The 136911-nt window shown below is 40.4% G+C and overlaps 2 protein-coding genes across 6 annotated transcripts; one reads left to right on the forward strand and one right to left on the reverse strand.

Annotated features, from left to right (window-relative positions):
* Window positions 1-6425: 6425 nt before the first annotated feature.
* Window positions 6426-65263, reverse strand: ano10a (anoctamin 10a). Of its 5 annotated transcripts, none has more exons than XM_060922054.1 (14): window positions 65223-65263; window positions 62525-62675; window positions 61375-61572; window positions 59296-59430; window positions 58990-59109; window positions 57734-58067; window positions 55305-55540; window positions 46416-46471; window positions 46224-46298; window positions 45660-45842; window positions 45109-45300; window positions 41709-41837; window positions 27373-27489; window positions 6426-7351 (listed from the first exon to the last, which is right to left on the reverse strand). In XM_060922054.1, the coding sequence occupies exons 2-14, from the start codon at window positions 62661-62663 to the stop codon at window positions 7310-7312; spliced, it is 1956 nt and encodes a 651-aa protein (XP_060778037.1). In that variant the 5' UTR covers window positions 62664-62675; window positions 65223-65263; the 3' UTR covers window positions 6426-7309. The 5 variants fall into 5 exon arrangements, with proteins under 5 accessions (XP_060778037.1, XP_060778036.1, XP_060778034.1 ...); XM_060922053.1 differs by having other exon boundaries at window positions 65162-65247; XM_060922051.1 differs by having other exon boundaries at window positions 65158-65246.
* A 13186-nt stretch (window positions 65264-78449) lies between these two features.
* Window positions 78450-91534, forward strand: abhd5a (abhydrolase domain containing 5a). The gene is made up of 8 exons (XM_060922056.1): window positions 78450-78510; window positions 78919-78999; window positions 79779-79864; window positions 80661-81033; window positions 84781-84935; window positions 89364-89475; window positions 89721-89907; window positions 90231-91534. The coding sequence occupies exons 1-8, from the start codon at window positions 78476-78478 to the stop codon at window positions 90318-90320; spliced, it is 1119 nt and encodes a 372-aa protein (XP_060778039.1). The 5' UTR covers window positions 78450-78475; the 3' UTR covers window positions 90321-91534.
* Window positions 91535-136911: the final 45377 nt, after the last annotated feature.

Below are 136911 nucleotides of genomic sequence, written 5' to 3' on the forward strand. Positions count from 1 at the left end.
CCCATGAGGACAGTTGAGGGTTATACCTGTTAAAACTGTTAATATTATAGTCAGGCTGTCTGTTGTTGCCCAAATGAGGATGGGTTCCCTTTTGAGTCTGGTTCCTCTCGAGGTTTCTTCCTCATGTCGTCTGAGGGAGTTTTTCCTTGCCACCATCGCCACAGGCGTGCTCATTGGGGATAGATTAGGGACAAAATTAGCTCGTTTTAAGTCGTTCAAATTCTGTAAAGCTGCTTTGCGACAATGTTTGTTAAAAGCGCTGTACAAATAAACTTGATTTGATTTGTAGTTGCTGAGAGAAATGTTATGAAAACTTTGTAAATCCACGCTATACATGTTTCGTAAATACATAATCAGTAAACAGGAAGTTGATGTGTGACAGACCTGAAAACGGTATAGAACCGTGTATACTGAAGTTTGGTACCAAGTGGCTATGATTTGTGGTTGCTGAGAAAAAGGGTGTGATGGATGGATGGACAGAGGTTAACCAGTAACCCCCCACCCCCTTCGGAGTGGGGGTAAAATAAATGCTGAAAGGCAGGGGTGAGCTCTGCCGGAACTGTATGTCTGACAATCACTGTGGTGGCGCTTGGTTCCTCGGCTATAGTGTCTTGCAAAAGTATTCATCCCCCTTGGTGTTTGTCCTGTTTTGTCACATTACAAGCTGGAATTAAAATGAATTTTTGGAGGATTAGCACCATTTGATTGACACAACATGCCTACCACTTTAAAGGTGCACATTATTTTATTTATCAATTTTTTTTATCGTGACAAGATGAAAAAAACAGAAATCTGAAGTGTGCGTAAGTATTCCCCCCCCCCCCCCAAAAAAAAAAAAAAAAAAAAAGAAGTGTCAATACTTTGTCGAGCCACCTTTTTCTGCAATTACAGCTGCAAGTCTCTTGGAGTTTGTCTCCATTAGCTTAGCACATCTAGCCACTGGGATTTTTGCCCATTCCTCAAGGCAAAACTGCTCCAGCTCCTTCAAGTTAGATAGGTTGCGTTGGTGTACAGCAATCTTCAAGTTATGCCATAGATTCTCAATTGGATTGAGGTCTGCGCTTTGACTAGGCCATTCCAAGACATTTAAATGTTTCCCTTTAAACCACTCCAGTGTAGCTTTAGCAGTATGTTTAGGGTCATTGTCCTGCTGGACCGTGAACCTTCGTCCCAGTCTCAAACCTCTGGCTGACTCAAACAGGTTTTCCTCCAGAATTGCCCTGTATTTAGTGCCATCCATCTTTCCTTCAGTCCTGACCAGCTTTCCTGTCCCTGCAGATGAAAAACATCCCCACAGCATGATACTGCCACCACCATGCTTCACTGTAGGGATGGTGTTCTCGCCACACATGGCATTTCCCATGATTGCCAAAAAGTTAAATTTTTGTCTCATTTGACCAGAGAATCTTCTTCCATGTGTTTTGGAGAGTCTGCCACATGCTGTTGGGCAAACTCCAAACATGATTTTTTTTTTTTTAGGCAATGGCTTTTTTTCTGGCCACTCTGGAGTGTATGGCTTAAAGTAGTCCTATGGACAGATACTCCCATCTCCACTGTGGATCTTTGCATCTCCTTCAGTGTTATCTTTGGTGTCTTCGTTGCATCTCTGATTAATGCCCTCCTTGCCCAGTCTGTGAGTTTTGGTGGGTGGCCTTCTCTTGTCAGGTTTGCAGTGGTGCCATATTCTTTCCATTTTGCTTTAATGGATTTAATGGTTCTCCCTGGGATATTCAAAGTTTGGGATATTTTTTTATAACCCAACCCTGATCTATACTTCTCCACAACTTTGTCTCTGACCTGTTTGGAGTGCTCCTTGGTTTTCATGTTGCTTGCTTAGTAGTGTTGCAGAGTCAGGGTCCTTCCAGAACAGAGTGATTTTTATATAGACATCATGTGACATTTTGATTGCATATGGGTGGATCTTAATCAACTAATTGTGACTTATGAAGTGAATTGGTTGCACCAGCTCTTATTTAGGGGTTTCATACGAAAGGGGGTGAAATACACTCCAGATTTCTGTCTTTTCGTCTTTTGGCTCACAATTTTAAAAAAAAAGTGCACCTTTTAAAGTTGTAGGCATGTTGTGTAAATCAAATGGTGCTAATCCTCCAAAAATCCATTTTAATTCTAGCTTGTAATGTGACAAAACAGGACAAACACCAAGGGAGATGAATACTTTTGCAAGGCACTGTATAATCAGTCTACATGACTGAGCACTGTATTACTTTGATTTAGTTGTATAAGACAGGTAACTTATCACTTAGGTGTCTGACTGCACATGAAAGATTAAAAGTTGGCTCATTTTAAACACCATGCACAACAGTTGATAACTGTGCAGTCTAACTAGCCACATGTAATACACTGTTAAAGAAAGCTTGTAGTAGCAGTAGGGCGTAATCCTGTGTTAAATGAACCAGAACACCTTTCCACTCACTTTGAGAACTCCTCCTCACAAGCTAGTTTGATTGTGCTGGCTGATTGGATAATGAATGTGTCAAATAACGTATAAAACCATACCGATCAAGAGCTTGGAATATTCACAGCTGACTGGGGGATGTGATCTCAATGACTTTGGCTGTGGCATGGTTGTTATTTGCTGTCACACTGGATGCTTTGAGTATTTCAGAAACTGCTGATTGTCATGGACTTGTGCACACAAGTCTTTAGAGGTTACACAGAAAGGTGCAAAAACAAAACATCCAGTGAGCAGCAGTTGTGTGGGTGGGAGGAAGGAAAAGCGTGAGACTGGTTTGAGGTTCTAGGAAGTCTACAGGAACTCAATTACTCTTTACGTAGTGAGCAGAAAAGTATATCAGAACATGTCCTATCTTGAGGTGGATGGCACTGCAGAAGACCACATCAGGTTCCACTACTGGTCAGAGGTGGACAAAGTACTCAACTTCATTACTTTACTTTAAGTACAGATCCCACTGGTCAAATGTTGCTCCGATACAAGTGAAAGTTGTACAGTCAAATTTTTACTTAAGTATTTTTTTTGGGCTTTTTGCACCTTTATTGGCTAGGACAGTGTAGAGACAGGAAATGAGCAGGAGAGAGAGACGGGGAGGGATCGGGAAATGACCTCGGGCCGGAATCGAACCCAGGTCCCCAGATTTATGGGATGGTGCCTTATCCACCTGAGCCACGACGTTCCCACTTAAGTATTTTTAAAAGCAAGTACTTTTAAAGTATTAAAAGTATATTTGTCAACGCATCGTTGTATTATTGCCATAATGCTTACAAAACCTAGTGCCATTACCAAAGACAGAAATGTGAATTTACAAAATGAACACATGCTGTGCCATCATGGTGGTTTAACATTAAGCTAGCTAGTCAGTGAAGCTCCACCTGACATGCTAGCAAACTCTTTTCAAACTTGAAGACATGTTGGGTTGCTAACACTACTAGAAAATCAAGATTTCTACATTCTGTTTATACTAAAACATATTTCTGAAAGCATTTCAGCTAAGCTAAAGCTATGCATGTTGGCTAGTTAACTTGGACAACGTTAGTTAAAAACAGTTACGCTATGTGTTAGCCATGGACAAGTCGATGGCAACTTGGCAGGAAAATCCATAGAAAGTCATTTGACTAACCAGACTGCATAGCTATTACAGCATTATCGCTAGCTCTAAAAGCACAGAGAACTTCGTTGCCAGTTTTCTCTTGGAATAAAATGTTTACATCCATCAATATGCTTCCGCAGGTTGGACAGCAAGTTTTTTAGGCCGTGATGTGGTTCGTTTTTGGGAAACATTTAAAACGAAACGAATCTTTAATCCTTTCAGAAAACTGAAACATGGGTTCTAGCTATAGCCATGGGTGTGCACGTGTTCCCCAGAACAACCACCTCCTTCCATTCTGCCATCGACTGATCGTGCTCAAATAACACTGAGAAATCACTGATCTTGATTTTATAGTGTCTATGGACACATGACCCTAGTGATTTACTGATCGGCTGTCTGTGTCTCCTGCGAAAAAAAAATCACGTTTTAGAAAAGAAAAGCAAAAGCATCCACTTTCAAAGCTGCTTCATAGTAATGAGGACCTTGATAGAAATGTAGTGGAGTGAAAAGTACAATATTTGCCTTTTAAATGTAGTGAAGTTAGTCATAAGTTTCCAAAGAAAAAGTACAGCTACTCGGTGTATTTAAGTACAGTACTTGTACTTCATTACTTCAGCTAAGAACACAAACCTGAGGCTATCGTGGGTACAGGAACCTGGGCAGCTTGAGTAACGTGTGTCATGGTCAAAGTCAGATGTCATATTTTCCCCTCATTCTGATGTTCACATTCACTGAAGCTCTTGATCAGGGCTTTACATTAGCACCTGCCAAATGCGGGTAAAATTTGGCTTTGGCGGGTGGTTTATTCTGTGGTATGACATTTTAATTGTAGTTTTCTCTGAAGGCATCTGATCTAAGAAACGTATTGCAATGTAATATTACGTGCCTACAACTCCCATGAGCACCTGCATAAACATTGACGTTAATTGTTTAGAACGTTCGTTAATGTCTCAAATAAAATCAATGATACGGTAACCTGCGGTTAATGAACGAAGCAACAAAGTTGCTGCCAACTGACAAGTGCACTATGTGGCAGCATATCGCTGGAGTTTCAAACCCTGCTGCTCAGGAAAAAAGGGGCAGAGATGATCAGGGCCAGAGCAGCATTTTAAAATCACCGAGGTCCGTGATGCGCAAAGCGCGTGCCGAAAAATGTTCGACGTATTTAAATGAGAGGGGTGAATTACACATTACGAGAGATCTATTCCTGAAATTACTTTTAATGGTGTTTTTGAAAAAAAAAAAAAAGCATGTATGTGGCAAGAGTAATTTAAGCTTGTTTAATGGTTTGATCTGGCCCAAGCAATGAGGACAAAAGGTACCCTAACCATGTAGCCTATGAAACTAAGATACATTAACAATCTGGCATCCGTTACACCTACACACACACATACATTCTGGGGGGGGCGAAAAACCCATCAGTATATACCACCATGTTTTAGGGAAAGTTATTCAAGGCAAACATTCGTTGAAACTTTCCACTCTATTGCTTTGGCTTATCGAATGATTGATTTTTAAAGTCACAAACAAGGCAGACTACAACTGTGCTGCTTCGAAAATGTCAATTTAATGAACAATTTGTAAATTTTTTGATGAGTGTGCTGATGATTACCATGGAAACCCTGTGTCTGCTGCACTGTGTTCTTCCGCTGAGTCGCACGCTCATTCGCTTTTGTGTTCTTGGTCTCAGAGCCACGTACACCACAAGACAGAATCAATGTTTAACATAATTAACATGCACTTTTTACGGAGACGTTTTAATGTTGTTTTTTTTTTATCCATTTGAATATTTAGCGTACAAATGTATTTTCAGCTCTTAAAAATGACCGAGGTCCGGACCGCAGGGGCCTCAGAGCTGGCTGCGGCCATGGAGATGAACAAGACGCTAATAGGAAGATAAGACAGTTCAATGACAAATGGAAGTTCGGGTGAGATTGGCTAGTTCATAGCAAAACTGAAAATACCATGTACTGCGAAGACTAGAAAGTCTGGCAAAGACAGGCATCAGTAATTTTAAACTCGAAACTACAAAGGACCACGAAAAGTCAAATGCACACATTACTACTATAACATCAAAACAGGCAGAGACGGCTGGTTCACTACAGGACAGCATTGCTTTCAGTCCCTGGTTGTCATGAAGTCGGCTGAGGTGGAGAGGATGGAGCTGCTGTTTAGAAACGTTCATGCGATTGTAAAGAAGTTGATCTCATCCCAGCTATCAACGTATGGCCTGCTGGAAGCCTCAGGTCACGAACACCATTTTTCATGGACCATTCAGATTCATCTGATGATGAATGTAATGAGGACATTTAATGTCTCTCTCTACACATGTACACACACACTATTAATACTTGCATATCAAATGTTTTTCAATGATAAATGTTTTGAATTGGACTTTTAATATTAGAATCAGTTCAGTTGTACTGAATGTTTTATTTTTCATGTTGTAAGGGGCTTGAATTTGAGTTCAATAAACAGAATACTGTTTATATTTTTGTCTGAACTGGTTGCATGTTTTCATACAGGGAGCTGCCTTAACAGCACTGAATACTTGAGTGCTACTGTAGAGATACATTATACGCTGCCATTCATAATTAAATCTAGATCTTCCGAACTTTAACGTATCATGGTGAAAAAATTGTGGCTAGTGACTCGGGGAAAACCACTAGCCACAGTGGCTGGTGAGCAAAAAGTTAATGTAAAGCCCTGCTCTTGATGTACATCAGGACGATTTTATAGCTTGCGCTCCTGCTGCCATGTGATTGGCTGATTGCATGAATGTGTTCCAGATAAAAGCATGTAACATTTAGACAACTTTAGAAAAACACATGTATGGCAGGTAATGAATGCAGTAAGACATTATCACTGTAATAGTTTAGGCGTTTATTTTAATTTGACTTCAAGTACAGTGCACGCACACAAACAGTAACAGGAGGCTTTGATATAATGGTGATTAAAGGCACTGCTCAGTCTTTGGTTAAACAGGAGTGTATGGGAGAATAAATACACATACCGCTTAGAAAAAGCAAAAACATCCTTTACCCTGTTGTGTGCAGGTCAAAAATACTCACACCTGCGTCACGACGGGCATAAAAATCAGGCCGGTTTACCCGACCAGACCATCGCAAAGGTTTTCAATTTGCTCAAAACTTTTCATGATTCAACATCCTGTACTTTTGAGGAGAAACACAATCTTGAGGTCATACGTGAAATACAGATAACCAACGACAGAACTGTTATCCCTCATGTTTTACTTGATCTGAAGTTACATTCAGAGAGAAATCATAATCCAAGACAAAAAAAAAAAGTCATTTTTGGAGTCTTGTCGTGGCCCAGGCACAAGTACACAACTGTTTAGACTAAAGTGCAATTCCTGGTCAGTTAGTACAGCATACAGATAATAACAGCCTCGGCAAACAACTGTTTATAAATTTCCATAACCAAATTCCACAGTTACTACAATTAGAGGCCAATGGGTACTTCCTGACTTTATGAAGTTGAATATCTTATAAAACAATTAAAATCTTAATTAAAAGCTCCAAATGATGTTCTAGCCAACATGCAGTAATTGAATTACAGCTTGCGCTTGAGTTCAGCAGTGTTTGTGAAGAACGTTTTCAGGAGGGTGTGTTTGCAGTAGGTGATGTGTAATGCTTGATTGGATATACTGTATGTAAACACCTGAGGCAGGTTCAGATCCGCATCATCAGAAACTGTGCCACTGTTGGCCTCATTGCTCCTCGTTACTTATTGGTCTTTGGTATCTCTGCTGCCTCCAGCATTTTCTGAAAATACAAAAACAAGCAAAAGTATTAATACTGAAACTTATAATTACGCTCAAATCAAACTAATTAAAGCGAGTTGTTGCTCTCGTGGATGCTGCTGGGTTTCGTTTGTTTGTTTGTTTGTTTAAATGTGCTTTAGAGGGGGGGAGAAAACACCCAACTCTTCAGCTTGTACGTTTCTGCTGATCTTCATGGTTCAGTCTGTGATTCTGTGGAACAAACTGATCTTGATTGATTCACACTAAGTGATAATGGTGAGAACAAGCACCAGTAATAACTCGCTCGCCATTCTGACACCACCTTAAAATAGCAACAACTCCTGTTATTGAACATTTTCACCTTAAATCACATGCTCTTTACAAAAAGGAAATCAAAACTGCAATACACTGCACCTTATCAGTCAGTTAAATCTCCCCACGAGGCCTGCAGGTTTTCCAAGATGTAATTCTTTTTAAATATACAGCCATTCTTTCCATTAGAAACACGTCCCAGAGTGGCACAGCCTGAGCTACACTTAATCTATTAATTCTGCTGCCTGAAAACCAGAGCAAATTAAAGCCTCACTGAAGGAGTGTTATGTACAATTAACTTTTTCGAGCCAGAAATGAGATCAATGCAGGCACGTTCTGCTGACACTGTGGCTTTCACAGCGTTGTGTTTTGAGAAGTCGCCAAACCCCAGAGTGAATATTAGAAGCTATGTTTCTACCACTGTGTTGCTGTTTTTCAAAAATATTAAAAGGGCAATTATCAGAATAGCTGTAAGGAACCCAGGCCGTGCGTTTGTGGGAATGTGTCAGGTTAACAGACAAAATGCTGTTCTCTCTTACAACTAAAACATGCCAATATGAAAACTGGAACCCAGCTTCCGAAGAAGGCAATTATATTTATTTTCATTCCCAGCCTCTTCTGGTTCTACCCATGAAGCCAAATGAATAAGGAGTTATCTGATAAAATCCATTCCCTCACTAAAGCTGATGACTTTTAACGAAGTTCCATGAAACAGTGTCGAAAGAGCGATGGCAGTCATTCCCCAAAGGTGCTAACCAAGCTGCAGCAGATGCTCGGTTTCCATGGCAGGCTGGGAGCTGCTGATTAGAGTATTGATTACGAGAGACGATCAGAGTAGCAGACAATGAGCAGCGCAATGAATTAGTTAAGTCCCAAAGTGAGATGGCTCAAACTGTTGCCCTAGAATTAGGACAAATCATGAGGGGAGGGGAATTTATTTATATTATTATTTTTGTGTGTGTGATAGATAAATAGCCCTGCGATAACCTGGCGACTTGTCCAGGGTGTACCCCGCCTCTCACCCATAGTCAGCTGGGATAGGCTCCAGCTCACCTGCGACCCTGGCACAGGATAAGCGCTACAGATAATGGATGGGATAGATGGAAATTATATATAAAAAAATATACACACACACACCTAGAATGGGACATATTTGAATACATTATTATACATACAGGACACTTTTTCGATGGAATAAACACATTCCATTCATTTGGTTTGATAGCATGCAATATTATGATATTGCACGTTGTCAAGACAACATGATGCCACACGTACTGTAAGAGATGTAAAACTTCTGCGCTAGCGAGCGACAATTTGTAAACAAACATAGCCATCAGGTTTGCTTCGTTAAAAACGGAAGATTTTGAGAGAATTTTGGCTGCCAGGTCGTTCCGTTGTGTGTAGCTGTCGATGTTGATTTTAAAAGTAACTAAGTACATTACACAGGGCTGCTAATATTATTATTATTCAGCTTGACTGCACTAGCATCGGCCTTCGCCAACACTACCCCGGCTGGAAGGTAAGTGGACTGTTGCACTAACAGCACTGAGTCGCAGGTAAGCTCGCGTTGGCCTTCGAGAATGCTGATATGAAAAAAGTGTGTGTATGTATAATAATAATAATAATAATGGCGGGCAGCATGGTGGTGTAGTGGTTAGCGCTGTCGCCTCACAGCAAGAAGGTCCGGGTTCGAGCCCCGTGGCCAGCGAGGGCCTTTCTGTGTGGAGTTTGCATGTTCTCCCCGTGTCCGCGTGGGTTTCCTCCGGGTGCTCCGGTTTCCCCCACAGTCCAAAGACATGCAGGTTAGGTTAACTGGTGACTCTAAATTGACCGTAGGTGTGAATGTGAATGGTTGTCTGTGTCTATGTGTCAGCCCTGTGATGACCTGGCGACTTGTCCAGGGTGTACCCCGCCTTTCGCCCGTAGTCAGCTGGGATAGGCTCCAGCTTGCCTGCGACCCTGTAGAACAGGATAAAGCGGCTACAGATAATGAGATGAGATGAGATAATAATGGCTGGATTTTTTTTGTGGTATATCAGATATATTCCATTCAGCTAGCATGATACTGAACTCGTCTTTGACTCGTTCAGTATCATGCTAGCTGAATGGAATATATCTGATATACCACTCAAAGCCAACCAATATTATTTAAATATCTCATCATGAAAGGATGGTTAAAGATGTTCTGGTCTTTCTGAAAACCAGTTATAAATACAAGCATTTGATGCTTTTATTTAATACAGAAAACAACCCAATACAGCTTAATATAGATCATAGTCGCCTTACAAATTGTGCCTATATTCAAATGATTTAACCTTTAGTTCACTGTAAATTACTACAACGAACTCCTCGTATATTCCGCGATGGTATTTCTGAACAGTACCACAGCCAATTCACCCTCAACACATTTCTGACATTTCTAATCATCTGTGTAATGGAACAGACATGGTCCTATCTCAGGTTTTGCAACAGTAAGACAGTCTTTGACAGTGAGTTTTCCACATTCGACAGTATTCTAGTAAATGCCAACCTGAGACTGTTGATTATTTTCTTATAACAGCACATCCTGAAGTGAGATGTCCAACTTTATCTGATTATAGTCACATTTATAATTGTATAGTTCTAGATAACATTTACATACATCACCAGGCAAAAGTTTGGACACCCCTACTCATTCATGGGTTTTTCTGCATTTTGACTATTTTCTACATTGTACAACAATACTGAAGACATCAAAATGATGAAATAACATATATGGAATTTTGTCTGGAAAAAAAAAAGTGTTAAAAAACAAAACATTTCAGATTTTAGATGCTTCAAAGTAGCCACCATTTACCTTGACGCTTTGTACACTATTGGCATTATCTTAATCAGCTTCATGAGGTAATCACTTGGAATGCTTTTCAATTAACAACTGTACAAGTAATTAGTGCAATTTCTTGTCTTCATCATGTGTTTGAGATCAAACAGTACATAATAATAATAAAAAATAGCCCTATTCCACAACTGTAGTATTCCATATTATGTCAAGAATCGATCAACTAAGTAAAGAGAAACAACATCCATTACTTTAAAACAGGGGTCACCAAACTACGGCCCGCGGGCCAGATCCGGCCCGCCACCCCCCTTTGACCGGGCCCCCAGCCCCTCTACCCCCCATCACTTGAACCGGCCCTATGAGGCAATCCCCAAAAGTGGTCATGGCCTATTTTTTTAAATTGCTTTTTGGCAAATAATAACATGTCTGCATCTTGTATTTTGTTGATTTTATCAATTAAAATTGATATTTAGTTATAAAATGAACTATTCATATTTTCCGAATTTTCGTCATATGCTCGCGATCAAGCAGTGATAGGCAGCGCACGCGCAGAGAACTGTCAGTGTTCAGGACAGCAAAATGGCGAGCGGTCAGCGAAAAGCTGACAGAGAGTGCAGAGTTTTTAAACAACAGTGGACCACCGATTATTTTTTCGTTCAGTGTAAGGACCATGCAGTTTGTCTTGTATGTAAAGAAAGTGTGCCGGTTTTCAAAGAATATAATCTGCGTCGTCACTACGAAACCCGCCACAAAGCAGGGTTCGAATTATAAATTTGACCCTATGGGGGTCTCTATTTAAAAAAAAAAAAAGCAATGCATACACGCTCTCCTGGACCTGCGCACTGCAGTGCACAGCTTTCACACACAGGCGCGCGCATGCCCGCACGCACGCACACACACACGGTGTTGCATATATAGTTAAACAAATTATATATATATATTGTATATATATATATATAATTATATATATTGTTAAACAAAGGAAGATCGTTGTGAGATAGAGGACAAGTCTTCTTCGGACTTAACTTCACATTCGATTTCGCAGGCTGCAAATTTCAGTTTGCGCGCATAGTGGTGTGGTGGTGAAGTACAGCCGTACATGTTGCGGTTTAATAACACGTTCAATACAAAGTTATGGCTGCATGGTGATCGGAAATGAAATGAGTTTTATTTATATTTATATGGTGATATAGGTTATTCAATCTTATTATGGTGATATATGACGTATTTGAGAGACTTCCACAGAAAATTAAGTTTGCTTCTTTCATGGGAGCCTGAGGGAATGGGAGCTCAGCTCCCATTGGCTCCCACGTAATTCGAACTATGCCACAAAGAGTATGCTAGTTTGCGAGGGCAAACAAGAGAAGACAGGATTCGGAGGATGAAATGCGGACTGGCTGCACAACAGAATGTATTCCTTCACCAAACCCAGATCAACCAGGCTGCTGTCCGAGCTAGCTATAAGGCAGCTCACCTACTAGCTACCCATGGAAAGCCGTTTACTGATGGGGACTTTGTTAAAGTATGCATGCTTGCTGTGGCCGAAGAGGCGTGTCCCGACAAGAAGGATGCGCTCAACGCGGTGAGTCTCTCCGCACCTACTATGACCAGGCGAACCGAAGATTTGGGGGACACCGTGTATGACCAGCTGAATGAGAGAGCATCAGAATTCGAGTTTTTTGCTTTGGCCATGGATGAGAGCAATGACGTGCAGGACACAGCACAACTGCTGTGATCTATTGAGCTATTGCTCATATTATTATAATTTCACTGTTTTTTAAAATGTATTTATTTTATAGGCCTATTTATTTGACCTTTATTAAGTGCTGCACACAATTATTATTAATATTATTAATAATATCAACAGGCTTACCTACAATTTATAATTTTCCACTCACCTTTGCCAGTGTCAATCACCTCAACTAGGCAGATGTTTCTTACCTTGACAGCTTTGATATTATTTTTATTAGAAAATAAATAAATGGAATATCAGTGGTATTTCAAATTAAAACAAAGTGTGAAGACTTGATTACTACTTTTGCAAACCACTAGTAAAGATAAACAAATATGTGCCAGGAATCAAGTGTTGATATAGTAGTGGGGATATAGTAGTGGGGATGGCCGTGCCAGGCTAGTAATCTCTACTACACAATGAGGCCTGCTGGTGGTCATATTTGTCTGGGTTATACAATTCTATGTGATATAGCTGACCCGGCCCCCATCACAGTCAGGAACGACAATGTGGCCCCCAGAGAAAAAAGTTTGGTGACCCCTGCTTTAAAACATGAAGTGTTTTAATTAATAAAAAATAAAAACATTAAATTAGAAGGTGTGTCCAAACTTCTCATCTCATCTCATCATCTGTAGCCGCTTTATCCTGTTCTACAGGGTCGCAGGCAAGCTGGAGCCTATCCCAGCTGACTACGGGCGAAAGGCGGGGTACACCCTGGACAAGTCGCCAGGTCATCACAGGGCTGACACATAGACACAGACAACCATTCACACTCACATTCACACCTACGCTCAATTTAGAGTCACCAGTTAACCTAACCTGCATGTCTTTGGACTGTGGGGGAAACCGGAGCACCCGGAGGAAACCCACGCAGACACGGGGAGAACATGCAAACTCCACACAGAAAGGCCCTCGCCGGCCACGGGGCTCGAACCCGGGCCTTCTTGCTGTGAGGTGACAGCGCTAACCACTACACCACCGTGCCGCCCGTGTCCAAACTTTTGACTGGTAATGTATAGTTATAAAATGCTGTGGTACCTGTGTAAAATAAGTTAGTTCCTGTTATCACTTATGTTGTAGCAGCTATAAACAGACAGTCATTCCCTTAGCAGCCTCAGTTTTTCCATCTCTACTGAAATTAACAAAAATTAAAAGGTTTAGACACTTTTGGGTGGTTATTCACAAAATAACCCCTTTAGAGAAATGCCTTAAATTATATCACTTACTGAATTCAAACCCGTTTTTGGTTTTTCATGTCTCCTGTAGTCCAAGTACTGTTTAAAGAACCTCCAATGTTCTGATTAAGTAACTCCAGTGCTGTACTGTCGCCCACAATATCCATACTGTCACTACAATCAGTGTCCCTGACCTAGAACACCAACACCACCGCTCCTGTGGTGTGGTAAATGTCATGGCGCAAACAGCGTTTATTGTGTCAGCTGTAAAATTGTACTTACAGCTGGGCAGCAATTTCCGCCTGTGAATTCACGGTCATGATTCATTTCACTCTCAATCAGACAGGACAGCACCACTGGCTTTGCTTCCCATCAAAAGATAGCGAAGGACATATCAACAGCTTGAGGCATGACAGCACGCTTTAGATAATGACGTTTTACTTGGTCCGTTTTCGGTTACATGGGCGAGACTGCGAGGCTAAAGAGCATCCGCTTTCTGACAAACTCCACGGTCCCACTGACGTGATGTGCCCTGCTTTTTCCACTCTACATCCCTGACGTATGGGGGTCCGAGACAGCACGCAGTCCCGGAATCTGAAAGGCACCTTCAAACCAGTGTGAGTCAGGGATGACTGCTGACTTATGTTGTTGCCCTGAAATGCCCTATAAATTGAGATTTATAGCGTCTGAAGTGTTGAACGACTGAGGAAATTATTCAAGTGCTGAAAACATGTCTTCACCCTGAGACAGAAGTAAACAAAATCATGTGACAAATCATCTGGTCGAACAAAGCTGATGTTATTGGAGCAATCAGCCATCATTGATGCTACGTGATTAACTTTCCACAGCAGGGCAGGAAGCTATTCACACACAATCCCCCAGTAATAAAAGAGTGCAGCAGACATCATCAGCTTTTATTCAGCACTGCGCACTCCTGCCATGTGTTTGTGTTGACACACAGCATCATAGGGATTTTGTCAAGAAATGGAATTTTGTACACTGGAAACTCGAGAGCACGATGACAGGGAACACACCTGGTATGTAAATGTATTTGCACACTAATATTACACAGGTTTGCTCATCACTCTGCATCAGTAGTCCTGTTCCATCCCCCCAATACTAGCCAACTCATCATCACAAGCAACTTAAGAGAATTTACTCTCTCAGCTGCTGAATTCCAAATCGGTGTTGAAATCTCAAATCTGATTGGTCAAGGGGTGTTGATTATTTTCTAGAACGGCACAAATTCCCGTGACGGCTGGAAGGCAAATTAGTATCATTTCTAAAGGGACAGCGCACTTACAGGACCTCACAAGCATATTGAAGTTGAATGTAATTGGTGATATGGTGAGGCGTTCTGTGAGGAGAAAGATTTTCGGAATCTCATCTCATCTGTAGCCGCCTTTATCCTGTTCTACAGGGTCGCAGGCGAGCTGCAGCCTAGCCCAGCTGACTACGGGCGAAAGGCGGGGTACACCCTGGACAAGTCACCAGGTCATCACAGGGCTGACACATAGACACAGACAACCATTCACACTCACATTCACACCTACGGTCAATTTAGAGTCACCAGTTAACCTAACCTGCATGTCTTTGGACTGTGGGGGAAACCGGAGCACCCGGAGGAAACCCACGCGGACACGGGGAGAACATGCAAACTCCGCACAGAAAGGCCCTCGCCAGCCATGGGGCTCGAACCCGGACCTTCTTGCTGTGAGGCGACAGCGCTAACCACTACACCACCGTGCCACCCCTATTTTCGGAATCAGTTTTTTTAAAAAAAGTTTCCAACAAAAGACACAGGAATTGCCACTTTTCAGCATCTCTGTAACATGACAAGTTACTTCAAGAGACAACCCCCCCCCCCCCCCCAAAAAAAATAAAGAAAAAAGGGGGCGAGGCTGCTGAGGGAACGGTTTATAGCAGGAATTAACCTGTTTTATGGATGTTCCAAAATATTTACTGAAGCTATAAATAAAAGTACAATATGTCCTGTTTTGTTTAATGAGACATGGCAAATAAATAAATAAGTAAGTAAGTAAAAAGTCCCGCCCATGCCAGGACCTGTTCTTCTCACACAGTCTCCCATTCCAGTATTAACCAGGCCCTTAAAGGGATAGTTCGGGATTTTTGACATGAATCTGTATGGCATCCCCATCAATAGTGTCGTGCAAACACACTGACTTACCCCTGACAGCATCCTGTGAGTCCAGTTTTGGTCCAGACGAAAGTAGTCCGGCAAGTTTGTTGGGGTCACGAAAGTAAAACGTTTTTCGTCTCAAAACAGTATGTGTTCAAAAGAGTGATATATTTGCATCACAAAACCGTTGCCAAATAAAAAGTCAGACCTCGAAATCGCTTGGCACTATTTTCTCTCCCTCGGTATCACTGCGCGCTGTCATGTTGACATCTGCGCAGGAATCAACACCTTTCCCATTGTTTGGCAGTGATTAGGAGTTCAGATCAGCGGCGCTAACAAGCTAATTTGAGAGCAAGAACAGCGACAAATTTATCACCTTCTATAACCTATACAATAATATATTTGTGAAAATGGTGCGCACTTGCGACTATCCAGGCTGTAGCAACAAAGATGTGGCTGAATCTCCGCACACATTTCACCGTCGTAGTCAGACATGTTGTCGCTAACTTTGCTAGCAGTAAACAATGTAGTGATGTGTAGGTCGCGAACGATCCGGTTCAAAGAGCCGGCTCTTTGAAGTGAACGATGGGAGCCGGCTCTTCGGTGGGAGCCGAGTTGGGGAGCCGAATTAGTTTTTTGTCCTTAGGTGCCTCGGAGAGAGAGAGAGAGAGAGAGACAGAGTTCAGCTCAGCTGAAGGATGATTGTCTATTTGACAACCATGATCATTGTTTTGTTGCCGTGAATTCCTAAAGCTCATGATATAAATTGTCGCTCATAAATTGACAGGTTCGGTCGGCAACCGCCTTGGCATGGCCAGATTAATCTGCGGTATACAGCGAGACAGCAGTCATTATAACAGGAGCATATTTGCTGTTCCAGCGGCTTCTCATTACTGGTGGAGCAGAGTGCGGCACTTTTTTCTCTTTTTACATGCGCTCAAGGTGCCACATATTTTGTTGCACATTGTTCTGTGTTTGTTAAAATAATTTCCAACTTTGCTTCATAGTTTCTTAGGCCTGATTTATACTTCATAATTTATTTTGTGGCATTTTGTTCAAGGTCGAGTGTGAAATAAAGCCATAAAGGATAAACAGTTGATGTCTTCTGTGTATTTTATATTGGTAATATAACACAGTTTTGCATTGTTTGTGAGAAAATAATTTATTAATTGGTAAGTAAGTTATATTTCTATAGCTAGAACATTGTTACACTGCTATACTTTACAAAGCTTTACAATGGCTACAAAAACTAAAAAATAAAATGGAAAACATCCTATTGATAAAATATAAATAATAATGTAATTAATTAACTAGTTAATTGCAGCAATTAAATCAAAAATAAAATCTCAGGAGCCGTTTGGGAGCCGAAAGAGCCGGCTCCTTATAGTAAGAAGAGCCAAAAGAGCCGAAATTCCCATCACTAAAACAATGAATGAAACAGCCGTGGCTGTCACCTGGCGGCAGCGCGCAGTGATACCGAGGGAGAGAAAATAGTGCCAAGCGATTTCAAGGTCTGACTTTTTATTTGGCAACGGTTTTGTGATGCAAATATATCACTCTTTTGAACACATACTGTTTTGAGACGAAAAACGTTTTACTTTCGTGACCCCAACAAACTTGGCGGACTACTTTCATCTGGACCAAAACTGGACAAGAACTGGACTCACAGGATGCTGTCAGGGGTAAGTCAGTGTGTTTGCACGATACTATTGATGGGGATGCCATACAGATTCATGTCAAAAATCCCGAACTATCCCTTTAAGGCGCATTGGGTGGATTCAATTTCCGCTTCCTTAGCCCTCAGCCTCTCATACAGCTAGGGTTACAGTGGGGGGCTAGTCCTCTGCTAACTGCGAGAGTTTGACTCCCTACTTGCATCTGTATTGCAGCGTGCCTTGCCAGATGGCAGCAGGCACCATTTTTATGATGGTCTTTGGTACAACCCGACTGCGAGTAGAACTCGCGATCTCCCGGTCGAGAGGCAGACACGCAAACCACTAGGCCAACTCGTGGTAATAAGACACGATAAATCACTGGTAAATTGCTGTGGTATAAAAAGAATAAAATAGTTTTGGACTAAAACATTTTACACTTTTGTGGTAACATCACACCACCCCATCTCTGATCATTTTCCTATGAAAAACAGCACACCATCTTTTTTTATTACCAAATTAAAATATCACGTGGACAGCACACGCCTAAACAAGACTTTATGGAGTATAAATGTCAAGCATTTATACTGTAGGCTTGTGTCACATGACGAAAAAAAACCCCTTCCTAATTTTTTTTTTTATAAATAAAGGATTTGTTCATACCGTACATGATTTAAAATCCTCCAGTGTCCTCATTTTTGATTCCGTAGAGTGCATTTTAAGAATTGCTACACAGACATTGATGCCTCCTTGATTCCTCTAGAAATTGATCAGAGTTTTGGAAGGCACCCATTATTTGTCCACTATTGAGATGCGCTGTGGGATTTTTTTTAAATGGACACTTTCTACTATGTTTTCAGACAAAACTGTGGTGTGGTGCACAGCAAGAAGGTTCTAGGTTCGAGCTCAGTGGCTGACGGGGGCCTTTCTGTGTGGAGTTTGCATGTTTTCCCCGTGTGGGTTTCCCCCACAGTCCAAAGACATGCGGTTAGGTTAACTGGGTACTCTAAGGCTATGTTCACACTGCAGGCTGAAGTGACTCAAATCCGATCTTTTCGACCATATGTGACCTGTATCCGATCTTTTATTGACAATATGAACGACACAGATCCGATTTTTTTCAAATCCGACCCAGGCCGTTTGGATATGTGGTGCTAATTCCGATCCCTATCTGCTCTTTTCATATGCGACTTCAGTCTGAACCGCCAGGTCGCATTCATCCGACTTACACGTCATCAACAAGCCACAAACGTCACTATTCTGCGCTGAAGTAGGCGGCGGGTCTCTCAAAAAAAGTTACAACAACATGGCGCATAATCACGGGCGCAGATAGAGGGGGGGACTCGTCCCACCCAGATTTAAATTCACCTCGTTCGGTCCCCCCCACTTATAGGGAGGAAAAAACGTCTATGCTGTCTTTCTTTGTATAAGGCAAACCTCACGGAAAAATCAAAAGACTAATTACCATTCGGTTTATTGAGGTGCACAGCAGTGTATACATAGTTGCAACAACTCACATAAAACAAAACAAAGACTGATATTCGGTTGGTTGAGCTGCGCAGACTGCACAGGTTGCGAGCTCGAGCTTGGTTGCTATGGTTACTAACAACAAGTTTGACAGGCATATCGGGGTTGGGGTTGGTTTGCTGGCAGCTTTGCCCCCCCCAGTTTTTTGTCCCTCCCAGTTCAAAAAACGTATCTGCGCCCCTGCGCATGACATCAATGCGAGGGACGCTTCGGGCTGTGAAGGTTCTGAATCTTCTCAATGGAAGGACGCAAAGGTTAGGGAGCTGATTTCCATTTGGGGGGATGCAGCTATTCAAGCTAGATTGGATGGGTCATACCGCAACCGGGCGGTTTTACTTCCGTAAACACTGGCCATGCTCACTGCGTGTGACGTCGTCGTATCCTGCAATGCGCATGCGGAACACTTTTAGGTCGCTTTTCGTTCATACTGAGGATCACATACAAGTCGCATATATTTGTTAATGTGAACGACCTCACAAAAAAATCGGATTTCACAAAAAAATCGGAATTGAGCATTAAGCCTTGCAGTGTGAACGTAGCGTAAATTGCCCAGTGATCAAGCTTGAAGAGGTATGGAAGCCGAGAGAGGCCCTTCATATAATCCTTTTTTTTAATTCACCTTGTTATCCCGAGATAACGACATAATTAATTCAGGATCTCGAGAAAACAAAACCGTTATTTCGAGATAACGACATAATTAATTCAGGATCTTGAGAAAACAAAACCGTTATTTCATGATCTCGAGTAAACAGCTGAGAAATGGTTCATTCAGGTGCGCCAAGAGACTTGTGATATGCTGACTTTGGGGCTGTTTCTCATTCTGTATAGACGCAACTTTGGTCATTAGAATGTCTGGAATAATCGATCACCTAATAAGGCAATATTTTGATCAGGGGTTGACACAGGGAGAGATTGCATTAAGTCTTTTAATAAGGGATAATTTCAAAATTAGTCCGCGGCACCTCCGCAGAAGACTGGCCCGGCTTCGTCTCTACTGACGGAGATACAGTGATCCAGCTGAGATCATGAAATAATTTTGTTTTATTTTCTCGAGATCTCGAAATAACGGTTTTGTTTTCTCGAGATCTCGAATTAGTTGTGTTGTTTTCTCAAGATCCTGAATTAATTATGTCGTTATCTCAGGATAACAAGGTGAATAAAAAAAAAAAGATTATATGAAGGGCCTCTCGCGGCTTCCGTAAAGAGGGATAGACTACACCGACAAGTTTAAATGCCCTAGACACACCAATGATGGACTGTTAAAATGTTATCGTAGGAACTGTGGCCCTTGCTGGCAATAGGAGGAGGACGGGGAAGATGATGACAAAATGGCAGCCTTTTTTTTTTTTTTTTTGACAGATCTGGTTGAAACACTAGACTGCTAGAAATGTTTTATATAAGTCAAAATTTGCTAATGGGTAATAATGGTGAGACACGTATAAAAAAAATCATCTCCATCCACTATTTTAAACATAAATTGGATATTTTTTGGTTTAAATAAAATAATATTGCTCTAAGAAATAATGTTGACAACTTCAGATATCACAAGCTATATTTTCCCAGTAAAATCATGAATTAATTTTTTGAAGTTGGTGAATTTTAGACACCCGACCGCAACAGTTCTGACTAACCAACTTCGACAAGGTTTGATTGCTATACAACTTATTGTCGGAATTAAATCAACTACACTCCATAAAACAGGTTTACTGAAGTGTTTAAAAAACCACATACAATGGGCCTGCACATTTTCTAAACATGAAAAAATCATTTAAAAAAAAGACCCTTATGCACGTTACTGTGTCCGTCAGAAGTCAACATCAACTTGTGAATAAGAATATTCCAACTAAAAACATTAATATAGAACAATATATGTAATCAATCACTTTAATATAAAAGCACCAATTGATTTATAATTAATTCTCGCCTTGGAATCTGCCTGTTTTCAAAATACATCGATGGTAAAATCAAAGGATCGCTGTCTGTCAGAAAATAATGTACACAAGACTGTATCGTATATCTCCGACCGGCATAGCACCGCATGATACACAAACCTCCAGGAAATCCACACTACCACAAGTTTTGATGACATCATCGCTTTCCGAGAAGATGGAGAAACTGGCTGCCTGAGCAGCGTGTGTTTGCAGTCTGTCAAGAAAGCTAACGTGCATAATACGTAACGCGCGTAAGTATAGATTTGTTCTTCACTCACTAAAAATGAACCGTAGCGATCGGGGAACTGGCTGAAATACTTCATCATGGATGTAAACAAAAATTGACGCCAGTGCAACTGAAAGAATTTGCCGGGAGGGTGAATGATCGTGTGGAATGTGTTGGTCCCTGACGGAAGCAGGAAGTCGCACGTTACAATCTGACGGACATTTCTTATGCACGTTATATTTTGACGTCCCCCAATTGAAGATAAATAAAATTTGTTTTGGGTGTACTTGTCACCATGTCAGACAGGTCAGACAGGTCTCCTTCTGGAGTCAGAGAGCTTTAAGTGGACTTGTTGGAAAAAGGAAGAGATTGATGGCCCAGAAATATGTTTCCATGGCTGTAATCCAAATTTTAAGTCTCATTTATTACTTTATGGTGCATGCATGTTACTATCAGACAGTTCCGGCTGTGTGCAATACTCATGTTGTAGTCTTCATTTATGAATTTTACTATATAATTTTAGTCTTAGATTTCTCCTGTTACTTAAATATTCATATTCCCCTTTCCCTAGTCAGATCTTATAGTGTAATTAGAGTACATTTCAATGAATTCATCTTTGGTAATTTATGTCCGTCAAAAGTAACATGCATAAGTATACTAACCCACATGTGTTTAATATTGTATTGTTCCACAGAGTCCTGTTTCCAATCCTTAATGTTAATAGTAAGTTACTACTGTTATGTTATGAGGATTTCTTCACAATGAATTCTTGTGTTATGTCGGTTCATAAGTGATAACAGAAAAGTTATCACCTTGGCTCTTGGTCGTGAATCTTTTCACCTGTTTCTTGAATAATTATATTCTCATTTTCTGGAAAGATCTTTGATATTTTCCATTAAGTATTGTAAAAACCTGATTATTTCATTCTTATATGCATGGAGTTTTGTAAAATAAGGAGAAAAAAACTAAAAATACTTCATTTTTTTCCGTCAAAAAATAACATGCATAAGCGTAGATTTGATAACTTCGCAGATGATTTTTTTGAAAATCCAGTGTGATTACTATCTTTTCAATTGTTAATATGTTTAATAAAATAATAAAAGTTTAATATGATGTAGTTTAATTTTTCAATAAAAGAATATGAATTTTGACATGATTTGTTACATATTACCCATTAGCAGATTTTCATCCATATACAGTCCAAGTTGTGCACACATGTAAACAGAGCTCATTATCTGTGACTCGGTTGGGCTTGAATTATAAAATTTGACGTGCTGAGTAATGGCTGTGGGCATGAAGAGTCTGGAGGATGATCAGGAAATGTCTTTCTATTTCTGTTCATCTGGCATAAAGAACAACTTAGAAAGCAAGCTGTCATCTTAAACACTGACGCTATATCAAAGCAAGCGTCAATAAAGCCAGTCTGATATCACTAAATCTACACAAGGGGCTCGAAGGGAAAACCACAGACATTTAGAAAAGCCCACTGTATGAGCATGTGCTGTAACTTCAGCACCAGATTGAGAAAGCCAGCACTGCCTAACACAGCTTTGTCCTGGAGCTCACCGCCGAGTGGCAGGTTGCTTTCCAGTGCTGGCTGTAAACGGGGGATTTCCAGTGCTCCTGTGAGCGTTTGCTATTTTCAGCTTTCCTTTTGACTCCAGAGAACCTGTCCCCCCTACGGACAGCTGTCTACACCCTTACAAGCTGCTGAACACGTGGAAAACAGCTGGACTCAACAGCCACAAGCTGCTATTTTATAGCTAAAGGCTACATGGCACATAATCCTCGCTCAGCACTAATAATATCGAGTCGGTGAACCCTCAGTCCTGAATCACGAACTCCAATTAAAGCTTTCATCAAATATTACAGAACTATTCTGGATAATGTGACCAGAAGTCCGTGAGAAGGTTTTATACATTCTCTCATACTAGTGGCTGTGGCCAAGAATCTGCAATTCTCTGAAATTTGCACTTTAAATGCTTGCAGTTGACTCTGCTGAAACTATTAGCTCGTGCCCATCATTGTGATAAAGCAGCACGAAAAGCAGAGCTGGAGCCAGAGTTTGCAAAAAAAAAAAAGGAGAGCGAAAAGGAAACTTAGAAATATCACATCCTCCATCATCCTGAAATATAATCAATATATTCAATAAGTAGTTTACAACCTGCTACTCTGCGTAAATTAAAACAAATGTTAGCCACATGAAGCTCAGGCAAAGTACCTTCCACAGCAGTCACACCCTTCTTCCTTTCTGCTCATGAATGCTATTTCCTTTTGTTGGCATTTACACCACCATCTCTCGGCTGAGCGCCTCAAGTACTGCGTCAGACCCTTGTGCTGTTTATATTCCACTTTTCATTTTTCCACTAATGTAATCGGGTCACAATGCTTATTCAGCGCTCATCCCAGAATCAAAAGGGGGTTTGTCTGGGTTCAAACTGGACAGATCAACTGCACATCTATCCATCCACAAGAACTAACAAGACAGACAGACTCATCTATATCCCCCGCCCTATATACCAACTATATACCAAGTTCCAAGATATTATTTGTCACATTTTTCAAGTTGTGCTGCAGTAAACCAACCCTACCTCTTTACACTGACCTCAGCAGCCCATGGCATAAACCCACCGGACCTTTGGTCCAGGAGAGCTAAAAATTAAAATCTCACATTTCTTAGTATCGAAAGGCACATATACATTATTTAATCAACACATATACCAACTTTCAAGACCGTACCGCTCATAGTTTTCCAAGTTCTGCTCCGGAAACAGAACCTACCCCTAAGACTAACCTGAGAGACTAAGTCTGAAATGGTTTCCATGGAAACATGAAAAATTTTAATTTCTTAGTAAGAAAAGGCACATCTACATCACCTTGTTAACATGTATACCAAGTTTCAAATCCGTATCATGAATAGTTTTGGATATACGCTCCGGAAACGAACATTGCTCTTAGAAACTAAGTCAACATCTATTTATGTAAAAATTTGAAAAATACTTTTTTTTTTCCCTCCCAAAAATCCAAAATGGCCAAAGGCACCAGTTCACATGTTGCTTGATATGTATACAAAGTTTCATGAAGATATCTTCAGTAGTTTTAAAGAGATGGCCCGGAAATGAAAATGTGACCGGACGGACATACGCCTGGACGCACGGATGGATGGAACCTGTTTCTAAATCCCCCGCCAAACTTCGTTTGGGCGGGGGATAAAAATAAATGCAATGCAATCTCCTCATTGAGAATTTTGCCACCTGCTGCACTACATACATTGGCTGAGGCGCAATCTGGCAATCACTAAAACTTTTTTTTTTTGTGCATGCTAGTAAATCAAAATAGTACAAAAATAAAATAAAATAGAAAAGATCTTTTCAGAACCAGGTATGAGAAATATGGTGTGCCAAAGTTGATCAAAGCTTAATTATATAAATCTCCTGCTCGTACATATAAAATCACCTTGGACGGTAGCCAAACTCATAATATATTCTGCATTGAAAGGAACAGCACAGCTTATACCCAAAACTTTGGAAATGCAATGTCACATGATGACATACACATTCATTTCCCTCAGTCTGTATTAATGGACTTACCTAGCTAATTATTTGACCAAACATTCTTACATTATGTTTGCTCCTGTTTTTTAGTCTAGTTAGCTATGTTTCTGGGCGACCAAACCAAGACACTAGACAGCACACTGAAGTTTTTGTGTGCGCACTGGGCGAAATAAGGAATTTGCTGAAAGTGAGCTGGCCATATACGTTTCCATATTGTGCATTGTTCTTTTCTGATATATCAGTTGTCTCAGAGACAACAAACATTGCTTTTAAAAACTAAGTCAAACTGTATTTTTTATCTAAAAATGTGGAAAATACTTTTTTTTTCCCAAAAAAATCCAAAATAGCAAAAGGCACCAGTTCACATGTTGCTTGATATGTATACAAAGTTTCATGAAGATATCTTCAGTAGTTTTAAAGAGACGGCCCGGAAATGAAAACGTGATTGGACGGACGGACGCCGTTTCTCTATCCTCCGCCCAAATGCTAAATATTACAGAGACTTTGGCATACGGAAAAACATTTTTTCATTTGCTAAATCCTGGAAAAATATTGCAGGTACAGGTAATAACGTTGTAATAAACATCATCTGAGGAGCTACCTTATTAGGATGAGAGTTCTCCAAGATGATGATGAGCTGTTATCATAGCCGGCGATTGCTATAGGCGACCTAGGCAATTGCCTAGAGCGCAAAGTGTGCCCAGGGGCGCCAAGGGCGACCAAAACCCCACCCAAAAGGAGGGATGGAGTTATTGAATGGAGATGTTACCAAGTGCATCAGTGGTGTACAGTGTTTTCAACCACTGTGCTGCCGAACTCTAGTACCGTGGAACACTAGTGTGCCGTGAGAGATCACCAAGTGTACTGTGGAAAATTATAGAATGACTGTATATTGTAAATATTGGCAACAGCGTTTTAGTTTCAGTCAACATTTTCTATTGGTGATGTGCCTTGAGATTTTTTTCATTGAAAAAAGTGTGCCCTGGCTCAAAAAGGTTGAAAAACAAGTGTAGCCTACGCAGTAGTGGTCGGTGATTTCCTTATGCCTACTAAAAATGCACAATGATAGGTTATAAGGGGGGGCGGGGGGAGCGGTGTTCATCGGGGAATGAGAGTGGCTATCCACTGCAAAAAGTAGCCCAGACTACAAGTGCTTAAATGAAGAAATCCAAACTCTCGGGTGCGCAAGGGCGCAAACGAAGGCTACAGGAAGAAACAAATAGAGCCAAGTATAGAGGTAAGTCTGATCTAATCTCTCATATCAACCATTATAGTGGCAAATTAATATTTTAGACGCCCGAATCAATGTCTGCCTAGCTAACTAGATGCAAACAGCAATAGACTTCAATAACAAAGTACCCATAATAGCACTTTTGTTTGAAAATACAGCCCATTGATGTCCTAACAGGGTGCTTAAGTTTGCACAATTTAGAATTGTAGAATTTTTTATTCATTTAATTTGTTAATTCTTCAGAGATGACTTAACTTTTAATAGCAAAAAAGAAACTAAAAATAATTTCTTGTTTATTGTCCATGCACTACACTTTGAACAGGGTGCGGAAGAGTTTTTGCCCATTATATGGAGATATGTATTGAATTTGTGTGGTCATTTTACTTTGTGACACTTTATGTTAATAATGATAACAATAATAACAATAATGAAAAAGATAAAAATGACTTCTTGTTTATTGTCCATGCACCGTACATTGTTTAATAGTAATAGAATAGAGTGATTAGATTAAAGTGTTATTTAGATGTTATTAGAGGGTTTTTTTCTTTTGGGGGGGCGCCAAAACTCAATCTCGCCTAGGGCAGCCAAAGACCTAGAGCCGGCCCTGGCTGTTATGACAATTAGATTAACTTGCATCAGGATAACTAAAGCCTTTCATGATTAAGGCGTTTTATTGATTAATATGATTATTTATTAATAGTATTAGCAAGTCCTCTTGTTAAAAGCGTTACAGTCAGTAACTGCAGGTTACACGTTTCAGCACATTAACCTACATCGCTCTAGTAGGCAAAACACCACAGCACCACACATCTGCTGTTACTCAGAGGACCTAGAGTAGAGATTAGAGTTTGGCAGATGTTCACGTTCATTAACTGGCGCACACCATGCAGCTGCCAAAAACAGACTTACCGAGTGAGAGCTTTCTGCGCAAACCCAGAGAGAGATAGTTGAAATGTACCATGTACTACATTTCAGGACCAGTAAGCAATATAACTGTACATAGGGGACTTTTGTTTTTATTTGTATTTTTTACTCCAAATCTGAATCACATTACACATTTATGCTGACTGGTAATGCGATATTAATCCATCCTAACAAGCTGTGTATATTTTTTCTCACTAGTATTATCAGTCTTGGGCTTGACCTTGTTTTTAAAGCATGGCCATATGAATTCAGAGCACCTGCGAATCCAGTTCTAAGAAGCGAGTATACAGGAGGCATTTTTCCACTGTGGAAAAGAAATCATTCTCCCAGAAAGGAACGTTATGTGTTTATGAATACGAGCCAGCGCACACGCATACCCATGTGCACCTATTTCTGTATTCAAGGTGATAAACTACTGCCAAAGTTTAGGCTCATTATTAAACATTTACACACACACACGTCTGTTGCGAGTTTTATTCCTATCTTTAATCAAGAGTGTGGTCTTTCAATTCAACAGCAATATTAACACACGCCCTTGAATAAACTTAGGAATAAAATGCCATAGAGTTTCAGTATACATGTTCTCTACAGATCAGTTGGTGATTTGGGGTCGGTGCTTTTCTCCTTGTCTGCAGCACCTGTACATTACTGAGACTTATGCACTGCTGACACAGTGTCAATGTGTACACTAATATATGCCCTAAAGAGATAAATCAGAGATTTCTCAGCGACGTGGACGATATACTGAGCTAACGATTACACACACACACACACACACACACACACACACACACACACACACACACACACACACTTACCTTTTTCTTCAGAGCTTCCAGAGACTCAAACTCCAGCTTGGCAAGCTTGATCTGAATGTGTTTGGGTACGTCTGGAATAACGAAAGCCAGAATAAACTTGAAGGCCAGGAGGACATGCTGCAAAATAAGGACCAGAGCAGAAAACATGTATTTATCCAGCTAATCAGATTAAAAATACTCTCATTCAGCTTTTAAACTTCACCAAAGACTCTTATTTATACACAAATATCATGCACATTTAACGCATTCTATGTTTTCTAATTGGCATTCTAAATTAATAAAATTATCTACTCCAGCTTATCAGTAGTAAGTTCTGGACTGTCAAGTAGTTCAAAGGTGAATAGTGCTAGGTACTTTTACTGAGAGATGGGTACAGATACAGAGAGAGAGAGACACATATTTACAGCAGAGTAAACAGCTGTCCATGCTGGATGTTGTTTCAAATCAGGAGTGTCGAACAATAATAGAATAAAATGTATTTATTCTATCCGCATTCACTGGATATGAGCAATCACATGCTCTGATTGGCTACTCTACTACTACAACTAGGATATCAGCTCATGTACCATGAGTAGAGAAAAACAAAATGGCAGAGCGTGTTGCTGAACCAACCAATGACGAAATAAAAATTTACTCGAAAACAAACCCCCAAAAAATACAAAAAGAAAAAAAAGAAATAAAATTATTTGATGGCAAGAATGTATTTTTTATTTTTCAAGAATTATTATTATTATTATTATTATTATTATTATTATAGCATTTCACAAATTGCTACTGTCATTTTGCCGGTTTGTTTACATTCTAAGCGGAAATGATTTTGTCGGACATTTTGTATAAAAAGTTTTTATTTACCGAATTTACAAAAAGTAAAAATGCTCCGTTTCTCAAAATCCAGTGAATGTGGATAGAATAAAAGTTATCTCACTCGTCATACATGGCTTATAGCCATGTACAACTCGATTTTGTGGAATAACTATTAAACACACGCACAAATATATATTATTCACCTAATAGTGCATAAATATTTATTATTAATTATACATTATCTATGCAGTATAACATTAATAAAACCATTTAAGATGACGACACACAAACTAAAATCACAAGACTCTCATCTCTCGTTTTTGAACGCCAACTTTTCTTTTCCAATACATTTCGATATTTAGTCAATCACACTGAAGACCAACACCTCACATGATTCAGTCTTTTTTTCCCTTTTTTTTTTTAAAGACTGGATTGAATCATAAGAATATAGGCATTGGTTCTAACCAACCAGATGGAACGTGGGCTGTGGGGTCGTACAGACTGAATGAAAACAGGCCATGTGTTTGACACCTGTGTTTTAAACACTCTATGTGATCAGAACACATGTTCCAAAGAGGTGTGTGTGTGTGTGTGTGATTATATATGTACATGTATGCTTAGGAGCACACCAGCTCTGTCACACTTTTAAAGATCCTGCCACAGGGAACCATTTTAAGCCGTACACTCACTCATCGCACACTTATCTAGCGCTTCCCTGATGAGATCTCTGAATGAGAAAATGATGGGCTCTCAGTGGCACAGATGCCCTCATAAAAACCATGAAATGGGGAATTTATACTAAAATGGAGGATTTACTAAAATGCATTTGTGTGGCACGGAGGTCACAGACTGTATGTACATGCAAAGACATCAGAATTAATTCATTACAGTTGCAGATTCAAAATGATTTGCTCATATGTACTTTTAAGTAATCTGATCGAGCAACAGGCTTAGCCTAAACTCCAAAAAGTTGATGAAGGGAGGGAGGGACAAACAAACACCCACAATGCTGCTATCTGTGCAAAAGCCCTAAGCTTCAGTTTCATATTCATTAAAAGGAAACTGTTCAAAAAAAAAAAAAAAACAGAGGAGCATTTTATCATGTTGGGTGTGTGTGTGTGTGTGTGTGTGTGTGTGTGTGTGTGTGTGTGATAATGAATTCCTGAGTCTAAGGCTACGTTTACATTAGACCGTATCTGTCTCGTTTTCTTCGCGGATGCACTGTCCGTTTACATTAAACTGCCTGGAAACGGGACTCCGCCAGCGTCCATGTATTCAATCCAGATCGTGTCAGCTCCGGTGCTGTGTAAACATTCAGAATACGCGGATACGCTGTGCTGAGCTCTAGCTGGCGTCTCATTGGACAACGTCACTGTGACATCCACCTTCCTGATTCGCTGGCGTTGGTCATGTGACGCGACTGCTGAAAAACGGCGCGGACTTCCGCCTTGTATCACCTTTCATTAAAGAGTATAAAAGTATGAAAATACTGCAAATACTGATGCAAATACTGCCCATTGTGTAGTTATGATTGTCTTTAGGCTTGCCATCCTTCCACTTGCAAGTGGTAAGTGATATGCACTGGGATCACACACACAGCGGCTCAGTCCCGAATCAGTGGTTGTGCACTTCACTCGCGCGCTCTGTGAGCTGCGCAAGGCCGGAGTGCGCACCCTCCAGAGGGCACTCGCTGTTCAGGGCGGAGTGATTTGGAGCGCAGGATGCCTGCAGAGCCGAACGTATCCGTGTATTGGTGTTGCTGTGTGCACGCAAATCGTGTATTGGTGTTGCTGTGTGCACGCTAATCGTTTTAAAAACGTTAATCTGATGATCCGCTGATACGGTCTAATGTAAACATGGGCTAAGTGAACTGCATGCATTTTCATTTCGTGAGAACGAGGGAGAACAGGGTCAGCTACACTTTAGCAACTCAGGCCAAGGCCAGGAAGGCAACCGAACACTATCAGCTAGAATCATATCCTACAGTCATATCCCAGATTGTCTAACCACCAAGAGAGCAAACATAAGTACATCTCACCTTCACTGAGATTTTATACAGTGTGCACTGCAGGCCAGTTTGGAAACGACACAAGCTTTGAGAAATAAAAATATGTACATCAACATATATAAAATAGACAAGTTTGACTAAATGTATGCAGCAGTGGTGTAGCGCATTCCTGATCACACTTGTGTGTTTCTCACATTCAGATGCTCCTGAAAGCGCAGTTCACTAAATCATGTGATTACAAGAGAGTGCTCGGAGAGCACAATATCCCCCGCTGGCAACTATGCCATAACTCTGGTAAAATGCGACTGAACTGAATGAAATTGGAATGTGTGTATTATTGACATATACCAAAGAATCCTGTTAAGTTTCGTGAAATTCCTCCAAAAATTGTGAGAGGAGTTGATTTCAGAAGGTGAGTACTCTTCCCGGGATGGATGGACAGGCATCGCCACGACAATCCCCCTTCAGGCCTTTCGGTCAGCAGGGAATAACAATTGTGAGGAAAATTGATTTCAGAAAGCAAAGCACACCTTGGTGTACATTGGCAATTTCAAGTTTGTTAATAATCAAGGGCATAACTCTGGTAAAATTTGCCCAAATTAAACAAAATTTCAGTATGCATATAACCGTCATATAACAAAGACTTTTGCCAAGTTTGGTGAAATTCCTCCACAAATTGTGAGAGGAGTTGATTTCAGAAGAACGTGCACCCTCATGAAATTGTCAAAGTACAAGTTGTTTAATCAAGGGTCAAAACTGGTAAAATTTTCACAAACAAAATTAAATGGCAATATAAGCATTACCGTCATATAACAAGGCCTTTTGTCAAGCTTCGAGAAATTCGTCCAAAAATTGTGAGAGGAGTTGATGTCAGAAGGCAAGCACACCTTCATGAAAGTACAAGGTTGTTAATCAAGGGCCACAACTCTGGTAAAACATGACCAAATTGAACAAAATAACAATATGCATAGTACCGATATATAACAATGCCTTTTGCCAAGTTTGGTGAAATTCCTCCAAAAATTGTGAGAGGAGTTGATTTCAGAAGGAAAACACTCATGAAATTGTCGAAGTATAATTTTGTTAATCAAGGGCTGTAACTCTGGTAAAATGCGACCGAATTTAGTGAAATTACAATACGCGTATTACCGACATAAAACAAAGAATCCTGCCAAGTTTCGTGAAATTCCTCCAAAAATTGTGAGAGGAGTTGATTTCAGAAGGTGAGCACCCTTCCCGTGACAGACAGACATCGCCATGACATAATCCCCCTTCGGGCCTTTTGGCCAGTGGGGGATAAAAAACTGGTCAGTGTAAGAGATTATGAAAACTATAATATAATACTTGAGACCAAGAGTAGAGCACTGCAAACCACTGGAATATTTTGTACAAATGTATTTATGTAAAACGGATCTTAAAGCTAGTGTAGGTAATTTTGGAGAAACCAGTAAGGGAAAGCTAGCTTTTGAAAGTATCCAACCGAAAAATCCCACTCCCTCCCTTCAGTGCTCTCTCTCCAAAGCCACTCCTCCAAAATACACGAATGCGCACTGCCTGATTACCGCTGGTTGACAAGTCCACGAGAGAGAACGTTTGGGGGAGGAGTGTAGCGCATCACTGTCTTATCCAACTACCTCATGTCTCATTAATATGTAAGAAAAGACCTAACATGATCATAATGAATGTAAACAACATGGCTATTCTCAGTACTCACAGCTGTCCACTAGTTCGCTAGCTTGAGCGATATGTCTGTGATATATCTGCCAAGCGTTGTGGAAGTCTCCACTTACACACAATGAGTGCACAGGTAGCCAGGTAGGCCATCCAATTATTCCATTCAAACTGAATGAAACGATTGGACGGGCTTTTTACAGCTCTGAGACGGCGACAAATGACGGATTTTTTTTTTCTTTTATTGTCACGGCATTTGATTTATTCATTGTTGTCGGGAAAAAGAGAATTTCAAGAACTATAACAAAAATGCTCATAAAATAAATGACCTACCTTAGCTTTAAACAGGTTGTTACACATACTGTGAAACTTATTTTTTTTCAAATTTTGAAAATTACTGCTTGCTTCCATGCCTGTACTGTATCTTCTTCACAGGACCACATGACCGGACTCCATTACTTTGGGTTTCCAAGGTAAATGAAAGCACAGACATGCCTGCCCTTATTTGGAGGCAGAAGTCAAAGCAATAACGATGGAAGAAAAGAGCTCACTTTTTTATTTAAAATCAACTAAAAAAAAAAAAACAGGTAACATGAGGGGTGGGACTTGTTTCTACTGTTCTTGTGTAGAGTCAGAAAAATAATCAATTAAAGCTCAATGATATTAGACCCGTGTAGAAGTAGCCATTGTATTTTAGTCAACAAACGTAACACTGATGAACAGTTAAATAACTACTATCATTTTTCAATAAGAAACTCACACTGCAACGATAATATCCAGATAAAACACACTGATCCAACAATCCTGTACAAACTATATTATGACTTCTATTTCTAGCATTGCTATCGAACCAATAAATGCTGTAAAACCTCTTTTCCACCAGGAGGGAATGGATTCTGTTCTGGCTCATGCACCAAAAGTTTGAACCATCTGGAGCATTTCGACCAAAAGTAAACTAGTTCGGAAGCTGAAAAATTGGTTCCCGGCTGTTTTTTCCAGTGCAAACCATGATGACACCAGTGGGCACATCATTAGTTTGGAGAGGAAGCAGAGTACAGCGATGGAGAATACAATGGAAAATGATACATTTTATGAAAAAAAAAAGGGTATGAAATCAAATATCTGCAACAGCAGAACAAAAAGCTCACAGGTAAAAATCAATGTGCTCAAATCACCCTGCTACTACTGTTTACTTTGTGCAACACCCTCCATTCAGGACACATCCTTGATTACGTCGGTTCTGCTCAAAACTGAGGGAAACATGGATTGGTTCACTAGCTGGAACCAAGGTTCAAAGAATCCTGAATGGAACCGGTTCAAGAAAACATTCCCCATTGGTTGAAAAGTGGTATTAGAGATGTCTTGGAGGAGTTAGTTAGCATCACGCAGAAAATCCAAAACAGAACTAGAAGAAAATGTGGTGCTGAGCAGCATGTGGTTTTTAACAAAGAGGAGAAAGATATGTACAGAATAGTCAGTGTACATCACGCATGAGGAGTGAAACTGAGTCGGAGATGAGGCTTATCTAGAGATTTCTAGTCTATGTTTAGACAGTAGGCTATGACGCTCAAATCAGATTTGTGTTTCGACAAGCTACTACCTAATGATCCTTTGCAGATCCGATGTGCAAAAGCTCCAAGTGGCACCATTTTAGAGATGCAGTCAACTACAGAACTGTTGGCACTCATCAAAAGAATGAAGGCAAAATGAATCCTATATAAACCAAGTAAAATATTTGAGTGAATATGGTGATGCTGTATAGTTTTGTACAGCAATTTCTCTGCTAAACAGTGGTTTCAAAATGAACACACTCACAATTAATACTTGATGAATCCTCCCGTAGGGAAAATGACAGTGCTGAGCCTCTTAATGTCTAAAGGTTAGAGACACTTGTCCATAAACATGCTCTTCTATGTAGAACATTTTGTGCAAGTCAAGCTTGTGCATGCAAACACTCCTTTCAATTCAAACCTGGAGACTGAGGTGGACTTTTTGTTTTCATCCGTTGATTTAGATGTCTTGTGTATATTATCAGGCCGCAGGGTTTTAACAACTTGTCTTGTGCACCCTTTCTAAGCAGCTGTTCAGATTTTGAAACTTAACAGCCAAAAACCCCAGATTTCAAAACACAGATTTTGAAACTCAACAAGTATTGACCAACCTGCACAATTCAGAAACTGATGTTTACGATCATTTTGGTTCCCTCACCCAAATCCATACTTCTGATTGTGCTTGAACATATTTAACTGTTTTTAATATCCATTACCTGACCTGGGCCGGTTGAAAACCATGCATCTATTTTGTGTCAAAGATCTCGGGTTTGGGATTTTGGGTTCTGGAGATGGATAGTAAATAGGCTTTATGTATATGCAGCCTTATATTCATGCAGTAAAAAGCAGAAAGGTTCTTAGAGACCAAGAACAATTTTTTGCCCAATTATAGATCATATGTTTAAAAAAAAATGTATCGTATACCATGCCTTCTGAAGTTATTTTGGAAAGACCTTTCCATATACATTACTTGACCAAAAAAACAAAAAAAAGGTTCCACAATCAAATATTTCATTGTTTAGCCTTGATTCAACAACTTTATGCAACTTCACAACATTTCCATCCAGAGTTGCAATAACTTTTTGCTGAAATCTTGTATTGATAATAGGAGAGTCGAACCACTCTATAAAGTCTTCTCCAGCACATCCCAAAGACTTTCAGTGGGGTTAAGGTCAGGACTCTGTGGTGGCCAATTCATGTGTGAAAATGATTTCTCATGCTTCCTGAACCACTCTTTCACTATTTGAGCCCTAATTTTATGCCTGTGCTCTCAGGGAAGAAAAAAAAAATCCACTGATGTGATAACCTGGTCATTCAGTACATTCAGATAGTCAGCTGACTTCACTTTATTGCCACATAACATTGCTGAGCTGAGACCTGACCAACTGAAGCAACTCCAGATAATAACACTGCCTCCAGTGGCTTGTACAGTGGCCACTATGCCTGATGGGTTCTTGGCTTCACGTGCTTCCATTCTTACCCCGACACACCCGTCGCTCAGGAACAGGGTAAATCTGGACTCATCAGACCACATGACCCTTTTCCCATTGTTCCAGAGTCCAATCTTTATGCTCCCTACCAAATTGAAGCCTTTTCTTCTGATGAGTCTCACCAAGAAGTGGTTTTCTTATGGCCACATAGTTCCAAATCCTGCAAGTTCTCATCACATTATGCATGTGGAAATGCTTTTACTCTCACTATTAAACATAGTCGTGAGTTTGACTGTCAATTTATTATGATTCAACTTCACCAAGCGTTTATGTGATCTCTAATCACAATCAGTCAAGATTTTTTTTTCCAAGCACATTTCTTCTGCGAAGTTGACAATTCACCACTATCCTTCCAGGGTTTAATAATGCACTGAACAGTTCTTAACCCAATTCCAGTAATCTCAGCAATCTCCTTGGCTGTTTTCTTTACTTGATGCAGGGCAATAATTTGACCCTTGTGAAAAACACAATAACATCTTTTCTACAACCACAATATACATCTTTCAACATGGTTGTTTAAGAAATGAGAAGCTACTCACTGCATCAGTTAGGGTTTTTTATGATTGTTGCCAGCTGGAACATATTATTCACTGCAGTAATTATCCAATCAAAGACTCTTAGGTATTTGCTTATTTAAATCCAAATGGCAGCTTTTTGCGGCCAGGCAGTGTGTGCACACACACACACACACACCAGATTTGTGACAATTGACACTGCACATTTAATCCCAAAACAAAAATGTACAATAATAAATTTTAGCTGCTTTTTCCATGCGCTCTCAATGTCATACCGAACTTCATCCAGCAGTCCCCTCCCAATCATTCAAAGCATCAAAGCTTCAAATGCTTGGCTAATGTCAAGTTCAGTATTCTAGCTTAAGGTTAAGTCTCCTGCATCACTGGTTTCTTATATACTGCTGCACCAATTAATGACAATGCTGAAAACACAAACACCCCATACTGTATATTGCAAACTAAACAGTTCTTTAACAGATTAAAATACAGGAGACATTTACCTAAACATGATCAAGGTAAGGACTGACAATAATATTTACTCAGCAAAACACACACAATCATGCTTCAATTATTACAGTATCTTAGAAAATTTCGAAGCATACTGACTGAATGAACTGAATTTCATGGCACTATTTAATGACTATTTCACTGTGCTTCTAATGTCACCAGCATGTGGGGTTCAGAGCTAAGCAAACTCTGACATTACGAAAATACAGTGAAGGAAATCAAATGTATCGAAATGCATGTAGACAAATATACCATACATATTTAAAAAACGTCATGTCATGTCTAACTGCGGCAAAATGGTGGTGTAGTGGTTAGCACTGTCGCCTCACAGCAAGAAGGTCTGGGTTCGAGCCCCGTGGCCGGCGAGGGCCTTTCTGCGTGGAGTTTGCATGTTCTCCCCGTGTCTGTGTGGGTTTCCTCTGGGTGCTCCGGTTTCCCCCACAGTCCAAAGACATGCAGGTTAGGCTAAGGCCAAGTTTACATTAGACCATATCTGTCTCGTTTTCTTCGTGGATGCACTGTCCGTTTACATTAAACCGCCTGGAAATGCCGGGAAACGGGAATCCGCCAGGGTCCACGTATTCAATCTAGATCGTGTCAGCTCCGGTGCTGTGTAAACATTGAGATACGCGGATACGCTGTGCTGAGCTCTAGCTGGCATCATCATTGGATAACGTCACTGTGACATCCACCTTCCTGATTCGCTGGCGTTGGTCATGTGACGCGACTGCTGAAAAACGGCGCAGACTTCCGTCTTGTATCACCTTTCATTAAAGAGTATAAAAGTATGAAAATACTGCAAATACTGATGCAAATACTGCCCATTGTGTAGTTATGATTGTCTTTAGGCTTGCCATCCTTCCACTTGCAAGTGGTAAGTGATATGCGCTGAGATCACACACACAGCGGCTCAGTCCCGAATCAGTGGTTGTGCACTTCACTCGCGTGCTCTGTGAGCTGCGCAAGGCCGGAGTGCACACCCTCCAGAGGGCACTCGCTGTTCAGGGCGGAGTGATTTGGAGCGCAGGATGCCTGCGGAGCCGAGCGTATCCGTGTATTGGTGTTGCTGTGTGCACGCAAATCGTGTATTGGTGTTGCTGTGTGCACACTAATCGTTTTAAAAACGTTAATCTGATGATCCGCTGATACGGTCTAATGTAAACATGGGCTAAATGGTGGCTCTAAATTGACCGTAGGTGTGAATGTGAATGGTTGTGTTTCTCTATGCATCAGCCCTGCGATGACCTGGGGACTTGCCCAGGGTGTACCTCACCTCTCGCCCAGAGTCAGCTGGGATAGGCTCCAGCTTGACCGTGATTCTGTACAGGATAAGCGGCTACAGATAATGGATGGATGTCAAATTGCTCTTCCATTCTACTCTGTGTATCCTAGCATTCTTATTTCCTCTTCACTTTGTATTTTTATGAAATCCAGCATCTTCACAACCAGTAAACAATAACTTCCTAATATACGTTACAGCAGGGGTGAATGAGGAGAGCATTCATGCATGATAAGTTGTGAGACATCACTGCGTGTGTTAGGGCAGAACACACACACACGGAAGATAATAGGAGACATCGACTGACATCAGAAGAAGACAGCATAGCCGATGTTAGAAAGTATTCACTGTGTTTCCAATCCAGCTGTCACTTTCTGACCTGTCATGTAAGCGAAACAAGAAAAAGTGAGTCTGATAGACAGAGACGGGGTAATGCAGTTAGACTGAGCTGATCTTTCAAGATGTCAGACATGCATAGTGAATCAGGCAAGAGCACTGAGGCTGCAGTCAGACAGCCATGTTTAAGCCTGTTAAAGCATGTTATCATGCAAGTCTGGCATCAGACATATTCTGCTTCACATTTTGACTTCCTTACTGACATGGACACAGCTACAGAGAAATCAGACAGACAATCTGAAATCCAAATGGTATCAACAATATACTAGTGCATCTAAAAAAATTAGAATATCGTGAAAAAGTTCAGTATTTTCCATCAGTTATTTAATAAAGTGAAAATTTAATATATTCGACTCATTACACGTAAACTAAAATGTTTTCTCTGTCTTTAATTTTGATAATCATGGCCTCCAGCACAAAAAAACAAAACAAAACACACCTTCTCAAAATATCATGGTATTTCATTTCAAGTTTGATTACAGTGTATCTCTCAGTCTAATTCAGTACACACAACCACAATCACGGGGAAGACTGCTGACTTGACTGTTGTCCAGAAGATGATCATCAACACCCTCCACAAGGAGGATAAGCCACAGAAGGTCATTGCTGTAAAAGGCTGGCTGGAAAAGGTGCACAAGCAATAGGGATGAGTGCAGCCTTGAGAGGACTGTCAGGAAATGTCGATTCAAGAACTTGGGAGAGCTTCACAAGGAATGGACTGAGGCTGGTGTCAGTGCATCAGGAGCCACCACACACAGACGTCTTCAGGAAAGGGGCTACAACTGTCGCATTCCTAATATTAAGCCACTCCTGAACCAGAGACAATGTCAGAAACATCTTACCTGGGCTAAGGAGAGAAAGAACTGGACTGTTGCTCAGTGGTCCAAAGTCCTCTTTTCAGATGAAAGTAAATTTTGCATTTCATTTGGAAATCAAGGTTCTAGAGTCTGGAGGAAGTATGAAGAGGCACAGAATCCAAGGTGTTTGAAGTCCAGTGGGAAGTTTGGGCAGTCTGTAATGATTTGGAGTTCTATGTCATCTGCTGTGTTGGTCCACTGTGTTTTTTCTCAAGTCCAAAGTCAACGCAGCCATCTACCAGGAGATTTTAGAGCACTTCATGCTTCCGTCTGCTGACAAGCTTTATGGAGATACCGATTTCCTTTTCCAGCAGGACTTAGCACCTGCCCACAGTGTCAAAACTACTACCAAATGGTTTGCTGACCATGATATTACTGTGATTGATTGGCCAGCCAACTCACCTGAACCGAACCCCAGAGAGAATCTATGGGATATTGTCAAGCGAAAGATGAGAAACACTGACCCAAAAATACAGACGAGCTGAAGGCCGCTATCAAAGCAACCTGGGCTTCAGTAACACCTCAGCAGTGCCACAGGCTGGTCGCCTCCATGCCACGCCGCATCGATGCAGTAATTCGTGGTAAAGGAGCCCCAACCAAGTATTGAGTGTATAAATGAACATATTTTTCAGAAGTTGGACATTTCTGTATTGTAAATCTTTTTTTGATTGATCTTAGGAAATATTCTAAAACATTTGAGATACTGGATTTCTGATTTTAATGAGCTATAAGTCATAATGATCAAAATTAAAACAAAAATAGTCTTGAAATATTTCACTTTGTGTGTAGAAAAGAACATACAGAATAATATATAGAATAAACAGAACAGAATATTCTATTTCATTCTAGAATATATGAAAGTTTACTTTTTTGAATTAAAATTACGACAAAAATTAACTTTTTTACGATATTCTAATTTTTTGAGATGCACTAGTATATAAACCACCACCAGTGTGATAAATGAGAGATTCTCACCTAGCTCCCATTCCTAGACAAATCTTATTTGATACGAGATTCTATCTTTTTGTACTATAATCTTAAAAATTCAAATCATAATATTTAATTTCACAGAAAAGACATGAAGATAAAAGTAAAGGTGCTACAGTATGAATCCTACATCATTCTCAACCCTATCCATTACATAACAGTGCTCCTGCGAGCGTAGCTAGGCACACAGTCGTTTTGTGTAAAAGGCCCAGCTTTGCCCTGCTGCCATCAAGTCTTTCAATTACGCCTGATCCTCAGCCCTCTCCTGTCGCCGTGGCTACACTGTTGCCTGGTTACTGCTCTCTGAGGCATGCCTTCATGTAATAACCTGCGTATCGAATGGCCCAAAAATAAGCAACCATTTCTGCTGCAACAAATCAAGCATGACGCACAGAGACGTCTCCAAAACATTCCCCTGTGAGTCCATGACAATGCAGAAAAAGGCAGCGTGAACTTGAGCTTCTTCTTTTCGAAACTTTAGACACGGAGTAATTAAATCTGTTTTTGCCTCTGGTTCAGCTTTAGACTATATTAAATGTTACAAAGCAGGAACACACTAAGGTTTGAATTGTAATGTCCATGACAGAATGATAGACAACACAGGTGAGAATACAGTACAAGAGTATTGTGTAAATAAATTGTGTAGCATCGTGTGCCGTACTGAGGAATTGCTGCTGAAAGCAGAGCTGAAACGGAGACATATCCACAGCCTCTGAATGCTGATCATCTGCTGTGTTTTATTTCCCCTCAGTACTCATAATGGACTGAGAGAGACAACAGAGACAGGCAGAGTCAGGGAGAGTGGAGGAGAACACACACACACACACACACAAACGGAGTGAGCGAGCAAGCGTGAGAGAACGTGTCCCTGTTGCTAAATGACTGTGTAAATCATTGCACACAATCTCTCTCTCACACACACCATAATGGCTTGCTTTGCATCACACAAAACTTTGTGCATAATATGCCCTGACTTGGCAGGCAGCAGGATTTAACAGTCAGAGAATCTGTGCTGATGGTGAGGTATGAAAAATGTCACACATCCATCCAAACTGTGACATTAGCCCAGGGTTAGAGGACAGGTTCGGAGTTGGGTGCAGGCAGCGTTAATGTGTGACACAAGGGCTCAGAGCTGCAGCCCTCGAGCAGGTAGAGGTGAACAGGATGACCATTAAAGGTTAAAACGCTGACTGTCTGAATGCTGTATACTGCACTTGGATAGGAACATACACTGACACACACATTGAATCAGAGCACAGGGTGCAGCAACATGGCAGAATGAGGGCAAAGTAGCAGATTGAGGTTTTTAAAGGTTAGAGCACTCAGGCGCGTGCACGCACACACACACAGTTGACCTGCTCTGAATGCACTTAGGATTATTTACACTAAGAAAATTCAGCCACCTTAAAATGCTAGCTCAAAGAAAATATCAGTGAACTAACCATCCATTATCCATCACCTGTCTAAAATAAACTTGCATATTAATACCTACAGTAAATAAACTCTAAATGACAGTTTAGCTGGAATTTACATTAGCTGGAATTGATCACACCACAACAGTATAAACGTCAAGTGATAAGTCAAGGTACTGAGCAATCTTGATCATCATCCAAAAAAAAAAAACCCCACCACACCCACAACGGGTTTTTTAATATCCATTTTAAAACACCAGTTTATGGGGGAAATATCAATCCCAGAGCATTATTTACCTGCTACTACACCTGAAATAAACAAGAACACTGTCAATTCAACTAGCCCACATGCTACATGCTGCTGCTCAGTCCTATAAACAGTGGAAATCACAAAAATGGCACAATGACTTCCTTTCTAAACTCTAAAATACATCTCATTTCTCAACTCGAAAGGAAAATGAGCCGGTGTGTGTGTTTTTTCCTGGAGTCAGTTATTTTGAGTGGGTCTCATGGGACCTCGAGGCAAAGCTGGGTTGAGTTAATCTGGCATGAACACATGTGGACTAGTTGTTTGGTTGGGTTTCTAGTGTTAGCAAATCCGAACTTAGATACCGTACATTATTAAATTCCTGTCACACAGTCAAACCCTCTACAGCCTGCATTATCTCAGACTAACAAGATTACTGGAGGGAAATCACAGCCTTCACCCACAGCCAGCAGCATCTCGTGTTCGGCACAAACACAGCTCACTGGCACCACCTGATGGCACGATTAATATGCCACGGCTGAGTGATCTACACGTACATACCAAATCATTTTCATGAGGTGACCAAGAAGACAGAAGAGGACAGAAGCATTACCTCAACAGCCACTACAGTAAGGATGAGCTGTGTGTCTGCCTCAGGGAAGTAGGCCTGCACTTGAGGAGACAGACCAATCAAGGCACAGTTGGTGACCACGGCAATAATGCTCATCGTCTCGAATGCCAGCTGGAACAGAGAGTGAGAAAAGATGAGGAATAAATAAATAAATAAAGAAATTCCAAATTTTAGCACAGAATATAAATTAATTAACACCCTCCCCAGAATTCACACTTCGGTCTGTGTTGTGGTGACACATTTCAATTCCCAGGACTGTGGGTTTAAAATTATTCCTGTTACAAGGAATACAAATCTTCAATATGTTTACTTAAATATTTATATTTCAGATTATATATGACTGCGATGGTCAATTTATCAAGCTACAAGATTACGTAAGCTGCAATACATGTACAGTGGATATAAAAAAAAAAGTTTACACACCCCTGTTAAAATTGTAGGGTTTTTGTGATGTAAAAAATTAAAAGATAAATCGTGTTGCACCTTGTTTTCACCTTTAATGTGATATAGCAACCAAAAACAAAATTTAAGTGCGAAACAAATATAAATATGAAAAAGAAAAAGAAAAAAAAACCTTACAATAACGTGGTTGCATGAGTGTACACACCCCTTAACTAACACTTCTTTAAGGCATTTGTTAAAGCTTTTGGTGTAATACAACACTCCGTTTTGTTTTTTCCAGTTTTTTTGAGTAAGAGTCTACCAACTTAGCACATCTTAGACTTGCTAAATTTTATTCTTTTTATATCCACTGTAGATTACACAATATCAAGACTTGTGATAGAAAAACGCAAGTTCTCCTAAAGTTGCATCACTATTACCCATCTGTGATGGACCCACTGACACAGTACACTGCAACCCCACTATAACGAACTCCTTGGGGGACATCCAAATAGTTCATCATCCTGAAATGGACCCGCTTGTCACACCAAACACTCCTGTTATATGCAACACTTTAAGCACGTTCTGCTTATCATGAATTTCTCCTTCCGAGTCGCTATCGCAGCTCATTGACAGAGTTCGGATCACAAACGGAGGCGATGACTGATTTCTTCGTCTGTTATGACTGAGGTTACCGGTGTATTGTTGTCAATGCCCACCCACTGACTCGCCAAGTTTTCTAAATCTTCACCATTCAGTTCATTCTTGTGTTGCAAATCACCAGTGAGGTCATTTATGTCACGCCTTGGAGCTGGACGTGGGGTATAAAAACGGCACCAGTATGCTTTAACTGTGTGTTAAGTTTCGGTGTTAGATCCTTTGATCACCATTCCTGATAACTGTTTGTGATCAACACCTTAGCTAGGCTAAATAAGCCTTTGGGTTTTTTTTTTTTTTTTTGTGTGTGTGTGTGTGTGTGTGTGTGTGTGTGTGTAACACACATTGTTAACTTGACAGCAAACTTGATTACTTATTGTTTGTCTCTGGTGGGAAGAGGAGCGCATGACTCAGTGCGTCATGTGACAGATGTAACTGCAGGAAGTGTTTATTTACAAACAGGCAGGCAAACAGGGCGGCACGGTGGTGTAGTGGTTAGTACTGTCACCTCGCAGCAAGAAGGGTCTGGATTCGAGCCCAGCAGCCGACGGCGAGGGCCTTTCTGTGTGGAGTTTGCATGTTCTCCCCGTGTCTGTGTGGGATTCCTCCGGGTGCTCCAGTTTCCCCCACAGTTCAAAGACATGCAGGTTAAGTTAACATGGGGCAGCCTTGGGCAAGGTATCTAACTCCTACCTGGGCGCTGTAGTACGGCTACCCACTGCTCTGGGTGTGTGTACGCGCACGCGTGTGTTCACTGCTTCAGATGGGTTAAATGCAGAGGATGAATCTCACTGTGCTTGAGTGTGCATGTGACAAATAAAGGTTTCTTTCTAACAGTTCAAAAACGGAAGACAAAGACAGGGTTGTAAAATGGACAGTGGTCACATGAGGCATAAACAGAATGGCCGAGGCAAAGACGAAATGCACAGTACACAAAAAGTCAAAACCAGAAAGGCAGTACACAGATACAAGCCTTGGTAACGTGAGACACTAGGTACAGCATGTAGACTTGGTGAAAGTATGTGTGTTTAGAGAGTCCTTATATAGTAAGCGCACGCTACGATTGTGCTCTAATCTGGAACAGGTGCATAACAATTAATAATAATAATAATAATAATAATAATAATAATAATACATTTAAATTTATATAGCGCCTTTCATAAAACCCAAGGTCACTTTACAGTTATAAATAAATAAATAAATAAAAGTGGGGCGGCACGGTGGTGTAGTGGTTAGCGCTGTCACCTCACAGCAAGAAGGTCTGGGTTCGAGCCCCGTGGCCGGCGAGGGCCTTTCTGTGTGGAGTTTGCATGTTGTCCGCGTGGGTTTCCTCCGGGTGCTCCGGTCTCCCTCACAGTCCAAAGACATGCAGGTTAGGTTAACTGGTGACTCTAAATTGACTGTAGGTGTGAATGTGAGTGTGAATGGTTGTCTGTGTCAGCCCTGTGATGACCTGGCGACTTGTCCAGGGTGTACCCTGCCCTTCGCCCGTAGTCAGCTGGGATGGGCTCCAGCTTGCCTGCGACCCTGGAAAACAGGATAAAGCGGCTAGAGATAATGAGATGAGATGAGATAAATAAAAGTAAGTCAGTCCACCAAATAGAGGCCAGGATGTCATTCCAATGGCGTAGCAGCCACAGTCGCACCAAAAGGCGCACGAAAATAAGTCCCACACTGCCAGCACAGTCGCCGCCAGCAACATTACTTGGAACACCACGCCATGGATCCACAAAGCAAGCGCAGAGCGCCGGTATGTCCCAAACCGCCTGCACAGCCGCCGCGACGCCACCGAGCAACATCGCTCAGAACACCACGCCAAGCACTAAAGTACAGAGCGCTGGACAACCACGATGTTAAAATGAGCAATGAGCTCACTGCAGTCCATAGCTAGAAGCACAGGCATCACCCATGGCGAATCAAGGCCTGGAGGGAACCGACGCCCAAAACTGGGTTCGGAACTACACCACAACCGGCAGACAAAACACTCAAACATCAAACTACACAAACACAAAATTTTTTTTTTAAATAAATTAAATTAAATTAAATTAAAAAAAAAAAAAAAGAGATAAAATAAAAAAGCTCCGGTGAGAAGTGGCAGCCAGAATGCGCACGACGTACTCTCAACCGGAAGCAGAAAAAAAAAAAAAGTGACAGGGATTGTAAGCTTGTAGATTATCCCTAAATGGCACTATGCGTGCTAACGCACGTGGATATGACACAGTGATTTTTTTTTTGAAGCAGGGTTGCAGTGTAATTGGAGTGTCCTTAGTAACATAAGCTATTTGTTAACAAGACCGTTTGAGGCAAAGAGGACAAATGAAAGGACTATTGACCTCGCTCTCACCTGCCACACTCCGATGTCAGATGCAGGCTCAGAAAATGGCCGCTTGAACACGCGACACATTTTAAAGGCGTCTGAATAAACTTCTGTGACGTTGTTGAGCACCACCAGCATAGCAGCCAGAGGATACACGCAGGAGAACAGACTGACGTAGCCAAACAGTAAAAACTGCTCCAGATAGTCATCAAACGTGCCCTGATCATCAGACATACAGTTAGAACAATTCTTCTTAAAAACTGAGACCAGAGACAATATGGTCTTTCTTTATCCTCGGGGGGGGATCACAAGTTTAGCTGGAAGTATCGAGTGCATTATAAAAATATCCAAACAGTTTTCCAGGCTTTTTGCAAACTGAATACAGTTTGTCGGCTCAGACAGTTGAATTATTTGACTGCTACTATTTGACCAAGTTATTTCAACTGTTTCAGGTTTTATACAAAAAAAATATTTACTGACAACGAATATACAAAAATGTAAATGGCTGAACATATCCTTTTTCTAAATACAATTAATCTTCAACTTCTTCATCGCCCAGGTGGCTTCTATAGGCTCACCAGGTAAGTATTCATGTCCTTCTCCAGATGGACCTGCTCCACCATGGGGAGCTCCTGATCTCCCATCACCCTCCTCACTCTCTTATGGACCTTCTTATTACGTCTCCTCTGCAGACAGTACGGCAGGAAGGCTTCCATCACTTGGTTCAGGATTTGAGAAGTGATGAGCAGAGTGGCAAGACTCTGAAGCACAAAAACAAACACAAAAGCCACTTTAAGCAACATTGCTTTGTGGTGGTGTTTGGCATGCACTACAAGCAGAAGAAAACAACAACAACCACCTCACAGTGACAACCATTCCAAAAAAAAAAGGACTTTTTTAATCTTAATTATATCTTTTCAATATAATACAAAAAATAAACTAAAAAAAATAAAAACAGCATATGAAGTAACAGTAACAGAAGTATCAACTGAACTTTAGCTCTAGATGCTGCAGACAAATATAATAATTGGGAGCATGACTTTGAAGACAGCAAAATTATAAAATCATTTAATCAGCAACAGAAGCAAAAACTTTTGCATTACTGAAGTTAATAATATACTTAAGTTTGCGTTATTACTCACGTGTCGAAGCAACACCATATCTTGCATTACAAAGGCAATGTAGAATAAAGAAGCAAAACAGTTGATGAAGTTGAACTGTAAAAAAGTGGTAATCGGATTAGTAAAGCAATTACTCAAACAATCTAAACAGCATTTATAATTAGTGACAAATGCAGAATAGAAAATTTCCGGGTGGGGTGTCTTTAAACTCACCACTAACACTTTAAGAACCAGGTGATTCTGGTAGGATGATTCTAGTCTGTGGTTTTCTAAACATACAGCAGGCGAGAGAACAGGAAATATTCACACAAGAGGTAGAGTGAACACAATCTAAAGCACCAGTCTCTGTGGTATCTCCTCAAGTGCCTCAGGTTTTCTAAAAAAAACCACTTACAGATCTAAGAACTAGAACAGGAACCTATTTGGCCTCCATATCTGTGTATCTACACTGCAAACTTGATATTCTAACAAGAGTGCTGTGAGAGCACAATATCCCCCGCTGGCAACTAGGCCATAACTCTGGTAAAACGTGGCTGAATTGAACGAAATTGCAGTATGTGTATTATACCGACATATAACAATGCCTCCTGTCAAGTTTCGTGAAATTCCTCCAAAAATTGTGAGAGCAGTTGATTTCAGAAGGCGAGTACCCTTTCCTGGGACGGACGAATGGACATCGCCATGACATATCCCCTTTGGGCCTTTCAGCCAGTGAGGGATAATAAACATTGTGAGGGAAGTTAATTTCAGAAAGCAAGCACACCTTGATGAAATTGCCAAAGTGACAAGTTTGTTAATAATCAAGGGCATAACTCTGGTAAAATTTGCCCAAATTAAACAAAATTTAAATATGCATATAACTGTCATATAACAAAGCCTTTTGCCAAGTTTGGTGAAATTCCTCCACAAATTGTGAGAGGAGTTGATTTCAGAAGAACGTGCACCCTCATGAAATTGTCAAAGTACAAGTTATTTAATCAAGGGTCAAAACTGGTAAATTTTTCACAAACGAAATTAACAAGGCCTTTTGCCAAGCTTCGAGAAATTTGTCCAAAAATTGTGAGAGGAGTTGATGTCAGAAGGCAAGCACACTTTCATGAAATTGTGAAAGTACAAGGTTGATAATCAAGAGACACAACTCTGGTAAAACGTGACTGAATTGAACAAAATAACAATATGCATACTACCGACATATAAACAAGGCCTTTTGCCAAGTTTGGTGAAATTCCTCCACAAATTGTGAGAAGAGTTGATTTCAGAAGGAAAACACACTCATGAAATTGTCAAAGTATAATTTTGTTAACCAAGGGCTGTAACTCTGGTAAAATGCGACCGAATTTAGTGAAATTACAATACACGTATTATCAACATATAACAAAGAATCCTGTCAAGTTTCATGAGATTCCTCAAAAAATTGTGAGGAGTTGATTTCAGAAAGTGAGCACCCTTCCCGGGAGGGAGGGACGGATGGACATTGCCACGACATAATCCCCCTTCGGGCCTTTTGGCCAGCGGGGGATAAAAAAATGCAAATGCAAGAAACAAAAACACAAATCCTACTCCCTTTGATTTACATACCTGCCCCATGCAGTTAACAGCAGAGCCCCATACTTAAGAGAATACGGTAATGCATCAACCTGATTTCTGATGGCTTTCACAGGGAACCCCACCGTGAGTGCAAAGCAACGTATCTCAAACACTTGACCACCAGACACCGAAATTTCTCTCTTTATTTACATAAGATAGATGGTTTTTATTCAGTGTTTATTTTTAACTTGCCTTTTTTTTTAAATAACGTTGGATTATTTACCAACACCTTTTACTTATAATATTCAGGGCAGTTTCATATCAAACTAGTTAAAACAGTTTTATTAGTCCACTAGCTTATTGGACAGTTGACAGTTTCTATCATGTAAGGGCGATAGACGGATAAGTGCAGGAAGAGTTTTACTGAAAGCACCCTAGCAAACAGATCCAAAACATAGACGAAGGCAGAGTTGACTAACAGGCAGTGGTTGAGCGAGGTACAGAGAAGATATCAGAGATAACATCAGAGATAATACAATATTCACAGTCCAAAAACACAAACAGGGTCAAAACCAGAAAAGTAATACATAATACAAGGCTTGGTAACGTTAGATGCAGGGTAGAGTGTTTACTTCACAAAGTCCGTGTGTTACTGAGAGTTCTTACATATATGCGCTGTGATTGCACTCTAATCAAGAACAGGTGCATGGTAATTAGTCCTAATGGCACTGCACGCTCTGAGCACCAATGCACGTGGACATGAGGGATGTAACCAAATAACTGTTTGACATATCAAGTTTGATATTCAATGATAACTACAACCCCGATTCCAAAAAAGTTGGGACAAAGTACAAATTGTAAATTAAAACAGAATGCAATAATTTACAAATCTCAAAAACTGATATTGTATTCACAATAGAACATAGACAACATATCAAATGTCGAAAGTGAGACATTTTGAAATTTCATGCCAAATATTGGCTCATTTGAAATTTCATGACAGCAACACATCTCAAAAAAGTTGGGACAGGGGCAATAAGAGGCTGGAAAAGTTAAAAGGTACAAAAAAGGAACAGCTGGAGGACCAAATTGCAACTCATTAGGTCAATTGGCAATAGGTCATTAACATGACTGGGTATAAAAAGAGCATCCTGGAGTGGCAGCGGCTCTCAGAAGTAAAGATGGGAAGAGGATCACCAATCCCCCTAATTCTGCACCGACAAATAGTGGAGCAATATCAGAAAGGAGTTCGACAGTGTAAAATTGCAAAGAGTTTGAACATATCATCATCTACAGTGCATAATATCATCAAAAGATTCAGAGAATCTGGAAGAATCTCTGTGCGTAAGGGTCAAGGCCGGAAAACCATACTGGGTGCCCGTGATCTTCGGGCCCTTAGACGGCACTGCATCACATACAGGCATGCTTCTGTATTGGAAATCACAAAATGGGCTCAGGAATATTTCCAGAGAACATTACAGGCTCTACATTGACTTTTGAAACCACTTGTCCTGTCAGGCAAGTTGAAAGGAAATTTACTTGTCCGAATGTGAAGTTGACTTGTCCGAAGAAATATTTGAGAAAAAAAACAAAAAACACTAATAAACTATTTGTAACCCAACAATCTTTATTGCATTTGTTTCCGAATTCACAACATATGCATAATATCTATGAATCAAAAGTAATCAATACTTGATATACTGAGGGAAAAGTTCAAAAATATAGTAAAACAGACTGATTGATACCATAATTCACCAATTATTATGCTGAAGTTCAGAAGCAATATATTCCAATAGAGTAGAAATTATGAACATAAAATTTTAAGAACAAAATAATTATACTATGAGATCCAGAAACACTAACCATTATATATACACAGATCAGTAACAAATATCACAAAAAGTAACATTATCATAAAATGTATGACTTGAGATATCACTAGTTTGGACAAAAGAAACAAATAACAACAATGCTACAAATAAAAACAACTGATAACAAAATTGACTGATTAATACTGTAAATCACTATTATACACTGAAATCTCGTTATCAAATGACAAGATAATATATCTTGTTATGAAAACCTCCACACCGCTTGTGGCTTGTACTCTTGCCATGACACTAGAATGTCTCGCCTATATGAAGCTGTACCTTTAAACATGCTGCTCGAGACATCAGCATAAGCAGGATGCGATATGAACAGAGAACATTGCATTCCATCTCCGGTGTCTTGGACCCATTCAAATTCATCCTTCCAAGCAGTGTTGCCAGATACTGCTGACGTTTTCCAGCCCAAAATATGTTCAAAACCCACCAAAATGCACTTAAAACCACCCAAAATGTACTTGATGTCTATCTTGTAAAGTAAAAATATGCAGCTAAAGAGCAGTATACTATTTGTAAATCGAACAACAATGCAAACAACTTCTAAATGGCAACATGAGATCGTCAGTGCTGGAGGTGAAAAATCTGCTGTCCGGTACTCGGCTCCGTGTGGCTCAATCAGATTATAACTCTGCAATCATCTGCTGTGTTCTGAATCCTACACGCACCAGTAGGTCACGCACACGCAGAATATTATGTAGGCTATGTTAGGCTATGATGCATATCTAACATCTGCATTGCTGAGGTTATTTATTTTTTATTTGTCATTTATTTACCTTTTTATTTATCCTGTTTGTTTTATTAATTTTATAGGCCTAGTTATCCTGCTTAATTTATTTTTGTCTACATCCATGTATTTTCTTCATCTGTTATCCTGATTTTTGTGGATTTTTTAGATTGTACCCGTTTTATATACTTCAATTAAAAACAAAAAAAAGTTAGGCTACGATGCATGGCTGAATGTAACATGAGAAGAGAAAGTGGAGAATGGATTACGTCACTTATTTACTAGTTTATGAGTTCAGTTTCTGCACTACATTACACACATTCATATTAGTCTTAGTTACATTGACTTTTTTTTGTTTAAATAATACTTAATGAGATTAATGTTTATTGTTAATAATTACTTTAGGCCAATGCTCGATTTTGGTTGTTTAAAATACCTAAGGGGTACTTACCCGCCGAACTAACGTCAAACCTGCCCAATTTTTGTCAACCAGCCCAAGCCATTTTTTGCCCGCAAAGTAGAATTCAAAACCGCCCAACACTGCTTCCAAGAATTGAGAAATTTCCGCTCTCTCTTGCTTTCATAGTTCTGCTGTGATTGATTGTTTCCTCTTCTTTTCAGCACCAGATGCCTCAGATTCACTAGACTTCTTTGTGAAGCCGAACTTCAGGAGGGACATTTTCTAAATGTCTAAATTTTTATAATGAACACCATCAACAACAATTCAAAGATTTGGAAATTATCACATACTCAACGTAAATTATACAGTTAAATAATGATCCCGCCAACAGAAATGTCAACGTGTATAACACGATTAAAACCAATCATAAACGACTGTTTACTTTTCAGCTCAAATACACAAAGCAGTATTGGCCGGTTTCGCAAGTGGAATATTGCGCATGCGCACATCGCTCTTTCCGAATAGAAACATCCGGCGATTCATCAAAACAATATGCCAAGTGAGATGCTTTGGAAATCATGTGAATAAACTGATAAATTTGATATGTAACCCGAATATCGGCGTATTTTGGCACTTGTCCGATCGGACAAGTAACTGAGACGATGAACTTGTCCGACATGAAGTATCACTTGTCCCGGACAAGCGTTAACGTCGAGCCCTGCATTATCTGTGAACACAATTCACCGTGCCATCTGCCGTTGCCAGCTAAAACTCTATAGTTCAAAGAAGAAGCCGTATCTAAACATGATCCAGAAGCGCAGACGTCTTCTCTGGGCCAAGGCTCATTTAAAATGGACTGTGGCAAAGTGGAAAACTGTTCTGTGGTCAGACGTAAGGTATTAGGCAGAGACCCGTCCACCCGTAAATTTGACGGGTGATTGCCGATTTCAACGGGCAAGTATACACACAGACGGATACTGAAACGGACGATAATGCCGAAAATTTTCGCACATGAATACTCCCACATGTCGTCCGATAAATCCAGTTATGTTCCGCCCACACACGGACTGGCCATCGGGAGTAGCGGGAGTTTTCCCGGTGGGCTGGTGGTTCAGTGTGGGCCGGCGGAGAAAAAAAAAAAACAGTTGCGCGCTGGCCTTTAATATGATAAGCAATGTTAACAGTTTGTTAAAGAAACTGTTAACATTGCTTATCATATTAAAGGCCAGCGCGCAACTGTTTTTTTTTTTTTTTTCTCCGCTGGCCCACACTGAACCACCGGCCCACTGGGAAAACTCCCGCTACTCCCGATGGCCAGTCCGTGTGTGGTTCCGCCATCATTTACAAATCGTAAGAAACACAGTTTAATACGAAAAATACTGAAAACTTGAAATGAAAAATCAGAATATTTCATCGTTTCCGCCATTTTGGCCCGCACTGAATCTTGTAACATGCGGACTGAATAAATCGCGAATTCTGATTGGTCGAAAATTGCCAAACACCCTGCGTTGTAGTTTCCTCTTTCTTGGCGGGAGAACCGCATTTTTTTTTGCTGACTCACTCTTCTGGATCAAGATGAATCCCAACAAACGCCCCAAATTGAATGTGACAAAAACTGATTCGTTTTTCCACAAAAAGACAGAAAAGGTATGTGTGATACATTGATTAACAAGGGGGTTTCATTGGGGTATGGTAAAATAGAATACTGTTGGGTTTTTTTTTTATTAAATACTGTAACTAGATCAAAAGATTATATACAATTCATTGTTGTTTATTTTCTTTTCACTTTTGTTACCAAATCAAACACCATACATACATCTGATACATTCAGGAGTGAAACTGAAAAAAATACAAAGTAAAAATATGCAATATTTCTGATCAAAAATTACACGCCATTTCACCCTGAAAATGTCCTAGAATGCAGGAAATGAAGTCTAAATTTCAAAAATTTTCTGGGGGGGCATGCCCCCAGACCCCCCTAGAGGGACTTCGCGCCTGCAGCGCTCGTTTTCGCACCTGCGGCGCTTATCAGGATTATATAAAATATTATTTTTGACTGGTAAATTTCTTTTTCTGCCTAATACCCTAGTCAGACGAATCAAAATTTGAAGTTCTTTATGGAAATCAGGGACGCCGTGTCATTCGGACTAAAGAGGAGAAGGACGACCCAAGTTGTCATCAGCGCTCAGTTCAGAAGCCTGCATCTCTGATGGTATGGGGTTGCATTAGTGCGTGTGGCATGGGCAGCTTACACATCTGGAAAGACACCATCAATGCTGAAAGGTATATCCAGGTTCTAGAGCAACATATGCTCCCATCCAGACGACGTCTCTTTTAGGGAAGACCTTGCATTTGCCATAATGACACTGCCAAACCACATACTGCATCAATAGCCCAAGAGCATTAGCTCAAAATTGAGTCCAACCCGGAACAAATTAGTAACAAGCTGAATTTTTCAGAATATGTTCAGAATACCCTTAGGAATAACATACTAAAAGTCCCCGGGAATCCACCTTGTGCTCTCTAAGAAATTCAAGATGGCGTCCAAAATGGCCACCGATTGGAGATTTTTCAATATCTCAGGGATAAAACATAATATAAATGCAATTAAAATGTTAAATTATATGTTCTCTCATACAAGCAATGCAAATTCACCATTGTCACACTGTTAAAATTAAAATTAACCAAGATTACAAGGTCATTAATGTGGAAATTACATGGAATTTGATGGTTGACATGATTGACAGATTAGCTTAGTAGACTACCTACATACATGAACATAACGTAAGACAACAATTAGACATCAATTTCCTTAATATTTAGTGCATCTTTAAGCTTTGATAAAATATTAAAGGGAAATTAAATTTGAGAACTCTATCTTCTAAAACTATAATGGCAAGCTGTTTCAGTACACTTCAACATTCCGGCAACTTTCATGACAAAAAGGTCTGCCTCAATAAAAGCTCTTGCTTATAAACAATGAGTAGACTTAAACACTTCTCAGTGCCTCAGTTGTAATGCTTGGACCTTTGTTGTACCATCAATGAAGTAGGGAATTTATTCAAGCTTGTTTAAGGGTGGAAAAAAATTAATCTTTGAGTTTCTAGCGCCAGTCTTTACTACTAGCAATGCCAGTGTGTTCGGACAAAAAAATGACTGAACTCAGCATGACCTTTTAACATGCCATTTTTCATTTTACACCACCAATTTACTTTAATTAATATTAATGAAAATAAGTGCTCCAACCCCTAGTAATTGTGTTTGTTGTTTTGTGAACAGAATAGGATGATACGGAGTGAACGAGTAACCAATGGATCCACACTATACACAAATATACTGTTATAATGTGTACACTGTTATTATATAATGTTAATACACAATGTAATTAATACACACATGTTGGAATTTACTCTCCTACCCTACAAAACATATATTCTGACCTTTTAATTGCATTAATATTTTGTTTTTGGCCTGAGATATGGGCAGATCTCCATTTGGCGGCCATTTTGGACACCATCTTGAATTTCTCAGAGAGCACAAGGGGGATTTCCGGGGACTTTTAGTATGTTATTCCTAAAGGTATTCTGAACATATTCTGAAATTTTCAGCTTGTTACTAATTTGTTCCGGGTATAACCCTATTACTCCTGGGCTACAATTACAGCATCACGGCTGCGTAGAAGAAGGGTCCGGGTACTGAACTGGCCAGCCTGCAGTCCAGATCTTTCACCCATAGAAAACATTTGGCGCATCATAAAACGGAAGATACGACAAAAAAAGACCTAAGACAGTTGAGCAACTAGAATCCTACATTAGACAAGAATGGGTTAACATTCCTATCCCTAAACTTGAGCAACTTGTCTCCTCAGTCCCCAGACGTTTACAGACTGTTGTAAAGAGAGAAGGGGATGTCTCACAGTGGGAAACATGGCCTTGTCCCAACTTTTTTGAGATGTGTTGTCATGAAATTTAAAATCACCTAATTTTTCTCTTTAAATGATACATTTTCTCAGTTTAAACATTTGATATGTCATCTATGTTCTGTTCTGAATAAAATATGGAATTTTGAAACTTCCACATCATTGCATTCCGTTTTTATTTACAATTTGTACTTTGTCCCAACTTTTTTGGAATCGGGGTTGTATATAGTAATGGTGTAAAGTGAAAGCACTGGTTCACTGCTGTCCACCAGGCACCCAGCAAAGTCGCAGCATAATAAAATGCCGTGGTGTTGTTTCTGGTACATGGCATGTGGTGTCAAAGAAAGGAATAAATATGTATTTATAACTGTGATGTGTCTCTCATTATTAGCATAACTGTCACAAGACACTGCAGCAGTTCACTGACGTGAAATACACTACACAATTCCATGGTTCATGTGCTATAATATTTTCAGGTTGATTTTGTGCCCTTGCAAATATTTTCCTCGTACACTCATCAGGAGCTCTGCTATTAGGCACTACCTAAATATCTATATTATCTTTTAATCTGCTTGCTTCGGTGTAAAATGTTTAGCTCTTTAGCCACACACACTCACTCCATGGTTATTTATTTCTCCCCACTTACCCCAGTCTGTGAGAAACTCAGCTGCATAGCGGTATAACAGGTTCATGAGCTCAATGACCACTGCATAGATGATACTTGGTATGAACAGCAGCACACTTGTTAGGAAGTTTGGATCTTCATTATAAATACTCAGTGCCCAAGTCTCCATGCGAAAGTAGATCATCATGACATGGAGAGCGATGTACAGGCACAGCAACACAAAGGGGACAGACACAAGATATATCCTCAACTGCCGTCTGTGGAGGCACAATAAGCAAATAATCTCTAAAACAATATTCTCAGGCATCCGGCACAAATAATTGTTTTTAACACCAACATTTGGTAACAACTGATTGCTTTAGTGAACTTTGTAAATTTATTGTATGGAACAAGACACAAATGTTATGTATAGACTGTAAAATTATTAACTCTATGCATGTTTAAAAAAAAATTCCAAATCTTTTCTGCCAATTATTAGGCATTTAATATTTAATGCCTCACTAAAACTGCATTGGTTAGGCAGCAGAGAGCACAATAACGTACAATAGAGGGAATGCACATGATTTCACTGCAGGTGGAAGTAACACAGCTCTAATGCAGCAAAAATAGATTTAAAATGGGAAAGAGCTGTTCTGTGATTGACTGTACAAACAGATTTAACAGGAAATCAGAGCTCTGTTTTACAGACTGCTGAAAGCTTAAAAAAATGAAGGTTTACAAATGTTCACAGAAGTTTATTGAGAAAAAGCCTGTGTGTTTTAACTTTTCATTTTTAATAAAAGGAATATTTTAGTGAACAAGTTATTTTATTTTTGTCGCGGTCCGGTTTCCATCAAATCCTGCGCTCTGATTGGCTGGCGAGCGGGTCCGTACCCTACGGTACGGACCCCAGTTACGGACCTCTGGCAACTCGCTCGTTCATAACAACAAACATGGTAGCAATTTTTTGTCAACATTTAGTTTCGCATTTCTCAGGAGAATAGCATTAATTTTACCGCATGGATAGTGATAGCGACAGTGTTCAGAGCAAAAGTGAGTTTTATTACCCTGAGGAAGAAGAAATAAAAGAAAACATTTCAGGAGAAAGCTAAAAACCTAACTTGCTAATGCCGAGCAAAAACATGGCTGAATCCTGAATGACTCCTATTTGTATAAATGGGGACTACATAGGCGGCAAAATGTAGTTTTTTTTCCTGCCACGAAAGTGCACTTGTATATTGAGGAGGAAGCCATTTGCATTACAGCCGTGAATGAGGATTCAAAATGGCGACTCGCCTCGGCTCAGTTTTCCGTTTCGGGCGCTCTCATTTTCTGTTAGAATTTGGTGAAGAAAAAAAAAATATTATTTACCAGCTTAAGGTCGGTCCATATGGTGAAATACCGTGACCTTGGTCAGTACTTTCAAGACCTTGGTCACAGTATTTCACGATACGGACCTCCCAGCTGGTGAATAGCATGTATATATTTTACACCAACCTTTAAGAATGTGGGTAAGTAATTACGGTAAGTGTTGGTTATTAAGAAAATGAAACAAAAGGGGGTTTTGTTTGTTTTTTAATTTAACAAAAGGAATATTTAAGTTCATAAAGAATATGAAAAAAAAGTTTGCATTCTTTGGTAATATAATTTTCTTCAATTAATAAATAATAATAATGGGAAAATCGAATCATGAACCAAATCGTGAAATCGTGAATCATCACGTGGCTACCAATTATGAATCTAACCCAGTGTCAGAAATCATTCACTTGGTCACTACTCCCTACTCACTATATAGGGAATTACTATATAGAGGACTATATAGTGAGCTCATTGATCAAATGAAAAAACACTTTCGGACACTACTCCACAGTGCTGTTATTTACATCATTACTGTCACACAATTAAAATGTGCCAGATCAGTCGGCTGGTGGGTTTTCAAAATAATAAATACATGCATGCATTTTTGTGATAAATACATATTATACTGAGCATATTTCCCACATTAATAAATACAAAGTACTTTGTGTCTGCTGCATCTTTCAGTTCTTTTAAATCAAGGCTGAATAATTTCATCTTTGCCGCTACCTTTTATTAAATCAAATTTGAGGCTTTTGATTTGATTTCTTTCAGCATGACCGCAATGTATGATGGGATATTGCTTGGTTCGTGACCATCGGTTGTACACTACTTTTCGTGATGCATGGTGGGATGCTTTGAGTGCACTATATAGGGTGTAATAATCCTCACTATACATTCGGACAGCACTACAAAATGGCGACCTCACTATATAGTCCACTATAGTCGCTCCCTACTCACTATATAGGGAGTGATTTTGGACACAGGGTAACAGTGCGTACCTTCAGCCGTTAGTAAATCATGCTTTTATATTTTCTTAGACCTTTGAAAGAGATCAAACTGAAATCACAGTGATCCCTGATTGAAATTACTTCTGCTGTTGTTTGTATACATACTTGGTGTTAGAGTAGGTTGGCTCCTCACGGCCTGTTACAGGATTAAAGCCCAGAACACCATGAAATCCCGGTCGTGGTTCTTCAAATGCTTTCTTACGACTCAGCGTTCCCCATCCATAAGCCAGCTGTGCACTACATCTTTTCCACACCTCCAGGAAGACAGTGGACCATATCAAGTTGAAGACAGCGAACAGAACATATTTATCATAGTCCTCCCAATCAAAGAGGTAATAGGGGATGCCGATCAGGGCCATGGGCACCAAAGCAAATGTGAAATACTCAAGAAAACCAAAGTAGAGTGCCAAACCTTCACCAAAGTAATGCCTGATATCATCTGCAAAGTCACGGACACAAAAGAACAAATTAGTTAGGTTACTGTGGCACCAGCAGAGGTAAACAACGGTTTTTCTAAAGCAAACTTTTATTTGATGAGTATAGGGATGCTGGCAAAGCTTATATTATTTCATTTACAAATACTGTTGTTAAAAATAATTAACAGTTATTCCATGAAATCGAGTCGTACACGAGCTGATAGCCGAGGAGGCCATGTACGACAGGATTGAGTGGAATAACTGTTTTATTCTATCCACAGTCACTGGATTTTGAGAAACAGAGCATTTTTAATTTTTTGCAAATTCAATAAATAAGAACTTTATACAAAACGTCCAAGAACATCATTTCCGCTTAGAATGTAAACAAACCGGCAAAATGACAGTAGCAATGTATGAAAAATGCTATAATAATAATTCTTGAAGAAAAAAAATTACATGTTCTTACCATCAAATACTTTTATTCTATATTTTGTTGCTTTTTTTTGTATTTTTGGGGGTTTTCTTCTTTTTTAGGGTTTTTTGGTGGTTGGAAAACCAGCTTAAAGGTGCATTACCGCCACCAACTGGGCTGGAGTGTGGAACAGGAGCTATTAGAATTGAAGGAGGAAACTGTATTCTTTTAGCCATTTCTGTTTCTTTTAAATAATTGATAAATTTTGGGATTTTGTTTTCAAATAAGTAGTTTTTATTTCGTCCTTGGTTGATTCAGCAACATGCTGCCATTTTGTTTTTCTCTACTCACGGTATATGAGCTGATAGCCTCATACTGGAGTAACCAATCAGAGCTCATGATTGCTCATATCCAGCGAATGTGGATAGAATAATAATTATTCTATAAAATTTTTGAAAAGAAAAACAGAATTTAATCAAAGAAAGATGCAGCTGTCAGGTTTATGGTCACCCAACTCATATTGATGGACTCACTCAGTGGCTGAAAAGACAGCTTGATCTTTTTGTACCAATTTGAAGAGAGCCTCTTTAACTCCTCTTTATCATGGAGAGGGAAATACTGGACTAGAATTCCTTTAGACTGTAACCTACGGACTGGAAAAAAAATGTAAAAGCAGCAGTTAAACAGTAGAGTTTTCACTGACACACAACTCCTAACAAAATAGAGATCTAATATAAATCTGGTATACTATTCTCTAATGAAGTCTAACTAAATTTAGAGTTTGTATACAACTATATTCCACGTAGCCCAAGTGCTGGTGCAAATGCTGGTTAACTTACTGACTGACTTTCCAGGATACAGCTGAAGTTTAGGGTATCCAGGAATATGGGTTTCATCCTTTGCCCTCAAAGTGTCCAGCTCATGTTTGATAATGAACTGACATTCTGCAATGCTGAGGAAGCCATCACCATCCCCTGAAACAATACAAACAAACAAAAACAAACTGCTGTAATCACTGCTTTTAATGCACTTGATTTAAGCATGAAACAAAATCTACCGTATTTTTCGGACTATAAGTCGCACTTTTTTTCATGGTTCGGCTGGCAATGCGACTTATACTCCGGTGCGACGTATATATGTTTTTTTTTTTTTCACCGCGGAATAACTGGAGTTGATGCTGAGTCTGATGACAGCCACGCAGAAGAAGAGGAAACGGCGCTTCATCTGCCGCTGGAGGCAGAGTTGTTCAGAAGCGACACCGAGGATGAGGAATTCAATGGATTTGCTGATTTGGAGTGAAATCATCAGCTTGATAAACTTGATTGACCTGTGTTTTATTATTAATGACAGGCCTATAGTTATTTAAATAAGTTATGTAGTGATTTTAGGCAGTGCTTAATTTGTGAAGTGGGAGGTCCCTGAACGCAGGAGGTGGGTGGGTCCGGCGACTCAAAAAAAAAAAAAAAAGGCGGGGGATGGTTTACTATAACTTTACGCACATGCGCTTATTGTGTGTGTAAAATAATAATAATAATAATAATATCAGACATTATGATCTTAGAAAACGCTTTAGTGACGAACAGTTACAGACAGTAATATGTCGTGATATTATATTATAAAATATTAATTTTTATTAGTCTATATATTAAATTATATATTACATTTATCTTCTAAAATAACAGACTGTACTCATCACAACCGGTTTATTTCACCATTGGAGATCAGATCACACAAGACATGAGTTAAATGACTCATTTTAAGGATTTAAGTAGGGGATTTAAAAGCGGTTGTTGTTGTTTTTTTCACTAGACGGTTGTTTTTACTACCGTACCTGTCTTTGGAGATGATATACCTATAGCCTACTTGACCTCTGATTTGATGAAATAAAATTCGACAAAAATGAAGAATGACACTCCTCGATGATGACTACAGCTTTAATAACACAGATGAAAGAGCCATGGGGCGAGAATAAGCCCTACCGGTAAAAATATTCTAAAAGCAAACTGATTAATGCATCAGTAATAGGCTACTAATATTAGTTATAATAATAATATAGGCTATTAGTAATAACGATAGTGATAGTATTAAAGATAGTAGTAGATATTTAAAATAATCAGACTAGGCTACTTACAGGGCAAAAGGCGCGTTATCACTGCTCAGCTGTTCGTTTATTAAATAAACAATGCAGTCGCGCAGTAACCACGCGCCGCTTATCAGATAGAATCACAGATTCTGTGGATAGAATAACCCTTCAAAAAAGTGCGACTTATAGTCCGGTGCGACGTATATATGTTTTTTTCGTCTTCATAATGCATTTTTTGGCTGATGCGACTTAAACTCCGGAGCAACGTATAGTCCGGAAAATACGGTAATTGGGCGGCACGGTGGTGTAGTGGTTAGCGCTGTCGCCTCACAGCAAGAAGGTCCGGGTTCGAGCCCCGTGGCCGGCGAGGGCCTTTCTGTGCAGAGTTTGCATGTTCTCCCCGTGGGTCTCCTCTGGGTGCTCCGGTTTCCCCCACAGTCCAAAGACATGCAGGTTAGGTTAACTGGTGACTCTAAATTGACCGTAGGTGTGAATGTGAGTGTGAATGGTTGTCTGTGTCTATGTGTCAGCCCTGTGATGACCTGGCGACTTGTCCAGGGTGTACCCCGCCTTTCGCCCGTAGTCAGCTGGGATAGGCTCCAGCTTGCCTGCGACCCTGTAGAACAGGATAAAGCGGCTACAGATAATGAGATGAGACAAAATCTAATTATTTCCTCATCTTTCCACTGATATGTATACATCTCAATTCTTATAAGGAATATGCACCCTATACATCAATATTTTACAGACAATTCCTATTTATAATCATTAGAGTCTTTGTAAAGCTGTGACCCAAAGGTCAGCTCTATCAGCTCAGCCTAACTGAGGTCTTTACCTTGGAATTCTTTGAAATTCTCTTGGTTGGCGTTAGTGAATCCTCGCATGGTACCATCATGGAACTCCTTAAACAGTCCCAAAGCTTCTGCTCCATGCAGGAGTCTCTGCCAGGTGGAGCCCACAAGAAAAACATTAGGATTTACTTTTTGATTATCCTGTCCTCCAAGTGGCAGCTGCTCCACCAGCAGCTCAGCTCCTACCAAAATAAAGAAAAAAACAAAAAAACACGCACACAAATGGGAAAAGTCTTAGTGAAGCCAAACAAACTATTTAAAAAAAAAAATCTTTCAACATTTAAAAATCAACCCATAATGAGCAGTATAACACTACAGTTACTCAGTGAGGCATAATCTGCAATATTTCAGCAAAGCCTGACACTTTAAAAACTTCCCTAAAAGTGGTCATTCTGAGTGTAAGGACAACTTGTTCTGCTTTCATATCTCGGATCAGTTATGGCTTTTGTATTATAAGACATTTGAGGTGTTATAACATCAGCAAAAAAAAAAAGATAGAAAGAGACTGTTGAAAAAAGTTAAACAGAAGTGACAGTTATATGCTTAGTGCGTGGACTTTTAAATCACATGATATCATCTTCGTTTTAAATTTGATTTGCTACACATAGGGCTGTTGAACTTTGAAATATTTTGAATCCTGCATTTTTATCAGGCCCTCTGATGGCTTGGTGGGCCTATGGGACAACTTGTACTACTTACGGTTTGAAACAGTCCTGGATATACACCATACAAACTGTAATGATTACCTGCCTCAAAGGATCACTGATTTCACTAGAGAGTGAGGTACACAAGCTGCATTCACTTTCTGTCTAAGGCAATGATTTGTGCATGGTATTGTACTAATCATGGCTGACTTGTAGTAGATATACTGTAGGTTATTACAAGTCTTATCAACATGCATGATAGTAAAAGCCTTAACACCCTGTTAATATATTAAGCTTTGCAGACTGGAGGGTGTATGGCTCAGAGTTTTCTGTACACAGTATCTCTTGCCAAAGAAGCACCGTAGAGAACAGAGCGACATCGCAAACTGCAATACGACCAAAAACATACAAGGATTATAAAGCGCATTTTCACAAAGTGCTTTGTCACTATTGGCATCCAGGCTACATTATATTGCAGCTGGTGTCTTACCTCCATATTGCTGTTTGTCTCTTATTCTGCCTAATAACCATGTGATGGCCTCTGATTCAGTGTTCTTGGCCAGCTCCAGCGCCACCAAGGGAACAAATGAAAAACCATCACTGTCAGAGACGGACAAGCTTTTTTGCATTTTCCCTGATCCCTGTGCAAGATACAGACAATAAAACATACATCTAAATTAACAAAAAACACTCATGAATAAGACAGACACAAACAGAAGGGTTGAGCAATATCTGAGCAACTGCTATGGATATTAGTGTACAGCTGACTACTCGACCACTGGAACTTCATATTCAAATCGATCACGTGAATAGATTTTTGAACCCGTAAACCACTTTTAAAGGGCATATCATAAGTAAATTCAGGAGCAAGATCAATGTAATTCTCCTATTTTATATTAAACTTTGGTCAAATATCTGTCACATTTTGCATTTTGTGCAATTTTTTTACCTTGCGCAATACCAGAAAAATTCAATTGAAATCAAGCCATTTGAGGCGAATTGGTCCGCCTCTGAAAAAAATTGGCATTTGGATTTCCCGGGAAACATTGATTTTTGTGACGTCACGTGCGGGACGCCTCCCTCTGAATCCTACGTCAGCGCTGGTTTGTTTATGAGAAAACGACCTGGTGGTTTTCTGCAAATTTCTTCAACGTTATCACGTAATTATTAAAATGGTTAACAGATGTATCATAGGAGGGTGTAGCAACACCAATCTTGATGGGATTAGTACTCATCGTTTTCCAAAAGACCGGACAATGAGAGAGAAATGGGAGCGCTTGGTCTACACAGGCTGTGCACTGAAACCGTGCAAAGCTCGCGCAGCCTGCTGGCGCTTCCGCAGGTAACGTCACGAATCTGGCTCCAGACTCCCTTGGGATTTTTCCAGACGTGTTTTGTTATTTTATTTTTTTCTGCTGTAGACAGATGGCCTTGTGCAAAATTACCCTTCTGGATAAGTGTGTAAAGGGACATTCTTTCATATAAAAAAAAATAATAATAAATTGGTCCAGAATATGCCCTTTAATGCCCCTGAAAATACATTTTGCGGGTAGGCAAATGTCTGATATGACCACAGCTCCAGCAGGATTTAACACATTATGGTTTGTTTGTTTTTTTTTTCTAAATAAAGAGTACTGTACGAAGGTCTTAGGTACATAAAGAAATGCTGTAAAAATGCCTTCGAAAATAATGACATGAATTGCTTAAAACGTACTAGTTAATCTTGTTAAAAAGGATAACGAGCAGCAAACAGAATGAAACAAAGTCAGCATTTGGTGTGAGACAACCCATCCATTATCTGTAGCTGCTTATCCTGTTCTACAGGGTTGCAAGCAAGCTGGAGCCTATCCCAGCTGACTATGGGTGAGAGGTACACCCTGGACAAGTCGCCAGGTTATCGCAGGACAAACAACCATTCACACCTACGGTCAATTTAGAGTCACCAGTTAACCTAACCTGCATGTCTTTGGACTGTGGGGGAAACCGGAGCACCCGGAGGAAACCCACGCGGACACGGGGAGAACATGCAAACTCCACACAGAAAGGCCCTCGCCGGCCGCTGGGCTCCAACCCAGGACCTTCTTGCTGTGAGGCAACAGCGCTAACCACTACACCACCTTACAGCCCTGTGAGACAACCCTTTGCGTTAAAAACAAAACAAAAACAAAACTGATAGGTACAACGAGTGCAGTTTTATAAGGAAACGAGCTGTAGGTTTTACTGATCATCTTGCAGGAGCAGTCACGGTTCTTCTGGACACTCCGACAGCCACACTTGCTTCTTAAATTTTGCAGCAAAACCCAGTAGCTTTCATTATTATTCTTCATAAAGTTTGCACAGAAAAGGAAACGAGGTGCCTGAGACTTTTGCACAGTGGTGTAAATATAAACACAATGCTCTCTCCTGTCAGGCAGCCCACATGACAATCAATTAAATAAAGTGCAGTCTGGGACCCTGAATTAATCTCAAACGTCTAACTACAAGACAGCTCATCTACAAGGCATTTGGATAGACAAGCAATGAATAAAAGGAGGGTTTTAATAAAACACCTCAACCGAGGAGAACTAGAAGAGTCACATTTTATGTAAAGCAGCGTCGAGTTGAGTTACTCATCCCTGCTCCTAACACAGCGTCAACACTGAAACATGCGGAAAGTGAATTAGATGGAGACACAACTGGAGCCCGGGTTAGATGGAAGACCTAAACGTAGAACACAAATATTATTAATATTAGTTGCTTCTTATTTCTGCCTCAGGCAGAGGGTTTCAGCTTCAAATGTGCAGAAACACACATTTCAGACAGAGAGAGGCACAAAACCCGGGTTTACACACAGAAGTAACATCAGCTACCAGGTTTCCAAACGTCCTGAGAGACAATTCATAACATTTAACGCAAAATAACTTCCTCAGGATATTCATTTAATAAACGCCTAGCTTTAAACAGAACCGAACTGACAGGCTAACTCACAGCATGCTAATTCGCTAGCTTGCTAACTGGCTACTTACAGAGATATAAGCATGCACAGGAGCAATTCCGCTTAAACACTCATTTATTTTAACACTTCTAGTATCAAAAGAGGGGATTCGATCCTGTCTAGTTCCGTGTGAGAGTCAGTCTACAAACCCACAGACTTCTGCTGCTCCACGTCATCCAAACAACACTGAACTGAAGAATCAGGGTTTATTTACCCAGCCACCCAGCCAGCCTCTCTCTCTCTCTGTGTGTGTGTGTGTGTGTTCTCATGGACAGCTCTCCTGTTTCCTCCACTTGAAAAAAATATGTATGTAGACTATACATTATAATGAGAACATAATTCTCATCATTATATAAAAGTCATAATTAGATTAGATTAGATAGAACTTTATTGATTAATTTGGGAGGGTTCCCTCAGGGAAATTAAAATTCCAGTACCATCATTACAGGATAAACAGAGAACAGAATAGAAAAAAGAGAGAACTTAAAATAAATTAACTATTTACATATACAAATATATTAAAAACGGGTGGCACGGTGGTGTAGTGGTTAGCGCTGTCGCCTCACAGCAGGAGGGTCCGGGTTCGAGCCCCGTGGCCGGCGAGGGCCTTTCTGTGCAGAGTTTGCATGTTCTCCCCGTGGGTTTCCTCCGGGTGCTCCGGTTTCCCCCAAGGACATGCAGGTTAGGTTAACTGGTGACTCTAAATTGACCGTGAGTGTGAATGGTTGTCTGTGTCAGCCCTGTGATGACCTGGCGACTTGTCCAGGGTGTACCCCGCCTTTCGCCCGTGGTCAGCTGGGATAGGCTCCAGCTTGCCTGCGACCCTGTAGAACAGGATAAAGCGGCTAGAGATAATGAGAGAGAAGTATTTACATATACAAATTTTTTTTAAAGATTTTTTTTGGGCTTTTTGCACCTTTCTTGGACAGGACAGTGTAGAGACAGGGGGTGAGGGAGACGGGGAGGGATCGGGGGATGACCTCGGGCAGGAATCGAACCCGGGTCCCCGGATTTATGGTATGGCGCCTTATCCACATGAGCCACGACGCCCCCACAAATAAATAAATAAATATATATATATATATATATATATTTTTTTATATATATATTTTGTGGTGGCATGGTGTAGTGGTTAGCGCTGTCGCCTCACAGCAAGAAGGTCCTGGGTTCGAGCCCCGGGGCCGGCGAGGGCCTTTCTGTGCGGAGTTTGCATGTTCTCCCTGTGTCCGCGTGGGTTTCCTCCGGGTGCTCCGGTTTCCCCCACAGTCCAAAGACATGCAGGTTAGGTTAACTGGTGACTCTAAATTGACCATAGGTGTGAATGGTTGTCTGTGTCTATGTGTCAGCCCTGTGATGACCTGGCGACTTGTCCAGGGTGTACCCCGCCTTTCGCCCGCTAGGATAGGCTCCAGCTTGCCTGCGACCCTGTAGAACAGGATAAAGCGGCTACTGATAATGAGCTGACACACCGCCTAGTGGCCAGTGTTAGTAATTATCAGTCATACACACCGCCTAGTGGTCAGTGCTAGCCAGTAAAGAAATAAAACAAAAAAGAGACTGGCTATGATATAAGAACGGGCCACTAGGCGGTGTGTATGACTGGTAATTACTAACTCTGGCCACTAGGCGGTGTGTATGACTGGTAATTACTAACTCTGGCCACTAGGCGGTGTGTATGACTGGTAATTACTAACGCTGGCCACTAGGCGGTGTGTATGACTGGTAATTACTAACACGGGCCACTAGGCGGTGTGTATGACTGTTAATTACTAACGCTGGCCACTAGGCGGTGTGTATGACTGGTAATTACTAACACGGGCCACTAGGCGGTGTGTATGACTGGTAATTACTAACACGGGCCACTAGGCGGTGTGTATGACTGGTAATTACTAACTCTGGCCACTAGGCGGTGTGTATGACTGGTAATTACTAACGCCTGCCACTAGGCGGTGTGTATGACTGGTAATTACTAACACGGGCCACTAGGCGGTGTGTATGACTGGTAATTACTAACGCTGGCCACTAGGCGGTGTGTATGACTGGTAATTACTAACGCTGGCCACTAGGCGGTGTGTATGACTGGTAATTACTAACGCTGGCCACTAGGCGGTGTGTATGACTGGTAATTACTAACACGGGCCACTAGGCGGTGTGTATGACTGGTAATTACTAACGCTGGCCACTAGGCGGTGTGTATGACTGGTAATTACTAACACGGGCCACTAGGCGGTGCGTATGACTGGTAATTACTAACACGGGCCACTAGGCGGTGTGTATGACTGGTAATTACTAACGCTGGCCACTAGGCGGTGTGTATGACTGGTAATTACTAACGCTGGCCACTAGGCGGTGTGTATGACTGGTAATTACTAACACGGGCCACTAGGCGGTGTGTATGACTGGTAATTACTAACGCTGGCCACTAGGCGGTGTGTATGACTGGTAATTACTAACGCTGGCCACTAGGCGGTGTGTATGACCGATGGTACACGTACAAGCCACAAAAAATTGACTCGATGGGTTTACCGTTTTTTCTTAGGTATGGTGCTCCGCTAATAATATAAAATACACGCGTACAAAAAAGCTATTTTATATTTCACCAGAAGATCGCAGTAGACCTGTGGGCGCACTCTCGCCGCGTGACCCTTGTGTGAACCTTTGCAGCCCATTTCTAAAATGGTGACTGTAACTAAAAAAAAAAAAGGAAAGTTGACAGCGAGGGCCGCCGCTTCCAGGACAAGTGGAAATTGGAGTATTTTTTCACTGAAATACGAAACAACTGTGTCTGCGTAGTTTGCCAAGAGACTGAACACTAACTCAACATGGCGCAACATACTGTGCCTGTGCGGGAAGACATTCTCGGTTATGAACCTTAACAAGAACCGCGTGAGGACAAGACCAAGCGACTCTCACCTGCGTGACATCTTGCGCATCAAAAGCGCTGTCTCTGAGCCAGACCTGGCCTATTTACTGCAGTCGACATCTCAGTATCACCCTTCACATTAGTGCAGGCAAGGAACAGGATAAAGTGGCTAGAGATGATGAGATGAGATGAGATGAGATGAGATGAGGTTCTAAAATCTCAGTGAATTTATTTTTTTTTTGTGATGATCAAAACCACAGTTTTGAATATGCACTGAGTCTTTTCAATCTGTATATCATTTGTTCTTTCGTTTTTCAATTGACAATTAAACCGGGTCTCGTAAACCTGACATTAAATATTAAATCCAAATTCGGAACGGTGTCACGGTCTGAATTTACCACAGTATAAATTTACCAACTTGGTATAACTGGGCCTAGTCTGAATTTACCAGCCTAATATGAGATTTATGTTCATGCTTGAATTATTTACACTTTATCTTGATGAATATTGATTTGAGTAAGACTCCTCATGATTATAATTTAGTTATTCTCTCAAATTTACCAACTTGGTATAATTAGACTGCTGTCATTGGGCCTAGTCAGAATTTACCAGCCCAATATGATAGGAGATTTATGATCATACTTGATCCACAAATAAATTTTCACTTTATCTTGATGAATATTGATTTGTTTGAGTGAGACTCATCATGATTATAATATATTCTGTCAGGTATAATTAGATTGCTATCATTGGACCTAGTCAGGATTTACCAGCCCAATATGATAGATTTACGTTCATACTTGATCCACAAATAAATTATTTTCACTTTATCTTGATGAATGAATGAATGACCCGTGTTTTAGTTCCAGTTTATGCACTAAGTAGGCTGATCAGGACCAGCCAGGAATGATCAACTTTATCTTCATGAATATTGATTTGTTTAAGTATATATGAAAGAACGAAGTCAGAATGTAAAGTGTTGAACAACTTTATTAACTTCATTTACACATATACTAATAAAATTCAATCCAAACCATTCTTGTCTACTGATAATCAAATCTCACAATTGTAGTCACAATTCGCGTTTTATTAGTCCATAAATGTGTTGAAATGCTCGGTACAAAATCGCAGCAAGAAATGGTAAATTTAGACTTCCCGGAAGTTGACCGGGGGAAAAAAAAAAAAGTCGGTCTGCGCATGCGCATGGTAAATTTATACCAGCGCACGATCAGACCGTGACAGCGGCAGCACGGTTTTCCATTACGTGTTTTTGATCCGAGTCTAAAATTGAAATAATGAAAAACACGGCCTTTTTCGTTTTTGATATCCGATTCAAAATCAAATAACATATTTTTGATTTTTGATTGTCAATTGAAAAACAAAAGAACGAGTGATGCACGGATTCATGTGGCCCTCAGTGTTTTGTACTTCTGAACAAAATAACTGTTAGTGTTAGTGTCAGACTTTTTCTTCATTTTATGTAGTCTTCAAATATGAAAGGCAAAGTGATTTTGGTAAAAACATGTTTATATTTATTTGTGTTCTATGTGAAGAAATAAAGTATGCCATTTGCAATAAAAATTTCATTAAATAGATCATTTGCATTTAATGTTAGTGGTTCACAGAATGTCAGGCTGAATGGTCAGCCCCCACACATTTTCACCTCACCAAATCTGGTCATCTTTGCAAAAAGTTTGGACACCCATGGCTTACTATCTCATAATAATGAGATTTTGAGAAAATGGAAGTCATTGTTCTGAGAACTTAAAGTGCATATCACGGGTAAATTCAGGAGCAAGAGCAATGTAATTCTCCTATTTTATATTAAACTTTGGTTAAATATCTGTCACATTTTGCATTTTGTGCAATTTTTTTTTACCTTGCGCAATACCAGAAAAATTCAGTTGAAATTGAGCCATTTGAGACAAATTGGTCCGCCTCTGAAAAACTTGCCATTTGGATTTCCTGGGAAACACTGATTTTCGTGACGTCACATACGGGACGCCTCCCTCTGAATCCTATGTCAGCGCTGGTTTGTTTATGAGAAAACAACCTGGTGGTTTTCTTCAAATTTCTTCAACGTTATCACATAATTATTAAAATGGTTAACAGATGTATCATAGGAGGGTGTAGCAACATTACATTCTTCATCCAAAGGTGAAGTAACATTGCGCTCAGGTGACAATTCCATATTTCAATGCAAAATCGCTAGCTGCTAAACTTGGTCTACACAGGCTGTGCACTGAAACCGTGCAAGCTCTTGCAGCCTGCTGGCGCTTCCGCAGGTAACGTCACGAATCTGGCTCCAGACTCCCTTGGGATTTTTCCAGATGTGTTTTATTTTATTTTTTTCTGCTGTAGACAGATGGCCTTGTGCAAAATTACCCTTCTGGATGAGTGTGTAAAGGGACATTCTTTCATATATATATATATATATAAATTTTGGTCCACGATATGCACTTTAAAGGCAGGGCGTACTGGGGGAGGTCCTGGGGTGCCCATGACCCCCCGTCAGACCATACATTTTTTTTCAATAGCCGCATAAGAATATTAGAAAAGCGCTCACTGCAATTTTTCTAACTTTTTTTTTTTTTAACTGGATTGTCACCTCAGCCTCATTAGGGTTTCTGTAACCTTGTATGGACTTCCTGTGGTTTGGGCGTGAAAACCCAGTTCTGCGCAAGTGCAACACAGTCCCACTAGAAAGCATGGTCAAGCTGCCAGTGTAGCTGCAGTCTTTTTAGTCACGAATTAAGAGTATTTCCTCATGTTAATAATTCGCCATGTCAAAGCAAGCGTAACTTTTCTCCTTTTGACGTGAAGAGAGGTAAGCAATTTATTATATATTTTTTCCATCAAAGTTACGTTTTGTGGCTTCGAAGCTAAGTTTTAGTGTGCCGTTTCTAGAACACAACATCAAAAAAACGTGGAAGAAACAACTATAATGGAAGAGCCGGTTTCTAAGCTACCTAAAACTAGCAATGGTAATTATTTTTTGTTACATAATTTACTCAGGTTGCCAGTCAGTGTGTGGACCCCCCCTTGAAAAATCCTAGCTACGCCCCTGTAAAGGGGACATGTTATGAAAAACTTACTTTTTCACTGCTTGTGCACCTACGTTTGGGTATCTGGAGTGTCTACCAACCGACCGACTGTAAAATAAGAACCCAGTCAGTTTATTTTGTGCTGCCTATTTCAGAAAAAATGTGCTTCAAAAAGTTGTTCAGATTTAGCTCCTCTTTCTATGTCACAAGGAGCTCATTAGAATTATGCCGCTCCCTTATCTGAGTATCTCCACTCATGGCTTGAGAACTGCCTTTGCAAATGAATATTTATGAGGAAAGTGATACCAAATTGGCCGACAGAAGAGAGGGTGGGGTGAGCAGGGGCTCATTATCATTTAAAGGACCAGGCACTCAAATCAGGAATCAGGCATTTTGAACCTGGCTGATTAAACAGGGTGATATTTATCCTTGTGGTATTTTGACCAAAGCATGTCATAGAAATGTCATTAAGATCGCAGAACTCTGTGTCAACTTGTGGAATCACCTTTCTCTCTCTCTCTCTCTCTCTCTCTCTCTCTATTTGCGAATGCACTTTTCTATGACACTTTGTTTTTTCCAAAAAGCTGGCTCGGCTGAAGGACACAAACATATAATATATATTGAGGTTGTTACTTCTTTGAAACATGAATTATTTAACAGAAGTGATTACATGTTGCATTGATGTTCAGCAATTTTGCTTGTGTTTAAAGAGTGGTATAAATGTGCACAGCTAACAAAAGCACCTCAACACTCAGTTCACCTGCCACTGTTTTTAAATCAACGCTGATATTTTGGGGATATTCATATTTCCAACATGTAGATACATCACCCTAGACGCCGACGCTCTGTTACGACACATCACGCCTCTGGTTGCGAAACTCCAGCTCACAATGTAAAAACACACACTGGTGCAGCTTCATGCTGGCTTTATTTGGTTCAGTGTAAATTGCTAAAGCTGGAATATTGAGGTGTCTTCTTTATGCCAATATTACGGAATGTCTGCGTAAACAGGGCTTTTCGGTACTGATGTAATGGAGAACCTGAAGCTCCAGGGCCTGCTTTGAAAATTACAAAGCAGTGCTCCCGAAAGCAGTGATTTGAAGCTTGTATTGAAGTGCCAAAGTCACATGATCGAGTGACAACTGAAGCTTTGCTCTGTACACACCCATGTGACTGTGTCATCAGTGGTTACAAAGCGGTTAAAACTGTTCCAAACCACTATATGGCATTTCCGCACATATAGTTTTCAGTGCTTTAGTTTTATGAAAGTTTTACTGTTGAAGTTCAGCGCTACCTCAGTGACCCCCAGACCTGAACATCCACTGCAATACTGAACATCACAAAAATGTTTATCTCAGTCATTACCAATTAGCACTGCAGTTTTTATGCATTCCTGTGTTCCATGTGAATGCATTTTATTCAAAGGCAGTGGAGACTGTTAATAGGAAAAGGAACAGATTGAGTTCCGAGACTGTTGAACAAATACTTTTCTTAAATAGAAATCTTTAAACTCCCCCTGTCCTACTGTCACACAAGCATGTTTATTCATCAGTCACATCTACAAAATATATTCTGTTTTTACATATGTTAAAGTACACAGTTAGTAATTAACATTACACACTTTCTACAGAAATAAGTCATATATACAGTATGTATTATGTGAACAGTAACAAAAACATACAATGGTGCTTGAAAGTTTGTGAACCCTTTAGAATTTTCTATATTTCTGCATAAATATGACCTAAAACATCATCAGATTTTCACACAAGTCCTAAAAGTAGATAAAGAGAACCCAGTTAAACAAATGAGACAAAAATATTATACTTGGTCATTTATTTATTGAGAAATGATCCAATATTACATATCTGTGAGTGGCAAAAGTATGTGAACCTCTAGGATTAGCAGTTAATTTGAAGGTGAAATTAGAGTCAGGTGTTTTCAATCAATGGGATGACAATCAGGTGTGAGTGAGCACCCTGTTTTATTTAAAGAACAGGGATCTATCAAAGTCTGATCTTCACAACACATGTTTGTGGAAGTGTATCTGGCATGAACCAAGGAGATTTCTGAGGACCTCAGAAAAAGCGTTGTTGATGTTCATCAGGCTGGAAAAGGTTACAAAACCATCTCTAAAGAGTTTGGACTCCACCAATCCACAGTCAGACAGATTGTGTACAAATGGAGGAAATTCAAGACCATTGTTACCCTCCCTAGGAGTGGTCGACCAACAAACATCACTCCAAGAGCAAGGCATTTAATAGTCAGCCAGGTCACAAAGGACCCCAGGGTAACTTCTAAGCAACTGAAGGCCTCTCTCACATTGGCTAATGTTGATGTTCATGAGTCCACCATCAGGAGAACACTGAACAACAATGGTGTGCATGGCAGGATTGCAAGGAGAAAGCCACTGCTCTCCAAAAAGAACATTGCTGCTCGTCTGCAGTTTGCTAAAGATCACATGGACAAGCCAGAAGGCTATTGGAAAAATGTTTTGTGGATGGATGAGACCAAAATAGAACTTTTTGGTTTAAATGAGAAGCGTTATGTTTGGAGAAAGGAAAACACTGCATTCTAGCATAAGAACCTTATCCCATCTGTGAAACATGGTGGTGATAGTATCATGGTTTAGGCCTGTTTTGCTGTATGGGCCAGGATGGCTTGCCATCGTTGATGGAACAATGAATTCTGAATTATACCAGCAAATTCTAAAGGACATCTGTCCATGAACTGAATCTCAAGAGAAGGTGGGTCATGCAGCAAGACAACGACCCTGAGCACACAAGTTGTTCTACCAAAGAATGGTTAAAGAAGAATAAAGTTAATGTTTTGGAATGGCCAAGTCAAAGTCCTGACCTTAATCCAATTGAAATGTTGTGGAAGGACCTGAAGCAAGCAGTTCATGTGAGGAAACCCACCAACATCCCAGAGTTGAAGCTGTTCTGTACGGAGGAATGGGCTAAAATTCTTCCAAGCCGGTGTGCAGGACTGATCAACAGTTACCGGAAATGTTTAGTTGCAGTTATTGCTGCACAAGGGGGTCACACCAGATACTGAAAGCAAAGGTTCACATATTTTTGCCACACAGATATGTAATATTGGATCATTTTCCTCAATAAGTAAATGATCAAGTATAATATTTTTGTCTGATTTGTTTAACTGGGTTATCTTTATCTACTTTTAGGACTTGTGTGAAAATCTGATGATGTTTTAGGTCATATTTATGCAGAAATATAGAAAATTCTAAAGGGTTCACAAACTTTCAAGCACCACTGTATCTATTGGCCTCTGCTATTATTATTATTATTATTATTATTATTTTGACCATTAGGTGTCGCTAGTGTGCACTGTGTTAAACAAAGCTTCGAGTCATGAATCTTTTTCGACTCATTTGGATTCGAAGCTTCACTGATTCGGAAAGATTCACTGCCCCCATCACCAGATTCAGTACTAAAATAAATTAAGGGAGGACAGACATGGGGGGTTTCCTGACTTATTTGCTATAGTTCAATCTCTTAAGACAACATTTCCAAGATATTGCAACATTTGAGAATCATTTTAATTTACATTTTCTTTTAAACTTATTTGTCATCTGATAATTTCAGGGTGATCCCATTCTTCTTTAAGTCTGGTTTCTGACAAACTCGTACAACACGAATCTTTCTTTGAAATAAAACAGATAGCTACGTGTTATTTTTGCGACCAAACAGTTGGGTCAAAGTTTAGCATCGTAAAGTGCTGAGTGTGTGTGGCTCTATTACTCAACTGGTACTGTACTCAAATAACTACTGGATTCCTTGTCGAAGGGCACTGAATACTTTTTTTTTAATATAATACTTTATTGCAAGAGTACAAATGCACAAAACCAATATGGCCACATCATCATGTTATCATGGGCGGCACGGTGGTGTAGTGGTTAGCGCTGTCGCCTCACAGCAAGAAGGTCCGGGTTCAAGCCCAGCGGCCGGCAAGGGCCTTTCTGTGCGGAGTTTGCATGTTGTCCGTGTGGGTTTCCTCCGGGTGCTCCGGTTTCCCCCACAGTCCAAAGACATGCAGGTTAGGTTAACTGGTGACTCTAAATTGACCGTAGGTGTGAATGGTTGTCTGTGTCTATGTGTCAGCCCTGTGATGACCCAGCGACTTGTCCAGGGTGTACCCTGCCTTTCGCCTGTAGTCAGCTGGGATAGGCTCCAGCTTGCCTGCGACCCTGTAGAAGGATAAAGCGGCTAGAGATAATGAGATGAGATGATGTAGGAAGTGCTGTAGTTAAAGATGTACATGGATAGAAAGGAAAAAACAAGCAAGATTAATAATAATAATAATAATAATAATAAGATTAAAATGCATACATACAAGGGAAAGAGTTTTATCTCAGTTATCTAATTCAGTTGGAACATGTTTTAGAATATCCAATCTTTTTGATTTTGCTCCTTTTTACAAATTTTAAGGATCTTAAGTATAAATTAAATTAAATCAAGAAACAAATTTGGGGGATGATTTCAGGATTTTATTCTTGTGTATAATATCTATCTATCTATACAGCACCCTCCACAATTATCGGCACCCCTGGTTAAGATGTGTTAAAAGCCTTAAAATAAATTCAATTTTTATTGCAGAAGCATAATCTCACACTGAAAATTGTAGAAAAATGTAAACCTTAACTCAAGTGAATTAAAAAATAAAAATAAAAATCCCTGACTAAGAAATAATTATTTTTCATAAAATCACCTGTTCCACAATTATTGGCACTCATAATTCCTTGAAAATAAATGTAATTGAAGCATTTCTGTCATTTCTACTGTAGTTTATAAAGTTGATCAGAGTATCTAGGAACCTTTAATTAGTAATTCATCACATCCTGTTTCCCTGGGGTATAAATATGATGTGGCACAGAGGCCTATTTCTCTTATCCACTCTTCAACATGGGAAAGACAAGAGAACACACCATTCAAGTAAGGCAGATGTGTGTCGACCTTCATAAGTCAGGCAATGGCTACAAGAAAATAAGCACTTGCCTACACCTGCCCGTATCTACAGTCAGAGGAATCATCAAGAAGTTTAAAACAACTGGAACAGTGGCAAACAAGCCTGGACGAGGATGCAAGTTTATCTTGCCACCACGCACAGTGAGGAGGATGGTAAGAGAAGTAAAAAGTTCTCCAAAGCTCACTGTTAGAGAATTGCATCAAAGAGTAGCATCTTGGGGTCACAAAGTCTCCATAACAACCATCAGGCGCTATCTACATGCCAACAAGCTGTTTGGGAGGCATGCACGGAAAAAGCCTTTTCTCACTTACAAGCATAAACGTAAATGTCTGGAGTTTGCTAAGCGGTACTGGGACTTCAACCGGGACCATGTGCTTTGGTCAGATGAGACCAAGATAGAGCTTTTTGGCAACAAATGCTCTGATACATCACAAAAGATGAGTATGCGGAAAAATACCTCATGCCTACTGTGAAGTATGGGGGAGGATCGGTGATACTGTGGGCCTGTTTCTCTTCCAAAGGCCTCGGGAACCTTGTTAGGGTGCATGGCATCATGAACTCTTTGAAATACCAGGACATTTTAAATCAAAATCTGGTGGCATCTGCCCGAAAGCTGAAGATGGGTCATCACTGGGTCTTTCAGCAAGATAATGACCCTAAACATGTGGCCAAATCGACACAAAAATAGTTCACCAGACACAAAATCAAGCTCCTCCCATGGCCATCTCAGTCCCCAGACCTCAACCCAATTGAAAACCTGTGGGGTGAGCTGAAGTGGAGAGTGCATAGGAGAGGACACAGGACTCTGGATGATTTACAGAGATTGTGCAAAGAGGAATGGTCGAATATCCCTCTCTCTGTATTCTCCCATCTTGTGAAATGTTATACGAGAATATTAAGTGCTGTCTTGTTGGCAAAAGGGAGTTGTACAAAGTATTAACATCAGGGGTGCCAATAATTGTGGCACATATGATTTCATGTAAAAGAATTATTTCTTAATGTGGGATTTTTTTCCCACTGAATAAATGTGCTTGAATTAAAGGTTGGATTTTTCTTTTTTTTTTTTTGCATTGTTGTCCTATATTATAAAAAAAAAAAAGAATTTATTAGAAGCCTAAGAACATATCTTAATGAGGGGTGCCAATAGCCAATAATTGTGGAGGGCGCTGTATCTCTCTCTCTCTCTATATATATATATATATATATATATATATATGGGCGGCACGGTGGTGTAGTGGTTAGCGCTGTCGCCTCACAGCAAGAAGGTCCTGGGTTCGAGCCCCGGGGCCGGCGAGGGCCTTTCTGTGTGGAGTTTGCATGTTCTCCCCGTGTCCGCGTGGGTTTCCTCCGGGTGCTCCGGTTTCCCCCACAGTCCAAAGACATGCAGGTTAGGTTAACTGGTGACTCTAAATTGACCGTAGGTGTGAATGAGAGTGTGAATGGTTGTCTGTGTCTATGTGTCAGCCCTGTGATGACCTGGCGACTTGTCCAGGGTGTACCCCGCCTTTCGCCCGTAGTCAGCTGGGATAGGCTCCAGCTTGCCTGCGACCCTGTAGAAGGATAAAGCGGCTAGAGATAATGAATGAATGAATGAATGAATATATATATATATGGGTCTGTCTCAGAAACCGGGTACTGTGGGGGTACCCCACTAAATATACTCAGTCAATAAACTATACGGTTTTGAATGGTGATGTTGGTTTTAATTTGAAATAAAATGATGAAAGAAATAATACAGAAAAAACTAAATCTTTGATGTGAATATTCAGAATTTGGCAAAAATTCTGCAAATTTGTGGAAAAATGGCGGTTTGATCTGGGACATGATAAATGGTTGACTACATTGCATTCCCTTAAAAAGGAGATGGTACGGGCACATCCTGAGAAGAGATGCAGAGCATGTTGGAAGGAGAATGTTGAGGATGGAGCTGCCAGGCACACGAAAACGAGGAAGGCCAAAGAGGAGATACATGGATGTGGTGAGCGAGGACATGAAAGTGGCAGGTGTGGTAGAGAAAAATGCGGAAGACAGGGAGCAATGGAGACGAAAGATCCGCTGTGACGACCCTTAATCGGGAGCAGCCAAAAGAAGAAGGAGAAGATATAATATAAGTGTATATATGTGGGTATGGGTACGTACGGATATATATATTTATATCATAATGAGTATTGTGTGTGTATATATATATATATATCTATATATCTATATATACCCAATGTGAGTATGTATGTATACATACATACTCACAGATAATGAGATGAGACTAAGGGAGTAAGCCACATCCAAGTGATCAAAGAGGTACTTATTAAGGTCAGTAAGAAAAAGTTCAGTCATTTGACACTGAAAGAACAGATGAGTCAAGGTTTCATCCACATTCCCACAAAAGGTACAAAAGCTCTGTATGTCTGCATACTTGGAGATAAACCCATTCACTGGATGTATTTTGTTTAGGATCTTAAAGTGGACCTCTTTTACTTTATTGGCGATGCAATAGTTATTTGGCAAAGCCAGTTCGAACACCGGTTGGTTGGAAACCAAAGTTCGCTATGACGTCAGAGGTCATGTGCTTCTCAAAATATGGCTGAAGGCACAGAGGTGTCGCTGAAGTTAGGGTAAGAGCGGTTTAGCTGCTTTATTTTACATTCTGTTAACCAACAAATGTATGGCGAATACTTTTTTTTTATCACATTGTGTGTTTCGTGCGGGATTTATAATCACTCTGCTCGGTTAAATAGTGTGTTATTTACATGGTCAGCGAGCAGGCTTCTTGTTGTCAGTGTTAAACTGTAGACACTTGTCTGATTCTCAATGGCCTGCTGCACCCTAGATTAGTGCACTTCATGTGGTCTGAAGTAACGGTGTCTGCGCACTATGTAGTGCTCTAAGTGGTAATTAGGAAGCGAGTTGGAACTTGGCATTATCTATTGAGCTAGTCGCAAAATGAATGCACTGCCTTGTATTGCACTTTGTTAAAAGGCATGTGTACATGTATGTTTACATTTAAAATGTATGCCTTTCAGATTGCTCCATCGTGCTGTGGTGTTTCTGCGTGTTCATACTCTCTTCTACAGTTTTGTCAAATTCCTGGACAGAACTTTGAGGTAAATATTAAGTCTAGTACCCTTCATAGGGATAGAAGAAGAAATCTTTGTGTCACATGCACACTTCAATTCATCCTCTGCATTTAACCCATCTGAAGCAGTGAACACACACCCAGAGCAGTGGGCGGCCATACTACAGCGCCCAGTGGTTACGTGTGTGTGTGTGTGTGTACCTTGCACTTCAGCCCAAAGCCGCCCCATGTTAACCTAACTGCATGTCTTTGAACTGTGGGGGAAACCCACAGGGAGAACATGCAAACTCCACACAGAAAGGCCCCTACCAGCGTCTGGGCTCGAACCCAGAACCTTCTTGCTCTGAGGCAACAGTGCTAACCACTACACCGCCATGCTGCCACTGCTGTCAAAGCTTGGTGGACTAGTGCATGTCCTGACTGTATAGTTTCATTATTACTCCACAGTGAGTCATTTTATCATTTCACACTAACACACGTCCACGTTGGCTCCTGTCTCACTGCCTGTCTTCCTGCACACAGTGGACTGTGATCCATAACCTCATTCTGATAAGAACTCATCACTCCTGTCTAAAGCTCAGTCTTCCCTCTCTTTGGCATTGTTCTGGTTCTGGTGTGTGTTGTTGGCCTCTTTGCCATCTTTGGCCTTTTTGTTAAGCCTAAACGTACGTGTCTGTGGTCCAAAACTGTAACCCATCAAACATATGAATGCTATTCTGTAAGCTAAGTGCTAAAGCAATATTTCTAAATATTGCTGCTCCAAAAAGTGACTGAGAAGCTAAAAGGTCATATTGAAAATATTGGTAGGTTATGGGGGATCACCAGCTGGTTGCCATCATGGTGCCCGACATCTCAGAGCAAACTGGAAGAGGCAGGGGAGAGGATGCTGCAGTGTGAGTACTGACCGTTCTCTCTCTCTCTCTCTCTCTCTCTCTCTCTCTCTCTCTCTCACACACATATCACACAAAGTACTAAATTACTAAAACATTAACTTGCCATGCTGCAGGCATATGCAGTTATATCCCTGATTCTACATTTTCAACATAGTCCCATGCCTACATGGTAGTTCAGAAGAGGAATCTGCCAAACATCCTTACCTTCACTGAGATCTTCTGTATCTTCCAGATATAGAGTTAAGAGCAATAACGAATATGAAATTATTTGTGAGTGCCGGATAGTAAGAAGTGCCGTGACTGATGTTTGAACCACTCAGGTGTTGGTGATGTAGAAATTTTGTTCGTGACAAAATATATCCTAGAAATGAGCTTATTACTTTAATAGATCCCCCTCCTTTTACTGCTGCTTGATTAAATCCAGGAAGAAACAGAAGTCTGCATTTAATCCCACTGATAATATGCATATTATATTTAATTGGCTAATGTTATTTTCTGTCATTACAGTGATTTTTATAATATAATTGTGCATTTATTTTTGACCAGCTTTCGTGTTTTAGATTTTTAAAAATAAATGCTCCCACTAAACCAAAAGGATTGAGTATTGCTTTAAAAAAAAAAAACATGCTGGTAAGAGATTTAGCTTGTACTACCCACAAATATTGGCTTTACCTCTAAAGATGTAATTTTCAATTATTTCTAATTACATGTACTGACTACATATCAATTAAGCAAGTCTGAACATAGACCATGTATCCTTTTTAATCTTTCAGTCTCTGACTTTTACATCTATTAGACATCCAGAGCAAGTTCTCCAAGCAGTTTGTCCACATCTCTGGTGACAACAAGCTGTGGACGCTGGTGTTCAGTGACGGTGTGGAGCGTAAGACTCCTCTGGTGCTAGTGCATGGTTTTGGTGGTGGAGTTGGTCTCTGGGCTATGAACCTGGATGCTCTGTCCCAGCAGAGGCCTGTGTATGCTCTTGACCTGCTCGGCTTTGGTCAGAGTAGCAGACCTCATTTCAGCACTGACGCCCAGGAGGCTGAAACACAGTTTGTGGAGTGCATCGAGGAGTGGAGGGAAAAACTAGGCCTGGAGAGTGTAATCCTGCTGGGCCACAACTTGGGAGGATACCTGGTATCAGCCTACTCAATTAAATACCCTTCCAGGTTCGCAGTTAAGTTTCATTACGTCACTTTGTGTTATCTTAACTCGAGCTGATAATTGGTCTCCTTTATCAATCCTTGGTTGTGAACTACACGCCTACTGTAAGTGTTCTTGTAACCTAAACCAAACTAAAGTTCCCGATAAATTTACAAAAGTTTCAGTAACACTGATTTCATGCTCATGTGCATATGTCGAAAAATGCCAATTACCCATAAATTACAAAGTGTGTTCACAGCAGAGCTGACATTTACAGACACCCACAAAACTCAGAGAGCTGAAAACAATGAAATAACGACTGAACTGTGAAAGAGAGCCTTGTAATTGTGGTGTGGGTTAAATCTTCCACTGACTTACCACATGGGCGCCACCTTTTTATAGAGTGCCATTTCTGTTGCCATAATTAAATGACTAGTCGTATTTGTTTTAATTTATGAATTTTCTTTGGTTTGATTGCTTTCACATCGTTACTATGAAATTACTGATTTTCACAGAATTTTCAGTAAATTTGTCCAAGTGTGAAATAAACTAGAGACCTGTGCAGGTCTGAGCTCAGCCTTTGTCTGATTGGGAGATAGAAGCTATGGTACATCAACAGGAAAAATAGCCTTTCAGAAATACGTCAACGCCAGGATTCAAACTGATGTTGCAAAGTCTGTTCCTTTCCTAGACAATGCTCTAGACCAGGGGTTCTCAACCTTTTACTTTAAGGCCCACCTATTTATACTTGTAACAAGTCGGGGCCCATTAAAAAAGATCCCCAATTATTTTGGCTTATCTATTCTATTAGAATCTAATAATCTCATGTATTAACGGAATGTAACATCACTCCCTGTTACAGATGGGAGCTCAGGAATTAAATAAATGCAATAAAAACAAACACTTTTTAAGTGTAGGTATTGTATTTAAAACTGTATGGATGTGCCAGAAGCCAACATAAAAACCCTGCATGCAGGGCATTCTCACTCAAAAGGAATTAATGATCCAAAAGTGGAGTCTGGTCCATTAACACAAGAACTTATTGCCATGTTTGTGTTCAGCAAACAAGCAAGTTATTAAAACCAAATAGTACACTCAAAAGAAGTGGATACAGAAACCACTCAGTGGGATAGATCCTTACATGCTAACGAAGGATTTTTCCTATGAGTTGGAAAATTATCCATCCGTTGAGTTCCCCGACACCTCAAACTATCTGGTGCCACAGACATCATTCTATACGGACAAACAGATGAAAACCTGGAAGAGCATGGAGGCGTACAACTTTTATATGTGGCTGGGTTAAAGATCTGGTGCTTGGGACACTACAAGATAGACGGCAGTAGACGAATCTAAGTGTAGGAAGAGTGTTTATTAGCAGGCGTGATATTCAAGTCAAGTTTATTTGAATCACGCTTTTAACAAGAGACATTGTCGCAAAGCAGGTTTACGGAAAATTAAAGACTTTAAACATGAGCTAATTTTATCCCTAATTAATCCCCAATGAGGAAGCCTGTGGTGATGGTGGCAAGGAAAAACTCCCTCAGACGACATGAAGAAATCTCAAGAGGAACCAGACTCAAAAGGGAACCCATCCTCATTTGGGTGACTATAGAAAATGTGATTATGAGTAACTCGCTTCTATAACAGCGCCTTATAGAGTCACAAAGTATAACTGTGTAACCAGGAAATTCATAATAGTTTTAACATGAAGTCCGTTTTGTTGAAGTTATAAACTGTTCATTGATGGAAACTTGAGTGCAAAACTGTTCATGACAACTGCAGTCCTAAAGTTAGCAAGTCAGCTGTAGTCCTCAGATATAAATACGTTACTGTAAGTGTCCAGAGCATCTTCCAAGGGTTTTTTTTTGTTTGTTTTTTTTGTTTGCAATCTGTTTTGCTTTTGTAGAGTATTTAAAGAGCATTATAAACCTGGCTAGAAACAAACATGATAATACTTCGCAAAGTCTCTGTGAAAACAGCTTCCGTATCTGTGCGTGCTGATTGCTCTCAAATCAGTATCAGGTGTTTCCCATAATGACTGGGTCCCAAGCGCGCGCACAGTGCACTCAGTGAGCGCACGTGGCTGCTCGAGCTATGCCAGACTCAAGCACGCAAAGGTGCGACAGTCAAGTGTTCACTGACTGTATGACCACAACTTTTAGTTCATGTGTATATCACCATCAAAATGGCTCATTTTCATCGATAACTCCTCGCAAAGCATCACGAGCTGTAGTGTGAACGTAGCTTAATGAGGCGGGATGTCGGATGCAACCCAGCAACTGGTTACGTGTAAAAATTAGCTTTGACTTGGGGGGGGGGGACGCAGCCCACTAGGCTGCGGCCCAGTGGTCGAGAAACACTGCTCTAGACCAGCCTTTCTCAACCGGGGTGCCGTCTGGCTTCGTTAGGGGTGCCGTCAAAAAATTATATATTCTAACATTGAAATAAATAAAATGATTTAAAATTCCAAAAAACGAGTTATACTAATGTAGATCATCTTCGCCTCACGCATCATCAAAATTTGTCTCACAGCCCCCTTTCCCATGTCACAACGTCACTGCCGGGGTCAGCGTATGGTCAGCGTGACTGCGTATGTTTTATATGGGGGTGCCTTGAGAATTTGCATACTTCTGAAGGGTGCTGTGACTGAAAAAAGGTTGAGAAACGCTGCTCTAGACCACTTGGCCACAGAGGACTACATCGCAAACTGAGGTTATGTAACGTGGCACTTATATAGTCAGTGCGCAGTGGTGCCACACCGTGACTGTGGAATCGCTACCTGAGGCTGGCACGCCAATTACATTCTTAAACACGCTCGAACTCTATTAAACATACAGACAGGTGCCTCTGTAGGCTTCAGCCAAAGGCTGAGCCAATAAACTGTTTAAACCAGACAGTAGTCCATATAGGAAATTGAAATAACTCCTCCCATTTAAGTTTGTCAATCAAGGTAGATATTAGTAGTCTTCTACGTAAATTTACACACACTCAGAAGCTCCCATAAGATATAAAGTATTTTTTCCAAAGCAACTGGATTTTTATGGATACCACATGTCTTTTGTAACTGCTGCTCTGAATGATTTATGAAGGCATTCATTCTTATCCAGCCTGATAAATGAGGCCTAATGTGCAATATCTTGCAATGAACATCATCATATGGTGTTAACTCGTAAAATAGAGCCTGCTTTTATAAAAACTTGAGTTCTAAACAATAAATGTCATTGTGAGATGTAATGTAACTCTGTCTTAAAGCAACACTGCTGTTTTACTGGTTAAACTAACTTTCTTGCTGTGGTGCTGTAGGTGTCATTTAAGGGATTGAATTTATCATCTCAAAGCAAGGTTGTTTTTCACCTTCAATTCTTCCTTGCACTTGCATTCTTTCTTGTTTTTCCCCTTTTGAAGATATTGAACAGCAACCTCAGTGTTTAATAATGTGTAATTGTGGTTTTGACACGACTCCATTTGGCCTGGCCTGTTTTTACGTCCATGGGTTGTGGGGTTTTGTTTTTTTTTGGGTAATACTTTACGTATCCTGATAATATCAGAAGTATGAAAATACATGAAATCATTTTAAACAATTTAAGACAAATTAATGGATTGCACAGAATTTAAGTGACCATTTTGGCCGTGAGTTTAATACAGTATTCACTCTGATTTTCTGATGATCATTGCGCTACATAGCTCCCCATATAAATTCAGATTATTCTATGATTGTTGAATTTCTTCAGTGACATGATGAAGTCCTGCCATGTTTATTTTACATTATTCAGAGTAAAACATCTGATCTTGGTTGAGCCATGGGGTTTTCCGGAGTGTCCAGAGGCTGGTGAACAGGACAGACCTGTTCCTGTATGGATTAAAGCCCTCGGGGCCATCCTCAGCCCCTTCAACCCACTGACTGGCCTTCGCCTTGCAGGACCACTTGGTAGGATAAGAAAAACCAAGTAGTCTGACTCATAATTCTTGCACCTTAAACAATTGGTCAAATGTGCATTGGGTTTGCTTCCAGGCCAGCCAACGTTTACATGTTTTGCGAAGGCTTTTAGACGTCTGCTGCACTGAGCACACTGCTGCAAGTGATCATTCAAAAATATGCCAAAAGAGTGGTCTTCTTTTATTCCTCCCAATAAAAATGGCAAATTAGCCAATCAACATATGAATCTGTAACGATAGACAGTTTTTTGAAATCTTCAGTATTAACTGACACCCTCTGGAAGCTCCATTATTTCCCCCATCTCGTATTAGTGATGTTTTGGCCATTGCTCACATCTCCCTTGCTTTCTGTTTAGATAAATAGAGAAAGTTTTGAAGGCATTAATGCAAAATAAAATCTATCATTTAAATAAGTGTATCGGTAAAGGGACCAGATCATCCTTCCCAGAAGCCTCTGCGCCAAGTAGCAAATCGCCATTTTCTGTGCCATCGATATTCCACAACAATGTGGCAACATTCTAGGCCATCAATCATAAAACGTAACGTGAAATTGAAGATATATTGCCAGGGTAGTTATACTTTAAATTCTTTTGACAGATCCGTTTCCTTTTTGTATGGTTATTGCATTATAACAAACCAGATCTGGCCTCAGCCATGTCGTATACGGCCACAAAGGAAAGCAAATATCAGACATATTGTGTCCAAAACGTCAATGTATGACACACGGTTGAGGGGGGAAAAAATATTAGCTGGGTTTCGAAGAACAGTGAATTTACAGAGATTTTACTGCAGTGGTCCATATGTAAACAAAAACAATGCAATAGATTGTGGGAAGAGTGAGCTGGCTCTTTTAACATCAATCAACTATATAGATTTAGCCTGCAAGCCCCCCCAAAAAAAGAACTAGGCATATAATAAAATGTCATATCAAACATTTTACAAATAATTTTAATGATAATTATCAAGTGATTCAAAACACTTTCTCTTTCACTGGTCAGTGAAGATGTGCTCAAACAGTGCAGTGGAAGCCAGACGCAGTAAACCGGTAGAATAGTCTAGTGTTCATGTATACTAGTTTTTACTGTAATCGTCTGGTGCTTGGGGAAAATAGTTGCTACTTGTCTTTTTTAGTTAAAGCTACAGTCACACTACAGCTTGCAATGCTTTGCGATGGGTTATCGATGAAAATGAGGCGTTTTGGCGATGTACAGGTGAGCTAAATGTTGTGGTCACACAGCAGGTGAACACTTGAATGTCACACTTTTGCGCACTGGTCTGGTGCAGTTCGAGTGGCTACGCTCGCTCACGGAATGCAATTTGAGTGCAGTCAGCGCACACAGTGGTGCTTGAAAGTTTGTGAGCCCTTAAGAATTTTCTATATTTCTGCATAAATATGACCTAAAACATCATCAGGTTTTCACACAAGTCCTAAAAGTAGATAAAGAGAACCCAGTTAAACAAATGAGACAAAAAATTATACTTGGTCATTTATTTATTGAGGAGGGCGGCACGGTGGTGTAGTAGTTAGCACTGTCGCCTCACAGCAAGAAGGTCCTGGGTTCAAGCCCAGCGGCCGGCAAGGGCCTTTCTGTGCGGAATTTGCATGTTCTCCCCATGTCCGCGTGGGTTTCCTCCGGGTGCTCCGGTTTCCCCCACAGTCCAAAGACGTGCAGGTTAGGTTAACTGGTGACTCTAAATTGACCATAGGTGTGAATGTGAGTGTGAATGGTTGTCTGTGTGTCAGCCCTGCGATGATCTGGCGACTTGTCCAGGGTGTACCCTGCCTTTCGCCCGTAGTCAGCTGGGATAGGCTCCAGCTTGCCTGCAACCCTGTAGAACAGGATAAAGTGGCTAGAGAAAATGAGATGAGATTTATTTATTGAGGAAAATGATCCAATATTACATATCTGTGAGTAGCAAAAGTATGTGAACCTTTGCTTTCAGTATCTGGTGTGACCCCCTTGTGCAGCAATAACTGCAACTAAACGTTTCCGGTAACTGTTGATCAGTCCTGCACACCGGCTTGGAGGAATCTGAGCCCATTCCTCCGTACAGAACAGCTTCAACTCTGGGATGTTGGTGGGTTTCTTCACATGAACTGCTTGCTTCAGGTCCTTCCACAACATTTCGATTGGATTAAGGTCAGGACTTTGACTTGGCCATTCCAAAACATTAACTTTATTCTTCTTTAACCATTCTTTGGTAGAACGACGTGTGTGCTTAGGGTCATTGTCTTGCTGCATGACCCACCTTCTCTTGAGATTCAGTTCATGGACAGATGTCCTGACATTTTCCTTTAGAATTCACTGGTATAATTCAGAATTCATTGTTCCATCAATGATGGCAAGCCGTCCTGGCCCAGATGCAGCAAAACAGGCCCAAACCATGATACTACCACCACCATGTTTCACGGATGGGATAAGGTTCTTATGCTGGAATGCAGTGTTTCCCTTTCTCCAAACATAATGCTTCTCATTTAAACCAAAAAGTTCTATTTTGGTCTCATCCATCCACAAAACATTTTCCAATAGCCTTCTGGCTTGTCCACGTGATCTTTAGCAAACTGCAGATGAGTAGCAATGTTCTTTTTGGAGAGCAGTGGCTTTCTCCTTGCAACCCTGCCATGCACACCATTTGTTGTTCAGTGTTCTCCTGATGTGGTGGACTTATGAACAGTAACATTAGCCAATGTGAGAGAGGCCTTCAGTTGCTTAGAAGTTACCTTGGGGTCCTTTGTGACCTCGCCGACTGTTACACGCCTTTCTCTTGGAGTGATGTTTGTTGGTCGACCACTCCTGGGGAGGATAACAATGGTCTTGAATTCCCTCCGTTTGTACACAATCTGTCTGACTGTGGATTGGTAGTCCAAACTCTTTAGAGATGGTTTTGTAACCTTTTCCAGCCTGATGAGCATCAACAACGCTTTTTCTGAGGTCCTCAGAAATCTCCTTTGTTCATGCCATGATACACTTCCACAAACATGTGTTGTGGAGATCAGACTTTTGATAGATCCCTGTTCTTTAAATAAAACAGGGTGCCCACTCACACCTGATTGTCATCCCATTGATTGAAAACACCTGACTCTAATTTCCCCTTCAAATTAACTGCTAATCCTAGAGGTTCACATACTTTTGCCACTCACAGATATGTAATATTGGATCATTTTCCTCAATAAATAAATGACCAAGTATAATATTTTTGTCTCGTTCGTTTAACTGGGTTCTCTTTATCTACTTTTAGGACTTGTGTGAAAATCTGATGTTGTTTTAGGTCATATTTATGCAGAAATATAGAAAATTCTAAAGGGTTCACAAACTTTCAAGCACCACTGTATAAGGATGCTGTTTTCAGAGACTTTGTGAAGTATTGTCATTATCACTGTCTTGTTTGTTTCTAGCCATGTTTATGACTCTCTGGTTAAAGAGTCTGCTTTCTGTTTTTGCTTTTGGTTTCGTTTGTGTTTCGTTACTCTGATCTTGCCTCACGTTTTGTTTTTGTAAATATCATACCTGCTAATAAACAGTCTTCCTACACTTGCATCCGTCAATTGCTGCATACCTGACAGAATACCTTGCAAAGTCTCTGCGAAAACAGCACGTGCTGATTGTGCTTAAATCAGCATCAGGTGTTTCCCATAATGACTGGGTCCTAAGCGCGAGCACAGCGTGCTCCAAAGGATCCCCAAATGTAAATGCACTTTTTAAGTCTCAGTGAAGGTTAGGCTGTGCCGTGCCACTGTGTTGACGAGGCTCCGCGAGCATCAGGGACTTGGATTCGAGGCTCGAAGTAGGTTCCCCGAGCTTTGGGAAATATTCCCAAACCCATTTTTCATGATGTTTTTCGCCACTCATGAGGTGGAGATGCACCAAAAAACAACTTCTGAAGCTCGGAGAACATTCGCCGTGCATCACATGATTGGTGGCAATGCTACTAATTTTTCATCATCAAGTATACGCAAACCCATCGCAAGCTGTAGTGTGACCAGGGCCTAAGATGTAGACACTAGAAAAGTTTACATGTACACATTTTTATTAACTGCTGTATGTAATATTTGTATGTAATCAACATTTTGTATTTAATCAGGCTGCTGTTTGTCTCATTTTCATAGAATAGGAAAAAATGTGCATCTAAACTTCTCTAGCGTCTACAGCTAAAACAGACGGATGGAAGCTTTTTCGCTTCCAAGTTTTTGATATGTAGACCCACTTCAGTTCTGTACCATAGTGATATGTGAAAGGACTATTAAAACTGTACTGTTCTGTTTTTTTTTTTCCCCCACTCCCTCCTGAGCAGGATCACACATTATTCCTCTTTATCAGTAGCAACTCTGATGATTATGTATGCTGTTATGTGTCTTTAAATTTGTGTTGCACATTAGTTGAAATGTTGTTTTATAGTATGCTGTTTTCTCACCATTTAGGTCCAGGTTTAGTGCAAATTGTGCGACCCGACTTTAAAAAGAAATATTCTGCCATGTTTAATGACAACACAGTCACCGAGTACATCTACCACCTTAATGTCCAAAACCCAAGGTGCATTCGTTTATTTAATTATTTATTTAAGTCCGTGTTTAACCTGTTTCTCTTTCTTGCTCTCAGGTACACAAAATACGACTGATGTTTGTCATTAGTTTCAGTTCAGATCTGGTTAAATCTGTTGCTTTGTGGGATTATTTTTCTAAATAATGAATAATAATATTTATAATGGTGCAAGGTATGATATGGCTGTACTAATAAACTCCTAATAACATAACTTTTTATTTATTTATTTTTAATAGTGGTGAGACAGCTTTCAAAAACATGACCATTTCATACGGCTGGGCCAAGCAACCCATGCTGCGGCGCGTTGGCCTGATTCACAGTGACATTCCCATTACCGTGATCTATGGGTCACGCTCCAGCATAGATGGCCACTCCGGCAATTCAATCAAAGAAATGAGGCCAAATTCCCACGTGGAGCTAATTGTGAGTTCTACATTCAGCATTCACTTTACACTAGGATTTATCGGGATTGTTTAAGAGTTGAGCTGAAACTAGGATTTCTGTGGTTTTTCTGTTCGATTTGTGTATGACACATTTTTGCAAAAGGCAAAGATGGTAAATTACTAACAAAGGCGTTATAGTTAACGTGGCAGTATTTATATCAGGGCAGTGTTTAGTCACTTGTTGAAGCTTGAATGTCTTTCTCGGAATATTTCTTGTGATCGCTGAATTAATAAACATTGTGGTTAGATGTCATTATTATGAAAAAGTCAGTCATTCTCCTCTCTTTTCTGTCTGGTCTCTAGGCCATACGAGGAGCAGGACACTATGTATTTGCGGACCAACCAGAAGATTTCAACCATAGGGTGCTCCATGTGTGTGACACAGTGAGCTGAAGGGCGATGAGGAATGACTGTGGTTTTATTATTATTATTATTATTATTATTATTATTATCATGATATTCCCTTTTAATACAGGCTTAAAGAGCTGGCCAGAGCGCCTCTGTAAATCTGTATGTATTTGCATGCCGCAGTGCAGCACTTATCACCACGGTGTGTCCTTCAGCAGACCCACATTTTGCTGATAACTGGAATTTTTTTTTTTTTTTTACAACGAACAACTGTGCTCATTAAGAGATTAGTGTTTGATTGATGCTGACTGTGTGTTAATGAGTTAGTTAATAATAATATGAGCATATCTACTAACCTATATAGTCACTGATAAATAGGTTTAACTGTGTGCGCGCGTGTGTATATTTAAAGGGACAACAATAAGCACAATAATGATGATTCTTCGGGTTGTGTACTGTAGCATGCAGTAAATCTAGAGTTTTGGTATTATGTGGCAATATCAAGGGTATAAATAGCATCTGAAATCACGCTATTAATTCCCAATAATGCAGACTGTAGGGACAGTTGAATGTAATCGAAATCATTTCATTGATACTTGAACCGATAAAAAGTGCAAACATATATATTTCAAGGACAACCACTAAGTATCCGGCCCTGTCCCAATTCAGCAACTATTAGATGTTCTAATATTTAGGACGTGTCCCTTTCTACCTCACGAGTAACATAACTTCTGTGCCTAGGAAACAGGAGCAGTGTTCACTTTACATTTGAATGTTTGTTTTGTCCAATTTGTGAGCTGTGCTTTTATTTTACTTTTGGTACACAACTGAGGTAGAAAGATTTTGCAATACAGTAGGAAGGGAATGATTATGTAACTTAGTGTGTGTGTGTGTGTGTGGCTTTTTAAAAAAAATATATTTACTGGTTAATTTTAACATAACTGTTCAAATTCATTGCAAATGCCAATAAGGGAGCAATCATACAGTAATTACTGTACTCCGTTCCCAGTAAATTAAGTCTTTTGAAGATGCTCTGTGTGTGCATGAGTGAAATTAATTTCGTGGAGGATGGTGTGTGTAGATTTGTTTATTGTTTGTGTAATAACTAGTAGAATTATTTTCTACTTGTCCATATAGCTCTGAGGAGTGCATGGTTTGTGTTCTAGACTGATCTGGATTATTCATTTCTGTGAAGGAAAATAGGAGCTACTGTGTTTTTACAAAAAGGGTTGCTTGCACCTAATAAATTTCTCCAATAAGTTCAGTGAGTTGGTTGTTGTGGACAGTAGTAAGGTTATAATCAAGCAGTAAGGCAAAAGTAAGTCTATGATCATTTTGAGTACTGCACTGGATGGTAGCTTTTCAGAGTTGAAATCTCGGTCAATATTCATCTAAAGAACTTATTGCTTAAGTATTGATCTTGGTGTCCTGAAATGTCTCTTTGCCTCAGCCTTTTTAGTTTAACAGCTGGAATCTGAGCTTATTAAATATAACAAATGTATTTCAGCCTTTCTATAAATATCACCCATTTTAGACAGAGGTATACATTTCCTGCCTGTAACCACAAGAGGGCGCAATTACACACTGCATGTGGATCCTTGCACCTGCAGCATGCAGTTAAGCCATGGGAATTGTGTGTTACTTGAGTTCTATGGCTCTTGGCTTCACACACTTGATAGAGCTTTGTTGTTTTAAAAAAAATCACAACCAGTCTATACACTTTATTTTTAAAAACCTGTTTGAATAGTTAAGCCAGTTTTGGTTAGGAGATTACAGAAATGTAATCGAAGTACAATGATGACGTTCCATCACGGATTTTGCTGCAGTTCTTTTGATTTGATGCATATGGTCTTTTGTTATACCGCTGTATATAACTACATAAGTATGTGACATGAAATGTCTGCGCATACAGACAGCAGCAGGTTTCCTTACCCAATGGGAGTCGCCAGAAATGAGACAGTCACGACAACGATGTCTGATGCTCAAATCCTTTTTCTATTGCAGTGCAGCAGTCTTTCTGAGGAGATATGACTCTCTCTTCTCTTTTTTTTTTCCTCTCTCTCTCTCATACTTGCGTGTGCGCGCACACACACACGACCTGAGCAGGCTATAGTCCAAGAGTTCTGTATGCTAGTAAATGATGGGAATGAAGACTTTTGGATTTGTACTGCTGAACAGGTTCATGTTAGAAGGCGGTCACACACACTGTCTCACGTTATTATTTGTAATATTTAAAACAATCCAGGTCCAAAGCATTGACAACTGGTGACTCCATCCATAATTGTTAAATGTGCTCCTATTTCAGAAGCTGCAGAATGAGAGCTGTTTTATTCCGAGCGTCTGAGAGTCCTCTCCACCATTGTGCACACTGCCACCTATCTATGACATGAGACAGTGTGAGTGGGTGTGTGTAGAACCGCAAACTGTGTGAGTGTTGTATGTATATATGCCTTGAATGTTTAGGATCCGTCATGTCTTTTAATGTTTCTTTGTTGATGCATCCTCCTGATTTTTCTCACAAATCACCTTTACACAGATGTATAGTCGAATGTTGTCGGTGTTTTAGCTGGCTGGTGTAGATTGCAGTGTGTTACAGTTTGGGTATGGAATGAGGAGGCGACAGGGTCGATGACTGAGGACGAGAGCCCTATGGGCCGTCTTGACATCAGGCCAGAGGAGGTCTCCACACAGCCTTCAGCCGACTGAGCTCTTTCACGTTGCTAGGAGACCAGCCCAGCGCCTATATTAGATTTAATTTATTAAATTCCCCCTCACTCTGGTCCTGTTTCACAATCTCTCTCTCTCGCTCTCTGTGTGTCCCTGTCTGCTCCTATATAGAGATAAGAGAAGCAGGCATGCACTGGAATTGCAGCACGACTTAACTGTTAGTGTACATATGTGCAGTTTTTCAGCCAGTTATGAAGTGTGACAGGCAGTTAAGCATTATACAGTAGTGACAGCACTGCACATACAGCATGTGTCATAAGGACATCATGTGTGCAGTGCATTGTCATTGACCAGGCTGTAGTGTGTGGTGTTTTTTTTTTTTTTCTTTTTTTAATTAATTAATTTTGCAGCCCTGCGATGACCTGGCAACTTGTCCAGGGTGTACCCCGCCTTTCGCCCGTAGTCAGCTGGGATAGGCTCCAGCTTGCCTGCGACCCTGTAGAAGGATAATGAGATGAGATGAGATTAATTAATTTATTTTTTTAAAATAAATGTGAGGGTCAGTGGCTTCCACTTGCTGGACTTTTGCTTCACTAAACTTGTGTAAATACCTAGCCGAGCACTAATTCACACAAGTTCGCAATAGTGAATTAGTATTGGAGCAGGAAAACCATTAACCAGTAGGAAACTAATCCTGTTTTGGCATTATTAATAGCATGACTTCAGGCATTATGGGACAGTGGTGTTTTTTTGCCTTTGGTGAACCATCTGTTGGAAATTACCCATCAGTATTCTAGGACATTGTATATTTTTGAAATCCTTTGTAATATTCTACCAATTATAGCAGTAGAAATTCATACATACAGAAGTAAACAAACTGTCTTAATTTGTCCCTTGTTAGTTGAATTTACCCTAATTAGATACTGTACAGTTGTGGTCAGGAGTTTATACACATGGACATGAATGTCATGGCAATACTGGGCTTTTTTGTTTTTCTGTGGCTGAATGATAGTACAACATGCATCATTTTAATTTATTTTCAGTTTTCTGAAATCAACACGGTCAAAAACATACGCACAGCACACCTAATATTTGGTTTAAAATGTCCCTTAGCAAGTTTCACCTCAACCAGATGTTTTTGGCAGCCATTAACAAGCTTCTGGCAGAATTGGTGGTGTTCAATTAAATTTGTGCTTTATGGCACAGACCTGACTTTTAAACACAGTCATATGGTTGAGGTCAGGACTTGTTTTAAGCTTTAATGTTAGCCTACTTTATCCATTCCACAACCAGCTGTGATGTGTATTTAGGGTCATTATCTGTTGGAACACCCAATTGTGTCTAAGTTTCTGATGTTTTGTGGTTATGTTGAGGAATTCTGAGATGGTAGTCCTCTTCCCTCATTATTCCATCCACTTTGTGCAATGCACAAGTTCTGCAAATTGGCCTAGTATTTAGCGTGTCCACCTCTCGACTGGGAGATCGTGAGTTCTACTCACAGTCGGGTCATACAAAAAGCCATCATAAAAATGGTACCTACTGCCATCTTGCGAGGCACGCCGCAATCCAGATGTGAATAAGGAGTCAAACTCTCGCAGTTACCAAAGGACTGGCCCCCTACTGTAACCCTAGCTATGTGAGAGGCCGAGGGTGACTGAAACGGAGATCGGCACTGCCTAGTGGCATGGGAAGGACTTTAATTGACCAGTTCTACTGGCAGCAAAACAGCCCCAGAGCATGATGTTACCACCACCATGCTTAACAGTTGGTACATTGTACTTCTGGTCAATGTGGCCAAATACCTCAAACTTTGCCTGTGCCTTGGTGGTTCCTGACTATCTGAACCAGTTTTCTCTCAGCTGAGAGTAACAGTTTGGGTCTTCTTCCAGCAAAGTGGCTACATCTCCCAAAAACTTGTACAAGTTACTAAGTACAGTTGTTTGAATTGATGGTCTTGGAGTTGTTTAGAAATGGCTCCAAGAGACACGCCTGAGATGTGTAAATCTACAGTCCTCTTTCTCACACCTGCACTGAGCTCCTTGGACTTAGCCATTGTACTGTGTTAGTCATTCCAATGACTGTTGTCAAACAAACACTTTTTGTGTTGGCACAGAGAAGCTACCAGCTGTAGTCAATCATGATCACTACCAGGATGTTAAAAGGCCTTAGCCTCGGCAAGTTAAGAGACATTTTGGAACTTTCAGCACCACTGACCTTAATTATCTGTGTGTGTGTGTGTGTGTGTGTGTGTGTGTGTGTGTGTAATTTTAACCCTGTGTTAATTTCAGAAAACCCAAAAGAAATTAAAGCTCGTGCACCACGTTCGTGAGGTCTCCCCCCCCCCCCCCCCCCCCCCATTAAAGATGTATGTTGTACAGTCATTCTGCCACAGGAAAAGAACAGTTCAAAGAAATCACTGAAAGCCCAATATTGCCATGACCTTCCTGTCTATGATTGATCTTCTTGTCTGTGTATGTAAACTTTTGACTGCATCTGTCTATCTAACTTAACTTAATTACCATTTTGTGGCATGTTTAAAAGAGAAGTGACCATCAAACCAAGGTAGCTCTGTTCTGCCAGTTTTAATGTGTGCAATCTGTAAGGTATTAAATTTATCTTCTCCAGTCATGGAATCAGAAAGAGCTGCAAGTCTGAGTAATGCATTAGCAAGCAAGTAAGAGTCTATGATCTCAACTCTCTCCAAGACCTCGCTCACCTCTGCGTCATGTTCAAAAAGATGATGTCAGTTTAAAACAAGGTAGGAAGTTTATAATGAATGATAACACTGTGTGCGGAATTTAATCATGTTGGTGGAGAAAGTTATCAGCGTAGAACCTAGACGTTAATAACTTCACTAAAAGGCAAAAGGTCCTGTATATTGATTTTGTCTTTGCTATTCATAAAAAAGAGGTGTGTGTTTAATGAAGACATCAATACTTATGAAATAACACATATGGAACATATCTGGAATTATGTCATAAACAAAAAAGTGTTGTTTTTTTTTAAATGTTTCATAATTTAGATTCTTTAAAGTAGCCAGCGTTTACCTTGATGACGCTTTTTACACTATTGACATTATTTTAACCAGCTTTATGAGGTAGTCACCTGGAATGCTTTTCAATTAACAACTGTGCCTCGTCAAAAGTTAATTAGTGCAATTTCTTGCCTTCTTAATGTATTTGAGATCAAATAGTAAATAATAAAAATGTAGTAAATAGCCCTATTCCACAACTGTAGTAATCCATATTATGTCAAGAATTGTTTCTCCATCATTACTTTAAGACATGAAGTATCCTTTTTTTTTTAATTGATAAAATAAAGGGGGGGGGGGAGCATTTGAATTTAAAAAAAAAAAAGTGTCCCAACGTGTGTGTGTGTGTGTGTGTGTGTGAGAGAGAGAGAGAGTCAGAGAGTCTCTCTCTCTCTCGCTCTCTCACACACACACACACACACACTATAAGCCATTTAGGAGTTGAGCCTGGTGTAATCAACACCACATTATCAGTCTCAGGTTGCATTAGTCTTAAAGTTCTTCTGTCAGAATAGATAATGGGGAAAGTGTGTGCGCATGAGTAATCAAGGGAGTAAAATAAATAAAATGAAACAGATTTCCCACTCATCATGTCTCCTGCCACTTCTCCACACCTGTTTTACACAGTAACTGTCACGATCGATGCGTCAAAAATATACAAGTGTTTTAAAGCTAGTGTATGTGCACCAATTCTCATGCATTCAGGTCTGCTCTGAAACTGCTGACTGCTCAGGTGGGCCAGTACAACAGTCGCCATGGTGACCAGAACCTGACGATTCCAGATGGTCCAACACTCAGCCGAGCTAAACCACAGTGCAGGGGAGTTAAGAGGGTTCAGATTTGTTTTAAAGCTTAGACATACTGTACAGACCAGACCAAATACTCACTTCATATAGTGCAATGGATGAACGGTAGCCTGCCTGCTTTTGTGATAAGCCCAACTTTATCCATGCTAGAAATGCACAAAGCTCGAAAATTGCATATTAGGAGTAGCAGCACTGTCGTATATGATTAATATGTAAATGGGAAGCACTGAGGCAGATTTGTGCCTCGTCTATTTTAAAGTAGCCTTCTCAGCAGGTTCTCATCTCTCCGCTTTTTTTTTTATTTAAAGTAGAGGTTCTGGGCCATACCGCTGCCGTTTAAACGGACAGCTTTGGCAACCATTTCTGAATCTGAAGGAGAGTGAGTTTGTGAGAGATATGTACTGTATGTGTGTCTCTTCACCCTGCTGGCTTTGCTGACCCACACAGTATGAGGCGGATGCTGATGTTTAGAGGTCCATCTCCCGTTGAATACCCCCACTGACTGACATGACCTTAGATCTACGTGTCTACACTTGCCACCTAAATATTTCTTCTGATGTCTGAGAGAGAGAGAGAGAGTGTGTGTGTGTGAGAGTGAGTGCGTGGGCAAGAAACAAGTATGTTCCTGCCAAGCCAGCACTAATAGTCCTAATGCTTCCTGAGGAGTTGCCCAGTGCTGCATTAGGCCTGGATGGGCTCATTGATTTAGAGCTAAGAGCTTCAGCCTGGCCCAGCCTCCGCCCTCCTAAACCCACCCAGCTTCCTGTCCCAGACCTCGCCTCTTATCTCCCCAATGCAATTATAGCACAGTCAAGTGCACTTTCAGGAAGGGGGCACAGCAATAAGGGCTAAACTCGCCCCTCGTTCCTGCTGGAGCCATAGATAGCCACAGCGGGCAGAGGAAATGGATGCACTGCTGCCTTACTGTGGCCGGAAAAATGCATTGGTGAGAAAGCATGGATCAGCAGGAGGTGCTGCATAAAAAAGGGAAGAGCAAGAGGGAGAGAAAGAGTCAGACAATTTGGAGGAAGAGACTACAATATGCACAAAAGCTGTAGCTCAGAAATCGGGACTAAGATGATGAAGGAAGGATGACGAGCAGAAATAAAGATGGACAAGCTTAATTCATATGATTTACACTCCACTCTTAATGACTGCATTAGTTTGCGTGATTTTTTTTTTTCTTTCTTGCATTGTCTCCCATTAAACAATAACGTATGACTGCTGACAGTTGTATTGTGGGCTTTTTCTCTGAGCTCTTATGCAACTCTAATGTGTATTAGGGTGACTCAAATGTGACTATTTTACTTTAAGTCACATATGGATATAAAACTAGGTACTGATGAAAACAAACAAAAAACATCCAATTATACAGATTTCAGTAAGAGCAAAGAGTACGATATTTAATGCATGTAAGACAATTAAAATGATTGTGGCAGAATGTACTTTACATGCTTCCAGATGACCAGGCTTGCATAAGTATTCATGTCCCTTGAACTGTTCCACGTGTTATAGTGTTACATCCTGAAACTGAAATGGACTTATTTGGAATTATATGCAGCGTGTCTACACAAAATAGACTGTGGAGGGAAATCAATATAATTTGTGAAATTATTTACAAGTAAAAACTGTTAAAGTTCTGATTGAATAAATATCCCCTCCCACACCCATCCATTAGTTCTGGTGGGTCCAGCTGCTATCAGAAGTCACATAATTAGCTGAATTGATTTACCTGTGTGCAATTAAAATGTCTCATGACCTCACTGTAAATGCAGCCTTTCCTGGAAGACCTCAGAGTTTGTCAGAGAACACGGCTAAACAAGCAGCATCATTAAAACCAACGTGCTATCAGGACAAGTCTGGGATTATTTTATTTTAGTATAAATATGGAGGTGATTATAGAAAATCGCACGTGCTGATTGCTCGAGAAATTCGGATTATTTCTCGATAATCATCTCGAGCGACTTGGCAAAATAGCTGCCAGTCGCTTCGTTACCTTAAGTGAGGAAGAATTACAAATTATGAAAGAAAGTGCTGTTCCTAAAAGCACTAAAGATGCTACAAAGTTTGGTCTAAAACTATTCAAAGGTAAAGTGGAATTGTGATTTATTTTATCACTTTCAAAACAAAGTACAGTATTTAATGTGAGTCGGCATAGATAAGTGACACAAGTCGGTGCACGTTACATTTGCATGCCGCTTTTGAAGTTTGAAATCAGTCAGTCGGTCGGTCGGTCGGGTTCAATGCCCGAACTGATAATCTGCATCATCGGTTTTTCTTTGGCTAATCAGACACAAGGTACGCCACCGCTCTTGTCGGAGTGGTTGGGGGTTAGGTGACTTGCTCAAGGGCACTTAAGCCAGACCTGCTGGTCCAGGGAATTGAACCAGCAACCTTTTGATCCCAAAGCTGTTTTAAATAAATTATTTTTTATATACGATTAAAAAAAAATCACCCCTGTATTTATACTAAAACAATTATCCACTTCAGGCTCAGTGAATATTGCTGAATAATAGCCTCGACTTCGTCTTGGTTATTGATTCACCTGTGTGCAATACAAGTGTCTCATGACCTCACTGTAAATACACCCGTTCCTGGAAGACCTCAGAGTTTGTCAGAGACTTTGTCTTGGCTCATCTTCGTCTTGGCCTTAACTTTGTCTTGGTTGTTATTCACCGATGTTCACGTAGCCTTCGACGAATAATTGTTAAATATTATTATAAAAATTTATTCTCATCTCATTATCTCTAGCCGCTTTATCCTGTTCTACAGGGTCGCAGGCAAGCTGGAGCCTATCCCAGCTGACTACGGGTGAAAGGCGGGGTACACCCTGGACAAGTCGCCAGGTCATCACAGGGCTGACACATAGACACAGACAACCATTCACACTCACATTTCACACCTACGGTCAATTTAGAGTCACCAGTTAACCTAACCTGCATGTCTTTGGACTGTGGGGGAAAACGGAGCACCCGGAGGAAACCCACGCAGACACGGGGAGAACATGCAAACTCCACACAGAAGGGCCTTCGTCGGCCACGGGGCTCGAACCCGGACCTTCTCGCTGTGAGGCGACAGCGCTAACCACTACACCACCGTGCCGCCCCTCTATAAGCATGTTATATCAGATAATGATGAACAGAATTCCAGAATAAAAATGCATTTCTTCTTGGTGTGCATTTTGATCTCTCCAAAACACCATGAAATTTGATGCATTTAAAGCATGTACAGTATGTACAGTATCTATTTCATAAATGAAGCCATCCTTCCACTATTACACTGGCGTGACGCATTAAAGTGAAACTCTCTTTCTCTTACACATGCGGTGTGAATAAATTCTACTACTTGTAGCATTTAAGTCTGAATTTAAGAGACGCTTGTTTATTTTTTCTAACAGATGAGCAGTGAGGTGAGCAGGCCACATTTTGTTGCGTTCTGTCAGTACCTTAGCTCTCCATTGTCTTCCCTCCCGACTGCAGGCCAAATGCTTTAAATGAATCACAGCAGGCTTTCAAAAGCGCTGAATAAAATTTTATCAGAGGAATAAAGGGGGGGGAAAGAGGAAGGAAGAACAAAAATGAGAGTGAGTAGTGTGTGCATAAAAAGCATGTCTTCCTGACTCTTTGTATTTGCCTCTGCTTCCTGTAAAAGCCAGCCATCTCTGCAATCAATAGTTCTATAATTCCACTCCAATTATTGCAGTTTACTTTCAGAAGCAGCAGTTTAAAAAAAAAAAAAAAAACACGTCTCGCAAGACCAGCTGCTGCGGCTCAAGTGAAGTCAGAAAAGAGCTAATAAAGACTGCCATGAGATCTTTAACCCCCAGTGAAATTCCTGTACCTCTGTGATAAAGCTTCCATATAGGCTCGGACAAACAGAGCATTATTGGGGTTGTTCTTTGTGATTTTCAGGATCAATAACGTGTTTAGGTGGTCTACTGATTTAACTGTGTTAATATTAATATCTGCTAGATTTTGCCTGGGAAATAACTAAATTTGCTGAAAATTTTAAAATGTATTTGTTCCCTTCATTTTATTGCATAATGTTTCCGAGATTTAATATTTACAATCTTTTTAGTAAACCAATAGATGCAGTATTATTGTCTCAGGAGATCAAGATTTTCTGACATTACTTTAGCAATATCCATATATTTACACTGTACCGTAATTATATTCCTTTCTTTATGTATTACTTTTGTAATGCTGTATTTCATCTTCAGGGAACTATGGACCATTAACAGTTTTGTTTTCATGCTGGATTTGTATGGGATACTAAACAGTGTGTTCCATACTTATAGTCAACTCCAGAATTATATAAAATAAACATCATGCATGAGTAATATCACTACTTTCTCACAATATATGACAAAATAATTGGTTGTCTCCAAAAAAAGAAAGTGGATTTAAATTTAATTAAAGCAAATGTCATTCCTGATTTAGCTTTTAAAAATAGCTCAGTTTCCATTGTTGTTTTGACCAAACATGAAGTTGAACAAATAAAATTTTATTAGTTACCTATCACTATGGGGAAAACCAAGGAACTTTCTCAACATTTGAGTCTAGTAATGATTATAATTATGCACAGCTAGTTGAAAATACAGTTAAACACAATATTTCAAAAGTCTGGAACATTTCTACATTTTCTAAATTTCAGAAGGGCCAGTGATGATTCTCATGCCGCTTTTCCACTACAAACGCGGCTGAGTCGGGCTGAGCCGTGCGGTGCTGAGTTGGGCTGAGTCGAGCTGAGTTGGGCTGTTGGAGTTGCATTTCGACTACAACCGCGCTGAACCGTGCTGGCTGGAAGTGGGTGGACACATTGGGTGGAGTTAGCGAAAGTGGGTGGATGTCACGTGATGTCGTTAAGCAGCGCAAACAGTGACATCAGTGAGCTTTTAAGCGGTAGTCTCATGACCCGAATAGTAAACAATAAACATGGAGTCGTTAGTGTTGCTGGTCTTGGTGCTGTGGCTTGTTGTCACCGACAACGCCAACAGATACTGGCAAGCGCGTATAGATGAGGCGAGGCGCATAAGGCTTCAGAAATTCTCGTAATTCGTAATTCTTCTTCTTCCGGGTTTACGGTGTTTACAGATCCCAGCGTGCTCGCGGGGCGTGTGTGGGCATGTGAGGACACTCCTCCTCACCAATCGGTGCACAGGGGAGTGTCTGCTCACGCCCCTAGCCCCACTCGGCTCGCTTTGGCTCGCTTCAGCCCCACTCCAAAACGGTGCGAGTTTTAGGGGCTAAGCAGGGCTGAAGCGAGCCGAGTCGTGCTGTTCTTTGGTAGTCGAAACGCGAGCCGTGTCGGGCTGAAGCGAGCTGAAGTGAGCTGAAAAAGGGTAGTGGAAAAGGGCCATTATTATATCGCTTCAGCTCACTTCAGCCCGACACGGCTCGCGTTTCGACTACCAAAGAACAGCACGACTCAGCTTGCTTCAGCCCTGCTTAGCACCCGAAACTCGCACCGTTTTAGAGTGGGGCTGAAGTGAGCCAAACCGAGCCGAGTGAGGCTAGGGGCGTGAGCAGACACTCCCCTGTGCACTGATTGGTGAGGAGAAGTGTCCTCACATGCCCACACACGCCCCGCGAGCACGCTGGGATCTGTAAACACCATAAACCCGGAAGAAGAAGAGTTACGAATTACAAGAATTTCTGAAGCCTTATGCGCCTCGCCTCATCTATACGCTCTTGCCAGTATCTGTTGGCGTTGTCGGTGACAACAAGCCACAGAACCAAGACCAGCAACACTAATGACTCCATGTCCTCCATGTTTATTGTTTACTATCCGGGTCGTGAGACTACCGCTTAAAAGATCACTGATGTCACTGTTTGCGCTGCTTAACGACATCAGGTGACGTCCACCCACTTTCGCTAACTCCACCCAATGTGTCCACCCACTTCCAGCCAGCATGGTTCAGCGCGGTTGTAGTCGAAATGCAACTCCAACAGCCCCGCTCAGCTCGACTCAGCCCGGCACGGCTCAGCCAGACTCAGCCGCGTTTGTAGTGGAAAAGCGGCATAAGTGTCCAGGTTTGAAGCCCATTGAAATCCTCTGATCTGAACTGAAGGGAAAGTCTACGTGCACTAACCTCTCATCTCATTCATCTCATTATCTCTAGCCGCTTTATCCTATTCTACAGGGTCGCAGGCAAGCTGGAGCCTATCCCAGCTAACTACGGGCGAAAGGCGGGGTACACCCTGGACAAGTCGCCAGGTCATCACAGGGCTGACACATAGACACAGACAACCATTCACACTCACATTCACACCTACGGTCAATTTAGAGTCACCAGTTAACCTAACCTGCATGTCTTTGGACTGTGGGGGAAACCGGAGCACCCGGAGGAAACCCACGCGGACACGGGGAGAACATGCAAACTCCGCACAGAAAGGCCCTCGCCGGCCACGGGGCTCGAACCCAGACCTTCTTGCTGTGAGGCGACAGCGCTAACCACTACACCACCGTGCCGCCCTGCACTAACCTACGAATGTTAAAAGGTTTGAAATAAACAAGTGGGTTGAAAACCTCTTCAACTTTGTATACATTTCTGGAAGAGATTCAGCGCTGGTGTTCTTTTCAGGTTAGACTTCAGAAAAAAAACATTTATTAATTGTGAGGGTGCCAATAATTTAGGAGCTCACTGTACCACTTCATTCTGTCTGAAAGTCAGTGGACTATTTGCTCAGAGCTGGCGCAGATCCAGTCGTCAGTAGATTAGGAAGGTTGTAAATGCTCTTTGGAAGAAATGCTGCAGGGCATGTTGGGGATGAATATACCATCCTGTCTATTCTACACTAATGGCATCAGAGGAAATCTGATTTCTAGAAATCGCTGTGTGTGTGTGAGAGAGAGAAACAAATCTGCCCTAATAGCTTTATGAGTAAGGTGGCTCAAAACTTAGACCTTCATAGCCACTAAAAGCTTATATGCTTTTACACACCCGCACACACACACACATAGACAGAAGCAGTTTAGATGCTTCCTTATGTGAGCTGATTCATTATAACAGCGACTTTTAAAAGCAACAAATTGAAAAGTACCACACATCATCACTGTGTAATACAGAAACATAAGAAATGTAGTATTTAGTACCTCACGCAGAGAATATGAAGAGGTGTGCTGGTTCAGATTGCAGTTGCAATGTTAATATGTTCTTTCCAAACCTAAACAAATCTACTCTGTGCACTTAGTGCCACTGTGTCACCTTTAAACGGCTCTTTACGTATGTTCCAATATTCAGGCACACTTGTGTAGGAAAGTCAGTCAAACCTTTTTTTTTTTTTTAACTACGTAATCACAAACACCTAACATTCAAAAGTGAAGTCAACCCCATGATGCACTTCCTAAAGGGAAACTCTTTGAGCTCACCTCACCTCACTGTGATGCTTCGACACGACAGCAAATCTTCATGACGCTCACATTCCTAGGTAGCACACGCAAGCTAATTTCCTTCTTTAAATATTCATGTATTCAGGAGAGGCAGTGTGTGCGCGTTTACACCTACACAGGGTCTGTGACAGGCAGACGGTTTGTTTTACAATGAGCTTCCCCTGAGGGGGAGGCAGACTAAAGGATGGATTTAAATCTGAAATAGCAACATTAAGGAGGCTGCGGCCGGGAACGAGAGGAGCACATGATTGAAGGCTGAAGTTGTGCAGCTTGGGCCAAACGTGCCTGCTGATGAATATAATCCCAGCAGCACGCTATAGCCTGGGTTATGATGAGCTGTCAGAAAACCACATGAGCATGGCAAGAGCTTTCCCTCTCTTCCCACCTCATTTTCTCTTTCACTGACTGTTTTGCTTCATCTTTTCTCGCTGTTATTTGTGCTCGTTAATTTCTTTCTCTCTTCCTCTTTTTATTTCCTACACACACACACACACTCTCTTGCTGGGTCTATAGAAACATTTGGGATTAAAATAGTAATATTTTAGTAGTAAAGCAACGCGCTTTCAGGAAGTGCCGTGATGTCAGATAGTATGATGACGAACAAATAATTTGCAAATGGACCGATGAGTCAATCGTATTTCTGGTTTCGTTACAAACATTTACCTTATTGATTTCTGCCTGTACATTGTGGCTGCTGGCATATGGAGAGGCTGCTGTAAAGAATGGAGTCATAAATGTGTCTCTGTACAGAGCTGAACTGCGTCCTGTGCTGATAGCAGGAGACAACGAGAGAAACAGCATTAGAGCAAATGAGATTACAGTCACATTACAATGGAGCCTGTCAGTTCTTCATTCTCTACTGCCTTCCCAAACATCTCAATCTGCAGCATATCCTGAAACACACGACTGACAAGACGTACTATACAGTGCATGCATATGTGTGGGACGGTTGTGTTCATTACTATATGTTTTCTACGTATACCTTAACTCGTACTCATGCTGTTTCTCAGACAGTGTGGGTGTGTTTCTGCACGAAACACCACTATACACTAATCCCCATTAAAACTAGTGTATCATACCTCCAGACCAGCACCATATGCTAGGATGAGCTACACTAATGAATCATTTTCATCTATATATAACCTAATGTGACATATTAGTAGAGATAATTAGGTGCATAAGTAATGATAGTTGCTGTTTGCAAAATCAGGTTTAAAAAAAACCTTATAGGTTACAGTAAAACTAAATATGCATTATTTATCCATAATATTACAGAAGCTTGAGGCATGTTGACCAAAAAGCTGATCAAAAGTGCAGTTGGTGTTTCTCATATCATCGCTATCAAACTTCCTTTCACAACCAGTTGGGTTTATGACTCCGTTTCAAATGAATTTTACTTTAAATTATTAAGAAGTGTTTTGCAGTCTTTAAAACATGGTATTGCTCAATATTCCCGCAGGCAGAGAACTAAAATGAAACTTGATTCAGGCAAATATAGTTTTTAGGTTTTCTGGATTGTTAAATATACTTTATGTTATAGACACTAAGTTTATTAGGTACTCGATAGGTTTACTTTATAAGCTGGTGCTCAGTGTTGAAGAGAAAGCTGATGTTTCTCTACGTGTTTTATTTTCACAGAGCTCCCATACAGTTAGACTGCTCCATTACATTAGAGGCATTTAGCAGATGCTCTTATCCAGAGCAATATACAACACACCCAGAGCATCCTGGAGAACAGTTGGGGGTTGGGTGCCTTGCTCAAGAGCACTTCAGCCATTCCTGCTGGTCCAAGGAATTGAACTGATGTCCTTTTGGTCCCAAAGCTGCTTCTCTAACCAATAGGTCATGGCTTAATGGGGGGAACGAAGTGTTTTATTGTAGATGTTGTAAAAATGATACTCTGGGTGGCACGGTGATGTATTGGTTAGCATGGTCGCCTCACAGCAAGAAGGTTCTGGGTTTGAGCCCAGCGACCGGCGGGGGCCTTTCTGTGTGGAGTTTGCATGTTCTCCCCATGTCTGCGTGGGTTTCCTCCGGGTGCTCCGGTTTCCCCCACAGTCCAAAGACATGCAGGTTAGGTTAATATGGGACAGCCTTGGGCTGAGGTGCCCTTGAGTGAGGCACCTAACTCCCGATTGCTCCCCAGGCGCTGTTGGCATGGCTGCCCACTGCTCTGGGTATGTGTGTGTTCCCTGCTTCAGATGGGTTAAATGCAGAGAGGAATTTCACAATTGTGTGATGAATAAAGTTGTGCTTTCTTTCTTACTACTACTACTACTACTACTAATAATAATAATCTCATCTCATCATCTCTAGCTGCTTTATCCTGTTCTACAGGGTCGCAGGCAAGCTGGAGCCTATCCCAGCTGACTACGGGTGAAAGGCGGGGTACACCCTGGACAAGTCGCCAGGTCATCACAGGGCTGACACATAGGCCCTGTCCACACGGCAACGGATTCAGGTGACTCCGATACAATTGCTTATCGTTTAGGCCTGGCGTCCACACGGCACCGGCGTTTTGGGTGCCCAAAATGCAATCTTTTTGAAAACGGGTTCCAGAGTGGAAAGATCTGGCAACGTTGCCGTTGTGAAGTCGTCTGGATGAGTAGAACGGATTTGTTTATGATGACGTCACAACCACATGACTGTGAGTGCTTCATGCCGGGTAGAAGTGTAATGAACTCGATGCGAGTTGTCAACAAATCCTATAACTTGGTTCATGAAACGCGCTTACAAAATATTTTCACTGTGAATATTTATTGTGTAATGGTGCAAAGTGAGAGAGAGAGAGAGAGAGAGACTCTGCCCTTAGGGCAGAGTCAATCCCGCCAGCAAAAATAGGGGAAAAAAAGGAGCGATCTCACCTCTTCAGATGTGGGTTTAAGTCCTACAATACATTCCTCAAAAAGGGCGTAGAAGAGCAAATTAATCCATCAACGTGTAGCATTCAATTTATTCCGGACCATTAAAGACGCCGCCTTCCGCGTAGAATCATACGTCATCCTCGCCGCCATATTGGATAGGTCAAAGCGGAGAATAAAGATTAGCTGCGTTTAACTGTACCAACAGGTTTGCCGTCCAAATGAGATCACATGGGATTACCTTTCACAGGTGAGACTGGAAAAATACTTTTCATTGTATTTGGTCATTATAATGTAATTTTACGAACAGATTTTCCTGACTTTGTGGCTAATATGAAGTCTCGTGCATAATAGTTTATGCGCATGCGTCCTTACTTCTTCTATTGTTCTGGTGTCTCCGAAGGGACCGTCTTACAGCGCCCCTAGAGGTGTGGCATGTGTATTGCATCGTTTTCAGCAAGCGTTGCGTTGCCATATGGACCTGATATTTTACTGATCATTGCCCATTTGGACGCGATATATTTTTAAATAACATCTCGTTGCCGTTGTCGTGTGGATGTAGCCATAGACACAGACAACCATTCACACTCACATTCACACCTACGGTCAATTTAGAGCCATCAATTAGCCTAACCTGCATGTCTTTGGACTGTGGGGGAAACCAGAGCACCCGGAGGAAACCCACGCAGACACGGCGAGAACATGCACACTCCACACAGAAAGACCCCCTTTCGGTGGCTGGGCTTGAACCCAGAATCTTCTTGCTGTGAGTCGACAGTGCTAACTACTAGACCACCATTACCACCCCACTAATAATCTCATCTCATCTCATTATCTGTAGCCGCTTTATCCTGTTCTACAAGGTCACAGGCAAGCTGGAGCCTATCCCAGCTGACTATGGGCGAAAGGCAGGGTACACCCTGGACAAGTCGCCAGGTCATCACAGGGCCAACACATAGACACAGACAACCATTCACACTCACATTCACACCTACGGTCAATTTAGAGTCACCAGTTAACCTAACCTGCATGTCTTTGGACTGTGGGGGAAACCGGAGCACCCAGAGGAAACCGACGCGGACACGGGGAGAACATGCAAACTCCACACAGAAAGGCCCTCGTCGGCCACGGGGCTCGAACCCGGACCTTCTTGCTGTGAGGCGACAGCGCTAACCACTACACCACCGTGCCACCCCACTAATAATCTCATTTCATCTCATCTCATTATCTCTAGCCGCTTTATCCTTCTACAGGGTCGCAGGCAAGCTGGAGCCTATCCCAGCTGACTACGGGCAAAAGGCGGGGTACACCCTGGACAAGTCGCCAGGTCATCACAGGGCTGACATAGACACAGACAACCATTCACACTCACATTCACACCTACGGTCAATTTAGAGTCACCAGTTAACCTAACCTGCATATCTTTGGACTGTGGGGGAAACCCGAGCACCCGGAGCAAACCCACGGGAAGAACATGCAAACTCTGCACAGAAAGGCCCTCGCCGGCCATGGGGCTCGAACCCGGACCTTCTTGCTGTGAGGCGACAGCGCTAACCACTACACCACCGTGCCACCCAATTAGATTTTGTTTCATGCTTAAATCAAGTGCATTAAAAGCAGTGATTACAGCAGTTTGTTTTTGTTTGTTTGTATTGTTTCAGGGGATGGTGATGGCTTCCTTAGCATTGCAGAATGTCAGTTCATTATCAAACATGAGCTGGACACTTTGAGGGCAAAGGATGAAACCCATATTCCTGGATACCCTAAACTTCAGCTGTATCCTGGAAAGTCAGTCAGTAAGTTAACCAGAAGAAGTGCATTTGCACCAGCACTTGGGCTACGTGGAATATAGTTGTATACAAACTCTAAATTTAGTTAGACTTCATTAGAGAATAGTATACCAGATTTATATTAGATCTCTATTTTGTTAGGAGTTGTGTGTCAGTAAAAACTCAAATACTGTTTAACTGCTGCTTTTACGTTTTTTTCCAGTCCATAGGTTACAGTCTAAAGGACTGTAAAGGACAGACACGGGGAGAACATGCAAACTCCACACAGAAAGGCCCTCGTCGGCCACGAGGCTCGAACCAGGACCTTCTTGCTGTGAGGCGACAGCGCTAACCACTACACCACCGTGCCACCCCACTAATAATAATAATAATAATAATAATCTGACAATACCTTAATTGGAAAACATGCCAATATGCCTTCCATCAGCCATCAAGTGGTATGAGCACAAACCCTCAGCAGTCACAGAAAATGAGCAAGCTACTATTTTGGGGGATTTTAGCATAAACACTGATAGAACCATACAAGCAAATAGACCAGACATGGCAGTTAAAGATCATGAAGGAAAAACTTGCCTGTTGATTGATATGACAGTACCTTCAGATAGAAATGTTTCTGCGAAAGATTCTGAAAAAGTATCAAAGTATAAAGTCCTACAGATTGAAATAGAAAGAATGTGGCACCTTAAGACCACAATTATACCAATAGTTGTCGTTGGAGCTTTAGGTCTGCTAAAGAAAGATATTGAGAAGCATCTTGAAAAAAAATCCCAGGGAAGCCAAAGGTACAAAAAATACAGGGTGTTTAAAAAATTTGATATTTCACAATTTAATAACTTTGCCAATTTTCGTTCAGTTGACCTCGAATTTTAACAGTGTGTGTGGAAACAGGTCAAAATTTTATGTTTAATCTTTTTTGTTTTTATCTTTTTAGGTATAGAAATGCCATTTACTAGAAAAGAAAAGGCGTTTTGTGTGTTAGAGTACACTCAAACGCAGTCGAACAAGACTGTGCAGCGTCCATTTCTGAGGGAATTCTCTAAAAATGCACTGTTACCAGAAAAGACTGTTATCAAAGACATGCTGCAGCGTGTTTGGCAGGAGCTGGACTACCAACCTGACATATACCGTGTCTCAGGCGGCGCGAATATTGAAAATTTGTGAAATCATTCATGGAACCCACATACCTTTGAATTTCTCATTCAAATATTGAGGAATAAATCTTATATTGCTCAACATTAAGTCTGTTCAGTTTCATTTGCTTAGACTATGTAGTTTCTGGGATATTTACATCTTAAATAATATAAAAATTTTTGAAACACCCTGTAGTTTTAAACAGTCCAGCTCATATCTTAAGAAAATCCCTCTCACTTTGACATGTTTTTCTATGACTAAAGATATAAGCGACAACTTTCCCACTGCCTCACACCTCTGGCTGTGGCCCAGCAGTGGTATTGTGACAAAAACTCATAAAAGGATTTGAAAAGTGTATTATTATTATTATTATTATTATTATTATTATTATTATTATTATGCATGTGAAATTTCTTTAAAAATGCATTTGAATTTTAATTACTTAAAAGACTTAGTGTTCAGAAATAGTATTTATGGCACTAGCCCTGAAATGTGTTCCTATCACATACAGTAAACCTCCGAAGGCAAAAACTGAATCACTTTCCAAAACACAGAAAATTACAAGGAGAAAATGAGACACAGCATCACAATTTTACTATAAATGCATTTTTGTTTCATTAGATAACCTTGATTTTTGTAAAGTCTCTCCAATAAACAATCACCAAACTTCTTCTTATTCTTCTTATTTAGATATTCTCACTATATCAGATAATTCACTATCCAGCTTTTCGAACGGGACTGGAATTTCAGCTACAGAAAAAAGTCGCTGCTGTAACTGTAGCTGAAAATTCCTTTCTAGCAGTAAAACTGCTTAGTTCTAAATATTTATTTTCTACATTATGTTCAGGGTCATTTATCCAAAGAAAGTGAATTAAATGTACAAACGTGGATTCGCCCCATATTATTAAATATTATGATGAACAGTGAAATTAATTTACTGTGTGTGTGTGTGTGTGTAGGTGTATAATAAAAACTTGTGTGTAAGAAGGTGTGAGGAGAGAAGATGTAGTGAAAAAATGCATTTGTTTTTCTCCAGCTGATTTTACCCCATCTCCCCTCTTGTTTTGTGTGTGTGTGTGTGTGTGTGTGTGTGTGTGTGTGTGTGTGTGTGTGTGTGTGTGTGTGTGTGTGTGTGAGACTTATTCCCTGTTTGATAAGAGGAATCATCAGTGGTAATTTATGAAATAATAATTCACAATTTTGTCTCTGCTGTGTTCTCTTGTGTAAAGCATAGCGCATGTGATTTATATTGTCTAATTGTGAATGTATGCAGATTTAACCAGTATTTAGGACATGTGTGAGATAAATATTGGTCATTTAAAGATATTTCCTTAAGATCGTTTCATCACAGATCTTTTGGCCTGCAGCAAACTGAACACCTGTGGGGAGTTGGGGTTTATTATTATAATTAATAACATGATCCTTTTTCTTAAAATAGTCTCCTGCTGTCGGCTAAAAATAGGCTGAAATCAAATCTAAAGCAGGAGATGGAGACAGAACGAGAGAGAGAGAGAGAGCAGAGCCTGGAAAAGTGGGTTGTCTTGCCAGTGTATTAAAAGCCCTGCTATTGATAGCACCTTGCATTTGTTGCAGCTTCTGTTTCCCTCAATTTGTTCAATAGATGTGACTCATTATTCAGCTCTAAAGCCTGAACAACTCATACACAAGCCATCGCTTTGATGTGTTCACACACTGCAACTGTGGACGTGCAACTCGATGTTTCATTTTAATGATAGTGTAGCTAGGTTCAGAGGCAAAACGAACAGGTGAATGGAAGCAGTACAGATTTTAGAGGTTGTGTATAGCATATGAGGCAGACGAAGTACGTTTACCCAGTAGAAAAAACACTATACTTAATACATGCATTTGTTTTCATTTTTTAATCACATATAACTGATATTTTGCAGCATTGTTATTGCATTTTCAACTCTTTGTCATCTCTATGAATTGATATTTATGGTGACATGGTGGTGTAGTGGTTAGCACTGTTGCCTCACAGCAAGAAGGTTCTGGGTTTGAGCCCAGTGGCCGATGGGGGCCTTTCTGCATGGAGTCTGCATGTTGTCTGTGTGGGTTTCCTCCGGGTGCTCCGGTTTCCCCCAAAGACATGCAGTTAGGTTAACATGGGATGGCCATGGGCTGAGGTGCCCAAGTGGCGATGCGCACTTACGCAGCAGCTTTGCTCTCCTATGATGAACTAAATTTCATTGTGCAGTGACAGTAAAGGCATTCTATTCTCTTATTTTAACTTATACCACAGTACTGTTGAAGCCTCATATCTGATTGATCTGAATCTGTGGATTTTGCATGATAGTACTGTAACTCTGAGAGTATTGCTGGCTATAATTCAAATTACACACTGTAAAAGATTTCAAACTGGTTAAACTTAGAAACAAAAATTCAACTGCTGTTTTGAAAATGTGAGTAACCTCAACTGGAAGATAAACTTTGTTTCAGCACAAAAAGTTAAGTTATACAAGTTATTTAACTAAAGATCATTTGTCGTTTCAAGTTGATGCTCTGATTTAAAACAACTTACGATGCTACATTATCCATTCAAGAAAACTCACTTTATCTTATCAAATAAACAAACTTCCTCCCTGTTTCCACTCACACTTTCAAGTTAAGAAAAAAAACCCCAACTATATTCATATCTACTGCAATTTTAAATTAAGATTATTTCTTCTTCTTTTGGCTGCTCTCGATTAGGGGTCACCACAGCGGATCTTTCGTCTCCATTGCTCCCTGTCTTACGCGTCCTTCTTTATCACACTTGCCCCTTTCATGTCCTCTCTCACCACATCCATGTATCTCCTCTTTGGCCTTCCTTGTTTTCGTGTGCCTGGCAGCTCCATCCTCAACATTCTCCTTCCAACATGCTCTGCATCTCTTCTCAAGATGTACCCATACCATCTCAGTCTCAGCTCTCTTAGCTTAATTCCCAAGCTCTCCACATGTGCTGTCCCTCTGCTGTGCTCGTTCCTTATCCTGTCCAACCTCCCATCGCAAACCTTAACCTTATTTCAAAATCCATCAATTTAAAAACCTTAGTAATTTTCTAAATTATGATTACTAATATAATCGATTTATTTCTCATCTTGTTGAATAATGGCAAGTTTGCCAGTTTCCTTAAACTTCACACTGAATCACTTCTGAATCATGGCAGCTCCTCTGTCGGCTTCACCCTTCCTCCTCCCCCCGCTCCCTCGTTCCATTTCTCAACTTACAGCTTACAGACATGAGTTAAATGAACATTGATAACCCAGACAAAACTCACAAGTCATCAAGACAACGGATCACTTTAAGTTTAATTTGTGACAACATATAAACTCGAGTTCAGTATCCAAAACTTGACGATTGGACTTGAGCAGAAATATGTTCATATAAATTAATGTGCTTATTTTTTTTTACAATGCAGATTGATAGTAATAGTGCACAGGTGGCAGACGTATGGCAGACATTTCACATCATCAAAGCCTAATCATAAACAGATTTTAAAATGTCTTGTTGTTTAATAAAGAATAGCTTATAGTTGTTGGTATGCGGAAGCTTTCTGTAAGGAGACATTTCTTTAATGTTCATGGAAGAAGTTCCTAAAGTCAGTCAGTCCTTTGTAATATTCAGTCTGTTTTTCCACCATGGGAAAGTCTACAGGGCAGAAAACTTTGTGCTTTCTGGTTTCTTGGTAACATGACAAGCTGTGTCATTTTCTTTTTTTTTTGTCTTAATTTAAGGAATAAAGTGCTGAGTGCAGGGATGATTATTCATAATTGTTCATGTGAGTGAAAATAAGAATGAAATTATTTTTGCACGAGACTGATAAGAATTATGTGTTGTTCTTTAATTAATAATAAAATCACTGGCAAAATGCTGGAGTAAAGTAACCCCCCCCCCCCCCCCCCCCAAAAAAAAAAAAAAAAACCTCTGCAACATCATACCATCCCAATCATTGTTTATTTGCCTATGACAGCAAATGCCACTATGATTTATTCCCTATATAATTCATCTCAACTCATTATCTGTAGCTGCTTTATCCTGTTCTACAGGGTTGCAGGCAAGCTGGAGCCTATCCCAGCTGACTACGGGCAAAAGGCGGGGTACACCCTGGACAAGTCGCCAGGTCATCACAGGGCTGACACATAGACACAGACAACCATTCACACTCACATTCACACCTATGGTCAATTTAGAGTCACCAGTTAACCTAACCTGCATGTCTTTGGACTGTGGGGGAAACCGGAGCACCAGGGAGGAAACCCACACGGACACGGGGAGAGCATGCAAACTCCGCACAGAAAGGCCCTCCTCGGCTATGGGGCTCGAACCCGAACCTTCTTGCTGTGAGGTGACAGCACTAACCACTACACCACCGTGCCGCCCCTCCCTATATAATTACCTAATATAAATAATCTCTCTTCTTTGTATTTTTCTATGTATTTATATTTTATTTGGTATTTCAATTTGAAATCACTGCACACATTATATCCTACAGTACGGTGCAAAAGTCTCAGGCACGCGTAAAGAAATGCTGTAGATCAGAAATGGCTTAAAATATAATGAAATTAAATGAAATGCTTCAACATTAAAAAATACTATAAGCAGCAGTAAGCCATAATAAATGAAACAAAGTCAATATTTGGTGTGAGACGATTCTTTGCTTAAAAAAATAGTAGTCTCCGGTACAATGAGTGCACTTTTATAAGGAAATGAGCTGTAGGTTTTATGGAGCATCTTACAGAACCAGCCACAGTTCTTCTGGACACTATGACTGTCTCACTCGGATCTTAATTTTGCACCAAAACCCAGTAGCCTTCATTATGTTTTCTTTTTTAATCTGAAAAGTGCTCTCTTATGTAATATGCTACAAACATTTCTTTTTCTGTAACATTTAATTTTGTGCTGGAAAACGAACATTTGGAACTCTAACGTTTTTGTACGGACTCGATAATGTAGAAGTCATCACAAATAAATCTATAACAAAGTTTGTATGAAAAAAATAGAGGGTCTAAGACTTTTGCATATAACTGTATATACTGTGTGTGTGTGTGTGTGTGTGTGTGTGTGTGTGTGTGTGTGTGTGTGTACATATACTGTGTACTAGTGCATCTCAAAAAATTAGAATACCATGAAAAAGTTCCTTTTTTCATAATTTAATTCAAAAAGGTAAACTTTCATATATTCTATATTCATTACATGTAAAGTGAAATATTTAAAGCCTTTTTTGTTTTAATTTTAATGATTATGGCTTATAGTTCATGAAAATCAGAAATCCAGTATCTCAAATTATTAGAATATTCCCTAAGATCAATCAAAAAAAGGATTTACAATACAGAAATCTCCAACTTCTGAAAAGTATATTCATTTATACACTCAGTACTTGGTTGGGGCTCCTTTACCATGAATTACTGCATCAATGCGGTGTGGCATGGAGGTGATCAGTCTGTGGCACTGCTGAGGTGTTATTGAAGGCCAGGTTGTTTTGATAGTGGCCTTCAGCGTATCTGTATTTTTGGGTCGGGTGTTTCTCATCTTCCTCTTGACGATACCCCAGAGATTCTCTATGGGGTTCAGGTCAGGCAAGTTGGCTGGCCAATCAAACACAGTAATATCATGGTCAGCAAACGATTTGGTAGTAGTTTTGGCACTGTGGGTAGGTGCTAAGTCCTGCTGGAAAAGGAAATCAGCATCTCCAAAAAGCTCGTCAGCAGATGGAAGCATGAAGTGCTCTAAAATTTCCTGGTAGATGGCTGTGTTGGGGGCGGCACGGTGGTGTAGTGGTTAGCGCTGTTGCCTCACAGCAAGAAGGTCCTGGGTTCGAGCCCCGGGGCTGGCGAGGGCCTTTCTGTGCGGAGTTTGCATGTTCTCCCCGTGTCCGCGTGGGTTTCCTCCGGGTGCTCCGGTTTCCCCCACAGTCCAAAGACATGCAGGTTAGGTTAACTGGTGACTCTAAATTGAGCGTAGGTGTGAATGTGAGTGTGAATGGTTGTCTGTGTCTATGTGTCAGCCCTGTGATGACCTGGCGACTTGTCCAGGGTGTACCCCGCCTTTCGCCCATAGTCAGCTGGGATAGGCTCCAGCTTGCCTGCGACCCTGTAAAAGGATAAAGCGGCTAGAGATAATGAGATGAGATGAGATGGCTGTGTTGACTTTGGACTTGATAAAATACAGTGGACCAACACCAGCAGATGACATGGCACCCCAAATCATCACAGACTGTGGAAACTTCACACTGGGCTTCAAACACCTTGGATTCTGTGCCTCTCCACTCTTCCTCCAGACTCTAGAACCGTGATTTCCAAATTAAATGCAAAATGTACTTTCATCTGAAAAGAGGACTTTGGACCACTGAGCAACAGTCCATTTCTTTCTCTCCTTAGCCCAGATAAGACACTTCTGACATTGTCTCTGGCTCAGGAGTAGCTTGATATTAGGAATGCGAAAGTTGTATCCCCTTTCTTGAAGATGTCTGTTCGTGATGGGTCTTGATACACTGACACCAGCTTCAGTCCACTCCTTGTGAAGCTCTCCCAAGTTCTTGAATCAACTTTTCTTGACAATCCTCTCAAGACTGCGGCCATCCCTGTTGCTTGTGCACCTTTTCCAGGCACCCTTTTCAGCAATGACCTTTTGTGGCTTACCCTCCTTGTGGAGGGCATCAGTGATCATCTTCTGGACAACAGTCAAGTCAGCAGTCTTCCCCATGATTGTGGTTGTGTGTACTGAACTAGACCGAGAGATACACTGTGTTCATACTGTTTTACTCAAACTCGAAATGAAATATTCTAATATTTTGAGATGGTTTTTTTATGTTTTTGTATTGTATGCCATACTGATTAAAATTAAAATAGAAAAATGCTTGAAACATTTTAGTTTATGTGTAATGAGTCTATAACAGTTTCACTTTCTTAAATAACTGATGGAAAATATTGAACTTTTCACAATATTCTAATTTTTTGAGATGCACTAGTGTGTGTGTGTATATATATATATATATATATATATATATATATATATATATGGGCGGCACGGTGGTGTAGTGGTTAGCGCTGTCGCCTCACAGCAAGAAGGTCCTGGGTTCGAACCCCGGGTCCGGCGAGGGCCTTTCTGTGTGGAGTTTGCATGTTCTCCCCGTGTCCACGTGGGTTTCCTCCGGGTGCTCCGGTTTCCCCCACAGTCCAAAGACATGCAGGTTAGGTTAACTGGTGACTCTAAATTGACCGTAGGTGTGAATGTGAGTGTGAATGGTTGTCTGTGTCTATGTGTCAGCCCTGTGATGACCTGGTGACTTGTCCAGGGTGTACCCCGCCTTTCGCCCGTAGTCAGCTGGGATAGGCTCCAGCTTGCCTGCGACCCTGTAGAAGGATAAAGCGGCTAGAGATAATGAGATGAGATGATATATATATATATATATATATATATAAAACAGTTATCCCACAAAATCCAGTCATACATGAGCTGATATGCACCAAGTTGGCTATAAGCCATGTATGATGAGATTGAGTGGAATAACTATTTTATTCTATCCACATTCACTGGATTTTGAGAAACAGAGCATTTTTATTTTTTGCAAATTCGATCAATAAAAACTTTATACAAACTGTCTGACAAAATCATTTCTGCTTAGAACGTAAACAAGCTGGCAAAATGACAGTAGCAATTTGTAAAAAATTCTATAATAATCAAGTCAAGTCAAATTTGTTTGTATAGCACTTTTAACAATAGACATTGTCCCAAAGCAGCTTTACAGAATCTGAATGACCCAAGACATGAGCCAATTTTATCCCTAATCTATCCCCAATGAGCAAGCCTGTGGCGACGGTGACAAGGAAAAACTCCCTCAGACAACATGAGGAAGAAACCTCAAGAGGAACCAGACTCAAAAGGGAACCCATCCTCATTTGGGCAACAACAGACAACATGACTATAACATTAACAGTTTTAACATGAAGTCAGTTTCGCTGATGTTATAACTCTTCATTGATGGAAACTTGAGTGCAAAACTGTTCATGACAACTGCAGTCCTAAACTTAGCAAGTCAACTGTAGTCGTCAGCCATAAAAGCATTACTGTAAGAGTCCAGAGCGTCCTCCAAGTGTGACTTTCAACTGTCCTCATGGGGCCGTCCTCCATAGGAGTGATGCGATGAGACTCCGACCAGACACAGGGCATCAGGATAGATCAGGCAGGTCCGAGGAGCAGAAGAGGTCAGCATCTCGATCTCAGGATTGACATGTAACTCAGAGGGACAGATTTTATATAATCTAATTCTTTAATAATAATTCTTGAAAAATAAAAAAGATACGTTCTTACCATCAAATACTTTTATTCCATATTTTGTTGCTTTTTTGTAAATTTTTAGGGTTTTGTTTTTGAGTCGAGTTTTTATTTCATCCTCGGGTTGGTTCAGCAACACGCGCCGCCATTTTGTTTTTCTCTACTCACCGTATATGAGCTGATAGCTTAGTAGTAGAGTAGCCAATCAGAGCACGCAATTGCTCATATCCAGTGAATGTGGATAGAATAAATAAATAAATAAATAAAAATATTCGGATACATTTTTCCTCATTCATTTCTAAACCTACTGATTTATAGCATTATTGTCAGAGACAGTTTCTCTGCAGTGCTCCAGCTGTTCTCTCTCTCTCTCTCTCTCTCTCTCTCTCTCTCTCAGGGATATGTGTGCTGTGAGCCACACTTAGCTGTGAAGCTCGCTATCTCATTCTCTTAAGTTATAGCCGACTGTTTCTTCTGTGAAATCTGTTTATTACAGCTTTGTTAGCATGTTGTGCTGTGAGCCAGTAGCCGCGGGGAAACTGGACCTGCCAGGTTTCGCTCTTATGAGACAGTCACAATTTCATTAACATGGTGGATAATATAACTTGTGTTTTTGGGGGAGGCTCGTTTGTTATCACTTGTGTGCCAGCTTCTGTGATTTGTCATGAGAGATCTCATCTCTCTCTCTCTCTCTCTCTCTCTCTCTCTCTCTCTCTCTCTCTCTCTCCTGCCATTGGTGTGTTCTCTCAGAAGCAGGGGCTTTCTTACACTCACTATTTTCTTACTTAGTCATAATACATACAGTAAAGAACAATTCAAGTGACGACTTGTACAGTAGACTAGAAATTCCCGCATGTGTTACTGTATCCTGTTCTGTCTGTAAATATGCCTCCATACACAAGGCGTGTTCTGAGATCATTTATAGCCTGTTTTTATTAAAAATAAAACAGTTCTGTATTTTTATGAATGCTCTGTAAAAAACTGTTTCTCAGTTAAAAACAACTGAGTGTATTACACATTTATTACACCCTGCTTGTGCAGTAACTGCAGCACAGCACTTATGTGTGTATGAATAATGATGTATAATCAATTAGAAGACATATTTTGTACACTTTGTTGTATATAAGTGATAAATTGGGATTTATATAGAGCATTCTTTCATGGGTACAACAATATGGGAACAGTTCCATTTCTGTTATTATATCTATGTAAATTTATAATCATGTAATTGTGATTAAGACAAGTTTTCTACTTATTTATTTCTATCCTAAGAGCTTAGCAAACTATAGTTGGCCAAAAAAAATGCTAAGTACATAACTTCTGTTGATTTTGTTCTGCCAAAAATATATGATGCAGCAAAATCTTTAAACTTAGCAAAATTAAATAGCTTTAATTACCAAAATGTACACAAATCCAAGTCATCCCTTGTCGTGCCTGAAGAAATGCATTTTACAGCCAGGAACTAAACCCAATAAACCAAAGAGGTGGACAACAATGTGTGTGATGCCAAAACTAACAAACTAAAAGGAAAGCTGTAATCTTAAAGGTATTGACTGCAAAGTCGTCTAAAATTTTTTATTTTTTTTTTATTGTGTATGGCATTTTCCTATGTCCTGCAAGAACAATATCATGCAGACAAGATGTGATCATTTTGATTTACTGAGGGTCGCTTTCCTTGGTTTTGGGGCTGTTTTCCTACCTTTTGAGGTAAACCATATGGCCCTACAGAAGCAGCCAACCTTGAGGAGCTTTAACTAATTAGCATAACTATGGAACTGTGTGGCGGCACAGTGGTGTAGTGGTTAGTGCTGTCGCCTCGCAGCAAGAAGGTCCAGGTTCGAGCCCCGTGGCCGGCGAGGGCCTTTCTGTGCAGAGTTTGCATGTTCTCCCCGTGTCCGCATGGGTTTCCTCCGGGTGCTCCGGTTTCCCCCACAGTCCAAAGACATGCAGGTTAGGTTAACTGATGACTCTAAATTGACCGTAGGTGTGAATGTGAGTGTGAATGGTTGTCTGTGTCTATGTGTCAGCCCTGTGACGACCTGGCGACTTGTCCAGGGTGTACCCCGCCTTTCGCCCGTAGTCAGCTGGGATAGGCTCCAGCTTGCCTGTGACCCAGTAGGACAGGATAAAGCGGCTAGAGATAATGAAATGAGATGAGATGAGATGGAACTGTGTCACACCAAGATGGTGATGCGCGGAAAACATCGTGACTCTTCATTGACCTCGGGGAGTTTTGAGTTGCAGGGATGTCATTTGTGGTTGACATTCATGAATGGATCCGTGAAACAAAAGACGAATAGATCTTTTCTCTGTTACTGCTTTTGTGTTATCATTTATTTCTTTGTAAGATCAAAACATTAGTTGTATAAGTCCATACTTGCCACTGTGGAGTCGAGTCCATGTATTCTAAGGCTAAGATAGCTAAGTGCTAGCTAGAATGAGTTAGTTATCTGTCCAGAAAAATGACACGTCATCTAACCTTGTTCTATCTTGCAGTTGCACTGACTAGGCAGGCTTTCCTTTTCTTTTCCACTGACTTTTAGCTGCCGGGAGAGCAGAGTCCACCATGTTTGCCCATGCTGACTTGTTTCTTTTAAAAATCGGTCAAACATGCCCCATAGTGGTCACGTGATATTGTAGCTTGCTTGCTTCGGCAATCTCCGGAATCATAAAATGCTTGGCAAACCAGTGACACATAGAGTACATGGTGTGTACAGCAGCAAAACATCTCGAAACTCCAATGGACAGAGAACATTTTGCCCAGAATTCAACTTTGCAGTCAGAACCTTTAAGGGTCTGCAATCTTCCATCCATCCATTATCTGTAGCCACTTATCCTATGCAGGGTCACTGGTAAGCTGGAGCCTATCCCAGCTGATTATGGGCGAGAGGCGGGGTACACTGTGGACAAGTCGCCAGGTCATCGCAGGGCTGACACATAGAGACAAACAACCATTCACACTCACATTCACACCTATGGTCAATTTAGAGTCACCAGTTAACCTAACCTGCATGTCTTTGGACTGTGGGGGAAACCGGAGCACCCGGAGGAAACCCATGCGGACACGGGGAGAACATGCAAACTCCACACAGAAAGGCCCTCGCCGGCCGCTGGGCTCGAACCCAGAACCTTCTTGCTGTGAGGCGACAGTGCTAACCACTACACCACTGTACCTGCAAGCTTAAGTGAGTTAAATTAAGCCCTTATGATAGAAACAAATATATTGAAAACTTTAATTACATTTCGATGATGTCAGTTTTGAGAACTCCATATAATAACACACTCTCAGGACAAGAAAATGTTGTAGGTTATTCTCACGATACCTTAAACCAGTTTACCTTAAACTTTTTAACAAAAAGACCTATTGGCCTTATAAATTACTGGGATAGATTGAATATTTTATTATATTAAATCTACTTGCAAATACATTTAATAAAGAGTGTATAACTTTTTATGGCTCATAACTCTGTATTCACACACACTTAGCAGCAGTGAACAAAAACCCAATGAATCACATCCAACATTGCTTTATTTGTCAGAATTAAGTGCTGTATGAATAAATTATGTTCATTGAGTAATTTGTTTGAATTTAACTATCAATTAAGGATGTGTGTGGGTGGGTTTTATTTTTGTGGAAATGGTCTGCATCTATAAAGTAAAATATGTAATATATAATATAATAATATTTTTGTTGACTACAAAACTGAATAATCTCTGAGAATACCCCCCCACACACACACACACAATGACACACTTGCTGGGAGTGGCTTTTGATCTGCACTTGACTCATTGCTGCTAGCTGTTTGTTCCTGATTGCTCCTTTGGGAGCCTGGTGCTGAGCTGCGTCTGGGAAGCAGTGTGGGATTCTGGGAAAGTGACGGTGGCAAGGGAGGAGACACGGATGTAGTCAGGCCAAGAATGCTGACTCATTTTGGGCTTGATATGTGTGTGTGTGTGAGAGAGAGAGAGAGAGAGAGAGAGAGATCAGAGACTGGGGAGAATATCATTTCCCCTGTGGCTGAATGTTGAGTGAAATGCTGGTTCGACAGGGGTCAGTGGCATGGTTGACATGGAGAGGGAAAACACCAAAATAAATTCTGCTGTGTTCTCATCCACGAGGCAAGTGCACCTCTGACTAAACAACCTCAGGCATCTTCTCAGTCTAAACTCTTACTTATCTACTTAATGCAAATGGCAACACTGAAATATATTGTGCAGATCATTTCACATGCCCCACAGACATGTCAATCAAAAATAGCCCTGAAGAAGAAAACTACTACTGCTACTCACCTGCATTATGGGTGTATACAAACACAGCAGATGTCATCGGATGGAAAGTGAAGTGATTTGGGTTATCTCATGACAAGCCCTGACTGTGTCTGCATTCTACACAGCTCATTCTCTGACATGAAGTAGCCCATATGTGATCTAAACACCATTAGCTTATCCCGAGATAAGTATCGGGCAGGTAGAGAGCTAGCATCCACGGCTGTTCATCAAGCATGAAAGCAAACTTTTTCTTTTTTTTTTAAACAGAATAGCACAGCCAAAAAATTTTTTTTTACACAATTCTCTACTTTTATCAAAAGTAATCTAGAAGCCAAGTAGGGGTGTAACACAATACCTGTTTCTGTATCTGATTAGTCCTCCAAATATCCATATCTGTAGCTGTATTCAGATTTAAACCTAAAAAGGCCGGAGCTGCCCTGTGACGCTTTCTGGCAAGCTTTCTGAAAATAAAAAGAAAAGAAAAGAAAAACACGCTTTCTATTCATATCTATATCAAATCATGTGCACTACAGATCATCAATCTTTTAGTAAAGCTCTGTGTAAATGTTTACGTAGGCCTGCAGAAGCATATTGATATAACCGATCAGTATCACATTATAATGTGAAAGTTTTATTAAGATGTTTTTCATATTTTCATGTTATTAAGACCTACAAACTTATCACGTCATAACAAGAAACTTTTCTAGTTATAACAGTTACTGATATAACATAAAATGTTTTACATTATAACAAGATCATTTATATTGTTAAGTTATAACATGAAACTCATGTTTGAATGAGGAAACAATGTGTGGAGAATGGGTAAACTGAGGAATAGGGCTCATTTACATGATTTGATTAAGTTCTACTTCCACATGAAACCATCTTATGTCCTTATAACTAACATGAAAAATTTCACATTATAACAATAAACATGATCACATTTTAACAGGAAACGTTTCATGTTATAACAAAATAAATAGTATTATTTCTATTATACTATAGAATGTATAATGTAATATGTACTATGTATCTAGTGTAATAAACAAGAAAAGTTTCTTTTTATAGTGTGATACATTTATAGGTCTTAATAACATGAAAATATCTTGCTATAATGTGAAAAACATCTTATCACAATACATTTTTCATGTTATAACATGATTCTGATCCATTTTTCCTTTGCTGGCATGGCAACTATACGCTGCCTTATAAGCCAAACCAAACTTTTTTCTTTTTTTTTTGCTGGATTTACAAGAGTTTTGGAAACGCCGATTTTCTTCTTACTTGCATGCATATGTTGATTACCTAGAAAGTGCAAAATGCTTTTCTGACACAGCTCATCTGCATGTAGTGACACCCACAAAACCCCAGATAAAGGTCAAGTGCACAGACAGCTGGATGCACAAAATGAATGATCAAGGTAAAGCCTGAAAAGCAAAAGTGGAAGTATTTTAGTCACTTTTATGGCAATAAAATAACATTTTAAAAATGAAATTTTGCATTTCTTTTGTTATCACTGAATCATTAGTTTTATTTGTCTTAATTTATAGGTTTGTGTTGGCTCTCTTTCTTTACGTTTTATATTCTTTAATTACCATTAATAATATAAAATGACTATTTGTCATAAAATTCCCTTGATTTTCTATAAGTCACCCTGGATACGGGCATCTGCTAAATGCTGTAAACATGATAAAGATAAAAAATAATTTAAACTTGACAGTATATTCCATATATAAAAGTGCAGTAATCGATGCAAATTATATGATCTGAAGTTGATCAAGTTGAAGTTTACATTAGTTAGTCTTCTAATGAATAAAGTTAAACATACCGTACTCAGGAGCACAAGTAGGATAAGAATGTTTTTCTGAATTTATGAGATTTTCATGCATACTAAACTTCGTGTGTAAATGCTGGAATGAAAGATTTGCAAATAAACCTGTTCTTATGCAGTTTGGTATGAATACATGCCCACTGTATTCATATTTGGTGCCATACGTTTCTTATTAATGGCAGTATTTTTTTTTTTTTTTTTTTGCTCCATGAAGCTACTGAAGCTAGTTAGCAGGGGACGCTAAAATTTCCCAGGTTAGCACTGTACACATGTTCAAATCATCACACTTACCTCAAGCCGATCTGTAGTTGTAGCTAATTGTTATCTCATACACAATTTTTCTGTGATTTCTGATACATATGTCAATTTCTGGGGCAGCACGGTGGTGTAGTGGTTAGCGCTGTCACCTCACAGCAAGAAGGTCCGGGTTCGAGCCCCGTGGCCGGCGAGGGCCTTTCTGTGTGGAGTTTGCATGTTCTCCCCGTGTCCGCGTGGGTTTCCTCCGGGTGCTCCGGTTTCCCCCACAGTCCAAAGGCATGCAGGTTAGGTTAACTGGTGACTCTAAATTGGCCGTAGGTGTGAATGTGAGTGTGAATGGTTGTCTGTGTCTATGTGTCAGCCCTGTGATGACCTGGCAACTTGTCCAGGGTGTACCCCACCTTTCGCCCGTAGTCAGCTGGGATAGGCTCCAGCTTGCCTGTGACCCTGTAGAACAGGATAAAGTGGCTAGAGATAATGAGATGAGATGAGATGTCAGTTTCTATGGTATTATATTATTAGTATTATTGTCCACTCTGAGCTAACAACTGCAGTAATATGCATATTAATGCTAGAATTGCTGTGATATTGCTATATGAAACTATTTACCGGTATGGGTGATTGTCATGATTGTCATGCCATTTTGTCCCACTGATATTACATTTACAAATATGGAAATATTACCACATTTTATGAATGGTTAAATGCATGTTTTCTTTTATCCTTTTGAATCATCCATCTATTATCTGTAGCCACTTATCCTGTTCTACAGGGATGAATCACATTAGTCAAAATAATCAAATGGTTTAGCCATGCAATTAAGTCAGTGCTAAACTGCTAATCTTCCTTTGCTTGCTAGCTACATTAGCCTCATAGCTCCAGTGCAACAGTGAAGAAGCAAATGTTGGACATCAAACATATTTTGGCTGACCGAGTACATTTTGGTGACAATTACATAAATGTAATTTTTGGCCAAACCTTTTCCTTTGACTGCGCAGACATTTCAGGTAGCCATTAATGTCTTGTTACATTGCATTATTTATAATACTCTTTCCTGAATTTTAGAGGAACCTGCACTAGCTTTAAGAAAAGGAAAACCGATATACATCAGTATGAATCGCTGTAATATTGAACATGGGAAAAGTTTAATTCTGTGGATTTTCCTTTCATTGTCCTTCAATCCCCTTTCTTTTTGCAAAAGCACTGCAGTAGAGTTTTGCTTTAAATAGCTGAGTCCTGACAACCGTCTGTGTGCATCCTACACACACTCACACACATGAACTCACATACATTCTCTCATCCTACACAGGGGTGGCAGAGTTGAGCTAGACCTAGGACAGCTGGGTGTATCCTCAAACAGGCTAGTGGGCAGCCATGCATTTGAGCTGCTCAAGATGCTGACAGCCAGCTTTTAACTGCACACGGGTGCATGCATGCACGCACACACACACACACACACACACACACACACACACACACACACACACACACACACACACATCTTCATGTTCTCTCTAGAAATTAGTGACCTATTTCAGATACTAAGAGATGTTTAAAAAGGGAAATCAGTAAGCAAAGAGGAAGGATGCCAGAGAGACGTAAAGCTTAAATGGTGCTGATAATGTATGGCTTACACTCTCTAGAATTTAAGACTCATGATTCGACGCTGTGTATCAATAGACAATCAGGGAAGGGAATCATTAAATCGAAGATGAATCAATATTTCATAGCTCATGGATGCCAAATACTCTCAGTGTCACAGCAGCCTTGCCACAGTTTGTAAAGCCGGTCTCCCAGCTTTCAGAGGGAGCTCCAGGAGGTTACCATCACTCGGGTGGTGTGAGCATAAATATTAGCACGATCTCTTCCTTCTCTGTGGGTGATGGGATCAGACAGATGGAGTCCATTAGAAGGAGTTGTTCTATGGACTGTAGAGAGATCATCCAGTAGATATTGTCTTAACACCCACCCACCTACACACACACGTGTACATAGACAATGGTACGTACAAAAACCCCTCACATGTCCATGAATTATCTGTCATAACACTCACATTCTCAGATATCATCCATTTACTGTATGTAAAAGCCAAAGGAGAATTACACAGTCTCACGACAAACCACAATCAATGGCGCTTCTTCATGCTGTGCAGGAAACATATAGGCTCTCAAGTCCCCTTCCCCCGCCCAATGATTCTGCCTCGCACTCTTACTTTCTCTCTCCTTTTTTACATCTGTCACTCCGTCTAACTCCAATATGATCACGTGACGGTGTCCAATCAATGGTGCTTTACAGACCGAAAGCATATACGGCCAGTTCAACCACCACTCCACCATCTCCATCTCCACCACCGTCTCATGATACCTTAAAATCAATAAGGCCGTTCACTAAGGAAAGCATATATGGCCAATTTCCTCTTCTCCTCCTCTATCTCTATGTCATCCCTCTGGCATTTTCTTATCCCTCCATTCCCTCCATCTCTCAGTCAATCTCTTGTAGTGGCAGCTAATCAGATCCCCACTGTGCTGAGGCACACAGGCATTCCTATAGGGTGGGGTTGTTTCAGGCTGCAGCTTTGCCAGGAATGAAGCTTTCTCTTCTTTCTTACACACCTCACTGTCTCTGTGATCCATGACACGCACCGTCATCGAGGAAGCGACAATTTACACGTCCACGGAAATAAACATGAAAGAGAAACCAATGTCTAGATTTCATCTATATACACAAACACACAGAAATTTGACTATAATGCTGCTGGGGTGGGCACAGAAACACACACACACGGTGTATGTCTGCAGTAAGAGTGGCAGTCAGGCGTGCAGATGCAGTTGCTTTGTTGGGGGCAGGGAGTGCAACCTCACTCCACAGCTATTTACTGAAGGCTACATTAACACAAACCCACACAGCAGCTTACAGTAGCTCACACACACTTCAGCTTTGTGCATTCAGACACGTAAATATACAAATGCTTTAATATATATATACAGATGAGCATAATTAGTGTTCTTGAGTGCAGGATGGTTGAGTTCTTTTTCGGACACAGAGGACAAAAGACAGCACACACACACACACACACACACGGTGGGTTACCCTCCTACGCCTACCTGTCAATCAAGTCCTTTATCAATATGAGACCCGATGGACATTGCTTCTTGTGCCTTGGGTATTTGTGTCAATCAAAGTGAATACACAAAAGTCAGACCTCTCAAATAAAATCATCATTACCGTATTGCCCTGGGTGCTGAACTACAACGATTCTGTTTTTGCATTATTTGAGAAGTTAGCTTTGAGCAGTTTAATCTATTTTCACTTGGAAGCTGCTTGTGCAATACTAACCACCGGGTTTTTCTATTTCTGTATTATTATGTAGGCACGGCTCTCTTATCAATTTTATCCATAAATCCCACACAAGGCATCGCTATTATTTCCAACAATTGCATTCACGTTTTACGTCTGAGATTTAATACTTCTTTATCATCAGTTATTCTTTCCCACAATGGGACATTAACATCTACTATAATTAGACAACAGTTCAGTACAGAATGAAATGCAGTTAATAAACCTGTATCAGCACACATTCACTCTGTCCGCGTAACTGCCATAGTGAACGCAGGATTATGGGAGATAAAGACTTCTGCATTTTGTGCATATAACAAGACAAAAAGCCTCATGTGGCTGCTCAGTGGACCGTTTACCTCCGTTTAAGTGCAACTGAATCATTTTATTCCTTTCGGGGGAAATGTAATTACGGTTTTACTGTAAATTATTATGATAAAAGCAAGCAGCTCATCAAATAAGCTGTTATAAGGTGAGGATCTAAGTGCTCTCTTTTTGCTGTCTCTGATGTCTGTGACTGTAGTGTCATGCTTGCCAGATCTGTCAGCCCACATGCACACGCACACACCGCCTCAGCAGCTTATACACCCAGAGCACAGACAGAGTGCGCATCATCAAGTCGTATGTACAGTAACATGACTGCAGTGTGTTCATTTTAGCATGTCCCAATGACTAATGCTAATCCTTATATCTTAGGCAAATAACGTTGGCTGAATCAATCTCTGGTGTGAAGGCATTCCCCTCTCTTATCCTCTTTTTTTTTCCTCTCCTTCCTTGAATTTTAATGAAGGCGAAGTGGGAGCTCCAATCAGGGCGCAGGAAGTGGACGAAACCACTTGGAAGCAGATGGAGGGTAGCGCTGAAGGTATAGCCGCTCCAGTTCCAGTTCCACTCTTCTCCTTCCCCCTCTCCTTGACTTTCTCCCGTGGGTGGTACAACCTGGCAGATTACAAAACACCCCTCCCATGTGCCTCGCCACTCTCTGTGCCAGGGTGAAGCTACCGATCTGATGCTCCTGAAGAGTAGGAAAATGTGAGCGGAGACAGAGAGAGAGAGAGAGAGAGAAGCAAAATGAAAGATAAAGCTAGCGGAAAGCAGTAGGACACAATCGGCATCACTGTCTACTGAGAACATTGAGGTAAGTGCCAGAAGCATGCACACATACACACATACAGACACTTATACACACATACATTAATTTCTTTTTCCATGTACTATATCTGTGTACTTTCTCATGCATGACATCCCTCAGGCCTTTTATGCTTGAAAACTTTCAGAATTATACTAACATGCATGTAAGTCATAAAGGTATAACGCTCCTGAACACTTTTGCTTCACATCACAATCGTGTACAGTATAAATCTGTCAAAGGTGGCAAAGAATGAAGAACACTTTCACTGTCTTTTCACTGCATCACTGTCGACGCTGTAAAGCCTGGCAGTGGAGAAGTGCGTCTGGACCTTGCAAACCGCAGGCCTTTTACCGCATGCAATCAGTTTCATATAACATTGAGCACATTGTCCTAAAATCCTCACACAAGGAGATACAGGGTCTGAAACAGCACCAAGAGCCTGAGATCTGAGCCACGATCACGTTATAAATGTGATCAGTGCACAAATGGGATGAGCAGCACACATTTACATACATACTTACTCAGATTCAGACAGAGATGCAGAGATGAATCTACCCTGATCCAACCTTGAGATTTTTTCGAGGTTTCAGTAAAAAGAAAAAAACGATGCTTGAGTATCGGTGGGAAGTAAAAATTAAGTAGAAGACCCATAAACCTTGGTATGTTAGTAAAGCAGAAGTGCTCAGCATTAAGCATATTCCTGATTTTTACAGATCGAGTTAACTTTGATGCTCTGACATGCACAGAGTAGAGTGTCTCTCAGGCGTTCTCAGATTCGAGGTTAGGTGGGGTACTGTCTTGTTTCCGCCCATCGTAAGTCACACAGTGACGTTTGGAGTGTGATCTCTTTGAGCAGTGACACACAAATCGGATTCATGGATAGAAAATATTTGAGCCACAGCACTTGACTCTAGTGTTTGTCTGTACGATTCTGAGGTTAAATAACTGCGAGGTCTTGTTCCATTATCAGCCCTGCTTCCAGTATGGAGGGTAATGGACACCAGAATATTCTACTGAAGCTAGCAGTGATGGGTGTAGGGTAGAAAATCTGAAGTCCAGACTAGTGCTCGATCTCAAAAGACATAGACATAGACGTGCAGTTTGATTTACACACCTGTCGACGTAATTCTTTCTCAAACACAGGGACAAATGAGGGATTTCTCATATGAGGACATGACAATTTGAATCATTTTGTGCTATCATGCTTCTGTTCTGCATTCACATCTGGGTGCATGCACTAATGTGTGTGTATATAAGCATGTGTGAGGGTTCAGCAGTGAGGAAAACCCATGTAGGGAAGCTGTCAGTCCTGTCCTTACTGCATGTAGGAATATACTCTCACTTAACCTGGCATTAAAATGTACAGTACGCCACTGTACAGCACCACCGAACCACCAAATCATACAACACTGCAGTGGTACACCTCGCTACATCATGGCTACTTAACAGTACTCCATACTACTAAACTATTATACACAATGTTACTCCTCTATAGATCATGAATATAAGTACAGTGATATAAGTGAATATAAGTATATGAGTACAGTTTGTATGATGCGGGTGAAGTGTTTTCCATGTACCTTTTCTCAGGAAAAATGGGTTAATACTGGTTTTATAGATACACTTTAGATAAATAATACAGTCCGTACAATTATCTGTGTTATATATACAATGTCTACATATTCATCACCATTGATTTTTAAAAAAATTCTACATTATGGAGATAGACAAAACGGTCATTATAGATGAGTCATTATTCAGTGAATAGCACTTAAGAATATTTACTCAACCCATAAATTGTATTTTTTTTAAACATCCATTGACACACACACACACACTGATCAGAAAGGATTTCATAGCATTTTTCTAATCATCATTTCATCTGGCTGTGGTCCCATTTGCGCTCTGTGGCTCTGGGTGTGGTGCCGTATTGTAACCAAATGCAGAGCGTTTAACCTCATGTTCACCCTGAAGTGCATCAGTTGTAAAGCTTTGTTTAACCTTTATGGCATGTGAATGATATAAAAGCACGTTTTCCGAGAGCCGCAAGGTCAGGCAGGGTTATACAATATTAACTGATATAAAATTCATTTATAAATCACTAACATGTCCGTAGAAGCTCTTTATATCCATTAACCCATTGACAAGCAGAACGCAGAGGCAATACATCTAATTCGCTGAAAGTATTTGATATACATCTGATAAATTACACTTCATTCACGGTTAGATATGAGATATTAGTCTTTTTAATAATGTAGAAAAGTGGACATAGGATTCAAAATGCTTCACCGTTAATCATAGACAGCGCATATTGTATAGACTATAGTATATAATGAGCAGCACAGAGCTTTCCTACTCTGCACGATCACAAAATGGCCGTGGTGGAGGTGCTGTCCACAGCCATGTGATTGACAGGGAGCTCCACGGTGTGGGTGGATTTGCTCTGTACATTGAGGCGCACGTGAAGTATGCATACACAATCATACTGGGTTTTCCCTCTTTGTTCTCCAGGGCACATCCCAAAACAAAGGCAATTAGGAGCAAATAAATTTGATATTTATAATCAGGATATTTTCTTTGTCTGTGGACTGTTTTAAAGCTGTGAGAAAATGGTGTGGTGAACATACAGGAGAAAATTCACATGCATTGTGTGTGTAGGGGTGTGTGTGGGTGTGTGGGTGCGTGCACGGATGCGTAAATGTGCGCCAGTGTGCATGTGTGTCTTTTATCACATCTATGCCGAGTTTGCTTCAGTGTTCAATTCATTCCTGTACAGTCTTGGTATATACAAATACACTTTGCTGAAATTGACTGAAAATGATCGAGTCTTTCATTTCATTAGTTTATAGGTGTTTCGTTTTCATTAGTCTGTATGAAACATAGTTGAACATCTTGAAGAATGTATGTAATAATATTATTATATAACATAAGGAATTGCATTTCCAATAGATCGTGCTGGAGATGAACCGTGACTCAAACTAATCAGACATCAGCTAATAAACAAGTTTTCACTGATCACTTGCATTGATTTTTGTCAATTTTGTAACATTTTCTATTCAGCATATTTTGTCAGATAATAATGCAAAATGATAATCAAATGAACGCTGTCTCAACAAAAAACACAAAATCCCCCATAGAAGGGATGAGACTGCTTCTAACCTCTATCTATTTCTCCTTCACTCTCTTTCTTTCCATCCATCATCATGTTCCCCCACTCACATTTTCCTCATTGATTGGGTTCGTATGCTGGAATTAGCCATTCATTTCCGTATCTAAGCCCTGCCCCCTCTCTTTTTCTCCTGCTTTCTCTTTCTTCCCACCTCTCTGGTGTATAACAGCTAGATTACGCACTTACACCGTGCCACAAAATGTGCAACGAGGACAAGGACAATAGTTTATTGTTCAAACTCACTTTCTATCAAACCCATCTCTCACATCCATCCACTTATTATTGTTTGGCCAAAAACTTCAGGTAGAGTAAAAAGCCTGTCAGTTATATACTTTTCTTTCCTGAAATGGTTTGGGTATAACGTGTGTAGTAAATAAATAAGGAAGAAAGAAAAAGGAGCATGAATAAACAAGAAAATCCTTTTAAAATTGTGTTTTTCCCTTTCCTGACTGTCTCATGGATTGTGACTTTAATCCGTGTTAAAATAGCAAAATCTCTATTTCATATAATGGCACCATTAAGAGTTATTAATAATGCAAAGAGTGTGTGTGTGTGTGTGTGTGTGTGTGTGTGTGTGTGTGTGTGTGTGTGTGTGTGTACCATTGTTACCTTTCAAGGGTTTCATAAAACACACATGTTCTTTATCTGCGAATGCTTCATGACTGTCAGGATGGTGGCTTGTAGGGTTTCCCTATACAGTACTTGTTTCCTGTTTGTAGAAGCCCTCCAGCCATTTACACACACACACACACACACACACACACACACACACACACACACACACACACACACACACACACACGTAAATGCACACAAATAGAAATACACACTTAGGCACACACATGCATCATGTGATTGCACTGGATTCTCATCAGGATTCTTTGTGTGAACACTTGCATGCTGTCATGTGCACATTTTGTGTGTGTGTCTGTGTGTGTGTGTGTCTGTGTGTGTGTGTGTGTGTGTGTGTGCACTCTGTTGCTCCTGCATATCTCCACACGTACTGGGTGAGAGCTTTGTGTGGGAGGAGTTAGTGGAGAACAATGATGGGCTCTCTTGTCTGCCTGCCCATGTGTGTGTGAGAATGTTTGTGGGAGCGTGAGTGTGTGTGCAAGATCCTCTATGCTAATGCTAAAGAAAGGTAAGTCTTTTTCTGTTGTTTCTCCGCCATGTGTGAATATTATATTAATAGGTGTTGATGTATTTTCTTAACAGTGACAATATTTTTTAAAAAAAATCTTGATCCATTGTTTGTCTCCATGTTGTACATAATGTATATATAATGTACCGGTACATTATAATTTGAATTTAGCAGCGTTCCGAAATTGTTTGAGCTTGTTTTAAATAGACTTATTTACTTACAATATATATAGTACAAACCTTTAATACCGTTTTATTTTATCGAGTTATATATTATAATAGTTGCATGCATATATAGTTACAGTGGCGTAAACGTAATTAATGCTGTATAAATGAAATGCAAATACAACCAACTGTCAGATTTTTTTTCCCCCTGAATGTTTCTCAAATGATCTCTATGACAACCCAATATACACATGCAGCTTATATTCATTATCACTCGCTCCAGGTAAAACATTTTCAGAGCAATGCACACATTTCATTCTAGTCATTTACTGTTAGACGAGGCCTTTCCCATCACTCTTTCTCTCCTCCGTGGTTCTGTCTTTCATTGTTCTTTCCTGTCTGGAGCTTCCATGTGTCGTATCCGCACTTGTCTGTTTGAACATCAAAGAAGCTCATGCATTAGAAGAGCTGTAATGGCCGGTAAACGCTGTGTCATTATTGGGATAAGGCTAATATTAGCTCTGTACTGCGAGCTAGGGACAGGAAGGATGCTCTCACATTGCTCTAGAAGGCTCCTTTTTGTTCAGCACAGTGCTTTGTTACAGGGCAAAGGATGGAGCAGAGGTCTTTTCAGGTTTCTGAGGTTACAGGAGCCTTCACTCAACTCAACTCTACGTGTGTTAGTCTTTATTTCTTTATCTCACACTGATCAGGATCAACATTTCTGTTCATAATTCATAATGGTGTATGCAGAATGATTTGGATTTCTACATATATATGCATACATGGAGTGTGTATCTCTATATGCCACATAATACACACACCAGGATTATAGAGGTTCCTTTAGAAAGACCACAAGTGCAGTTTTAAATACTGGAAAATGCATCTTGTAGCAAAGTAAGCTAACTTAAATGACTTTTTTTATGAATGTCCTGATTTACTATAATACGCAACTAAAGGACTTCAAGATTAATTTATTTGCGTGACGAGGTTAGTTAGGTTCTATAGTATTTGTTCTACATTAAGAAGACTAATGTTCATAATAATCCTTTGCAACATTTGATGCAATACATTTAAATATATAATTGCTTCCATATGATTCAACAAATCCTTTAAACCTTTTTTTTTTAAATCCTAACTTTATTTTACCGCTAATTATTATTCTGACTTGTCATTGCAATTATTACAGTAAATGTTATAATAGTGTCTTCTGTTAAAAATGTTTATTGAACACACACACACACACACACACACACACACACACACACACACACACACACACACACACACACACACACATGTCCCATGTTGGAATCTGATTAATGAATGACTCTGGACTATTTGAAACATTGTAGCTGCAACAAATCTTAGATATTAAAAGATTTTTAAAGCTGTTGATATTTCTGCTTTTGGTATTTCAAGACATTTCAGGAATACGATGGTGCAGTTTTCACGAATGGAGATTCAGTGTATGCTCTGTAGCCTGATTCTTATCATATGACTTGGTTTAAGCAAATTTCAGTGCTCTTTCCTATTTAGAGCAATAACCATAGACTATAGAAGCCTTTTCATTAGCGTTATCTGTTGAGGCCATATTGCTTATGCTTTACTACTGGCAGGAACATTCATCTTAAAGGCAGGGAGAGGACATTGCTGTATGTGTAGCCCTTTGTTCTATTCACTAGGACTTAAACTGTATTCATCTTCACTGTATCTGAGATAGTGTAAATGCAAAAGCAACCCGGCCGCCATTTTAAGCCCTGAGGATCTGCAGCAAAGATTGGACAAAAATTTATCTGAGATTATTTTTCAAAGTCTTATCAATAATTAACACATTGTCAAAATTGCTAGCATTCATGCTTTGGAATTTCATGTGTAAGAGGATTAGTTAGATGTAAATTGTGTGCTATTTGCACCACAGCTGAGTGATTTCTGAGACTACAGCAGAGGATAGCTGTTTTTTATTGGACAAAGGATGGAAATTGTGATGGTGTCTTTTAGTTAAAAACTAGCACCATGGATTGCTATAAAATGTTCGAAGTGTGTGTGTGTGTGTGTGAGAGAGAGAGAGAGAGAGAGAGAGAGAGAGACTGAATTTTAGGTGAAGTGATTAGCTGTTGTAAAAACACAGCTCCAGAAGGAAGTTCACTGCTCTCTCTTAATACATCTGCTGTGATCCTGTGAACTGAATTAGCTCGAGATGCAGAAATGCTGCTCACGATTCTGTAAAAACAATCTTATTGTCCAATACAACACAGTCACAAATCCTCATTCACACAAACACCTCTCTCACACCCTCACACACACCATAAAACCATAAAGTAATGGTGGCAGCACACTTGGGGCTTGTTGCACTACTTTTGAGAGGCTCCTTGTGATAGGACGGCAACCTTCCTGCCCATAGCCGTCGTAAATAGATTTCACGCTTCTACCTTCTCTCCAGGAGATTTTCTGCTGCCGGCACAAATTTAGTCGCAAAGTGTCAGCGATTTTACATGTGCTGCTCCTGCCAGACATTTTTTTGGTGTTGTTTCTTCTGCCTGAATACAAACCCTGCTATGAGCATTCATATTGTTGTTGTTGTTATTTCTTACTCTCTTTATTTGGAGAAACAAAAGGAACTAATTCAGGTACTTGTGAACGTCGTCTTGATTGTAAATATGTGTTTGGATAGCAGCCATTTTGCTGTGAGAAATAAGTTTGACCATTCCAGTATATACACTCATACACATGTACTCCTTATTTCCCATCTCTCTGAAACAGATTGTCTGGTGAAGAAGGAGGTATGAATACTTGTGCATAAAAAGTGTTGAAATGCTCCAATTAAGGGCGTGCTTATGCAATTGAAATGCAAAGTGTGTGTGTGCATGTGGCCAGACATATGTGAAACAGGAATAAGTGAAAGTTTTGACCTTGTTGCTGATCCCCACAAAGTATAGCTGCAGCTTTAAAAAAGGAAGGAAAGAAAAGAAAAGGAAAAAACCCACTAAAATTAAAAGAACCAAAGGTTTCCTTTTGGTTGATGATGTTAAAGTTATATTTAGGTATAGGTTTAGCATTAATGAACATTATATATTTATATGCATTTGATTATTATGTGAATAGATGGTCCTCATGAGGATAGTGAGATAGTGAGATAGTGTGTGTGTGTGTGTGTGTGTGTGTGTGTGTGTGTGTGTGTGTGTGTAAATGAGAGGACAGTTGGCCTAGTCTGCATATATATATATATATATATATATATATATATATATATATATATATATATATATATGAACAGACAGCTATCGTTTTCCTTGTGCCCTGGGGCTTTACAATAATTCTGTAAAATTAATGTTTCTTTTTCGACTGCCCCATTTTCTTATCCTAATTTTCAGGATGATGTTC

Source organism: Neoarius graeffei, chromosome 5, assembly GCF_027579695.1.
Source record: "Neoarius graeffei isolate fNeoGra1 chromosome 5, fNeoGra1.pri, whole genome shotgun sequence".
Lineage (NCBI taxonomy): Eukaryota > Metazoa > Chordata > Actinopteri > Siluriformes > Ariidae > Neoarius > Neoarius graeffei.

Excerpts from the sequence above, each read along its gene's own strand:
- abhd5a (XM_060922056.1), top strand. The coding sequence starts at position 78,476 with ATGGCTGAAGGCACAGAGGTGTCGCTGAAGTTAGG. Across the intron at positions 78,511-78,918 it reads GAGGTGTCGCTGAAGTTAGG|ATTGCTCCATCGTGCTGTGG; the intron begins GTAAGAGCGGTT and ends TATGCCTTTCAG. Across the intron at positions 84,936-89,363 it reads TCGCCTTGCAGGACCACTTG|GTCCAGGTTTAGTGCAAATT; the intron begins GTAGGATAAGAA and ends CTCACCATTTAG.
- ano10a (XM_060922051.1), bottom strand. The coding sequence starts at position 65,184 with ATGACGTGGAGCAGCAGAAGTCTGTGG. Across the intron at positions 62,676-65,157 it reads GGAGCAGCAGAAGTCTGTGG|GGATCAGGGAAAATGCAAAA; the intron begins GTTTGTAGACTG and ends TATCTTGCACAG. Across the intron at positions 41,838-45,108 it reads CTGACATCGGAGTGTGGCAG|CTGGCATTCGAGACGATGAG; the intron begins GTGAGAGCGAGG and ends TCTCTGTTCCAG.